Consider the following 144,179-nt stretch of genomic DNA (forward strand, 5'->3'; position numbering starts at 1 on the left):
TCTTGGGTATCCTAAGTTTTGGGCTAATAGCCACTTATCAGTGAGTACATATTGTATGAGTTCCTTTGTGATTGTGTTACCACACTCAGGATGATGCCCTCCAGGTCCATCCATTTGCCTGGGAATTTCATAAATTCATTCTTTTTAATAGCTGAGTAGTACTCCATTGTTTAAATGTACCACATTTTCTGTATCCATTCATCTGTTGAGGGGCATCTGGGTTCTTTCCAGCTTCTGGCTATTATAAATAAGGCTGCTATGAACATAGTGGAGCATGTGTCCTTCTTACTGGTTGGGACATCTTCTGGATATATGCCCAGGAGAGGTATTGCTGGATCCTCTGGTAGTACTATGTCCAATTTTCTAAGGAACCACCAGACTGATTTCCAGAGTGGTTGCACAAGCTTGCAATCCCACCAACAATGGAGGAGTTTTCCTCTTTCTCTACATCCTCGCCAGCATCTGCTGTCAACTGAATTTTTGATATTAGCCATTCTGACTGGTGTGAGATTGAACCTCAGGTTTGTTTCGCTTTGCATTTCCCTGATGATTAAGGATGTTGAATATTTTTTCAGGTGCTTCTCTGCCATTTTGTATTCTTCAGGTGAGAATTCTTTGTTTAGCTCTGAGCCCCATTTTTAAATGGGGTTATTTGATTTTCTGGAGTCCACCTTCTTGAGTTCTTTGTGTATATTGGATATTAGTCCCCTATCTGATTTAAGAAAGGTAAAGATACTTTCCCATTCTGTTGGTAGCCTTTTTGTCTTATTAATGGTGTCTTTTGCCTTGCAGAAGCTTTGCAATTTTATGAGGTCCCATTTGTCAATTCTAGATCTTACAGAATGAGTCATTGTTCTGCTATTCAGGAATTTTTCCCCTGTGCCCATATCTTCAAGGCTTTTCCCCACTTTCTCCTCTATAAATTTCAGGGTCTATGGTTTTATTTGGAGTTCCTTAATCCACTTAGATTTGACCTTAGTAAAAGGAGATAGGAATGGATCAATTCACATGCTTCTACATGATAACCGCCAGTTGTGCCAGCACCATTTGTTGAAAAGGCTGTCCTTTTTTCAATGGATGGTTTTTGCTCCTTTGTCAAAGACAAAGTGACCATAGGTGTGTGGGTTCATTTCTGAGTCTTCAGTTCTATTTCATGGGTCTACTTTTCTATTGCTATACCAGTACCATACAATATTTATCACAATTGCTCTGTAGTAAAGCTTTAGGTCAGGCATGGTGATTCCACCAGAGGTTCTTTTATCCTTGAGAAGAGTTTTTGCAATCCTAGGTTTTTTGTTATTCCAGATGAATTTGCAGATTACCGTTTCTAATTCTTTGAATAATTGAGTTGGAATTTTGATGGGGATTGCATTGAATCTGAAGATTGCTTTTGGCAAGATAGCTATTTTTATTATATTGATCCTGCCCATCCATGAGCATGGGAGATCATTCCATCTTCTGACATCTTCTTTAATTTCTGTCTTCAGAGACTTGAAGTTCTTATCATACAGATCTTTCACTTCCTTAGTTAGAGTTACACCAATGTATTTTATTATATTTTATTTTATTTTATTTTTATTAAGTATTTTCCTCAATTAAATTTCCAACGCTATCCCAAAAGTCCCCCATACACTCCCCCCGAATTCCCTACACACCCATTCCCATTTTTTTTGGCCCTGGCATTCCCCTGTACTGGGGCATAAAAAGTTTGCGTGTCCAATAGGCCTCTCTTTCCAGTGATGGCCAACTAGGCCATCTTTTGATACATATGCAGCTAGAGTCAAGAGCTCCGGGGTACTGGTTAGTTCATAATGTTGTTGCAACTACAGGGTTGCAGATCTCTTTAGCTCCTTGGATATTTTCTCTAGCTCCTCCATTGGGGGCACTGTGATCCATCCAATAGCTGACTGTGAGCATCCACTTTTGTGTTTGTTAGGCCTCGGCATAGTCTCAAAAGAGACAGCTATATTACAATCCTTTCAGCAAACGCTTGCTAGTGTATGCAATGGTGTCGTCGTTTGGAGGCTAACTATGTGATGGATCCCTGGATATGGCAGTCTCTAGATGGTCCATCCTTTTGTCTCAGCCCAAACTTTGTCTCTGTAACTCCTTCTATGGGTGATTTTTTCCAATTCTAAGACGGGGCAATGTGTCCACACTTTGGTCTTCATTCTTCTTCAGTTTCAAGTGTTTTGCAAATTGTATCTTATATCTTGGTATACTAAGTTTCTGGGCTAATATCCTCTTATCAGTGAATACATATCATTTGAGTTATTTTGTGATTGTGTTACCTCACTCAGGATGATGTGAGGTCCAACCATTTGCCTAAATATTTCATAAATTCATTCTTTTTAATACCTGAGTAGTACTCCATTGTGTAAATGTACCACATTTTTTGTATCTATTCCTCTGTTGAGGGGCACCTGGGTTCTTTCCAGCTTCTGGCTATTTTCAATAAGGCTGCTATGAACATAGTGGAGCATGTGTCCTTTTACCAGTTGGGACATCTTCTGGATTTATGCCCAGGAGAGGTATTGCGGGATCCTCCGGTAGTACTATGTCCAATTTTCTGAGGAACCGCCAGACTGATTTCCAGAGTGGTTGTTCAAACTTGCAATCCCACCAACGATGGAGGAGTATTCCTCTTTCTCCACATCCTCACCAGCATCTGCTATCACCTGAATTTTTGATCTTAGCCATTCTGACTGGTGTGAAATGGAATTTCAGGGTTGTTTTGATTTCCATTTCTCTGATGATTAAGGATGTTGAACTTTTTTTCAGGTGTTTCTCAGCCATTTGCTATTTCTCTGGTGAGAATTCTTTGTTTAGATCTGAGCCCCATTTTTAATGCGGTTATTTGATTTTCTGGAGTCCACCCTCTTGATTTCTTTATATATATATTGGATAATAGTCCCCTAACTGATTTAGGACAGGTAAAGTTCCTTTCCCAATCTGTTGGTAGCCTTTTTGTCTTATTGACGGTGTCTTTTGCCTTGTAGAAGTTTGTAGTTTCATGAGGTCCCATTTCTCAATTCTCGATCATATAGCACAAGCCATTGCTGTTCTATTCAGGAATTTTTCCTCTGTGCCCTTATCTTCGAGGCTTTTCCCCACTTAATCCTCTATAAGTTTCAGTGTCTCTGGTTTTATGTGAAGTTCCTTGATCCACTTAGATTTGACCTTAGTACAAGGAGATAGGAATGGATAGATTCGCATTCTTCTAAATGTTAACAACCAGTTGTGCCAGCACTATTTGTTGAAAAGCTGTCTTTCTTCCACTCGATGGTTTTAGCTCCCTTGTCGAAGATCAAGTGACCATAGGTGTGTGGGTTCATTTTTGGGTCTTCAATTCTATTCCATTTTTCTACTTGTCTGTCACTATACCAGTACCATGCATTTTTATCACAATTGCTCTGTAGTAAAGCTTTAGGTTAGGCATGCTGATTCCACCAGAGGTTCTTTTATCCTTGTGAAGAGTTTTTGCTATCGTAGGTTTTTTGTTATTTCAGATGAATTTGCAGATTGCTCTTTTTAATTCGTTGAAGAATTGAGATGGAATTTTAATGGGGATTGCATTGAATCTGTAGATTGCTTTTGGCAAGAAAGCCATTTTTACAATGTTGATCCTGCCAATCCATGAGCATTGGAGATCTTTCCATCTTCTCAGAGATTCTTTAATTTCTTTCTTCAGAGACTTGAAGTTCTTATCATACAGATTATTCACTTTCATAGTTAAATACACGCCAAGATATTTTTTTTATTATTTGTGACTATTTAGAAGGGAGTTGTTGCCCTAATTTCTTTCTCAGCCTCTTTATTCTTTGTGTAGAGAAAGACCATTGACTTGTATGAGTTAATTTTATATCCAGCTACTTCACCGAAGCTGTTCATCAGGTTTAGGAGTTCTCTGGTGGAATTTTTAGGGCAACTTATATATACTATCATATCATCTGCAAAAGTGATATTTTGACTTCATCTTTTCCAATTTGTATCTCCTTGATCTCCTTTTGTTTTCAAATTGCTCTGGATAGGAGTTCAAGTACTATGTTGAAGAGGTAGGGAAACACTGGTCACCCTTGTCTAGTCCCTGATTTTAGTGGGATTGCTTTCAGCTTCTCACCATTTACTTTGATGTGGGCTACTGGTTTGCTGTAGATTGCTTTTATCATGTTTAGGTATGGGCCTTGTATTCCTGATCTTTCCAAGACTTTTATCATGCATGGGTGTTGGATCTTTTCGAATACTTTTTCAGCATCTAACGAGATTATCATGTGGTTTTTGCCTTTGAGTTTGCTTATACAATGGATTACGTTGATGGATTTCTGTATATTAAACCGTTCCTGCATCCCTGGAATAAAACCTACTTGGTCCGGATGGATGATTGCTTTAATGTGTTCTTGGACTCATTTAGTGAGAATTTTATTGAGTATTTTGCGTTGATATTCATAAGGGAAATTGGTCTGAAGTTCTCTATTTTGTTTGATCTTTCTGTGGTTTAGGAATCAGAGTAATTGTGTCTTCATAGAATGAGTTGGGTAGAGTTCCTTCTACTTCTATTTTGTGGAATAGTTTGTGCAGAACTGGAATTAGATCTTCTTTGAAGGTCTGGTAGAACTCTGCACTAAACCCATCTGGTCCTGGGCTTTTTTTTTTTTTTTTTTTTTTTTTTTTTGGCTGCGAGACTATTAATGGCTGCTTCTATTTCTTTAGGGGATATAGGACTGTTTAGATCGTTAACTTGATCCTGATTTAACTTTGCTACCTGGTATCTGTCAAGAAATTTGTCCATTTCGTCCACGTTTTCCAATTTTGTTGAGTATAGCCTTTTGTAGAAGGATCTCATGGTCTTTTGGATTTCTTCAGAATCTATTATGTCTCCCTTTTCATTTCTGATTTTGTTAATTAGGATGTTGTCCCTGTGCCCTCTAGTGAGTCTAGCTAAGGGTTTATCTCTCTTGTTGATTTTCTCAAAGAACCAACTCCTCGTTTGGTTAATTCTTTGAATAGTTCTTCTTGTTTCCACTTTGATGATTTAACCCCTGAGTTTGATTATTTCCTTCCGTCTACTCCTTTTGGGTGAATATTCTTCCTTTTTTTCTAGAGCTTTTAGATGTGTTATCAAGCTGCTAGTGTGTGCTCTCTCCAGTTTCTTATTGGAGGCACTCAGAGCTATGAGTTTCCCTCTTAGAAATGCTTTCATTTTGTCCCATAGGTTTGTGTATGTTGTGGCTTCTTATTTATTAAACTCTAAAAAGTCTTTAATTTCTTTCTTTATTCCTTCCTTGACCAAGGTATCATTGAGAAGAGTGTTGTTCAGTTTCCACGTGAATGTTGGAGTTCCATTATTTATGTTGTTATTGAAGATCAGCGTTAATCCATGGTGGTCTGACAGGATGCACGGGACAATTTGAATATTTTTGTATCTGTTGAGGCCTGTTTTGTGACCAATTATATGGTCAATTTTGGAAAAGGTCCCGTGAGGTGCTGAGAAGAAGGTATATCCTTTTGTTTTAGGATAAAATGTTCTGTAGATAACTGTTAAGTCCATTTGTTTCATTACTTTTGTTAGTTTCACTGTATCCCTGTTTAGTTTCTATTTCCACGATCTGTCCATTGATGAAAGTGGTGTGTTGAAGTCTCCCACTATTATTGTGTGAGGTGCAATGTGTGCTTTGAGCTTTACTAAAGTGTCTTTAATGAATGTGGCTGCCCTTGTATTTGGAGCATAGATATTCAGAATTGAGAGTTCCTCTTGGATTATTTTACCTTTGATGAGTATGAGTGTCCCTCCTTGTCTTTTTTGATAAGTTTGTGTTGGAAGTCGATTTTATTCAATATTAGAATGCTATTCCAGCTTGTTTCTTGAGACCATTTGCATGGACAATTGTTTTCCAGCCTTTCACTCTGAGGTAGTGTTTGTCTTTTTCCCTGAGATGGATTTCCTGTAAGTAGCAGAATGCTGGATCCTATTTGTGTAGCCAATCTGTTAGTCTATGTCTTTTTATTGGGGAATTGAGTCCATTGACATTAAGAGATATTAAGGAAAAGTAATTGTTGCTTCCTTTTATTTTTGTTGTTAGAGTTGGCATTCTGTTCTTGTGGCTGTCTTCTTTTTGGTTTGTTGAGGGATTACTTTCTTGCTTTTTCTAGGGCTTGATTTCCATCCTTGTATTGTTTTTTTCTGTTATTATTCTTTGAAGGGCTGGATTCATGGAAAGATAATGGGTAAATTTGGTTTTGTCGTGGAATACTTTGGTTTCTCCATCTATGGTAATTAAGAGTTTGGCCAGGTATAGTAGCCTGGGTTGGCATTTGTGTTCTCTTAGTGTGTGTATAACATCTGTCTAGGATCTTCTGGCTTTCATAGTCTATGGTGAAAAATCTTGTGTAATTCTGATAGGCTTGCCTTTTATGTTACTTGACCATTTTCCCTTACTGCTTTTAATATTCTCTCTTTATTTAGTGCATTTGTTGTTCTGATTATAATGTGTCGGGAGTTATTTCATTTCTGGTCCAGTCTATTTGGAGTTATGTAGGCTTCTTGTATGTACATGGGCATGTCATTCTTTAGGTTTGGGATGTTTTCTTCTATAATTTTGTTGAAGATATTTGCTGGCCCTTTAATTTGAAAATCTTCATTCTCATCAACCCCTATTATCTGTAGGTTTGGTCTTCTCATTGTGTTCTGTATATCCTGGATGTTTTGAGTTAGGATCCATTTGCGTTTTTTATTTTCTTTGATTTTTGTGCTGATGTTCTCTATGGAATTTTCTGTACCTGAGATTCTCTCTTCCATCTCTTGAATTCTGTTGCTGATGCTTGCATCTATGTTTCCAGATTTCTTTCCTAGGGTTTCCATCTCCATTGTTGCCTCACTTTGGGTGTTCTTTATTGTGTCTACTTCCCTTTTTAGGTCTTGGATGGTTTTATTCAATTCCATCACCTGTTTGGTCGTGTTTTCCTGTAATTCTTTAAGGGATTTTTGTGTTTCCTCTTTAAGGACTTCTACCTGTTTAACTGTGTTCTCCTGCATTTCTTTAAGTGAGTTATTAAAGTCCATCTTGATGTCCTCTACCATCATCATGAGATATGCTTTTAAATCCGAGTCTAGCTTTTAGATTGTGTTGGGTTGCCCGGGACCAGGTGGGGTGGGAGTGCTGCATTCTGATGATGTTGAGCAGTTTGATTTCTGTTAGTAGGATTCTTACGTTTGCCTTTCACCTTCTGGTAATCTTGGAGCTAGTTTTAATTGTTGTCTCTGGTTAGAGCTTGTTCCTCAGGTGATTATGTTAGCCTCTATCAGCAGACGTGGGAGACTAGATCTCTCCTTAGTTTCAGTGGTCAGAGTACTCCCTGCAGGCAAGCTCTCCTCTTGCAAGGAAGGTGACCAATGTATTTTATATTATTTGTGACTATTGAGAAGGGTGTGGTTTCCCTAATTTCTTTCTCAGCCTGTTCATCTTTTGTGTAGACAAAGGACATTGACTTGTTTGAGTGAATTTTATATCCAGCTACTTCATTGAAGCTCTTTATCAAGCTTAGGAGTTCTCTAGTGGCATTTTTAGGATCACATATATATATACTATCATATCATGTGCAAAAAGTGATATTTTGACTTCTTCCTTTCCAATTTGTATTTCCTTGATCTACTTCCCTTGTCGAATTGCTCTGGCTAGGATTTCAAGTACAATGTTGAATAGCTAGGGAGAAAGTGGGCAGCCTTGCCTAGTCTCTGATTTTAGTGGGATTGCTTCCAGATTTTCACCATTTACTTTGATGTTGGCTACTGGTTTGCTGTAGATTGCTTTTATCATGTTTATGTACGGGCCTTGAATTCCTGATCTTTCCAAGAATTTTATCATGAATGGGTGTTGGATTTTGTCAAGTGCTTTCTCAGCATTTAACGAGATGATCATGTGGTTTTTGTCTTTGAGTTTGGTTATATACCGGATTACATTGGTGGATTTCCATATATTGAACCATCCCTGCATCCCTGGGATGAAATCTACTTGGTCAGGATGGATGATTATTTTGATGTGTTCTTGGATTCTGATAGCGAGAACTTTATTGAAGATTTTTGCATTGATATTCATAAGAGAAATTGGTCTGAAGTTCTGTATATTTGTTGGGTCTTTCTGTGGTTTAGGTATCAGAGTAATTGTGGCTTCATAGAATGAGTTGGGTAGAATACCTCCTGATTCTATTTTGTGGAATAGTTTGTGAAGAACTGGGTTTAGATCTTCTTTGAAGGTCTGATAGAACTCTTCACTAAACCCATCTGGTCCTGGGCTTTTTTTTTTTTTTTTTTTTTTGGTTGGGAGTCTATTAATGACTGCTTCTATTTCTTTAGGGGATATAGGACTGTTTATATCATTAAACTGATCTTGATTTAACTTTGGTACCTGGTATCTATCTAGAAACTTGTCCATTTCATCCAGGTTCTCCAGTTTTGTTGAGTATAGCCTTTTGTAGAAGGATCTGATGGTGTTTTAGATTTCTTTAGGTTCTGTTGTTATCTCTCCCTTTTTTGTTTCTGATTTTTTAAATTAGGATGATGTCCCTGTGCCCTCTAGTGAGTCTGGCTAAGGTTTTATCTATCTTGTTGATTTTCTCAAAGAACCAGCTCCTTCTTTGGTTGATTCTTTCAATAGTTCTTGTTTCCATTTGGTTGATTTCACCCCTGAGTGTGATCATTTCCTGCCTTCTACTCCTCTTGGGTGAATTTGCTTCCTTTGGTTCTAGAGCTTTTAGGTGTGTTTTCAAGCTGCTAGTGTGTCCTCTCTCTAGTTTCTTTTTGGAAGCACTCAGAGCTATGACTTTTTCTTTTAGAAATGCTTGAATTGTGTCCCATAAGTTTGGGTATGTTGTGGATTCATTTTCAGTAAACTCTAAAATGTACTTAATTTCTTTCTTTACTCCTTCCTTGACCAAGGTATCATTGAGAAGAGTTTTGTTCAGTTTCAACTTTAATGTTGGCTTTCTATTATTTATCTTGTTATTGAAAATCAGCCTTAATTCATGGTGATTTGATAGGATGCATGGGACAATTTCAATATTTTTGTATCTGTTGAGGATTGTTTTGTGACCAATTATGTGGTCATTTTTGGAGAAGGTCTCATGAGGTGCTGAGAAGAAGGTATATCTTTTTTTTTAAGGATAAAATGTTCTGTAGATATGTGGTAGATCCATTTGTTTCATAACTTATTTTAGTTTCACTGCATTCCTGTTTAGTTTCTGTTTTCATGATCTGTCCATTGATGAAATCGGTGTGTTGAAGTCTCCCACTATTATTGTGTGAAGTGCAATGTGTGCTTTGAGCTTTACTAAAATTTCTTTAATGAATGTGGCTGCCCTTGTATTTGGAGCATAGATATTCAGAATTGAGAGTTCCTCTTGGAAGATTTTACCTTTGATGAGCATGCAGTGTCCCTCCTTGTCTTTTTTTGAGGACTTTGGGTTGGAAGTCAATTTTATTGGACATTAGAATGGCTACTCCCGCTTGTTTCTTCAGACCATTTGCTAGGGAAATTGTTTTTCAGCCTTTTATTCTGAGGTAGTGTCTGTATTTTCCCTGAGATGGGTTTCATGTAAGCAGAAAAATGTTGGGTCCTGTTTGTGTAGCCAGTCTGTTAGTCTATGTTTTTTTATTGGGGAATTGAGTCCATTGATATTAAGAGATATTAAGGAAAAGTAATTTTTGCTTCCTACTATTTTTTTTTTTTTGTTAAAGTTGGCATTCTGTTCTTGTGGCTGTCTTCTTTTAGGTTAGTTGAAGGATTGCTTTCTTGTTTTTTCTAAGGCATGGTTTCCGTCCTTGTATTTTTTTTCCTGTTATTATCCTTTGAAGGGCTGGGTTTGTGCAAAGTGAATTTGGTTTGGTCTTTGAATACTTTGGTTTCTCCTTGTATGGTAATTGAAAGTTTGGCTGGGCATAGTAGCCTGGGCTGGCATTTGTGTTTTCTTAGTGTCTGTATAACATCTGTCCAGGATCTTCTGTCTTTCATAGTCACTGGTGAAATATCTGGTGTAATTCTGATAGGCCTGCCTTTATATCTTACTTGACCTTTTTCCCTGACTGCTTTTAATATTCTCTTTTTATTTAGTGCATTTGTTATTCTGATTATTATGTGTCGGGAGGAATTTCTTTTCTGGTCCAGTCTATTTGGAGTCATGTAGGCTTCTTGTATGTTCATGGGCATCTCTTTCTTTAGGTTTAGGAAGTTTTCTTCTATAACTTTGTTAAAGATATTTGTTGGCCCTTTAAGTTGAAAATCTTCATTCTCATCTACTCCAATTATCTGTAGGATTGGTCTTCTTATTGTGTCCTGGATTTCCTGGATGTTTTGAGTTAGGATCTTTTGGAATTTTGTATTTTCTTTGATTGTTGTGCCGATGTTCTCTATGGACTCTTTGGCACCTGAGATTCTCTCTTCCATCTCTTGTACTATGTTGCTGATGCTCGCATCTATGTTTCCAGATTTCTTTCCTAGAGTTCCTATCTCCAGTGTTGCCTTACTTTGGGGTTTCCTTATTGTGTCTACGTCCCTTTTTAGGCCTAGTATGGTTTTGTTCATTTCCATCATCTGTTTGGATGTGTTTTCCTGTTTTTCTATCAGGACTTGTAACTCTTTAGCTGTGTTCTGCTGTATTTCTTTAAGTGAGTTATTAAAGACCTTCTTGATATCTTCTACCATCATCATGAGATATGCCATTAAATCCGGGTCTTTGTTTTTGGGTGTGTTGGGGTGCCCTGGACTAGCTGAGGTGGGAGTACTGGGTTCTGATGATGGTGAGCGGTCTTGGATTTTGTTAGTAAGATTCTTATGTCTGCCTTTCGCCATCTGGTAAACTCTGGAGTCAGTTGTTATAGTTGTCTCTGGTGAGAGATTGTTCCTCTTGTTATTCTGTTATTTTCTATTGGCTGGGAAACTAGCTCTCTCCTGAGTTTCAGTGGTCACAGCGCTCTCTGCAGGCAGGCTCTCTTCTTTCAGTGAAGGTGCACAGACAAGTTGTGTTCAGACTTGCCTCCTGGCAGAAGATGAAGCCCTGAAACAGGACCTGTCCCAGAAGCTGTTAGCTTCTGTAGTCCACACTCTCACATGTGCAGAGTAGTCTTGATGGAGTCCGGGATCCAAGATATCTCCTGCAGATGCTTCAAAACCTTTAAATCTTAAGATGTGGTGTATAGTATTACTCCCTCGAGGTCCTCAATATTTATATGTTGGCATCAATGGCTCAACCTAGTATCTTGGAAATTTCTAGTTTCCTCATGATTTAGGAAAATTAGATTAATGTATATGGTGGTTTGAATGAAAGTGACTCCCTAACCTGGTATGTTTGTATTCTTGGTCCACAGATTGGAGATATGTTTGGTAAGGTAGAAGAGAACTGATGTTGTTGGAAATGATCTGCCACTGCACTAAGATTTGAGTTATTACATACTTATACCTAAAATTGCCAGTTTTTTTCAATTGTATTTGTGGTCCAAAAGGAGAGCTCTCAGCTGTTCCATCTGTTCTGCATGCACTCTAACCCACTGACACTGTAAATCAAATTAAAGGCTTTCTTTGATAAATCAAATAATTCATTGGATTTTATCACAGTAATCTGAAAGGAATTAGAATATGAAATCATATATAGCTTATAAAAGAAGTGATATCATGTACTGTGTATTATCTTCAAATGTGCATTCAGCAGAACTACTTGTTATTCAATTCTCTGTTGCTAATGCTGAGGGAATAAAAAAAGTTTCTGTATCTTGTTATTTGAGAAATGTGTACTCTAAAGCCCAGGGTGGCCTGGAATACAATATGTAGTCCAGGCTTGTTTGTATCTTAGTGTATCTGTCTGCCCCTGCCTCCAAAGTGTTGGAATAAAGTGCCTCTCAATCTGTGGGCTGTAACCCCTTTGGGGTTGCATATCAGTTATTTACAAAATGATTCATAACAGCAGCAAAATCATAGTTGTGAAGTAAAAACTGAATATTTTTGTTGGGATCACCACTATATGAAGCTTAAAATTTTAGAAAGGTTTAAAGAACCACTTGATTACACGCTTGGGAAGTATATCTATCTGTTTCATAGGTGCTTTATGTACAAAGCTATTTTTTGTCAACCCATAATAAATACCAAATAAAACCCACCAATTATTTAAACTGAAACATTCAGATATGCAGCAGAATCTTCATGTGGGAACCCTACCAGCTGGAGTAGAAACTGTCTTTGACTCTGCTTCCTGTTCTTGGAATTCTTTCCCATAATTGGGCTGGCTTGTCCAGCCTCAGTAGGAGAAACTTTACCTAGTTTTACTGCAACTTGATATGCCAAAGTGGACTGATATCAATGAGAGGCCTCCCCTTTACTGAGGAGAAAGGTAAGTGAAGTGGAGTGGACAGTGGAGGGGATGTAATGAGAGGACTGAAAGGAGGAAAGGGAGGAGAGGCTGCAATTGGGATGTAAAGTAAACAAATAAAATAAGGCAATTACTACTACTATTACTACTACTACTACTAAATAGTAATAATACAGGGCTAATATCTAACACAACACTGTGATGGATAATAAAATCAGGATAAACATAGTGAGATGGTTTGAATTCTTAGCAATAGGGAGTGGTGCTATTTGGAGTTGTGCCCTTATTGGAGACCTTGTTGGATGAAGCATGTCACTGCATAGGTGAACTTTGAAGCCTTCTACATGTCAGCTCTGATTAGTGTAGAAGACAACATCATCCTGGCTACCTGCAGAAGACAGTCTCCTTCTTTCTACCTTAAGACTGCTGGAAACTCTTGATTTCTAGAGTACCAAGTCTGCCAGAATGTTGCCACGCTTCCACCATGATCACAATGGACTAAATCTTGGAAGCAGTAAGCCAGCTCCAATTAAACACTGTCCTTTATAAAAGTTGCCTTGATTATGGTGTCATTTCACTCCATTTACACAATAGAGCTATTAAAAACAATGACTTCAAGCTCTAGGTCACCTTGGGTGCAGAGTCGGCAGACACCCCCAAGGTCCCTAGAGGACTCTCCATACCATCTTAGGACCATCTGTGAGTGTAACACAACTTCCTCTCCAATCCAATCGTGTGGGACCTGAGACAGCATTAGGGAAGCAGAAAAGCCGGCCTGACCAGGGTCACAAATCCCTTCCAGTCAGTGCCAGCAATGGGTCACCTAGGTGCGGGTCGGTAGACATCCCCAAGGTCCCTAGAGGATAGCTTCTGAGGCAGACCCCATTTTGGGCTTCAGACATCTAAGCTCCTTCCCTGCCAGAGGAGAGGTGTCTGCCCCACCCAGAAGGGCTTTCCAGGAGTACCTGGAGGCACTATCTTGGTTCCCGGATCCCTGAAACTAGTCTGTGCAGGTGAGAGTGTGGACTACAGAAGCTTACAGCTTCTGGGACAGGCCCTGTTTCAGGCCTTCATCTTCTGGCAGGAGGGAGGTCCGAACTCCAGATATCTGTGCACCTTCCCTGTAAGAGGAGAGCTTGCCTGCAGAGAGGGCTCTGACCACTGAAACTCAGAGGAGAGACCTAGTCTCCCAGGTCTTCTGATAGAGGCTAACAGAATCACGAGAGAAACAATCTTTAAACCAGAGACAACTATAACAACAAACTCCCGAGATTATTAGATGGCGAAAGGCAGACATAAGAATCTTACTAACAGAAACCAAGACCACTCACCATAATCAGAACTCAGTACTCCCACTTCGCCCAGTCCTGGGCACTGCAACACACCCAAAAACTAGACCTGGATTTAAAAGCATATCTCATGATTATGGTAGAGGACATCAACAAGGACTTTAATGAGACATCCAGGTACCTTCTCTGCTAGAGGAGAGGCCTTGGCCCAGCCCAGGAAGACAGTGACAGAACATCTGCCAGGGACATCTTGGTTCCTGGATCCTGCCAAGACAAGTCTGCAGAGGTGAGAGTGTAGACTACAGAAGCTAACAGCTTCTGGGTCAGGCAGGAGCCACAGAGCTTTTGTGGTCCACCCTCTTTCATGCTCCAGACATCCGGGCACCTGCCATGCCAGAGGAGAGGTATTCACCCCGCTGAGGAGGGTTTTGCCTTAGCATCCATGGGAGCCATCCTCCTTCCCGGATCCCACCAAGAATAGTCTGCACTTGTGAGAGTATGGACTACAGAAGCTAACAGTTTCTGGGACAGGCCCTGTTTCAGGCCTTCATCTTGTGCCTGGAAGCAAACCTGAACAACAGATATCTGTGCACCTTCTGTGCAAGAGGAGAGCTTGCCTGCAGAGAGGGCTCTAACCACGGAAACTCAGGAGTGAGCTAGTCTCGAGGGTCTGCTGATAAAGGCTAACAGAATCATGAAAGGATCAAGCTCTAACCAGAGACAACTATAATAACTGACTCCAGAGATTACCAGATCTAACCAGTGAGCTAGCCCCAATTAAATGTTGTTATTTTATGAGACTTGCCTTGGTCATGGTGTCTATTCACAGCAGTAAAACCCTAACTAAGACAATTACTAATATAACTTAGTAATATTATTTAAAAAAATAAAATTCATTTTTAATTTAATTTTTCCCTCACAGCTATGCTTAGCACAGCAGCACATCCTGATGGCTGAGTTTTTAAAACTCTTTGGAAATGTAGAAGAGGTTGGCTCCGATTAGGGCACTTCCACCATGAACCAGCGTTCAGTTGGCAGCCCTTACTCAAAGTAGACCCTAACCCACAAGAAGGCAAATCTCTGTGAATTTGAGGCCAGTCTGGTGTAAACAGTGATTTTGAGGCAAGATTAAATGTGAATAAATAAAGTAAAATATAACAAAGGGTTCTTTAATCTCATCACTTGTGAGTTAAGAGATAGAAGAATCTCTCTGAGTTTGAAGACACCCTGGTACATAGAGAGACAGGACAGCCATGACTACATAGAGAGGCCCAGTCTGAGGGAGAGGGAGGGATGAGGGGAAAGAGAGAGGGAGAGGGGGAGGGGGAGGGGCAGTGGAGGGGGAGGGAGAGGGGCAAATGAATAGGCAGAGGGGTGAAGGAAGAGGGAAGAGGAGAGAGTGGAAAGGGGAGAGGGAGGGAGGGAGAGCAGGAGCCCACCAGAGCTCCTGGGGGCGATGGAGGAGGAAAGGAGGTGGGGGAGAGGGGCATACTGAGAGAATAAAATAACTCCATCAAAGATCTGAACACCACCAGCACCCACCCTACAACTCCCCCACCCCTGCTACAGCTTGCATTCGAAATGAAACATAAGTGCACAGGATTTATCAAAGGATTCACAGGTCTCTGCCTACACCCAAATTACCCCCACACCACCCTTGGAAAACTGACTAGATCGAATCTCTCACCTGTTCTAATCTTTTTGGCCACCAGAGTCTCTGTATACAAAAGTCAGGTCCTTAGGTGCACTGAGCCCTTTCCCTCATCTAATGCCAGTAGAGGTCATCCCAGGGCTCTCCCTCCAAGCCCAGGCCTGCCCACAAGCCTTAGCAATCTAGCACACAGATGTCAAAAACAAAACAAAACAAAAACAAACAAACAAACAAACAAACAAACAAAACAACAAAAAACAAACAAAAACAATACCAAAACTACCATAATTTTGTCCACCAGTGCCCTACAGTCGGGGACATGGAGTCTACCCTGTTGGCTCCTGACCCTGATCTCAGCGCTCTAGAACTCAGGTAGGTGGGAGATCACAAGGCACTCACCTGGGGCAGGGCTCTACCTGCAGTCTCCACAATCACCATTGGGCTCCACTTGCCAGGCGGCCATGGGACGTGGACATCCCTCCTCGAAGCTTGGATTAGATCACACGGGCTTTCGAAAACCTCAGCTCCGTCTCCGTGACGGAGGAAAAATGCCTCAACTCTAGCGTTTTTCTGCCATGACCAATACTGATAAAACCAGTTTTCTGTGAAGCTGAATAAAAAAAAAAAAAAGTTTCAAAGAACCTCCTGCATGCAAAGTCGAAAGTCCCGCCCAGAGTCCTTTTGTTGTCACTAATGCGCCTATTTTAATTGGCTATTCTCGGTGCAATGTCTTCTGGACAATGTAGTTCAGTTGTGTGGTGTGATCAAGCGCCAGGAAGTGGACACACCTCCCCAGATGGAGCCTTACACTCAATCTGTTAGGGAGAGTGTTGTGATTATAGATGTGTCAGTATTTCCTTGAGCTCCAAAAGCCCGGCTTGCTGAAACACTCCTAAATTCCAGAACTGCTGGCAGAGGCAAGTTGATGTTTGGGATTAGAGAGTAGCTTGTCACAGTGAGTTTCAGACCATACAGGAAACCTAACAGAGTAAACATGACCCTAAACTGGGCCATGTGAGGAGAGGAGATCTGAAAAGAGAAAGAGGGGACTCCAACCAAGAGGGACCACCTGAGCCAAGAGACTAGCACAGCTAAAAGTGGCTGAGTTATATAGGTGTCAGAGGAGCTGGAACGAGTAAAGCCCAGGGGATCACCTGGACTGGGGAGTTATTTTTTTTTGGGGGGGTGGCTGCAGGGAGGGAGGCATGCCAGCCAGGGACCTATGTGCAGTAGAGACAGAGGGATGCTGAGTCCACTGCACAGTTTGATATGTTAATGGACACTTTAGTTCAACATTTTTGCCTTGAAATTAAGACCCAACAGGTTATAGGTCTTTGTGGGAATGATACTTGACAGGTCTTCTTGCAAAGAAAACTCGGGAAATTACCACAGAAGAAGAAAGAAAGGACATATTTGGAATCAAGTATCCTTTCACCACTGATCTCAAGAATTCAAACTCTTCTCAGTTATACACATCAGATATGACGTCATCACCAATAGCCTAGACAGGTCTGAAATTTGCACCACCATGGTATAACTCATCTATGCCTTTGGTAGAGTCCATATATGTTTATATTATACATTTATATTTTTATATATTATAATTTCATATATTATATATTATAATTATATATTAGTATATTTATATTATTTTTATATTACATATTTATATATAAATATAAGATATATATATCATATAAGAGAGTAAGTTATTATAAGTTTTGATAAGACACTATTGCCTATGCTAGCAACATTTTCTGACAGGATCCTGATATAGCTGTCTCTTGTGAGGCTATGCCAGTGCCTGGATAATCCAGAAGTGGATACTCAGTGTCATCTATTGTATGGAACACAGGGCCCCAAATGCAGGAGCTAGAGAAAGTACCCAAGGAGATGAAGGGGTCTGCGACCTTATAGGAAGAACAACAATATGAACTAACCAGTATCCCCAGAGCTCATTTGTTTAGCTGCATATGTAGCAGAAGATGGGCTACTCCACCATGATTGAGAGGAGAGGCCCTTGATTTTGTGAAGATTATATGCCCCAGTAGAGGGGAATGCCAGTGTCTGGAAGCAGGAGTGGGTGGGTTGGGGAGCAGGGTGGTGAGAGTTTATAGGGGATAGTATTTGAAATGTAAATGATGAAAATATCTAATAAAAAAATAAAAAAATTAAAAAGAATAAATTCGTGAAGAATTCCATTAAACTGTAGTTTGAATATCAAATCTTTCTTGCAACAATGCCACCTTCCATGAATTTTCAATGAGTAAAATATGGATGTTAATGAAGAATGTGTTCCTTAAAGGGACATTGCTAATGATCATATTTATATGAAGACTGACTGAGGGAAGTGACTGTTTTTGTTAATGCACTTTAGACCCATTTGGTTTCCCATTATATAATGAGAATTGATAAATGTGAAATATTTAGTGTAGCCACAAACACTCAATGGTCTTTTTGAAAAGTCGTTTCCTAGAATGCAGCGTAATTAAAGCATCTGACTCTCATTCTGTTTTCCAGAATTTTCTGAGTCCAGGACCTTAATCAGAACTGCACACAGAGGGCAATCTCTGAAAGAAATTAAGTTCATGCAAATGTCAGTAGTTTTACCTATCCCTTCCATAATTACAATATGAATAGCATGTTGACATATCTACAAGCTTATTTCATTTCATTTTTTATTTATTGTTACTCAATTTTTTTTACAATCTAGTAGTTATCCCCCTCCTGGTCTGCCCCCTGACTTCCTCATCTAACATTTCCTCCCCCATTTCCAAAATGATATCACTACATCCCCAACATCCAGTCCTTCCCAATCCCTGGGGAATTAAGTCTCTCTGGGGTTAGGTGTTTCTCTCCCACTGATGCTAGACCAGGAAGTCTTATGCTGCATATTTGTTGGGGGCTTCACATCAGCTAGTGTATGATCTCTGGTTAGAGGCTCAATGTCTGAGAGATCTTGCTTTTCCATGTTTGTTGAGAATGCTGGTCACCCTCCTCTTCAGCTTCTTCCACATATTCCCAATTCATCCACAGAGTCCCTGGGCTTCTGATCATTGTTGGATATAATATATTTGTATTTGACAGCAGAAAAGGAACATTTCCTCCTTAGAATATTGGCCAGTAGCTTGAAGAACAAAAGAAAAAAGTCAGTATTTTCTTCAGTGTGTGCTCTTACGGGAAATCAGAAAATATGTTCAGATTTCATCTTTGCTGATTATTTAGTTACTCTCTGTCTGTTTCTCATTGATTATTTGATTTGGTAGATTGTTTCTATGTGTAACCATGTCTGTCCTAGATCTCATTTTTCTACGCAAAGTGGTGGATTCAATTGCCTTATCAACATTTTTTGGAAGTTACCAGAGGGCAATCTCCATGAAAGCAAATCGAAGAATAAAATTGTAATAATTAGAGAGTTTAGTTCTCTGAGAGAAAATGAAGAAAGTGAATGAGTGCAAGATTTTATGGACACTGTATGGAAGTTCAGTAGATATGATACTTCCTGATATCACTAGAGCAACCAGTGAGAGTGATTCAAAAACTAGACACATGCACTATAACCCATTATTTGGTGGGTATGCACCAACTTTACATTTGACAGAATTCCTAAATATTTGTTCAGAAATATGATTTTTCCCTGATCTTTTGGGTAGAATTTCTCTCTGGTCTCATTAAAATGATATAAATCTTGGGTACAAAAATACATCCAAGGATCCCTGCACTGGATGCCAAGATGGAGAAGATCTCCACAGCAACCATGTGTTTGCCCTTGGTGCTATGGTAGACAGGGAGGAAGTTGACCCAGACACTGCAGAACACTAGCATGCTGAAGGTCAAGAACTTGGCTTCATTGAATGTGTCAGGCAGATTCTTGGCCAAGAAAGCCAGAGAGAAGCTTCCAAGTGCCAGGCAGGCCAAATATCCCAGGATACAGTAGAATGCAGTAACTGAGCCCTTGTAGAACACAATGATGATGTGGCCATGGAGAGTGTGTTCATCAATATCAACAAAGGGAGGAGAAACTGCTAGCCAGATTGCACACAGAACACATTGGAGTAGGGAACATATGGGAATAATGTAGTTGGGTGTCCCTGATACCAGAAAGTTTCTCAATCTTCTTCCTGGGTCTGTGACTTTGAAAGCAAGAACCACAGTGACTGTTTTGGCCAGAACTTTGGAAACAGCCACAGTGAATACAATTCCAAATGTGATTTGTTGTAAGACACAGGTGGCTCTGTTAGGATGACCAATGAAGAAAAAAGAGCACAGAAAACAGGACATGAGTGATATCAATAATATGTAGCTGAGGATTCTGTTATTGTCTTCACAATAGGAGTGTCATGATGCTTCACAAAGACACAAAGTACCACAGCTGTGAATGCAGAGAAACAGAAGGCCATTAAGGCCAGTGCCATCCCCAAAGGGTCTTCATAGCTTAGGAAGGTGACACCTTTCTGAATACATTTGTTCTGTTATGTATTGGCATATTGGTATTCTGGACAATTCACACATTGATCCATATCTGATTTCCAAAGGAAAGCTTAGTTAGGTCTTAATTACAAATTTTATTGACAAGGTATTTCAAGTAAGGGTAATGAGAGAAGCCTTGAAATGCTGCCTTTGATGCTGAGCATGTAATGTGAAGGATATTGTTGCTGAGCATTGCTTTCAATCCATAATATTCATAAAGATTTAACGGAAATAAAACCAAGCAATTTTTTCTTTGTCTAGTTAACATTTTGTATCATTTATGATGTTATTAGAAAGGAGTTTGTGGAGTGTGGGCGTGACAGGGGAACCAAGCTCTGAGGACCAGCATAAAAAATATAAACAGGTAACCTTAGGTAATAGGAGGGTGCATGGACCCACTAAAATGCACCAGAGACTTGGGAGGTCAGAGACCCTAGATGAAATGTACTACAATAGATAGAGGGAATGTACAGAGCCCACCTCCAGCGGGAAGACAGGACATCAAGTGAGTGATGGGGTTCCCATCCCATAGTCACATCTCCAGTCCATAATTTTTCCTGTCTGAATGCAAGGATGAAATGGAGATTAGCCTCAGGAAAAGAAGGTCCAATTACAGGACCAAAGTGGGATCTAGGTCAAGAGGAGGTCCTATGGCCTCACATTTTACTGAGGCTATGGAGCATTCACAAAAAGAATCTGTCATGACTGCCCTCCTAAATACAGTTATTTCCAACCAACTAATGGAGAGAAGCAACTAACCCCTGGATTAGGGAAGGCTGAACGTAGCTGAGGGGAAAGGCGATTTTGCAGAAAGACCAGCTGTCTCAATTAATCTGGACTGCAGAGATCTCTCAGACACTGGAGCATCAAACAGACAGCATACACCAGCTGATATGGGTCCCTCAATTCATATACAGTAGAGGACTTCCATGTCTGTGATCATACCAAAATGATGCACCTAACACTCAAAAGCCTGGAGGCCACAGGGAGTTTAGAGGTCAGGTGGGTTGGAGGATAGGGGGATCAACATGAAGACAGTTGGGGTGGGGAAGAGGTGTGGAATGTGACATATTGGATGGGGTATGGGGGAGTGGGGAATAGAATATGAAATGTAAAAAATAAAAAATAATGTTATCAGAAAGCAAAAATTTCCTAAGCCATTTTTGTTTCTATTTTGATATCAAGTAGATTATTTAATTCAGAGAAGATACATTCATAAACCACAATGTGGTCGGGTCTATTTTAGAACTTCAAAACCCTGCACTCACTGTTTTCTGAGATCACTGACTATTTTATAAATTTATTCCCTGTGACACATTGAGACTCTGTCCTCTACTGAGATAAGTATAATAGCTACTCAAGAATTCACAAGTTCAAACTCCTTGACATAGAAACAACACTAAATTAAACAGATCGGCTGTGTGTATGTGTAAATATTGATATGTGTGTGCTCATGCCAAAGTAGCACTTGCATTATTGAATTTAAGTGATTCCTGTAACAAGTCATATGAAGAAGTTTGAATAGAGAGGAAATATAATGCTTATGTTTGAATAGCAGGAAATGTTAATGAAATAAGCTTTAAGAAGTTTCCTCATAAGGCAATAATTAATCAAAAGTTCTGGTTATTGTTCATGAGATGCACTAATTTTAGCACTGAAGGAAAATATTATCTCTGTAGATACTTTGTACTAAAAGATCCTTCATGGCCCTCTAAATGATGCATCCTTAGCATTTTCTCATATATTTGCAATTTTTTGTCTTCTATATTAATCTTACAGAGAAAATAGATTTTGCATCTAGCAGTCTCATGAGCTAATCCAGTAGATTATATATTATATTCAGTTCTTCATGGGCTCCTATTGTGACTAAAATCTAATATAAATGTAGTTTTACAATAGATAATTTATTTGGAAAGTCTTGTGCAGTGTTCCTGCAAATTGCAGTTATATTTTCTAAGTATTTCTTTGTGCAATATAATCTTCCATGAATTTGCAATAAGTCAATATGAGGGTTAAGGCATAAGATATGTTTGTTTGTTTTTGCAAGATTTTCTTAAGTATTTTTATATCTACGACTAGTAAATTTGATAACTAATATTTTATATCTGCAGTTTCCTTTGAGTTGACTTCATCATCCCAGTGTGGACCAAGAGAAATCCATATTTGTAATATTTATCAGAGCAGCAAAAACTCACTTGTCTCATTAGAAATTTCATTTTCAGGGCAGGGGCTGCAAACAAAACAGCAGGCTGCCATTCCATCCTTCCACAATCTTCTGAATCCAGGACTACATTCCGCACTGCACACAGAGGATGGCATCTGAGAAAAAATTAGACATATACTGATAATGAGTCTTATATATTTCTTTTATGTTTTATATTAGCACTTTAAGATTTCAATAAGATCCTTTTTTGCACACTATCTGATTGACATTTCCCTATGTCCATTATTTAATGGCCAGATATGAATATTGGAAATGCATTGAAGAAATGTTGTATAGTTTCTGAGTGTCTAGTAATTCAGGAAAAACAGCTGATTTTTGAGCTGTGTGTAAAAACTACAGAAGTAGCAACCTGTTGTTTTTTAGTTAATTATGTTCATCTTAGTACTAAGTGCTCTGAACAGACAGAGGGAACTTAACTGAGATATTCTCTCAGCCAACACTAGCCTGTCCTCATATCTTTGAAGCATTTTCTTAATTGGTAATTGATATAGGAGTGCCCATCTCACTGTGGGCAGTTAGGCCAGTATGTAGTCTTCTTTTAAGATCTATTTTTTAGTTCCAGTTTCCAGATATCCACACTTGTCTTTCTAGGACTATAAGCCATATCTCAAATCACACCTTCCTTCTCACTATGCTTATTATCAAAGTTTGATTAAAGCAACAGAGAAGCATGTTAGTATTTGAAAAAATTTGAAACAGGAAAAACATGTCCTTAAGTCACAGATAACAAATATGGCATCAAATAAATTACTATCGCAAAGCATGAAAAACTGTATATCAAAAACAGTGGAGTATGCAGACAGTGGTTTAATATGGTTGGAAATGATATGTTAATGTGTACTGAGTTTGAATATGGAGTGTTCCATGATGTCAAAATGCTCTACAGTGGCTTCAATGCTGGAAAAATCCAGATAAAAATTAGTTTGTATAAGTTTAATTGAAGATTTGAAACATTCTTTCTATGTTTTTGGTTTTGTTGAAACAGGATCTTACCATGAAGTACACTTACATTACCAATGAAGATGAAAACACATTTTTTCTTTTCTCCCATCATTTTCTTTAAATGTATGTTAACCCTTTGTAATATTTGAAAGACTATTTTGAGTTAGAGTAAGGAATGTGGACATATGTTTGTACTTTATGTTAATTTATTTTAAGGTAGTGTTTCCATATCACACATGGCTTTTTTCGTACTCACTATATAGGGCAGACTGGCAAGAAACAGACAGAGATTTCCAGATCTCTGCCTCTAAAGTGCTTGGATAAAATATGAATCACAAAAACAACCTGATATCATTTCTGATTTTCATGGATAATAACATTCTCTTCATGTATTATAGTATTGTCAATAATTTTGTGAAAGAAAGTGTTCTTATATCAGTAAGTGTCCCTTCTGTTCTATCACTATTTTTGTTTTTTAATCTCTAAATGAATGTTGGACTTGGTTAAGAGCCATTTGTGAAGGTTTTTGTAAAATAATGTAATTCCACATTTTGTGGTGTACTACTCTTAATGGATCTACAGATATTGAACTATACTTGCATCCCTGGAATAAAATCTCCCTGGAGGAAGAGAATAGTGGGAGGGGAAAAATAAGAGAAGAATCAGGTATGAGAGAATGTGGAAGATCTGTACAGAGGTCAGGAAATTGAACAGAGGTGTGTAGCAACTAGGGACGGGGAACTGTTTGTAGCAACCAGAAAGTCCCAGATGCCAGGAAATCAAGAGCATCCCAGGACGTACAGCGATGATATTAGCTGAAATATCCCAGAATCGGGAAGGAGAATCTGTCGAGACAATAGCCAGAGGATAGGCATGGCTCCCAGTTGAGGGATAGGACCACCCACACATCTACAAAATTTTAACTCAGAATTGTTCCTATCTATTGGAAATAATGGGACAAAGAGAAGATCAGAGACTGAATTAAAGGCCACACACAGCCTGCCCCACCTGAAGATCCATCACAAATGCAGATACCAAACCCAGACACTATTGTGGATGGCAAGAAGTGCTTGTGGAAAGGAGACTGATCCAGCTGTCTTCTAGGAGGCTCTGCCAGATCCTGACCAATACAGATGTGGATGTTCACAGTCAACCATTGGACTAAACACAGGGACTCCAATGAAGGTGTTAGGGGAAGGACTGAAGTAGTTAAAGCTCCCTATCTGTCATCAATGTGAGGGGAGTCCCTTGGCCCTGTGAAGGCTTGATTCCCCAGTGTAGATGAATGCTTGGGTGCTGAAGCAAGAGTGGGTATGTGGGTAGGGGAGCTCCCTCATAGAAGCATGGTAAGGGGGGATGGCATAGTGGATTTGCAGAAGGGAAATAGTGAAAGGGGACAAAATTTGAAATGTGAACAAATGCAATCTACAATTTATAAAATTGAAAAAATCCACAAATACAAAATCACCATAAAAATGGGAGTATATTTCAATCTTCAACCCTAATAATATAATAAACAACTGTAATATAAAAGCAGTTTTATTTAGTAAGGCTTTACATGTCATACTTGTATTAAGCTAAAGGCAGCTGGGCAGTGATGGTTCATGTCTTTAATCGAAGCATTTGGGAAGGAGAGGCAGGCAGATTTCATAGTTTACAGCCAGCATGATCTACAGAGTGAATTCCAGGTCAGCCAGGACTATACAATGAAACCTTGTCTCAAAAAAAATAAAAATCAAAACAAAACAAAAACCCAAAACAAAAACCAAACAAAACAAAACAAAACAAAGGCATCAATATTTTTAAGAGCCAAACGATAATCAGTTTATATGTTCTTATAGATATGTTAGTTTATAGTATTATATTCAGACTTTTGTCATGCTTATTGAAAATTGTTAACCTAATTTTACATCGTGAATAAAGCTATAAAATACTAATTTTTATAACTTTCTTATTTAAACATGAATCTTAATGTATTCATTTGCTGACAATTAATATAGAAGTTTGTAACAAAACTCAAGATCACCATTCTTTAGAGCACCACTCTACTATAATGTGACCTTGAAGGGAAAAAGTCCAATAGGGAAGTAAAACTCAAGCATAAAGCACCACTTAAGACGACCTGATAAATACTTTGCGATGCTTCAGGTAGAGAAAGCTCAGAATAAGAGCTCAGAATGTCTGGAGAAAGAATGATGTCAAAAGATAATTCCCCATTCCTACATTGCCTGTAGTAGGTCATGCAATGATGTTTTAAATGTGAGAAATAAAGAAAGAGTTAGGATATCCAACTTGAAAATTAGCCCTGATAATAAAACTAGGTTTGGTTTTGTCTATAGCCTCCTTTAAAAAGTATACCAGTTGAATGTTAGGAATATAATTGCAATTTTTTTCAAAGCGCTACTATACATCAGGCAATAGGTAAAAATAATAAATTTCTCTATATATAAACTTGTTATTTACTTACTGTTTCTCCACATAAAATGCTAAAGTATACTGCAATAAATGATGCTTATATGTCCATGCAATGTGCGACATGGACACATATGAGGGGTATATAACTCTCATTTATGGTCAAGTAGTGCTTCCTAAATATGTTATAAGAAGCACAACTCCAAAAATAATTATTTTCTGTGTGAATGCTAGGAAGTTGACAAAAATCCAAAGTAGGGAAAAGAATGAGCAATCCAGGGATATCAGCAGTTTTTGAGGAATATTAGCTCTAATATTTTAGCAATCAAAATAGAGAATTGGTCTCATCCCAGAAACTTTAAAAAATCCTGTCTACAATAGATGGAATAGTCAAGTGGAAGCAATGAGTTGGTCTCATTTGGGATCAAATGTCAATGTGATTGTATTATAAGTCTTATGCTCCCAAGGCCTGAGGACATTCAGTTTACATAAGATTAAATTCCAGCTAGAGGAACAGAGCATTTGTGAGTCACAAAAATTTCCTACTGTTCTTTGTATTTGGAAATTATGTTATGGTTAATCAGTGATAAAAGAAGATACCAACAGTGTTTGACTACCAGATTTTTGTGTTTTGGCTGGCTTTGAAAAGGACAGTCTATTTCAGGGTTTTTATGTAGAATTCCCATTGACATATAACTTAATTTTGTCCAAGGAATTCCTTTTGCAGTTTGACATTAATAGTTTTTAGGAGCATCTTATTATGCTTATTCACATGCAAATATGAAATAAATAATTGGCATCAATAATTCCATATGTTCTGATTATAGAATTTACAATTTCAATTATAGTTTCAAAAATAAAGTATTCTTAGTACTAAACCGGGAATAAATATCACTCCATTGTCTATCACTAGCTCATGCTTCACTCACTACTATTCATATAAGCTATGAGGTAGGATTTCCTGGTCTTTTCACCTAGCACCATTTCATATGACTAGTTACCATAATGTGATATGCAAATTTTGTCCCATTATGATGGCTTAGTTTTTGTTTAATCTTGTTTTATTTTAGTATTCTCCTATAGAATCCTGTCATTTTCTAATGAGTGACAGAAAGTGGATCTGATGGAAAAGGCAGTTGGGAAGGAATTTGGAATATTAACTATGATATATTTGCCAGCAAAACTGACAGTTGGTCACATCCCAATAGAAGGGAGGTAAATTGTAATTAGGATACATTATGTGAGGATAACAAGTGATTGTCCAAAAATAAAACAATCACAATTACAAAAAAATTCTCTGTTTTCAGAGAATGATCTTTCTGTTGTGTGTTGTGTTCTTTTGTTACATGTTTTTGTCACGTATTATTCCATGCATATCTATCAAATGTATTGTTCCTGAATTACCTTTTTCCCTCTTATTAAACATTATAATGTTTTCCTCCATTTTTTTAATAAAGAAAAGTTTTCCTCTTGTATATGAATGTGTCTTCATACCCTCGGTAGGCAAATTAGGAATGTCTCAAAAAATAAACCAGCCTTGTTGTCCTTGGTTTAATTTAGAGAATTTTAAGAAAAGTGTTCTATCATAATGGAAAATTATTTGTTGCTTTTGTCTGGTTACTGCATTTCCTGTATTTGAGGTGCGTTAATAGCCATTTCTTTGTCTGTTGTTCTAGTGCTGTTTATAGGCTCCCTTGACCTTCTGTTCATCTTACATAAAAGCATGAATGGATTCTTCAAATTTATTAAAAAGTGATGTTTCTTTAAATATGAATTTCCATAGTTGTGTTCATTAGTGAATGTGGTAAGTGTCCTTTTATTATATTGTAAACATTTTTGGATACAATGAAAAGGGATAACTCTTATGACTCTTTTTATTTCATAACTTTAACATTAGACTCTATCATATGAATATCTGTTCCAGAGGTTTAATTAAGAGAGGAGATTACATTGTCCAAAGAGCAATTATATGGAGAAAAATATGTTCAATTTAAAGGAAAGTATATCAAACAGTGGTGAAGAACAGTTTTTTTTTTATTTATTAAATGTCAGATAATGGTTCTGATATAACAAAGGTATATTTTATGCATGTTTGAAATCTTCAAATTGGTAAAATTGTCAAAAATAAAAAAAAATATACAGGAGACTAGAAAAATGGTTTCTGATGTGACATAATTGTTCATTTCAATATGTTGCCATGAATCCACTTGACACTGTTTATTGCTGTGTATAACAAACCAGTAAGTTAGTAAACACCCACCTTTCTACTTCCTGTGGCAACCTCAAGCATGTCTACATATAAGTGAAAGTTTCGACCATGTGAAAAGTATGGGCTGAACTTTCCTCACTTCACCTTAATCCCAAGGTGTTGTGAGAGATTCCCAAAATGGAAAATGTCATATTCTTCCTGCATTATTACTCTTTGTTTCATAATCACTTTGTCCCCAAGAGGATTAGTAAAGTGGATCTTTCTTAGAAAGGAGTTTACCTAAAATACAAGCATTGTACTATTATGTATTTAAAATACTTTCAAGTCATAAAATGCATTCTGATTTTATAGCAAAGGCAACTACATTTAAAGAAAGAAAGACAGAAAGAGAGAAATCACAACAAAGCAATTGGATAAATGAAATTATCATAATATTTCAAGAATTTCAATTCTCTCAGTCAAGAATACCAAACACAGAAAAAAGCAGAACCAAACACAGCTATGCAACACACACATACACACACACAGACACACACACACATTGACATAAAAACACTGGGAGAGGCATAAATATATAAGCACCAGCCATGAATGATATTGACACATAGAGAAATTTATACTCAAACGTAAATACAAAATGGCAGGCAAAGTCCATGCCAAGTACAAAGGGCAGACTCATACACAGCAAAGCAGGTACAAATCCGTATAAGTACTTATAAACACTCACAAAATACACACAATGTACACAAAGAAACCTACTCTGACAAAACCACAAAGAAACATATGCACATATATAAACAAACACACTTATAGAAAGAAATTCCTACATAGAAAAAATTGTCACTTACTTCCACTTTCATATAGAGATAAACATGTATGTTGAAAGTATCACAAGAATGAACACAGATACACAGAAAGTGTAGAAAATAGACATATACACAGTGAGAAACATACATTCACACATATAAACACTTTTCTACAGACAGAACTGAATACCAACACTATTTCTTGTTTAGTTACTCTCAGAAAACCCAGAATGATCTCCAGAGCCTACACTCTTGGTAGAATCACTGGAGACCACTCCTTAAATGATTTCCATATAACTGACAAATATAAATAAAAACTCATCTTCTAACCATGGAGAAAATTAATGAGTAAGGATAGTTTATATTCAATATTGGAAGGGGTATGCTAATGGATATTCACATGCTCTGTATAAAACCACCCATTTTCATTGCTAGTCTATGAATTCTTTTTCCATTCACATTCATAACAATCTCTAGACTGCCTTTCTTTAAGGAAAAATGTTCAGAAACTTATTATTTTGGAAAACATTTCCTATTTCTTTAAGTCTGGGCATCTGAAAGACTCTAAACAGCTATGCAATTGAAGACATCAAACCTTGTCCAATAGAAGAAACTTTACCTTCAAGCAGTGAGAACTGGCTCCTTTCCCATTGTCTATTGCCTGATTATCAACCTGCTGCAAATTCATCTCATGGAGTGCATGGGCTATGGCATGCACAGCATTGTATATGTTATGACTACTCTCACTAAAGGCCATGTCAAACTTCTGTTCCATTAGCCAATCAAATGAGGCATCAGATGAATTGTTCTTCAGTATTTTACACTTAGATGCTGAGGATTCATATTTAAAGTATTTCCACTCTGGCATTACTAGATATAAATCTTTGCTTCTGAGATGGAACCATGTCTGTACAAAATCTTTAAAGCCAGAAATCCCACCATGGTGGGGTAGAAAAGTAAGTGATCCATAGATTGTGCCATGAGTTATGTCTCTCTTACTGGTAGGGAAATTCCATTGTTTTGTGGTGATCCATATTCTCTGTAAACCTGGAGGTTCCCACATTCTGAAGATCAAATCAACGAAATCGATTGTTTCCTCATAAATGATGATAACATTTGAGGATGACATCACAATTTGTTTGTAGTACATTTCAGTTTTGTGTTCAAATGAAATGTCATCAACAGAGATCATTTTCACAAAGGCAAAGCAAATTTCCTTGTTTTCCTTCTGTTTTTTCAACTCTAAAAGAAATTGGTTTCCTTGATCGTCATCTGGGATGACAAGGCCAATCCAGTTCCAGTTGAAGTAAAGTATGAAGGAGACCATTGCCAATGCTAGAGATGTGTCCTTTGGGGCCATCTGATAGAGATAGGGATATTGTTCATCATCACTGAAGATGGAACTGAAAGGCCCATAGGTAAGCTGAAGGATCTACAACACAGAGAGCAGCATGAGGTGTAGTGTCCTTGAAAACACTTGTAATCATACTTACCTGCAAACTGTTGATTACCTGTGACTTATACTCTCATCTCTAATTCAAATGTGCAAATATGGAATCCTGGCAGATCCACTTCTAATGGGAACAGCAAGCATAGCTGTTTGACAAGAAGTAACAAAATATATTTGCATGTTATAATATCTGCCTTTCTGTCTTTCAGTTTTAATCTTGATATCCATGTTTCCAATGTTTGAAGGAATTTTGATACTTTTACAATTTGGGGTATTTGATTAATATTTTTTAAAGAAGGTCTTTATGCTATAATCCAGGATTCCTTCTACTATTGACCAGGAGAGTCCTGTACATAATACTGATTTAGCATTTCGAAGAGATATTCTTATATTGCCCTAGTTGAAGGTAATATCGTACACTAGAGGTTTTGACTCACATAAAAATGTCAGAGATCTCCTATTTAGACTAAGTTTCTGAAATATTCTGGCAATGTCTGCCTCTGTGCCTCTTCATGAGACAGATAATAAGATCAAATAAAATCTAAATATTTAAACAAGATTTGGCAGCCTAAAAGTGTTACCAGCAAATCAGATTAGAAAAAGTCATACCCAGGTAATTATAGGGCAAAATAAATCGGTCTATAAGTTGTACCTCTTGATAATAATATACAGAAATAAAGTTAGATTGGATGAAGTTATCTCCTACATCCAAAGTGTCTTATAATGATAGATAAATTTTAGTGTAAAAAATATGAAAGAATGATGCATCAAATTCTCATAACCCCTCTTTCTTAGAGAAATTCACTTGTGAAGTTCTAATCTTGTATCTTATGACATAGAAATAACAGAATATAAAAAAATATATGAGACATAGCAATAAATTTCACAGAGATATATAATTATTATATTATTAAAGAAAAGGACTCAATATGTCTATAACACTATGGGCCTGAATTCTTTGCCAGAGATCTAATGCCAATTTAAATTCTGACTCTAAATAGTTAGTTATACACTCACAGGTAGTCAAATGGCGAACTCCACATACTGGATTGGAGTTTTTCATCCTTTCTTGTTGCTAAAATGTCATGAGTAGTCAGGCTAAGGATGGTATTTCATGCCTTTTCAAAAAAAAATACCCCAGATATTTAAAAGCTGGGTTATAGAGAAATGTTGTTAAAATTTATTTCTAAAACCTCACAGTTTATCACTGATGACTAAATTTATATAACTACCATGACTGTAAATAATAATGCTGTTATTTCAGTTTACCAATGATAATGTAAAATTGTGACCAAGATGAAGATAACTCCTATCTGGGGACAGAAATAATATGCTCTATGTTTTGGAACAGCACGAACAAATCTTTTCTTGCTGAGCTTGGTATATATAATGAAACTCTCTGACTGACAGTCCGTCAAGGCTGTAAGATTCTCTCTTCCACCATGCCCGACTTAATTCTACATGGCCTTCTCTATTCCTCCATGAAGGTATCTGTCAACTTCTGGTGGTAGTCCCTATTTGAAAGCCTATCATACTTCTGAATAGTAAGTATCCTGGAACAACCCAGATTGACATAAGCATAAGTCCAACCACATCCATTAACTTTCTTAATAGCTATCAAATTCTCCCAAAGAAACATGATGTTAAGAATTTCTGTCCCATGATAACTCACACGTGGAGATAAGAAGCTGTCCAGGTACGTCCAGAAACTTATAGATACCCCCCAATTGGGTCCTGTAAGCAGAAACGAACACATAGTCTCTTCATTACAGAAATAATTAGGGATAGGGCTTTGTTTTTTTTTTATGAAATAAATATGGTGTAGGTATTACAGTTTTCCCATCACAATGGCCCAAAGTGTATCTTATAATCAAAGACATATTTGGTAAAAGATCAGAATTCCTGTTGATTTCATCCATTGCAAAGGCCAATGCCAAAGCGTATTTGTGGTTTTTAGTCGTTTTTCTGTAAAAGAGTACAGTGTTTATTATGGCCAGATGATTATACATGATTATTTGTACTCAAGAGAAGCACTATGGTATACTGGAAGTTTCTGCATCTGACATCTAAAGAAGGGAACAAATGGTTTTTGTTGTGAGGTTGAATTGACATGAGAACCTGGAAAATAGTAAACTCTTTTAAAGTTCATGACAGTATTTCTCTCATAAATAAGATATGGTATTGACCTCATCCACAGAGAACATTCCCATCTCTTCTTTTGAGTGCTTGATCAGAAGGTAAAGAGAAAATCACAGATATTGACAAAACAGTAATTCTGATCATGTCTTCATTTTGAAATTATTGAGCAATATAAAAAACTTGTTATTAGAGCCACTGAGTTCATATTTTCTTGTGAAATTAACTGAACTTGTTAAGGCAGTAATAACATGAATTATCAATGCATAATGGTCTCTCTCCAGCAATATTTGATTCTTGTACTTATAATCACTTATAATTAGTGGTCAAAATTCTTGACATGTCCCCTCATATCTATCCTCATCTTGTTATTTTTTCAATCTTTTATTCAAAGAATATCTTTTAGAAAGATATATTTTTAAATAAATTCAAATATCAAACATGAATTTGGTAACTGATACATGTCAATGTTTACGTTTGTATGTATTTGAGCAAGTATTATTTAGGTTATAAGATTGCAATACATGGAAATGTTTTATAAGATACTTTCCTGTAGACTATCCTAAATTCAAATGCACAGGTATGTAGTAGTGCCAGGTATTTAGTGCAGAGATTAAGGGGTTGTCCTACCACCAATGTATCTTGCTCCTAATTTCTTTTTACAAAGGAATGTGATATATTCACTCTGGGTACTTCATTCATTATAAATTAATTTATAGGAAATATCTTTGGCAAACTTTCCAGGTACAATAAAACAATATTAGCATCCTATTGAGAACTAGGAAAATAAGGAAATTGCAGTGATATTTGTATATGCCAGTATTATATACTTATAAAACAGAAGAGATTTTGGTGTAAATTTATAGAATATGTTCATATTTTTCTTTGTAAAAATAAAAAGTGGGCCACTAGGCAATGGGAATGGAATAATACCATATTGAGTTCATTTACGTTTATGTAGAGAAAAACGCAACCTGTTTTATCCTTGTCATTTCATATAATCTTATGAATAAACACTAAATATGCACCTACATATTTAATGATTGAAATGAAGTAAATACAATTAGGTTTTCACTACAAATTATACAACTATTGTATTTTTATTCTATAACCAATACAATGGTTCATTTTTGAATATTCTTTATTACTATACACACACACACACAGACACACAAAATCTCAATTAAAGTTTTACTAATATAGAAATGGAATTTGAAAGTAGATGTTGTACAATTGTCAAACTACTTCCTACAAATAAACTTTAGGAAACATCAGTTACTTAAGCTGTCTTTGTAGCCTAGTAGTCTAAAGGGCTGTGTTTTAAAGCAATGATCAGCAATCCACAAAAATGGGTATTGATACCACATTGGGAACATGTGTACTAATATTTACTAAAATTATTGAAAGAAGTTTCACAAGATTTAAAAATTTTAAAAGGGCCAGAAATTAGCCAACTGAGACATGAATAGAGAAGATATTTCTCTTAATGAAAAAAAAACCCAAAAAAACAAAAACAAAAAACAAAACAAAACAAAACAAAAAACCTAATACAAAGCTCCTGTGTTACTGATCTCAAACGTTACAACTATCTCACAATACAATTGTCACCCAGGCCAGTGACAAGGGACATAAGCAGTCACCACTGTTACTGATAGTGTGCCTATTCAAAGAATGTAATCATATCATTGGATTCCATATGTTCCAAGTATGGTTTATTCTAAAGAGAGAGTGCCCAATTGAACTTTGCAAAACATAAAAGCCAGTGATTATACATAAATAGTGTGAAGTATGAAGCCACAGTGCTTTTGGATTTTATCTTTTAAAACACTTTGCTGTCTTGACCCCCATTGAGATAACTATTCCTTGCTCATATACATACAAAAAATTCCATCCAGGTATTCATATGAAATAGAAATTTCTGAATGTAAAGATCTCTTTCTAAATCTGATGAAGCTTTAGAAGTCAATAAGTGACCACATGCAATGACTTTGAGACAGTAAGTTTGTATGTATGTAAAGTTTTTGACAACTATATGTGCCACGAATATTACTGGAACCAGAATATGCTATAGGAGCAACACACTTATGGAAGGACTTTCAGCACAGTTCATGAGCTTTTATTTACACGGACTTGGGATAAAACATAATGCAATATTACAGGATCAATGTCAATAAGCCATCACTGTCTAGAGTGCAATATAAAGTGTCAAAAGGCAGGCTTTATGTTAAGGATCAATGTAGATATTCCTTTATTCCTAAGCTTCCAACCTTTAAATCAGAAGCCACCTGAAAGAAAACCAAAACCTCCACTGGATTCATTAAAAGGAGAAAGTAGGTTTGAAAATGTATAGGAATTAAGGTTGGTTCTTGGTGTTCAGACTTAGCAACAGGACAGAAGACTAAAGAATTTGACTAATATCCTCGGAGCACTCAAGAAGTACTGAAGTTGTCATTTCAATTTGAAACTCAAATTTACTTACAGGAAATTCAGAGTCTTGGTGAAATAATCTTTCTCAATAGGTTTCTGAACTACTGCCAGGATGAAAGCACAAGTTAATCCCAAATATTCATCCTGAATTTCATTCAAATTTATTCTCCAAAAGCACCTGGGATGAATAAAGTTGGCCATGAAAAGTGGAATGTTAAGCAAGAAGAAGACTCCCATCAAAGTGAACATATTTTTCCTGTGTTAAATCTGGGCAGTGTGGATTGTGATGAGTCATGCATATCAGCACATCAAATTTCTCCTTGCATTTATTTCTTTGTGCAATGGTGAGGTTTATTGCATATTCATGACTCATTTTATTTTTAGGTTTCTCCTGAGCCCTGAAGAAACTTAAATACTTTCTTCCCTGGGGCTCTGCAACTGGTGTCCACAGCCCATGTAATAAACACATGTAGGTAAATACTTAGGAGGATAATTCATTCTCAGTCTCCATGATATCAGTCATGTTTGTGAATCTGTGGAAGGAAGCCCCTGTGTTCAAATTTGGTCCCTGGAAAGTTTCAACAATCTGCTTATGTGAACACAGTTAGAAATGATGTCAGTGGTTTGTATCACATTATTCACAGTAAGACATCCAGAAATAGCAAAACTGGAGCTACTGAGGACATACAGGACACTTTATTACACAGTCCAAGTCATGCAGAGGCAGACTCATGTTTACAGTCACTGAGATCCACAGACCATGTACAGTGTGGACTATGTTACAGAAGTGATAGTAATATCTAAACAAGACCTGTGCTTCCATTATCTTGAAGATCTATAAACAGATCAAATCTCAAGTATAGGTAATCCAGCTCTATCTGAAATCATACATTCTTCACATATCCACAGTTAATTTACATGGTAAAGATTGAGTTTAAAGGCTCAACAAGACCCAGAAAATATGCCATGCTTTGTTCTTTATTTCCAATAAAATAAAAAGTCACTCCATTTTCCAAAAAATATTTAGTCACGTTAATATTTGAATTCCAAACCATTATCTCCGTCCCACGTGCTCATTTTTTTCAACTTATTATCCTAGGCTGACGCATCTATTCTATATTATATTTTTTCCTACATTGTTTTTTGTCATTTTACATTGAGGTAGTGGCTGTTAAGGAATCTTATTTACAAATAGCTATTAAATATCTTAGAAACAAATAGTGACTGTGAAAGAGCACTGTGTTTCAATGTGTAAACTTTTCCTATACATCCTCTCTACCCATGTATATTTTGTTGCAGTCTAGAGTCAACAGTGACAATCTGAGAATTTACTGAATATTGTACACTCATGAACCTGTTTTATTGGATTTGGACTGGAAACAGGCAGAGTATATATAGGCAGTTCATCAGTTTGGGTGATGATATGCTCCATTTTATGTTTGAATAACACAAACAAGTTTAGTCTTTTGCATTGTATATTTCTGCATTATGTAAAAGTCACTGTTTTTCCTGTGTATGACTGCTGAATTTCTGGTAAATTCAGAGTGCAGAGACTTTTTATCTAGAGGAATGATAATGGAGCAGTCTTTCATAAGAATACAGAGGAAATTTGTTTTTCAAGTTTGCAAATGAAATTTTCAGTAGTTAAATTTTGTTAAATTTTTTTGTTTAATAATTATTATTTCCTGTAAATTACCATGCTTTATTGATTGTTTCATTGTCACACATTGACACAAATATAGCATGTACTTTGCTGGTATCTGCACCTCCATGGCCCATGTCTGTTGCCTATCTTGCCTGTGACTCATTCTTCAGTTCAATTCACCTTCCTCTCCCTTCAAGACATTCTTGTCATGTTCAATTTGCAACTCATGAATGATATTTTTCTTTAAATTTTCTGACCATAGGCTTCATATTTCCTTTAGTCCTTTATGCCTTCCTAATTGCTTTATGCCTCTTTAGTCAAATAATTTCTCACTTTCTTCAGTTTTTTTTTTACTTTTAGATCTATTCATTTATTTCTATGTATATGCATATTTTATTAATAATTATTGCTTATTTTATTTCTTTGCATTTCAAAAGTTATCCTCATTCCAAGTTTCTCCTTCAAACCCTCACAGCAAATCCCCTCCCTTCTGATTTTATGAGGGTGTATGCCTACCAATGCACCCACTCCCACCTTACTGCTCTAACTTTTTCTTAAGCAATGGCACCAAGCCTTCACAGAACTTATTTCCTCCTCTCCCATTGATGCTGGATAAGGCCCCCCTCTGTTATATATGCAGCTGGAGCCATGGGTCTCTCTATGTGTATTCTTTGGTTGGTGTTTTCGTTCCTGTGAGTTCTGGGGTGTCTAGTTGGTTGATATCATTGCTCTTCCTATGGGGTTGCAAACCCCTTCAGCTCCTTTGGTATTTCTTCAACTCCCCCACTGGGGTTCCTGAACTCATCCAATGGTTGCCTGCAAACATTTGCAACTGTATCAGTCAGGTTCTCATTGTGTCTTTCAGGAGACATCCATAACAGTTTCCTGTAAGCAGGCACTTCTTGACATCAGCAATAGTGACTGGGATTGTTGACTGCATATGGAATGGATCCCCAGGTCGGACAGTCTCTGGATGGCCTTTCCTTCATTTTTTGCTCTACTCTTTTTCCCTGCATTTCCTTTAGACAGAAGAAATTCTGGGCTAAATTTTGAGAAGGGGTGGGGGTGTGGCCAACCCTCAACTGGCCATTCATAACCTCTGGATATGGTCTCTACTGCTCTCTCCCTTTGGTTGAGCATTTCAGCTAATGTCATCCCAGTTTTGTCTTGAGAGCCATTTGCTTTCCTGGCATCAGGGACTTTCTGTTGGCTACCCCGTTTTCCACCTCCCATTGCTACACACCTTTCTTTAATTTATTGATCCTTGTATATCTCTCTGATCTCCCCTCACACTTGATCTTGCCCCCTTTTACTTCTCCCTTTCTATTCTCCAAAATCCTTTTCACCCTGTACCTCCTGTGACTATTTTGCTACTACTACTAAATAGGAGTGAAGAATCTACACTTGGTCTTCCTACGTCTTGAGCTTTCCATGGTCTGTAAGTTGTATCATGGGTATTTCAATATTTTTACCTTATATCCACTTATCAGTGAGTATATACCATGTGTGTTCTTTTGTAACTGTGTTACCTCATTCAGGATGACATTTTCTAGTCCCATACATTTGCCTGTAAATTTCATGAAGTCATTGTTTTTAGTAGCTCTGTAGTACTTCATTGTGTAAATGTACCACGTTTTCTGTATCTATCCCCCATTACGTATTTATTTCATTTACATTTCCAATGTTATCCCAAACAGCTCTTACACGCTCCCCCATCCACTCCCCCACCTGCCCACTCCCACTTCTTAGCCCTGGTGTTCCCCTGTACTGTGGCAGATAAAGTTTGAACGACCAATGGGCCTCTCTTTCCACTGATGGCCAACTAGGCCATCTTCTGATACATATGCAGCTAGAGACACGAGCTCTGTGGGGTACTGGGTAGTTCATATTGTTGTTCCACCTATAGGGTTGCAGATCCCTTTAGCTCCTTGGTTACTTTCTCTAGCTCCACCAGTGGCACTGTGATCTATCCAATAGCTGACTGTGAACATGAAGTGCCCCAGAATGCCAACTTTAACAACAAAAATAATAGGAAGCAACAATTATTTTTCCTTAATACCTCTTAATATCAATGGACTCAACTCCCCAATAAAATTTTTCTTCACAGCTAAGCTTAGGATAGCAGCATGTCCTGATGGCCGAGTTTTTAAAATTCATTGGAGATGTAAGACAGGTTGGCTCCAATTAGGGCACTTCCACCATGAACCAGTGTTCAGTTGGCAGCCCTTACCCAAAGGAGACCGTAACCCACAAGAAGGAAAATCTCTGTGAATTTGAGGCTATGGTGATGTAAACAGTGAGTTTGAGCCAAGATTAAAAATGAATAAATAAAGTAAAAATATAACAAAGGGTGTGTTTTCTTATGAATTGTGAGTTAGTGATAGAAGGATCTCTTTGAGTTTGAAGATAGTGTGGTACATAAAGAGACAAGACAGCCTTCCGGTCCAGTGCAGCACCAGGGTTCCTGGCCCGGGGAGTCTCCGGACACCCACAAGGACCCACACAGGATCCCCCACAGGATCCTAAGGCCTCTGGTGAGTGGAACACAGCGCCTGCTCCAATCCAATCCTGCGGGACCTGAGACTGCATTAATTGAGGAAGCAGATAACCAGGCCTGATCAGGGGCACAAGTCCCTTCTGGTCCACTGCAGCACCGGGGTTCCTTGTGCACTGAGTTACTGGACACACCCAAGGTCCTCACAGGACCCTCAGGGGATCTTAAGACCTTTGATGATTGGAACACAACTTCTGCCAGGAGGCAGGTTCGAACACCAGATATCTGGGCACCTTCCCTGCAAGAGGAGAGCTTGCCTGCAGAGAGTTCTGACCACTGAAACTAAGGATAAATCTAGTCTCCGAGGTCTGCTGATAGAGGCTAACATAATCACCCGAGGAACAAGCTCTATCCAGAGACAACTATAACAACTAGCTCCAGAGATTACCAGATGGCGAAAGGCAAACGTTAGAATCCTACTAACAGAAATCAAGACCACTCACCATCATCAGAACGCAGCACTCCCACCCACCTAGTCCTGGGTACCCCAACACAACCAAAAAGCTAGACCCAGATTTAAAAGCATATCTCATGATGATGGTAGAGGACATCAAAAAGGACTTTAATAACTAACTTAAAGAAATACAGGAGAACACTGCTAAAGAGTTACAAGTACTTAAAGAAAAACAGGAAAACACAACCAAACGGGTAGAAGTCCTTAAAGAAAAACAGGAAAACACATCCAAACAAGTGATGGAAATGAACAAAACCATACTAGACCTAAAAAGGGAAGTAGACACAATAAAGAAAACCCAAAGTGAGGCAACGCTGGAGATAGAAACCCTAGGAAAGAGATCTGGAACCATAGATGCGAGCATCAGCAACAGAATACAAGAGATGGAAGAGAGAATCTCAGGTGCATAAGATTTCATAGAGAACATCGGCACCACAATAAAAGAAAATACAAAACGCAAAAAGATCCTAACTCAAAACATCCAGGAAATACAGGACACAATGAGAAGACCAAACCTACAGATAATAGGAGTTGATGAGAATGAAGATTTTCAAATTAAAGGGCCAGCAAATATCTTCAAAAAAATTTTAGAAGAAAACTTCCCAAACCTAAAGAAAGACATGCCCATGATAATACAAGAAGCATACAGAACTCCAAATAGACTGAAGCAGAAAAGAAATTCCTCCCGACACATTATAATCAGGACAATAAATGCACTAAATAAAGACAGAATATTAAAAGAAGTAAGGGAGAAAGGTCAAGTAACATATAAAGGCAGGCCTATCAGAATTACACCAAACTTTTCACCAGAGACTATGAAAGCCAGAAGATCCTGGACAGATGTTATACAGACACTAAGAGATGCCAGCCCAAGCTACTATACCCGGCCAAACTCTAAATTACCATAGATGGAGAAACCAAAGTATTCCAAGACAAAACCAAATCCACACACTATCTTTCCACGAATCCAGCCTTTCAAAGGATAATAACAGAAAAAAACCAATACAAGGATAGAAATCATGCCCTAGAAAAAGCAAGAAAGTAATAACTCAACAAACCTAAAAGAAGACAGCCACAAGAACAGAATGCCAACTCTAACAACAAGAATAAAAGGAAGCAACAATTACCTTTCATTAATATCTCTTAATATCAATGGACTCAATTCCTCAAAAAAAAGACATAGACTAACATACTGGCTACACAAACAGGACCCAACATTCTGCTGATTACAGGTAACCCATCTCAGGGAAAAAGACAGTCACTACCTCAGAGTGAAAGGCTGGAAAACAATTTTCCAAGCAAATGGTCTCAAGAAACAACCTGGAGTAGCCATTCTAATATCTAACAAAATCGACTTCCAACCCAAAGTTATCAAAAAAGACAAGGAGGACACTTCATACTCATCAAAGCTAAAATCCTCCAAGAGGAACTCTCAATCCTGAATATCTATGCTCCAAATGCAAGGGTAGCCACATTCATTAAAGACACTTTAATAAAACTCAAAGAACACATTGCACCTCACACAGTAATAGTGGGAGACTTAAACACACCACTTTCATCAATGGAGAGATCGTGGAAACAGAAACTAAAGAGGGACACAGTGAAACTAACAGAAGTTATGAAACAAATGGACTTAACATATATCTACAGAACATTTTATCCTAAAACAAAAGGATATACCTTCTTCTCAGCACCTCACGGGACCTACTCCAAAATTGACCATATAATTGGTCACAAACCAGGGCTCAACAGATACAAAAATATTGAAATTGTCCCATGCATCCTATCAGACCACCATGGACTAAGGCTGATCTTCAATAACAAAATAAAAAATGGAAAGCCAACATTCACATGGAAACTGAACAACACTCTTCTCAATCATACCTTGGTCAAGGAAGGAATAAAGAAATAAATTAAAGACTTTTTGGAGTTTAATGAAAATGAAGCCACAACGTACCCAAACCTATGGGACACAATGAAAGCATTTCTAAGAGGGAAACACATAGCTCTGAGTGCATCCAAAAAGAAACTGGAGAGAGCAAACACTAGCAGCTTGACAACACATCTAAAAGCTCTAGAAAAAAAGGAAGCAAATTCACCCAAGAGGAGTAAACTGCAGGAAATAATCAAACTCAGGAGTGAAATCAACCAAGTGGAAACAAGAAGAACTATTCAAAGAATTAACCAAACGAGGAGTTGGTTCTTTGAGAAAATCAACAAGGTAGATAAACCCTTAGCTAGAACCATTAGTTTGCACAGGGGCAACATCCTAATTAACAAAGTCAGAAATGAACAGGGAGACATAATAACAGATCCTGAAGAAATCCAAAACACCATCAGATCCTTCTACAAGAGGCTATACTCAACAAAACTGGAAAATCTGGACGAAATCTACAAATTTCTAGACAGATACCAGGTACCAAAGTTAAATCAGGATCAAGTTAATTATCTAAACAGTCCCATATCCCCTAAAGAAATAGAAGCAGTCATTAATAGTCTCCCAGCCCCCCCCCAAAAAAAAACAAAAACAAAAACAAACCCAGGACCAGATGGGTTTAGTGCAGAGCTCTACCAGGCCTTGAAAAAAGATCTAATTCCAGTTCTGCACAAACTATTCCACAAAATAGAAGTAGAGGGAACTCTACCCTACTCATTCTATAAAGCCACAAATACTGTGATACCTAAACCACTGAAAGATCCAACAAAGATAGAGAACATCAGACCAATTTCCCTTATGAATATAGATGCAAAAATACTTAATAAAATTCTCGCTAACAGAATTTAAGAACACATTAAAGCAATCATCCATCCTGACCAAGTGGCTTTCATTCCAGGGATGCAGGGATGGTTTAATATACGGAAATCCATCATCGTAATTCATTATATACACAAACTCAAAGACAAAAACCACATGATCATCGCATTAGATGCAGGAAAAGCATTTGACCATATCCAACACCCATTCATGATAAAAGTCTTGGAAAGATCAGGAATTCAAGGCCCATAACTAAACATGATAAAAGCAATCTACAGCAAACCAGTAGCCAACATCACAGTAATTGTTGAGAAGCTTGAAGCAATCCCACTAAAATCAGGGACTAGACAATGCTGCCCACTTTCTGCCTACCTATTCAACATTGTACTTGAAGTCCTAGCCAGAGCAATTCCACAACAAAAGGAGATCGAGCAGATACAAATTGGAAAGGAAGAAGTCAAATTATCACTTTTTGCAGATGATATGATAATATATATAAGTGACACTAAAAATTCCACCAGAGAACTCCTAAACCTGATAAACAGCTTCGGTGAAGTAACTGGATATAAATTAACTCAAACAAGTCAATGGCCTTTCTCTACACAAATAATAAACAGGCTGAGAAAGAAATTAGGGAAACAACACCCTTCTCAATAGTCACAAATAATATAAAATATCTTGGTGTGATCCTAACTAAGGAAGTTAAAGATCTGTATGATCAAAACTTCAAGTCTCTGAAGAAATAAATTAAAGAAGATCTCAGAAAAAGGAAAGATCTCCCATGCTCATGGATGTGCAGGATCAACATTGTAAAAATGGCTCTCTTGCCAAAAGCAATCTACAGATTCAATGCAATCCCCATCAAAATTCCAACTCAATTCTTCAACGAATTAGAAAGAGCAATCTCCAAATTTATCTGGAGTAACAAAAAACCTAGGATAGCAAAAACTCTTCTCAAGGATAAAAGTACCTCTGGTAGAATCACCATGCCTGACCTAAAGCTTTACTACAGAGCAATTGTGATAAAGACTGCATGGTACTGGTGTATCGACAGACAAGTAGAACAATGGAATAGAATTGAAGACCCAGAAATGAACCCACACACCGATGATCACTTGATCTTCAACACGGGAGCTAAAAACATCCAGTGGAAGAAAGACAGCATTTTCAACAAATAGTGTAGGCACAACTGGTTGTTATCATGTAGAAGAATAAAAATTGTTCCATTCTTATATCCTTGTACTAAGGTCAAATCTAAGTGGATCAAGGAACTTCACATAAAACCAGAGACCCTGAAACTTATAATGGAGAAAATGGGGAAAGGCCTCGAAGATATGGGCACAGGGGAAAAATTCCTGAATAGAACAGCAATGGCTTGTGCTGTAAGATGGAGATTGACCAATGTGACCTCATGAAACTTCAAAGCTTCTGCAAGGCAAAAGACACCGTCAATAAGATAAAAAGGCCACCAACAGATTGGGAAAGGATCTTTACCTATCCTAAATCAGATAGGGGACTAATATCCGATATATATATCAATAGAGTGGAGTCCAGAAAATCAAATAACCTCATTAAAAATGGGGCTCAGAGGTAAACAAAGAATTCTCACCTGAGGAATACCGAATGGCTGAGAAGCACCTGAAAAAATGTTGAGCATCCTTAATCATCAGAGAAATGCAAATCAAAATAACCCTGAGATTCCATCTCACACCAGTCAGAATGGCTACGATCAAAAATTCAGGTGACAGCATATGCTAGTGAGGATGTGGAGAAAGAGGAACACTCCTTCATTTTTGGTGGGATTGCAGGCTTGTACAACCACTCTGGAAATCAGTCTGGCGGTTCCTCAGAAAACTGGACATGGTACTACCAGAGGATCCTGCAATACCTCTCCTGAGCATATATCCAGAAGATGTCCCAACTGGTAAGTAGGACACATGTTCCACTATGTTCATAGCAGCGTTATTTATAATAGCCAGAAGCTGGAAAGAAACCAGATGCCCCTCAACAGAGGAATGGATACAGAAAATGTGGTACATTTACACAATGGAGTACTACTCAGCTATTAAAAAGAATGAATTTATGAAATTCCTAGCCAAATGGATGGACCTGGAGGGCATCATCCTGAGTGAGGTAACACATTCACAATGGAACTCACACAATATGTACTCACTGATAGGTGGATATTAGCCCAGAAACTTAGTATAGCGAGATATAAGATACAATTTGCAAAACACATGAAACTGAAGAAGAACGAAGACCATAGTGTGGACAATTTGCCCCTTCTTAGAATTGGAAACAATCACCCATGGAAGGAGTTACAGAGACAAAGTTTGGTGCTGAGACAAAAAGATGGACCATCTAGAGACTGCCATATCCAGAGTTCCATCCCATAATTAGCCTCCAAACGATGATACCATTGCATATACTAGCAAGCAATTACTGAAAGGACCCAGATATAGCTGTTTCTTTTGAGACTATGCCGGGGCCTAGCAAACTCATAAATGGATGCTCACAGTCAGCTATTGGATGGATCACAGGGCCCCCATTGGAGGAGCTAGAGAAAGTACCCAAGGAGCTAAAGAGATCTGCAACACTGTAGGTGCAAAATTATGAACTAACCAGTACCCTGGAGCTCTTGACTCTAGCTGCATATGCATCAAAACATGGCCTAGTCATCCATCACTGGAAAGAGAGGCCCATTGGACACGCAATCTTTATATGTCCCAGTACAGGGGAACGTCAGGGTCAAAAAAATGGGAATGGGTGGGTAGGGAAGTGGGGTGGGGAGGGTATGGGGGACTTTTGGGATAGCATTGGAAATGTAACTGAGGAAAATACGTAATAAAAAAAAAGAGAGACAAGACAGCCATGACTATATAGAGAGACACAGTCTGAGGTATAGGTCGGGGAGTGGGAGGGGATAGGGAGAGTGAGAGGGACAAAGGGAGAGGGGAGAGGAAAGGAGGGAGGCCATGAGCTCACAAGGCCCCCTGTGGTGAGGGCAGCAGAGCAGGAAAGGACAGAGGGTGTGGGAGAGGGGCATACTGAGAGAATAAAATAACTCTATCAAAGATCTGACACCACCATCACCCATCCTACAACTCCCCCGTGCCTGCTGCAGCTTACATTCCAGCTTGAACATTAGTGCACAGGATTTACCCAAGGATTCACAGGTCTCTGCCTACACCCAAATCCCCCTCCCACCCTTGGAAAACTCACTACTAGATCGAATCTCTCACCTGTTCTAATCTTCTTGGCCACCAGATTCTCTGTATACAAAAGTCAGGTCCTTAGGTGCACTGAGCCCTTTCCCTCATCTAATGCCAGTAGAGGTCACCCCAGGACTCTGTCTCCAAGCACATGCCTGCCCACAAGTCTTGGGGGTACAGTCCACCAGACCCTGTGAGTTCGAGGGGATGGCTCTAGTGATTGAGCACACAGATATCAAAAAAATATTTTTTTTCCACCTGTGTCCTACAGTCAGGGACATGGGAGTTTACCCTGTTGGCTCCTGACCCAGAACTCAGGGAGGTGGGCGATCACTAGGCACTCACCTGGGGCAGGGTTCTTCCAGCAGCCTCCACAATCACCACCGGGATCCACTGGCCTGCCAGGCCCTGGAGCATTGTCATCCCCCATTGAAGCCTGGATCAGATCACATGGGTTATAGAAAACCTCAGTTGCACCTCCTTGATGGAGGAAAGACGCTTCAACTCTCCCAATTTCGTGCCATGACCAATACTGATAAAACTAGTTTTCTGTGACTGACAGATCCAAAAAGTTTCAAAGAACCTTCTGCACACAATTCACACATTGATCCAAATCTGATTTCCAAAGGAAAGCTTAGTTAGATCTGCTTTAGAAATTTTATTGTCAAGGTCCCATTATTTTGTCTTCACCAAAATGCCTAGTTTCTCTGGCTATTCTCAGTGCAATGTCTTCTGTACAATGTAGTTCAGACATGATGAAGTGCCAGGAAGTAGACACACCTCCCAAGATGGAGCTGTACACTCAATCTGTTAGGGAGAGTGTTGTGATTATAGATGTGCCAGTATTTCCTTGAGCTACAAAGGCCGGGCTTGCTGAAACACTCCTAAATTACAGAACTGCTAGCAGAGGCAAGTTAATGTCTGGGATTAGAAACTGGCCTGTCACAGTGAGTTCCAGACCAGACAGGAAACCTCTGCGAGAGTTACAGAGTGAACATGACCCTAAGCTGGGCCATGTGAGGATAGGCGATCTGAAAAGAGAAAGAGGGGCCACCAACCAAGAGGGGCAGCCTGAGTGAAGAGACTAACATGGTTATAAGTGGCTGAGTTATATAGGTGTCAGAAGATCTGGAAGAAGGAAAGTCCAGGGGATCACCTGGTCTAGAAATTTGGGGCTAGTTTGGGGAGGCATGCCAGCCAGGAGGGACCTATATGCAGTAGAGACAGAGGGATGCTGAGAGAAACTGGAGGCCACTGTCCAGTTTGATATGTTAATGGACACCTTAGTTCAAAATTTTTGCCTTGGATTTAAGACCCAACTGGTTTTAGGCCTTTGTGTGAATGATACTTGACAGGTCCTCTTGCAAAGAAAGCTTGGGAAATTACCATAGAGGAAGAAAGAAAGGACATATTTGAAATCAAGTATTCTTTCACCACTGATCTCAAGAATTCAAACTCTTCTCAGTTATACACATCAGATATGACGTCATCACCAATAACTTTTCTATTGTGCATCCCCACGCTAAAAGAAATTTGGAGATGCATAACGGAATTCAGCCCACAAAATCATTTCGGTGTGGCACTGAGGATGTTCTTCAGAAGGAAAGTCTCCAGCAGCAGCTTCCAGAGGGGTGGGGTGGGGGGAAGGGAACACTGAGCATATGTAAATGGATCTAGTCTGTAGGGAGTCCCCTTAACTCCTTACACATTAGTTCTCCACTGTCCATCTCTGCAACTGTCCTGGTATCCATGGTGAAGTTGTTTGAACTACATTAACCAAAACCCACTGTGTGCATAAAGGCAGGAAGAGTGGCAGGAGGTGTTAGTGCATACATATAATCCCAGTGGATATCTGAGTTTGTGGCTAGCTTGGTCTACCACCTAGTGCAGCCAAGGCTACACAGAGAAAGGCTGACTCAAAGGAAAGAAAGAAAGGAGAGAGAGAGAGAGAGAGAGAGAGAGGGAGAGAGAGAGAGAAAAGCCATTCATCCACCTGGAGCCTAGACAGGTCTGAAATTTGCACCACCACGGTATAACTCGTCTAAGCCTTGGGTAAAATCACCCACATTCATGTGCCTCTCTGGACAGCCCTGTCTGAGGGCCTGGAGATGCTCTATGGGGTGGCAGAGGACACTTAGTTTACCTGATTTTTGCAACTCTGGGATGTGTGTGCTAAGCCCAGGCAGAGGGCTGATGTCCCTGATAGTGATCCAGTCTTACAGTCCCATTTTATTTATTAATTTTTTCGCTCATAACGATGGTCTTTGCTGCCCTGTGGCATTGGTACATATAGCAGACATATGATGGAGTTCAAGGTCAGCCTGGACTACACAGTGAGTTTTAGGACAGCCAGGGTTACATAGCTATTATAAATAATGTTGCTATGAACATAGTGGAGCATATATCCTATTACAAATGGGAACATCTTCTGGGTATATGAACAGGAGAGATATTGCTGGATCTTCCATTAGTTCTATATTTGCCAATTTTCTGATGAAACACCAGATTGATTTCCAGAGTGGTTGTACCAGCTCGCCATCCCATCAGCAATGGAGGAGTGTTCCTCTTTTACCACATCCTCCCCAGCATCTGCTAGCAACTGAATTTTTGTTCTCAGCCATTCTGACTGGTGTGAAATGGAATCTCAGGGTTGTTTTGATTCGCATTTCACTGATCATTAAGGATGTTGAACATTTCTTTAGGTGCTTCTCAGCCATTCAGTATTCCTCAGTTGAGAATTCTTTGCTTAGCTCTCTTTGTACCCCATTTTTAATGGGGTTATTTGGTTTTCTGGAGTCCAGCTTCTTGAATTCTTTATATATATTGGATCTTAGTCCCCTATCAGATTTAGGATTGATAAAGATCTTTTCCTAATCTGTTTGTTGCCATTTTGTCTTACAAACAGTATACTTTGTCTAACAAAAGCTTTGCAATTTCATGAGGTCTCATTTGTCAATTGTTGATCATACATCACAAGCCACTGCTGCTCTGTTCAGGAATTTTCCCCCTGGGCCCATATACTCGAGTTTTTTTCCCACGTTATCCTCTATAAGTTTTAGTTTGTTTTTATAAGACACTATATATTATATATATACAAATACTTATTTATATATATTTATTTACATTATATACTTATATGATATATTTATATTATTTATATATTACAATTTATGTTATACATTATAATTATACATTTATATATTTATATTACTTTATATTAAATATTTATATATTTTATAAGAAAACATAAGATTATATAAGTTTATATATATGTTTATAGTATACATGTTTATTGTATATTAATAATATTTACATATTATAATTTTATATTATATATTATAATTATATATTTGTATATTTATATTATTTTTATATTGAATATTTATATATAATATAAGACATATATATATATATATCATATAGGACAGTAAGTTTTTATAAGATTTTATAAGACACTATTGCCTATGATAGCAACATTTTCTGACAGGACCCTGATACAGATGGCTCTTGTGAGGCTATGCCAGTGCCTGGCTAATCCATAAGTGGATGCTCAGTGTCCTCTATTTTATGAAACACAGGGCCCCCAATGGAGGAGCTAGAGAAAGTACCCAAAGTACCTGAATGGTTCTACAACCCTATAGGAAGAACAACAATATGAACTAACCAGTACTCCCCAGAGCTCATGTGTTTAGCTGCATATGTAGTAGATGATGGGATACTCCACCATCATTGGGATGAGAGGCCTTTGGTCTTGTGAAGATTACATGCCCCAGTAGAGGGGAATGCCAGGGTTTGGAAGAAGGAGTGGGTGGGTTGGGGAGCAGGGTGGAGAGAGTATATAGGGGATAGTATTTGAAATGTAAATGATAAAATTATCTAATAAAATAAAAAAAAAATTTAGTTGTTGTGCCGATGTTCTAACTCAAACAAGTCAATGGCCTTTCTCTACACAAAGAATAAACAGGCTGAGAAAGAAATTAGGGAAACAACACCCTTCTCAATAGTCACAAATAATATAAAATATCTTGGCATGACTCTAACTAAGGAAGTGAAAGATCTGTATGATAAGAACTTCAAGTCTCTGAAGAAAGAAATTGTAGAAGATCTCAGAAGATGGAAAGATCTCCCATGCTCATGGATTGGCAGGATCAATATAGTAAAAATGGCTATATTACCAAAAGCAATCTACAGATTCAATGCAATCCCCATCAAAATTCCAATTCAATTCTTCAACGAATTAGAAAGGGCAATCAGGAAATTCATCTGAAATAACAAAAAACCTAGGATAGCAAAAACCATTCTCAAGGATAAAAGAACCTCTGGTGGAATTACCATGCCTGACTTATAGCTTTACTACAGAGCAATTGTGATAAAAACTGCATGGTACTGGTATAGCGACAGACAAGTAGACCGATGGAATAGAATTGGAGACCCAGAAATGAACCCACACACCTACGGTCATTTGATCTTTGACAAGGGAGCAAAAACCATCCAGTGGAAAAAAGACAGCATTTTCAACAAGTGGTGCTGGCACAACTGGCGGTTATCACGTAGATGAAAGCAGATTGAATCATTCCTATCTCCATGTACTAAGGTCAAATCTAAGTGGATTAAGGAACTCCACATAAAGCCATAGACACTGAAACTTATTGAGGAGAAAGTAGGAAAAACCCTCGAAGATATGGGTACAGGGGAAAAATTCCTGAATAGAACAGCAATGGCTTGTGCTGTAAGATCGAGAATTGACAAATGGGACCTCATGAAACTGCAAAGCTTCTGTAAAGCAAAAGACACCGTCAATAAGATAAAAAGGCCACCAAAAGATTGGGAAAGGATCTTTACCTATCCTAAATCAGATAGGGGACTATTATCCAATATATATAACGAACTCAAGAAGGTGGACTCCAGAAAATCAAATAACCCCATTAAAAAAACGGGGCTCAGAGCTAAACAAAGAATTCTCACCTGAGGAATACCGAATGGCTGAGTAGCACCTGAAAAGATGTTCAGCATCCTTAATCATCAGAGAAATGAAAATCAAAATAACCCTGAGATTCCACCTCACACCAGTCAGAATGGCTAAGATCAAAAATTCAGGTGACCGCAGATGCTGCTGAGGATGTATAGAAAGAGGAACACTCCTCCATTGTTAGTGGGATTGCAAGCATGTACAACCACTCTGGAAATCAGTCTGGCATTTCCTCAGAAAACTGGATATGGTACTATGGGAGGATCCTGCAATACCTTTCCTGGGCATATATCCAGAAGCTGTTCTAAACGGTAGGAAGGACACATGGTCCACTATGTTCATAGCAGCCTTATTTATAATAGCCAGAAGTGGAAAGAACCCAGATGTCTGTCAACAGAGGAATGGATACAGAAAATGTGGTACATTTACACAATGGAGTACTACTCAGCTATTAAAAAGAATGAATTTATGAAATTTCTAGGCAGATGGATTGACCTGGAGGGTACCATCCTGAGTGAGTTAACCCAAACACAAAGGAACTCACACAATATGTACTCACTCTAAGTGGATATTAGCCCAGAAACTTAGAATACCCAAGATATAAGGTACAATTTGCTAAATGCATGAAACTCAAGAAAGACAAAGACCAAAGTGTGGACACTTTGCCCCTCCTTAGAATTGGGAACAAAACACCAAGGAAGGAGTTACAGAGACAAAGTTTGGATCTGTGTCAAAAGGATGGAACATCTAGAGCCTGCCATATCCAGGGTTCCATCCCATAATCAGCTTCCAAACGCTGACACCATGTCATATACTAGCAAGAGTTTGCTGAAAGGACCCAGATATAGCTGTCTCTCGTGAGACTATGTCGGGGCCTAGCAAAAACAGAAGTGGGTTCTCACAGTCAGCTATTGGATGGATCACAGGGCCCCCAATGGAGGAGCTAGAGAAAGTACCCAAGGAGCTAAATGGATCTGCATCCCTATAGGTAGAACAACATTATGAACTAACCAGTGCCCCGGAGCTCTTGACTCTAGCTGCATATGTATCAATAGATGGCATATTCGGCCATCACTGGAAAGAGTGGACTTGCAAACTTTATATGCCAAAGTACAGGGGAACGCCAGGGCCAAAAAGTGGGAATGGGTGGGTAGGGGAGTGGGAGGGAGAGTATGGGGGACGTTTTGGATAGCATTGGAAATGTAAATGAGGAAAATACCTAATAAAAAGTATTAAAATATAATAAAGTAAAAAAAAATTAATTCGTGAAGAATTCCATTAAACCGTAGTTTGAATATCAAATCTTTCTTTGCAACAATGCCATCTTCCATGAATTTTCAATGAGTAAAATGTGGATGTTAATGAAGAATGTGTTTCTTAAAGGGACAGTGCTAATGATTATATTTCCATGAAGACTGACTTAGGGAAGTGATTGTTTTTGTTAATGCATTTTAGACCCATTTGGTTTCCCATAATATAATGCGAATTGATAAATGTGAAATATTTAGTGTAGCCGCAAACACTCAATTTTCTTTTTGAAAAGTCGTTTCCTAGAAAGCAGCGTAATTAAAGCATCTGACTCTCATTCTGTTTTCCAGAATTTTCTGAGTCCAGGACCTCAATCAGAACTGCACACAGAGGGCAATCTCTGAAAGAAATTAGGTTCATGCAAATGTCAGTAGTTTTACCTATCCCTTCCATAACTACAATATGAATAGCATGTTGCCATAGCTACAAGCTTATTTCATTTCATTTTTTATTTATTATTACTCAATTTTTTTTACAGTCTAGTGGTTATCCCCCTCCTGGTTTGCCCCCCTGACTCTTCCTCATCTATCAACTCCTCCCCCATATCCAAGATGATATCCCTACCTCCCTAACGCCCAGCCCTTCCCAATCCCTGGGGACTTAAGTCTCTCTGGGGTTAGGTGTGTCTATCCCACTGATGCTACACCAGGCAGTCTTATGCTGCATATTTGTTGGGGGCTTCACATCAGCTAGTGTATGATCTCTGGTTAGAGGCTCAATGTCTGAGAGATCTTGCTTGTCCAGGTTTGATGAGACTGCTTGTGTTTCTATGGGTTGTCCTCCTCTTCTTTTTGCAACTATTCCCAATTCATCCACAGGGGCCCCTGGCTGATGTCCATTGTTGGATATAATATATTTGTACTTGACAGCAGAAAAGGAACATTTCCTTCATAGACTATCGGCCAATAGCTTGAAGAACAGATGAAAAAAAAGTCAGTATTTTTTATGTGTGTGCTCTTACTTGAAATCAGAAAATATGTTCTGATTTCATCTTTGCTGATTATTTAGTTAAGTTTGTGTTTCTCACTGATTATTTGATTTGGTAGATGGTTTCTATGTGTAACCCAGCCTGTCCAAGATGTCATTTTTTCTACATAAAGTGATGGATTCAACCACCTTATCAACATTTTTTGGAAGTTCCCAGAGGGCAATCTCAATGAAACAAAACAAAAAAGTAAAATTGTAATAAGTAGAGTGTTTAGTTCTCAGAGAGGAAATGAAGCAAGGGAATGAGTGCAAGATTTTATGGACACTTTACATAACTTCAGTAGATAGGATACTTCCTGAGATCACTACTGCAAACAATGAGAGTGATTCTAAAACTAGACACATGCACTATAACCCAATATTTGGTGGGTATGTACCAACATTACATTTGACAGAATTCCTGAAATATTTGTTCAGAAATATGATTTTTCCCTGATCTTTTGGGTAGAATTTCTCTCTGGTAGCATTAAAATGATATAAATCTTGGGTACAAATATACATCCAAGGATCCCTGCACTGGATGCCAAGATGGAGAAGATCTCCACAGCAACCATGTGTTTGCCCTTGGTGCTATGGTAGACAGGGAGGAAGGTGACCCAGACACTGCAGAACACTAGCATGCTGAAGGTCAAGAACTTGGCTTCATTGAATGTGTCAGGCAGATTCTTGGCCAAGAAAGCCAGAGAGAAGCTTCCAAGTGCCAGGCAGGCCAAATATCCCAGGATACAGTAGAATGCAGTATCTGAGCCCTTGTTGCACACAATGATGATGTGGCCATGGAGAGTGTGTTCATCAATATCAACAAAGGGAGGAGAAACTGCTAGCCAGATTGCACACAGAACACATTGGAGTAGGGAACATATGGGAATAATGTAGTTGGGTGTCCCTGATACCAGGAAGTTTCTCAATCTTCTCCCTGGGTCTGTGACTTTGAAAGCCAGAACCACAGTGACTGTTTTGGCCAGAACTGTGGAAACAGCCACAGTGAATACAATTCCAAATGTGATTTGCTGTAAGACACAGATGGCTCTGTTTGGAAGGCCAATGAAGAAAAAGGAGCACAGAAAACAGAACATGAGTGACATGAGTAATAGGTAGCTGAGGCTTCTGTTATTGGCCTTCACAATAGGAGTGTCATGGTGCTTCACAAAGACACAAAGTACCACAGCTGTGAATGCAGAGAAGCAGAAGGCCATTAAGGCAAGTGCCATTCCCAAGGGGTCTTCATAGCTTAGAAAGGTGACACCTTTCTGAATACATTTGTTCTGTTCAGTGTTGGCATATTGGTATTCTGGACAATTCATGCATTGATCCATATCTGATTTCCAAAGGAAAGCTTAGTTAGGTCTGCTTTAGAAATTTTATTGTCAATGAATTTCAAGTAAGGATAATGAAAGAAGGCTTGCAATGCTTTCTTTGATGCTGATATGTAATGTGAAGGATATTGCTGCCAAGCATTGTTTTCAATTCATAATCTTCATAAAGATTTAAAGGAAATAAAACCAAGCAATTTTTTTCTTTGTACTTAACTTGATTGTATCATTTATGATGTTATTAGAAAGGGGTTTGTGGGGTGTGGCGGGTGAGAGAGGAACCAAGCCCTGAGGACCAACAAAAAGAATATAAACAGGCAACCTCAGATAATAAGAGTGTGGGTGGACCCACCAAAATGCATCAGAGACTTGGGAGGTCAGAGACCCTAGATGAAGTGTACTACAGTAGATAGAGGGAATGTACAGAGCCCACCTCCAGCGGGAAGACAGGGCATCAAGTGAGTGATTGGGTTCCCATCCCATAGTCACATCTCTGACCCATAATTGTTCCTGTCTGAATGCAAGGATGAAATGCAGAGCAGTCTGTGGAAAAGAAGGTCCAATGACAGGCCCAAAGTGGGATTTAGGTCAAGAGGAGGTCTTATGGCCTCACATTTTACTGAGGTCTGGAGCCCTCACAAAAAGTATCTATCATGACTGCCCTCCTAAATACAGTTATTTGCACCCAACCAATGGACAGAAGCTACTAATCTCTGAATTAGGGAAGGCTGAAAGTAGTTGAGGAGTAAGGTGATCTTGCAGGCAGACCAGCAGTCTCAATTAATCTTGACCCCAGAAATCTCTCAAACAATGTACCACCAAACAGACAACATACACCAGGTGATATGGGTCCCTCAATAAGGTAAAGGGCTTCTGTGCCTGTGTTCATTCAGAGAAGATGCACCTAACCCTCAAAGACTGAAGGCCTGAGGGAGTTTAGAGGTCAGGTGGTGTGGGGCATTGGTCTATGCACAGACAGGCTGGTCTCCAGTCGACCTGAGATGCTGAACCCTGGGACTCAGTGGTCATACTTTACCTACATAGGAGGGAAGGAGCTCTCTCATGGTCCTGGAACTCTGGCTCCTGCACAAGTTATCTTCCACTACATCCCCCGCAAGAGAAACAAGGCTAGAAGTCATGTAGTCAATATCCCAAGCTTTTGACCTTCAGGCTAAACTCCTCCCCAGTTACCTAGCAACATAAATGACAGCATATTTTAAAGGGGCTGATTGGCCACTCCTTGCTCTCTCTCTCTCTCTCTCTCTCTCTCTCTCTCTCTCTCTCTCTCTCTCTCTCTCTCTCTCTCTCTCTCTCTCTCTCCTTTGTTCTCTTGATCTTACTCTCCTCTCACTCTCTCCATCTTACTCTCTCATTTTTGCTAATTCCCCCTCTTTCTCTCTCCTACATTGTTTATTTCTCCCAGCCTTTCTACAATAAAGCTCTAAAAGCATAGACAGTCTCTGATCATCAAGGCTGTGCTCACTCTTGCCAGTGTGGGAATCTGTCTTCTCTCTTCCCTCTCTCCCATAACCCCGGATCTACAGGGTGTTGCCCCGGGCCCCCAGGTTGGGCTGCCCCTTGTCCATCCCCTGTTGAGTGAGTCAGAGACTTGGATGCCCACCCAGAGCTGAATGGAAAGTGTCTGGCAGCCCTCCCATGTCTGCCTGTCCAGGGCATAAGTTGAATTCTCGCGGGACATGGGTCCTCACTCCCCATTCTTTTCCCAGGCCCCCTTTTAGTTCCTATAAGGTGGTGTGGGGGATGGGGTTCAACATGAAGTCAGGTTGCGTTGGGGAGAAGGTGTGGGATGTGGAGTATTCAGTTGGTGTATGGGGGGGATGGGGAATGGAATATGAAAGGTAAAAAGGAATAAAAATTAATGATATCAGAAAGCTAAAGTTTCCTAAGCCATTTTTTTCTATGCTAACATCAAGTAGATTATTTAATTCAGAGAAGATACATTCATAAACCACAATGTGGTTGGGTATATTTTATAAATACAAAACCCTATACTCACTGTTTTCTGAGATGACTGACTATTTTATGAATTCATTCCCTATGACACATTGAGACTCTGACTTCTACTGGGAAAAGATGTATAATAGCTACTGGAGAATTTACTAGCTCAAACTTGTTGACACAGAAACAACACAGAATTGAACAGGTAGGCTGTATGTATATATACATACTTATATGTGTGAGTTCATGTGAAGGTAGATATTGCATTATTGTATTTAAGTGATTCCTGTCATAAGTCATAGGAAGAAGGTGGAATATGAGAGGAAATATAATGTTTATATTTGAATAGTAGAAAATATTAATGAAATAAGCCCTAAGATGTTTCCTCATCTGGCAATCATTAATCAAAAGTTCTGGTTATTGTTCATGATGTGCACTAATTTTAGCACTGAAGGAAAAATATCTCTGTAGATACTTTGTACTAAAAAATCCTTCACCTTGATTCCTTCTTCATATGGAAAGCTGAGCACTTTAATCCTTGCCTCACCTCCATTTGTATGAGAATCAAGGATGAAATCAGTGCTGAGAAACAGAATGAGCAAAATCACAGAGGAATCCTCTGGAAAGGGTGGTAACCCAGATGGTTTGTGTTAAGCAATTATACTCCATTCTAAAATTGTAATCCCCAACTGGGTAACAACATGAACAGTGATTGTAATTGCACTTAATTTACAAGTCATTTCAGAGAATGTTGATGTGCTTTCTTGGTTTTCAGAATTCTTATCTTCAACAATGCATTTGTGGACAGATATTATTTGATAAGTTGCCTAAGAGCCTAAGAAGTTGGATTAGCTATAAATAGAATATGTTGCTCTACCAGAGAACCTGAGTTCAGATCACAGTACCCATGACAGATATCTCACAAGTAAATATAAATTTAATGACAGTAGTATTATTTGCTCATATGTGCATGTGTATATGTGTTATCCACTCCACACACTTAAGCAAATAATGCAACAAAATATTTTATGGAATTTTTGTATTTAATTTTGTTGTACGAATTAATTTTTTTACGTCTAATACAATTTTGTACACTTTAAATTTGTTTTCAAGTACAGTATATGTTAAAATGTATGACTTCAAAAGACAACTTAGTAGATTGCTTGGTTTTACTCCATGCATCATGGGAATAAACTCAAACTGTAAGCCTTAGCAACAAATAATTTAACTGTTTAACTGTCTCACAGGCATAATATGTCTTTTAAGAATTTTAATTCATTATGTAGAAGGAAAAGCAAAATATTTGAAAAGGTAACCATAAACTTATTGCATTTTGCCAACCCTAAAAAATTATCTTAATAATGGGTGTAGTATGTAATATACTGATTATGAGTCTCATGGTATATTCCAATTCATAGGTCAACTCTTATCCCCTACATCCTGGATTCTTACTACATCTGCTTTTGAACATGGCCCTCTTAATATCGCATACTTAGCATTTTTTTCACAAATTTGAAAATACTTTTGTCTTCTAAATTAATCTTACAGAGAACATGGATTTTGCACCTAGTAGTCTCATGATCTAATCCAGTAGATTAAATATAATATTCAGTTCTTCATGGGCTCTTATAAGTCCATGGTGTGCATAATCATATTTAGGATAGATAGATTAATGAAATATGACTAAATCAATACTAAAAAAAAATCCTGACTAAAATCTAAATGTACATGTAGTTTTATAATAGATTATCTCTTTGGAAAATCTTGTGCAGAATTCCTGCAAATTGCAGTTATATTTTCTAAAGTATTTTCTTTGTGAAATATAATTTACCATGAATTTTCAATGAGTCACTATGTGGGTCAAGGCACCAGGCATGTTTGTTAGCTTTTACAAGATTTTGTTAAGGATATTTGTATCTACAAGTAGTAAATTTGATGAGTAATATACTTTATATCTGCAGTTGCCTTTTAGCTGACTTAATTATTCCAGGGTGATGCAAGAGAAATACATATCTTCAGAATATATCAGAGCAGCACACACTCACTTGTCTCATTAGAAATTTCATTTTCAGGGCAGGGGCTGCAAACAAAACAGCAGGCAGCCATTCCCTCCTTCCATAATCTTCTGAATCCAGGACTACAATCTGCACTGCACACAGAGGATGGCATCTGAGAAAAATTAGACACATATTAATAATGAGTTTTAGAAGGTTCTTTTATGTTTTAGGTTAGCACTTTAAGATTTCAATAAGCTTATTTTATTCACACAATCTGATTGACATTTATTTATTTATTTATTTTGTGTGTGTGTGTGTGTGTGTGTGTGTGTGTGTGTGTGTGTGTGTGTGTGTGTGTGTGTGTTTTGAGGCAGGGTTTCTCCGTGTAGCCCTGGCTGTCCTGGAACCCACTTTGTAGACCAGACTGGCCTCAAACTCAGAAATCCACCTGCCTCTGCCTCCCAAGTCCTGGGATTAAAGGTGTGTGGCACCACCACCAGGCCCCTGAGTGACATTTTACAATGTCCACTATTTAATGGCCAGAAATGAATATTGGAAATGCATTGAAGAAATGTTGCATAGTATCTGAGTGTCTAGTAATTTACGAAAAAGAGCAGATATTGAGCTGTATGTGGAAACTACAGAAGTTGCAACCTGATGTTTTTTAGTTAAGTATTTTCAACTTGGTACTAAGTGCTATGGACAGAGGAAACTTAATTGAAATATTCTCTCAGCCAACACTAGCCTGTCCTCATACCTTTGAAGCATTTTCTTCTTTGGAAATTGATATAAGAATGCCCATCTTACTGTGGGCAGTTGAGCCAGTAACTAGTGTTCTTTTCGATCTCTTGGGAAAAAAAAACAGCCTAAAGTAATGTTGGCAGTTTTTTCCATTAATGGGAGAATCAGAAAAATGTTTGGGAAACTGATATTAAAACAATTACCTTGCCTTATCATAAAGAAAAAATCTATTCTTTATTCCCAGTTTCCTGATATCCACACTTGCCTTTCTATAACTATAAGCCATATGTCAAATCACACCTTCCTCCTCACTTTACTTATTATCAAAGTTTAATGAAAACAACAGAGAAGCAAGTTAATATTTGAAGAAATTTGAAATAGGAAAAATATGTCCTTCAGTCACAGATAACAAATATGACCTCAAATAAATTACTGTTGCAAAGTATGAGAAAATGTTTATAAAAAATAGTGGAGTATGCAGACACTGGTTTAATATGGTTGGAGATGATAAATTAATCCGTAGCGACCTTGAATATGGAGTATTCCATGAAGTCAAAATGCTCTACAGTGGCTTCAAATATTGGAAAAAGCTGGATAAATATTAGTTGTTTAAAGTTAATTGAAGATTTGAAGTATTCTGTCTATATTTTTGATATTGTTGAAAAGGGTGTTACACTTTCCCATCAAAGATCAGAGTATATTTCCCCCAGCCATCATTTTCTTTTTCTTTCTTTCTTTCTTTCTTTCTTTCTTTCTTTCTTTCTTTCTTTCTTTCTTTCTTTCTTTCTTTCTTTCTTTCTTCCTTCCTTCCTTCCTTCCTTCCTTTCTTCCTTTCTTCCTATCTTCCTTCTTCCTTTCTTCCTTTCACTTTCCCTTTCCTTCTTTCTTTCTCTCTCTCTTTTCTTTCTTTTTTTCTTTCTTTTTTCTTTCTTTCTTTCTTTCTTTCTTTCTTTCTTTCTTTCTTTCTTTCTTTCTTCCTTCCTTCCTTCCTTCCTTCCTTCCTTCCTTTACTTTTTTTTTTTTTTTTTTTTTTTTTGAGACAGGGTTTCTCTGTATAGCCCTGGCTGTTCTGGAACTCACATTGTATACCAGGCTAGCCTCGAACTTAGAAATCTGCCTGCCTCTGCCTCTCAAGTACTGGGATTAAAGGTGTGTGCCAACATGCCTGGCTCCCATCCATTTTCTTTAACTGTATATTAACCCTTTGTTATATTTGAAAGACTATTTTGAGTTAGAGTATGGAATGTCTGCATACTTTTGTACTTTATGATAATTTATTTTGAGGTAGTGTCTCCATATCACACATGGCTGTTTTGAAGTCACAATATAGGGTAGACTGGGGAGAAACAGACAATGATTTTCAGATTTTGTCTCTAAAGTGCTTGGATGAAAACATGAATCACAAAAACAACCTGACATTTTTTCTGACTTTCATAGATAAAATTTCCTCTGCATGTATTATAGTATTGTAAATAGTTTTGTGAAAGAAAATGTTCTAATATCAATATAGGTTCCTTCTGTTCAATCACTGTTTTTGATTCTTTATCTATGAATTAATGTTGGAGTTGGCTAAGCGCCAATTCTGAAGGCTTTTGGAAAATAATGTAATTCTATATTTTGTCATGTATTGCATTTAATGGAACTGCATATATTGAAGAATGCTTGCATCCCTGAAATAAATTCTCCTTTAGAGGAAGAACACATGGGGAGGGAAAAATAGGAGAAGAATCAGGTATGGTGGAAGATGGAAGATGTGTACAGAGGTCAGGAAATTGAACAGAGGTATATAGCAATCAGAGATGGGTTCTTTGGGTAGCAACCAGAGAGTCCCAGATGCTGGGAAATCAAGAGCATCCCAGGAACCCAAAGGGAAGACATTAGCTGAAATATCCTAGAATCAGGAGGAAGAATCTGTTGATACCTTATCCAGAGTTTAGGCATGGCCCCCCAGTTGAGGAATAGGGACACCCACACAATTACAAAATTTTAACCCAGAATTGTTCCTGTCTAATGGAAATAATGGGGCAAAGAGTAGAGCAGAGACAGAAGGAAAGGACATACAGAGACTACCCCACCTGGAGATCCATCCCAAATGCAGACACCACACCCAGGCACTATTGTGGATGGCCAGAAGTGTTTACAAACAGTAGCCTGATACAGCTATCTCCTGAGAGGCTCTGCCAGATCCTGACCAATACAGATATGGATGCTCACAGTCAACCATTGAACTGAGCACAGGGACCCCAATGGAGGTTTTAGGGGAAGGACTGAAGGAGTTAAAGTTTCCTATCTGGCAACAATTGGAGGGGAGTCCTTTGGTTCTGTGAAGGCTTGATGCCCCAGTGTAGAGGAATGCTTAGGTGCTGAGGAAGGACTCAGTAGTTGGGTGGAAGAGCATCCTCAAAGAAGCAGGGTAAGGGGGGATGATATAGTGGGTTTGGGGAAGGGAAACAGGGTAAAGGAGTAACATTTGAAATGTAAATAAATGAAATCTCCAAATTAAAAAATTGAAAAAAAGCCACAAATAGCAAAATCACAATAAAAATGGGAGTATAATTCATGGGTTGCTTCTAGCCTAACACATACTAGGTTGAATCTTCAACTCTAAGAATGTAATAAGCAACAGTAAAATAAGAGCAGTTTTTTTTTGTTTTGTTTTTTTGTTAAGGCTTTATATGTCTTACTTTTTTGAAGCCAAAGGCAGTTGGGCAGTGGTGGCACACACCTTTAATCCCAGCACTTGGGTGGCAGAGGCAGGCAGATTTCTGATTTTGAGGCCATCATGATCTAGAAAATGAGTTCCATGACAGCCTGATAATAAAACTAGTTTTTTGTTTTCTTTTGATTTTTTTTGGCTTTATCCTCTTTTATACTAGTTGAATGTTAGGAATATGATTGCAAATTGTTCCCATAAAAGCCCTACTACATATCAGGCCCTATTCAATGCACAAAGTTAAAAAATAATAAATTTGTGTGTTTGTATACACACACATACACACACACACACACACACACACACACACACACACACTCATTATATAAACTTGCTATTTACTTACTGTTTCTTCATATAAAATATTAAAGTATACTGCGATATATGATACTTATATTTTCATGCAGTGTGACACATAGATACATATGAGGAGTATCTAACACTCATTTATTGCCATGTAGTGCTTCCTAAATATTTTATAAGTAGCACAGCTCCAAAACTAACAATTTTCAGAGTGAATGATAAAGAGTTGACAAAAATCCAAAGTAGAAAAAAGAATGAACAAGCCAGGATTATCAGCAGTTGTGAAGGTGTATTAACTCTGATTAGTTTGCAAGCAACGCTGAGAATTGGTCTCATCCCACAAACCTCAAGAAATCCTGTGTACAATAGATAGAATAGTCAAGTGGAAGCAATGAGTTGGTCTCATTTGGGCTCAAATATCAATGTGATTGTATTTTCACACTTTTGCTCCCAAGTCCTGAGTACATTCAGTTTATATAAGGTTCATTTCCAGGTAGGGGAACAGGGCATTTGTGAGTCACAAAAATTTTTCTATTGTCCCTTGTATTTGGTAATTATGCTATGGTTAATTAGTGAAAAAAGAAGATACCAACAGTGTTTGACTACCAGATTTTTGTGTTTTGGCTGGCTTTGAAAAGGAGAGTCTATTTCAGGGTGTTTGTGTAGAATTCCCATTGACATATAACATCACTTTGTCCAAAGAATTCCTTTTGCAGTTTGACATTAATAGTTTATAGGTGCTTCTTCTTATGTTTGTTCACATGCAAATGTGGAATAAATAATTTGTATCAGTACTTCCAGATATTCTGATTATCGAATTGACAGTTTGAATTATATTTTCAAAAACAAAGTATTCTTTTTACTAAACTTGGAAAAACTGTCACTCAATTGTCTATCACTAACTCATGCTTCATTCACTACTATTCAAATGAGGTATGAAGTAGGATTTCGTGGTCTTTTCACCTAGCTCAATTTCATATGTCTAGTTACCAAAATGTGTTATGAAAATTTTGTTCTATTATGATGGCTTAGATTTGTTTAAACTTGTTTTATTTTATTCTCCCATAGAATCCTGTCATCTTCTAATGAGTGACATAAAGTGGATCTGATGAAAAAGGAAGGAAATAGGCATATTAACTATGATATATTTTCCAGTAGAAATGACAATTGTTCACATCCCAATAGAAGGAATGGAAACTGTAATTAGGATGTATTATGTGAGAATAACAAGTTATTTTCAATAAATAAAACAATCAAAATTAAAAAAAAAAAACTACGTGTTCTCAGAGAATGATCTTGTTTGGTGTTGTGTTCTTTTGGTAGGTGTTTTTGTCAAGAATTATTCCACACATATCCATCAAATGTATTGTTTTTGAATGACCTTTTTCCCTCTTATTAAACATTATGCTGTTTTTATCCATTTTTTAATAAAGAAAAGTTCTCCTCTTGTATATGAATGTGCTTTCCTATTCTCTGCAAACAACTTAGGAATGTCTTAAAAAATAAACCAGTTTTTTTTATTTGATTTCATTTAGAGAATGTGAACACAAAAGTTCAATTATAAGTGAAAATTACTTGTTGCTTTTGTCTGGTTGCTGTTATTGCTGTACTTGAGGTGTGTTAATAGCCTTTATTTTTTCTGTTGTTCTAGTGCTGTCTATAGGTTCCTTTGACCTTCTGGTCATCTTATGTAAAAGAGTGAGTGGATTCTTCAAATTTACTAAAAAGTGATGTTTCTATGAATATGATTTTCTGTAATTGTGTTCATTAGTGAATGTGTCGAATGCCCTTTTATTATACGGTAAAAACTTTTGGATATAATGACAAGGGTTAGCAATTATGACTGTTGGTGTTTCATAACTGTAACATTAGCCTCTTCCATATAAATACCTGTTCCTGAACTTTAAGGTAAGGGAGGAGATTACTGTTTCATTAGCGCAATTATGTGAAGAAAATTTTGTTTAATTTAAGGGAAAGAATATCAAACTTGTGAAAATCAGGTTTTTTATTTATTAAATTTCAAAAAAAGATTCTGATATGACAATGGTATATTTTATGTATGTTTGAAATCTTCAAATAATTGGTAAAAATCTGAAAAATGAAAAAAAGAAATATCATACAGGAGACTAGAAATTGGTTCCTTATGTGACTAAATTGTTCATTTCAATATGTTGCCGTGTGTTCATCTGACACTGTTTACTGCTCTGTATTATAAACCAGTAAGCTAGCACACTCTTACCTTTCTTCTTCCTGTGGCCAACTCAATCATGTCTACATATAAGTGAGAGTGTCGACCATGTGGTAAATATGGGCTGAACTTTCCTAACTTCATCTTAATCCCAAGGTGTTGTGAGAGATTCCAAAAGTGAATAATGTCATATTCATCCTGCATTATTACTCTTTGATTCATAAACACTTTGTCCCCAAGAGGATTAGTGAAGTAGGCCCTTCTTAGAAAGGAGTTTACCTAAAATACAAGCATTGCACCAGAATGTATATATCAAGTCATAAAATTCATTCTGATTTCATAACAAAGGCAAATGTATTTAAAGAAAGAAAGAAAGAAAGAAAGAAAGAAGGAAAGAAAGAAAGAAAGAGAGAAAGAGAGGAATCACAACAAATGCAATTGCATAAATGAAATTATCACAATATTACAAGAATTTCAGTTTTCTCAGTGAAGAATACCAAACACAAACAGAGAAAAATGCAGATCCAAACATAGGTATGCAACACACTCACAAACATACACACACACACACACACACACACACACACTCACACAGAGAGAGAGAGAGAGGAAGAGAGAGAGAGAGAGAGAGAGAGAGAGAGAGAGAGAGAGAGAGAGAGAGAGAAAGAGAGAGAGAGACTGACAGAAAAACACGGGGAGAGGTAATATTGACACACAGAGATTTTTATACTCACACCTAAAGACAAAAAGAAACCCAGAGGCCTTGACAAGTACAAAGAAATAGGCAGACACATACTTAGTAAAGCAGGTACAAATATATATAAGTACTTAAAAACACTTAAAAATACATACTTTCTACACAATGAAACCTACTCTGACAAAACCTCAAAGAAACACGCACACATATATAAACAAACACTTATAGAAAGAAATTCCTACATAGAAAAAATTTTTGCTCACTTCCACTTTCATACAGAGAGATAAACATATATATTGAAAGTAACACAAATATAATCGCAGATACACAGAAAGAGTAGAAAATATACATATAATCAGTGAGAAGCATACATTCACATTTATAAACACATATACAGACAGAAAATGATACCAACACTATTTCTTGTTTAGTTACTCTCAGAAAAACCAGAATGTTCTCCAGAGCCTACACTCTTGGCAAAATCACTGGAAACACTAATGAAAATAATTCCTCCAAATGATTTCCATAAAATTGACAAATATAAATATAAACTCATCTTCTAATCATGGAGAAAATTAATGAGGAAAGACTGTTTATATCCAATATTGGAAGGGGCATGCTAATAGATATTTGTGTTCTCTGTATAAAACCACACATATTCATTGCTAATCTGTGAATTCTTTTTCCAATCACATTCATAACAATCTATAGATTTGCTTTTGTTAAGGTAAAATGTTTGGAAACCTATCTATTTTGGAAAATATTTCTTATTTCTTTAAGTCTGGGCATCTGAAAGACTCTAAACAACTATGCAATTGAAGACACCAAACTTCTTTAAATAGAAGAAACTTTTACCTTCAAGCAGTGAGAACTGGCTCTTTTTCCATTGTCTATTGCCTGATTATCAGCCTTTTGCAGATTCATCTCATGGAGGGCATGGGCTATGGCATGCACAGCATTGTATATGTTATGACTACTCTCACTAAAGGTCATGTCAAACTTCTGTTCCATTAGCCAATCAAATGAGGCATCAGATGAATTGTTCTTCAGTATTTTACAGTTAGATGCTGAGTCTTCATAGTTAAAATATTTCCACTCTGGCATTACTAGATATAAATCTGTGTTTCTGAAATGGAACCATGTCTGTACAAAATTTTTAAAGCCAGAAATCTCACCATGGTGGGGTAGAAAAGTAAGTGATCCATAGAATGTGCCATGACTTATGTCTTTTTTCCTGGTAGGGAAATTCAATTGTTTTGTGGTGATCCATATTCTCTGTAAAATGGGAGGTTCCCACATTCTGAAGATCAAATCAATGAAATTGTATGTTTCTCCATAAATGATAATAACATTTGTGGATGACATCACAATTTGGTTGTAGTACATTTCAGTATTTTGTGGAAATGAAACATCATCAACAGAGATCATTTTCACAAAGGCAAAGCAAATTTCCTTGTTTTCACTCTGTTTCTTCAACTCTAAAAGAAATTGGTTTCCTTGATCATCATCTGGGATGACAAGGCCAATCCAATTCCAGTTGAAGTAATGTATGAAGGAGACCATTGCCAATGCTAGAGATGTGTCCTTTGGGGCCATCTGATAGAGATAGGGATATTGTTCATCATCACTGAAGATGGAACTGAAAGGTCCATAGGTAAGCTGAAAGATCTACAACACAGAGAGCAGCATGAGGTGTGGTGCATGTGAAAACACTTGTAATTATATTTACCTGCAAACAGTTGATTACCTATGGCTTTTTCTCTCTGATTCAAATGAGCAAACGTGGAAGCCTGGCACATCCACTTCTATTGGGAACAGCAAGCATAGCTGTTTGACAAAGTTGTAACAAATGTATTCAGATGTTATAATGACTGCCTTCTGTCTTTCAGTTTTGGTCTTGATATCTCTGTTTCAAATGTTTGAAGGGTTTTTTATACTTTTACAATTTGGGGATATTTGATGAATATTTTTTTAAAAAGGCTTTTATGCCATAATCCATAAATACTTCTAAGATTGAAGAGGAGAGTCCTGTACATATTTCTGATATAGCATTTGGAAGAGATACTCTTATATTGCCCTACTTGACAGTAATATTTTACACTAGAGGTTGTGACTCATATAAAGCTGCCAGAGATCTCCTTTTTAGGTTTTATTCTGAATTACTCTGGCAATGTCTGCCTCTGTGCCTCCTCAGGAAACAGACAATAAGATCAAAGTATTTGTAAAAATATTAACTAGATTTTGCAGCCTAAAAGTGTTAGCAGCAAATTGGATTAGAAAAACTCTTCTTACTATATACCCAGGTAATTCTGGTGCAAATAATTGGGATTCATAAGTTGTACACCTTTAGGAAAATATATACAAATTGAATTGAAGACCCAGAAATGAACCCACACACCTATGGTCACTTGATCTTCGACAAGGGAGCTAAAACCATCCAGTGGAAGAAAGACAGCATTTTCAACAATTGGTGCTGGCACAACTGGTTGTTATCATATAGAAGAATGCGCATTGATCCATACTTATCTCCTTGTACTAAGGTCAAATCTAAGTGGATCAAGGAACTTCACATAAAACCAGAGACACTGAATCTCATAGAGGAGAAAGTGGGGAAAAGCCTTGAAGATATGGGCACAGGGGAAAAATTCCTGAACAGAACAGCAATGGCTTGTGCTGTAAGATCGAGAATTGACAAATGGGACCTAATGAAACTCCAAAGTTTCTGCAAGGCAAAAGACACCGTCAATAAGACAAAAAGACCACCAACAGATTGGGAAAGGATCTTTACCTATCCTAAATCAGATAGGGGACTAATATCCAACATATATAAAGAACTCAAGACGGTGGACTTCAGAAAATCAAATAACCCCATTAAAAAATGGGGCTCAGAACTGAACAAAGAATTCTCACCTGAGGAATACCGAATGGCAGAGAAGCACTTGAAAAAATGTTCAACATCCTTAATCATCAGGGAAATGCAAATCAAAACAACCCTGAGATTCCACCTCACACCAGTCAGAATGACTAAGATCAAAAATTCAGGTGACAGCAGATGCTGGCGAGGATGTGGAGAAAGAGGAACACTCCTCCATTGTTGGTGGGAGTGCAGGCTTGTACAACCACTCTGGAAATCAGTCTGGCGGTTCCTCAGAAAACTGGACATAGTACTACCGGAGGATCCAGCAATACCTCTCCTGGGCATATATCCAGAAGATGCCCCAACAGGTAAGAAGGACACATGCTCCACTATGTTCATAGCAGCCTTATTTATAATAGCCAGAAGCTGGAAAGAACCTAGATGCCCCTCAACAGAGGAATGGATACAGAAAATGTGGTACATCTACACAATGGAGTACTACTCAGCTATTAAAAAGAATGAATTTATGAAATTCCTAGCCAATTGGATGGACCTGGAGGGCATCATCCTGAGTGAGGTAACACATTCACAAAGAAACTCACACAATATGTATTTACTGATAAGTGGATATTAGCCCCAAACCTAGGATACCCAAGATATAAGATATAATTTGCTAAACACATGAAACTCAAGGAGAATGAAGACTGAAGTGTGGACACTATGCCCCTCCTTAGATTTGGGAACAAAACACCCATGGAAGGAGTTACAGAGACGGAGTTTGGAGCTGAGATGAAAGGATGGACCATGTAGAGACTGCCATAGCCAGGGATCCACCCCATAATCAGCATCCAAACGCTGACACCATTGCATACACTAGCAAGATTTTATTGAAAGGACGCAGATGTAGCTGTCTCTTGTGAGACTATGCCGGGGCCCAGCAAACACAGAAGTGGATGCTCACAGTCAGCTAATGGATGGATCATAGGGCTCCCAATGGAGGAGCTAGAGAAAGTAGCCAAGGAGCTAAAGGGATCTGCAACCCTATAGGTGGAACAACATTATGAGCTAACCAGTACTCCGGAGCTCTTGACTCTAGCTGCATATATATCAAAAGATGGCCTAGTCGGCCATCACTGGAAAGAGAGGCCCATTGGACTTGCAAACTTTATATGCCCCAGTACAGGGGAATACCAGGGCCAAAAAGGGGGAGTGGGTGGGCAGGGGAGTGGGGGTGGGTGGATATGGGGGACTTTTGGTATAGCATTGGAAATGTAAATGAGTTAAATACCTAATAAAAAATGGAAAAAAAAAAAAGAAAAAAAAAAAAAAAGAAATGCTCCTTTACAAAGCTATACATATTCCCGGCCTCTGAGAGGTAAGTCTTGAGAAAAAAAAAATTTTTTTTGCTATGAAACTCTTACCATTTTCCCTAAATTACAGCAATAAAAGGCTGCTCCATATTTGAATGGTAAAAAAAAAAAAAAAATCTTCATGTTGAAAAATATGGAAAAATGAGGACAGAATGAGAAGACCAAACTGACGGATAATTGGAGTAGACGAGAATGTAGATTTTCAACTTAAAGGACCAGCAAATACCTTCAACAAATTTATAGAGGAAAACTTCCTAAACCTAAAGGAAGGGAAGCCCAAGAACATATAAGAAGCCTACAGAACTCCAAATAGACTGGACAAGAAAATAAATTCCTCCCGACATATAACAATCAGAACAACAAATGCACTAAATAAAGATAGAATATTAAAAGCAGTAAGGGAAAAAAGGTCAAGTAACTTATGAAGGCAGGCCTATCAGAATTATACCAGACTTTTCACCAGAGACTATGAAAGGCAGAAGTTCCTGGACAGATGTTATACAGACAGTATGAGAACACAAATGCCAACCCAGGCTACTATACCCAGCCAAACTCTCAATTACCATAGATGGAGAAACCAAAGTATTCCAAGACAAAACCAAATTCATACATTATCTTTCCACAAATCCAGCCCTTCAAAGGATAATAACAGAGAAAATCCAATACAAGGATGGAAACCATGCACTAGAAAAAGCAAGAAAGTAATCCCTTAACAAACCAAAAACAAGACAGCCACAAGAACAGAATGTCACCTCTAAAAAAAAATAAAGGAAGCAACAATTACTTTTCCTTAATATCTCTTAATATCAATGGACTCAATTCCCCAATAAAAAGAAATAGACTAACAGACTGGCTACACAAACAGGACTCAACATTCTGCTGCTTACAGGAAACCCATCTCAGGGAAAAAGACTGACACTACCTCAGAGAGAATGGGTGGAAAACAATTTTCCAAGCAAATGGTCTCAAGAAATAAGCAGGAGTAGCCATTCTAATATCTAATAAAATTGACTTCCAAACCAAAGTTAACAAAAAAAGACAAGGAGGGACAATTCATAATCATCAAAGGTAAAATCCTCCAATAGGAACTCTCAATTCTGAATATATATGCTCCAAATGCAAGGGCAGTCACATTCATTAAATTGACTTTAGTAAAGCTCAAAGCACATATTGCTCCTCACACAATAATATTGGGAGACTTCAACATACCACTTTCATCAATGGACAGATTGTGGAAACAGAAACTAAACAGGGACACAGTGAAACTAACAGAAGTTATGAAACAAATGGAATTAACAGATATCTACAGAACATTTAATCCTAAAACAAAAGGATATAAATTCTTTTCAGCACCTCAACGTACCTTCTCCAAAATTGACCATATAATGGGTCACAAAACAGGCCTCAACAAAAACAAAAATATCGAAATTGTCCGAGCATCCTATGAGACCACCATGGACTAAAGCTGTTCTTCAATAACAATATAAATAATGGAAGCCACCATTCACATGGAAAATGAACAACACTCTTCTCAATGATTCCTTGGTCAAGGAAGGAATAAAGAAAGAAATTAAAGAATTTTTAGAGTTTAATGAAAATTTAGCCACAACATACCCAAACTTATGGGACACAATGAAAGCATTTCTAAGAGGTAAACTCATAGCTCTGAGTGCCTCCAAAAAGAAACTGGAGAGAGCACACACTAGCAGCTTGACAACATATGTAAAAGCTCTAGAAAAAAAGGAAGCAAATTCACCCAAGAGGAGTAGACGACAGGAAATAATCAAACTCAGGGGTGAAATCAACCAAGTGGAAACAATAAGAACTATTCAATGAATCAACAAAATGAGTACCTGGTTCTTTGAGAAAATCCACAAGATAGATAAACTCTTAGCCAGACTCACTAGAGGGCACAGGGACAGCATCCTAATTAACAAAATCAGAAGTGAAAAGGGAGACATAACAACAGATCCTGAAGAAGTAAAAAACACCATCAGATTCTTCTACAAGAGGCTATACTAAAAAAAAAAAAAACTGGAAAACCTGGACGACATGGACAAATTTCTAGACAGATACCAGGTACCAAAGTTAAATCAGGATCAAGTTAGTTATCTAAACAGTCCGATATCCCCTAAAGAAATAGAAGCAGTCATTAATAGTCTCCCAGCCAAAAAAAAAAAAAAAAAAAAAACCAGGACCAGATAGGTTTAGTGCAGAGTTCTACCAGACCTTGAAAGGAGATCTAATTCCAGTTCTGCACAAACTATTCCACAAAATAGAAGTAGAGGGAACTCTACACAACTCATTCTATGAAGCCACAAATACTCTGATACCTAAACCACTGAAAGATCCAACAAAGATTGAGAACTTCAGAACAATTTCCCTTATGAATATCGATGCAAAAAAAAAAAAAAGCCCAGGAAGAAGAAGGGTTTAGTACAGAGTTCTGAGATCTTCAAAGAAGACCTAATTCTAGTTCTGCATAAACTATTCCACAAAATAGAAGTGGAAGGTACTCTAGCCAACTAATTCTATGAAGCCACAATTACTCTGATACCTAAACCACAGAAAGATCCAACAAAGATAGAGAACTTCAGAACAATTTCCCTTATGAATATCGATGCAAAAATACTCAATTAAATTCTAGCTCACCAAATTCCAGAACACATCAAAACAACGATCCATCCTGACCAAGTAGGTTTCATTCCAGGGATGCAGGGATGGTTTAATATATGGAAATCCATCAATGTAATCCATTATATAAACAAACTCAAAGACAAAAACCACATAATCATCTACTTAGACGAGGAGAAAGCATTTGACAAGATTTGACAACACCCATTCATGATAGGAATTCAAGGACCATACCTATACATGATAAAAGCAATCTACAGTAAACCATTAGCCAACATCAATGTAAATGGTGAGAAGCTGGAAGCAATCCCACTAAAATCAGAAACTAGACAAGGCTGCCCACTTTCTCCATACCTATTCAACATTGTACTTGAAGTCCTAGCCAGAGCAATTCGACAACAAAAGGAGACCAAGGGGATACAAATTGGAAAAGAAGTCAAATTATCACTTTTTGCAGATGATATGATAATATATATAAGTGACCCTAAAAATTCCACCAGAGAACCCCTAAACCTGATAAACAGCTTCAGTGAAGTAGCTGTATATAAAATTAACTCAAACAAGTCAATGGCTTTGCTCTATACAAAGAATAAACAGGCTGAGAAAGAAATTAGGGAAACAACACCCTTCTCAATAGTCACAAATAATGTAATATACCTTCGCATGACCCTAAATAAGGAATTGAAAGATCTGTATGATAAGAACTTTAAGTCTCTGATGAAAGTAATTAAAGAAGATCTCAGAAGAAGGAAAGGTCTCCAATGCTCATAGATTGCCAGGATCAATATTGTAAAAATGGCTATGTTGCCAAAAGCAAACTACAGATTCAGTGCAATCCCCATCAAAATTCCAAATCAATTCTTCAATGAATTAGAAAGGGCAATTGCCAGATTCATCTGGAATAACAAAAAACCTAGGATAGCAAAAACCCTTCTCAAGGATAAAAGAACCTGTGGTGGAATCACCATGCCTGACCTAAAGCTGTACTAGAGAGCAATTGTGATAAAAACTGCATTGTACTGGTATATCAACAGACAAGTAGACCATTGGAATAGAATTGAAGACCCAGAAATGAACCCACACATCTATGGTCACTTGATCTTTGACAAGGGAGCAAAAACCATCCAGTGGAAAAAAGACAGCATTTTCAACAAATGGTGCTGGCACCACTGGTGGTTATCATGTAGAAGAATGCGAATTGATCGATTCCTATCTCCTTGGACTAAGGTCAAATCTAAGTGGATCAACGAGCTCGACATAAAACCAGAGACACTGAAACTTATAGAGGAGAAAGTGGGGAAAAGCCTCAAAGATATGGGGCACAGGGGAAAAATTCTTGAATACAAAAGCAATGGCTAGTTCTGTAAGGTTGAGAATTGACAAATGGGACCTCAGGAAACTGCAAATTTCTGCGGGGAAAAAGACACTGTCAATGAGACAAAAAGGCCACCAACAGGTCGGAAAAGGATCTTTACCTATCCTAAATAGGATAGGGGACTAATATCCAATATATATAAAGAATCAAGAAGGTAGACTCCAGAAAATCAAATAACCCCATTAAAAAATGGGGCTCAGAGGTAAGCAAAGAATTCTCACCTGAGGAATACTGAATGGCTGAGAAACACCTAAAAAAATGTTCAGCATCCTTAAACATCAGGAAAATGCAAATCCAAACAACCCTGAGATTTCATCTCACACCAGTCAGAATGGCTAAGACCAAAAATTGAAGTGACAGCAGATGCTGGCAAGGATGTGGAGAAAGAGGAACACTCCTCCATTGTTGGTGAGATTGCAAGCTTCCACAACCACTCTGGAAATCAGTCTGACAGTTCTTCAGAAAATTGGACATGGTACTACTAGAGGATCCCGCAATACCTCTCCTGGGCATATATCCAGAAGATGTTCCAACTAGTAAGAAATACACATGCTCCATTATGTTCATAGCAGCCTTATTTATAATAACCAGAAACTGGAAAGAACCCAGATGTTTGTCAACCGAGGAATGGATACAAAAAATGTGGTACATTTACACAATAGAGTACTACTCAGGTATTAAAAACAATGAATTTATGAAATTCCTAGGCAAATGGTGGACTAGTAGGGCATTATCCTGAGTTAGGTAAACCAATCACAAAAGAACTCACACAATATGTACTCACTGATAAGTGGATATTAGCCCAGAAACTTAGAACACCCAAGATACAAGTTACAATTTTCAAAACACATGAAACTGAGGAAGTACTAAGACCAAAAGTGTGGACACTTTGCCTCTTCTTAGAAATCGGAACGAAACACCCATGGAAGGAGATACAGAGACAAAGTTTGGAGTGGAGACAAAAAGATGGACCATCTAGAGACTGCCATATCCAGGGATCCATCCCATAATCAGCCTCCAAACGATGACACCATTGCATACACTAGCAAGAGTTTGCTGAAAGGACCCTGATATAGGTGTCTCTTGTGAGGCTATGCCGGGGCCTAGCAAACACATAAGTGGATGCTCACAGTCAGCTATTGGATGGAGCACAGGGCCCCCAATGGAGGAGCTATAGAATATATCCAAGGAGCTAAAGACCCTATAGGTGCAACAACAGTATGAACTAACCAGTACCCTGGAGCTCTTGACTCTAGCTGCATATGTATCAGAAGATGGCCTAGGAGGCCATCACTGGAAAGAAAGGCCAATTTGACTTGCAAACTTTATATGCTCCAGAACAGGGGAACACCAGGGCCAAAAAGTGGGAGTTGGTGGGTAGGGGAGTAAGGGGGTGAGGGTATGGGGGATTTTGGGATAGCATTGGAAATGTAAATGAGGAAAATACCTAATAAAAAAGAAAGAAAAAAATTAAGTACCATACCAAAAAAAGTGTCTTATAATGATGCAAAAATCTTCATGTGGAAAAATATGGAAGAACGAGGTAATGGAACCCCATAACTCGTCTTTCTTAGAAAAGTTCACTTGTGAAGTTCTAATTTTGTATCTTACGATGTGGAAAAAAAACAAGATAAAACATAGCAATAAATTCTACAGAGTATATAATAATATTATATATAGATAATGATGTAATAATGTAAATTAATTACATAATAATATCATCATATTATTAAAGAAAATGACTTATTAAAGGTATAGCACTATGGGTGTAAAAGTTTTGCCAGGGATATTATGTCAGTTTATATTCTGACATTTGAGTTCTTTTGTGATTGGTTTACCTAACTCAGGATAATGCCCTACTTGTCCACCATTGCCTAGGAATTTCATAAATTCATTCTTTTTAACAGCTGAGTAGTACTTTATTGTGTAAATGTACCACATTTTTTGTATTCATTCCTCTGTTGAGGGACATCTGGGTTCTTTCCAGTTTCTGGCTATTATAAATAAGGCTGCTATGAACATAGTGGAGCATGTGTCTTTCTTACTAGTTGGAACATTTTCTGTATATATGCCCAGGAGAGGTATTGTGGGATCTTCCGGTAGAACCATGTCCAATTAATAGTTGGTCATACACTCACAGGTAGTCAAATTACTAACTCCACAGACTGGATTGCAGCTTTTCATCCTTTCTAATACCACTGAAATGCCATGAGTTCCCAGATTAAGAATAGTATTTCATGCCTTTACAAAAAAAAAAAAAATACTCCATATATTTAAAAGCTGGGTTATAGAGAAAATGTTGGTAACATTTCTGTTTTATCCCAGTTTATCTCTGATGACTAAACTTTTAACACCACCATAATTTTGTTATTTCACAGTTTACTAATGATAATTTAATCTTATGACCAAGATGAAGATAACTCCTATCTGGGGACAGAAATAATAAGCTCTATGTTTTGGAACAGTTTGAACAAATCACTGCTTGCTGAGCTTGGTATAAATAATGAAGCATTCTGACTGACAGTCAGTCAAGGCTGTAAGATTCTCCCTCCCAATATGCCAGACTCAATTCTCCATGGCCTCTTCTATTCCTCCTCGAAGTTATCTGTCAACTTCTAGTGGTAATCCCTAGTTGAAAGTCTAACATGTTTCTAAATAGTAAGTATCCTGGAACTACCTAGATTGACATAAGCATAAGTCCAACCACATCCTTTAACTTTCTTAATAGCTATCAAAGTCTTCCAAAGAGACATGTTAAGAATTCCTGGACGATGATAACTCACACGTGGAGATAAAAAGCTGTCCAGGTACTTCCAGAAACTTAAAGATACCTTCCAATTGGGTCCTGAAATCAGAAAGGAACACATACTCTCTTCATTACAGAAATAATTAGGGATAGGGCTTTTTTTTTTTTTATGAAATAAATATGGTGTAGGTGTTACAGTTTTTCCATCACAATGGCCCAAAGCGTATCTTATAATCAAAGACATATTTGGTAAAAGATCAGGATTTCTGTTGATTTCATCCATTGCAAACACCAATGCCAAAGCATATTTGTGGTTTGTAGTTGTTTTTCTGTAAAAGAGTACAGTGTTTATTATGGACAGATGATTATACGTGAATACTTGTACTCAATAGAAGCACTATGCAATACTGGAAGTTTGTGTATCTCACGTCTAAAGATTGGAACAAATGGCTTTTGTTATAAGATTGGATTGACAGGTGGACCTGGAAAATAGTAAGTACTTTAAAAGTTCATGATCGTGTTGGTCCCATAAATAAGAGATGGTATTGACCTCATCCACAGAGATAATTTCCATTTTTGTTTTTGAGTGCTTGACCAGAAGGTAAAGAGAAAACCACAGATATTGACAAAACAGTAATTCTGATCATGTCTTCATTTTGAAATTATTGAGCAAGAAATAAATTTGTTATTAGAGCCACTGAGTTCATGATATTTTCTTGTGAAATTAACTGAATTGGTTAAGGAAATGAAACCATAGCCAGGAGTGGTGTCACACACCTTTAATCCCAGCACTTGGGATGCAGACACAGGTGGAAGAAAATAGAAAAAAGAAAGAAAGAAAGAAGTAAAGAAGAAAGAAGGAAAGAAAGAAAGAAAGAAAGAAAGAAAGAAAGAAAGAAAGAGAAAGAAAAAGAAAGAAATGAAACCATGATTTATCAATGCATAATGGTCTCTCTCTCCAGCAACATTTGATTCCTGTACTTATAATCACTTACAATTTGTGGCCAAAATACTTGACACATCCCTTCATATCTATCCTCATGCTGTTATTTTTTCAATCTTTTATTAAAATAAAATATTCTCTAAAGATTTATTTTTAATTAAATTCGAATATCAAACATGAATTTGGAAATTGATACATGTCAATATTTAAGTTTGTATGTATTTGAGCAAGTACTATTTAGGTTATAAGATTGCAATCCATCCAAATGTTTTATAAGATACTTTCCTGTAGACTATCCTCAATTCAAATGCACAGTTATGCAGCAGTGGCAGGTGTTTAGTGCAGAGATTAAGGGCTTGTCCCACAACTAATGTATCATTCTCCTACTTCCTATTTACAAACAAATGTGATATATTCAATCTGGGTATTTTATTCATTATAAATTAATTTCTAGGAAACATCTTTGACAACCCTTATCATTACACTAAATCATTACTAGTATCCTACTGAGAACTAGGAAAATAAGGAAATATCTGTGATATTTCTATATGCCAGTATTATATGCTTATAATATAGAAGAGATTTTTTTTTGTGTAAATTTATATGATATATTCACTGTTCTTGTAAAAAAAAAAGTGGAAAACTAGACCAAAGACAATGGAATAATACCATTGCTTTTGTTTATTTTTATGAAAAGAATAATATCTCCTGTTTTATCCTTGTCATTTCATATAATTTTATCAATGAACACTCTATGTACACCTACATATTTAATGATTAGAATGCAGTAAACACAGTCTTTCACTAAAACTTATACAACTATTGTGTTTTCATTCTATATCCTGTAAAATAGGTCATTTTAATATTATTTATTACCACAAACACACACACACACACACACACACACACACACACACACACACACACAAATCTTAATTAAAGTTTTACTACTATACAAAATAAATTTGAGAGTAGACATTGTGCAATGCTCAAACTACTACCTATAACTGAAATTTAGGAAACATCAATTATAATATGTCTGTGTATCCTAGTTGTCTAAAGGCTGTGTTTTAAAACAATGATCAGCAATCCACAAAAATTGGTGTTGATACCAAGTTGGTAACATATGCACTAATATTTACTAAAATTATTGAAATAAGTCCCACAAGATTTAGATATTTTAAAAGGGTCAGAGATTAACCAACTCATACATGAATGGAGAAGACAATTGTCTTAAATAATGACAAAAAACTAATAGAAAGCTCCTGTATCACTGTCCTCAAACGTTACAACTATCCCACAATACAATTGTCACCCCTGACAGTGAGAAGGGACATAAGCAGTCACAACTGTTGATAGCCTGCCTATTCAAAGAATGTAATCATATCATTGGATTCCATATGTTCCAAATATAGTTTACTCTAAAGAGAGAGTGCCCAATTGAACTTTGCAAAACATAAAAGCCAGTGATTGTACATAAATAGTGTGAGGTACGAAGCCACAGTGCTTTTGGATTTTATCTTTTAAAACACTTCAATGTTTTGACCCCTAATGAGCTAAATATTTCTTGCTCATATACATACAAAGATATCCATCCAGGCATTCATATGAAGTAGGAATTTCTGAGTGTAAGTATCTTCTCTTTCCAAACCTGATGAAGCTTTAGAAGTCAATAAGTGACGATATGCAATGACTTTGAGACAGTAAGTTTGTATGTATGTAAAGTTTTTGACAACTATATGTGCCATGAATATTACTGGAACCAGAATATGCTCTAGGAACAACACACTTATGGAAGGACTTTCAGCAGAATTTATGACCATTTATTTACATGTACTTTGGATAAAACATAATGCAATATTACAGGATCAATTTCAATAAGTCATCTCTGTCTACAGTGCAATATAAAGGGTCAAAAGGAGGGCTTTATGTTAAAGATCAATGTAGATATTCCTTTATTCCAAAGCTTCCAATTTTTAATTTAGAAGAAACCTGGAGGAAAACCAAAACCTCAACTGGATTAATTAAATGGAGAATATAGGATTAAATCTGTAAAGGAATTAAGGTTGTTTCTCGGAGTTCAGAATTAGCACCAGGACAGAAGACTCAAGAATTTGCCTAATCTTCATCCTCAGAGCACTCAAGAAATATTGATGTTCTCATTTCAATTTAAAATACAAATATACTTACAGAAAATTAAGAGTCTTGTTGAAATAATCTTTTTCAGTGGGTGTCTGAACTGCTGCCAGGATGAAAGCACAAGTTAATCCCAAATATTCATCCGTTATTTCATCCAAATTTATTCTCCAAAAGCACCTGGGATCAATGAAATTGGCCATGAGAAGTGTAATATTAAGGAGGAAGAAGACTCCCATGAAAATGAACATCTTTTTCCTGCCTTAAACCTGGGCAGTGTTGATTGTGAAGTGCCATGCATATCAGCACATCAGATTTCTACCAGCATTTATTTCTTTGTGCAAAGGTGAGGTTTATTGCATATTCATGACTCATTTTATTTTTAGGTTTCTCCTGAGCCCTGGAAGAAACGTAAATACTTTCTTCCCTGGGGCTCTGCAACTGGTGTCCATAGTCCATGTAATAAACACTTGTATGTAAATACTTAGGAGTATGAATCATTCTCAGTCTCCATGATATCATTCATGATTGTGAATCTGTGGAAGGAAGCCCCTGTGTTCAAATTTAGTCCTTGGAAAGTTTCAACAATCTGATTATGTGAACACAGTCAGAAATGATGTCAGTGGATTGAATCACATTATTCACAGTGAGACATCCAGTAATAGCAAAACTGGAGCTACTGAGGACACACAGGACACTTTATTACACAGTCCAAGTCATGCAGAGGCAGACTCATGTTTACATTCACTGAGATCCACAGATCATGTAGAGTGTGGACTATGTCACTAAGTGACAGAAATATCTAAACAAGACCTGTGCTTCCATTATCTTGAGAATCTATAAACAGATCAAATCCCAAGTATAGGTAATCAAACTCTATCTGAAATCATACATTTCTTTACATATCCACAGTTAATTTACATGGTAAAGATTGAGATTTAAAGGCTCAACAAGACCCAGAAAATATGCCATGCTTTGTTCTTTATTTCCAATAATACAAAAAGTCACTTCACTTTCCAAAAATTAATTAGTAATGAAAAAAATCACGTTAATATTTGAGTTCCAAACCATTATCTCCCTCCCACATTCTCAATTTTTTTCAACTTAATATCCTAGGCTGATGCATCTATTCTACATTATATATTTTTTACTACATTGTTTTTTGTCATTTTACATTGAGGTAGTGGCTGTTAAGGAATCTTATTTACAAATAGCTATTAAATATCTTAGAAACAAATAGTGACTGTGACGGGACATTGTGGTTCAGTGTATAAACTTTTCCTGTACATTCTCTACCCATGTATATTTGGTTGCAGTCTAGAGTCAACAGTGACAATCTGAGTGTTTACTAAATATTATACACTCATGAAACTGTTCCATTGGATTTGGACTGGAAACAAGAAGAGGTTATATAGGCAGTTCATCAGTATGGGGAATGCTATGCTCCATTTTAATTCAGAGTGACACAAACAAGTTTAGTGTTTTGCATTGTATATTTCTGCATTATGTAAAAGTCACTGGTTTTCCTGTGTATGACTGCTGAATCTCTGATAAATTCAGAGTACAGAGACTTTTTATCTAGAGGAATGATAATGGAGCTGTCTTTCATAAGAATACAGAGGAAATTTGTTTTTCAAGTGTGCAAATGAAATTTTCAGTAGTTCAAGTTTGTTAAATCATTTTTGTTTAATAATTATGATTTCCTGTACATTACCGTACATTATTGAGGGTTTCATTGTAGCACATTGACACAAATGTAGCATGTACTTTGCTGGTATCTGTACCTCCAAGGCCCATGTCTGTCACCCATCAGGCCACTGACTCATTCCTCAGTTCAAACCACCTTCTTCTCCCTTCAAGACATTCTTGTCATGCTCAATTTGCAACTCAAGAATGATATTTTTCTTTCAATATTCTGACATAAGCTTCATATTTCCTTTATTCCTTTATGCCTCCCCAATTCCTTTATGCCTTTTTAGTCAAATAATTTTTCACTTTCTTCAGATTTTTACTTTAAATCTATTCATTTATTTTATTTCTATGCATGTTTTATTAATAATTATTGCTTATTTTAATTCTTTGTATTTCAAATGTTATCCTCATTCCAAGTTTCCCCTTCAAACCTCCACATAACAATTCCCTCCCTTCTGATTTTATGAGGGTGTATGCCCACCCATTCTGCCACCTTACTGCTCTAAATTTTCTTAAGGAATGGCATCAAGCCTTCACAGAACTTAGTTCCTCCCCTCCCGTTGATGCTGGATAAGGCCCACCACTGTTAAATATGCAGCTGGAGGCATGGGTCTCTCCATGTGTATTCTTTGGTTGGTGATTTAGTTCCTGTGAGTTCTGGGGTGTCTAGTTGGTTGATATCATTGCTCTTCCTATCGGGTTGTAAACCCCTTCACCTCCTTTGGTATTTATTAATCTCCCCCACTGGAGTTCCTGTACTCATCCAATGGTTGCCTGCAAACATTTGGAACTGTATCTGTCAGGTTCTCATTGTGTCTTTCAGAAGACATCCATAACAGTTTCCTGTAAGCAAGCACTTCTTGACATCAGCAATAGTGACTGGGATTGTTGACTGCATATGGAATGGATCCCCAGGTCGGAGAGTCTCTGGATGGCCTTTCCTTCAGTTTCTGCTCTACTCTTTTCACTGCATTTCCTTTAGACAGAAGAAATTCTGGGCTAAATTTTGAGAAGGGGTGGGGGTGAATCCAACCCTCAACTGGTGGCCATTCCTAACCTCTGGATTTGGTCTCTACTGATCTCTCCCCTTGGTTGGGCATTTCAGCTAATGTCATCACAGTTTTGTCTTGAGAGCCTTTTGCTTTCCTGGCATCAGGGACTTTCTGTTGGCTACCCCCAGTTTCCCACCTCCCCTTGCTACCCACCTCTCTTTAATTTATTGACCCTTCATATATTTCCCCCATCTCCCCTCACACTTGATCCTGCCCCTTTTTTCTTCTCACCTTCTCTCTTTCTCCCAAATCCTTTTCACTCTGTACCTCCTGTGATTATTTTGCTCCCACTACTAGATAGGACTAAAGAATCCACATTTGGTCTTCCTACTTCTTGTGCTTTGCATAGTCTGTGAGTTCTATCATGGGCATTTCAATCTTTTTACATAATACCCACTTATCAGTGAGTATATACCATGTGTGTTCTTTTGTGATTTTGTTAACCTCATTCAGGATGACATTTTCTAGTTCCATCCATTTGCCTGTGAATTTCATGAATCCATTGTTTTTAGTAGCTCTGTAGTACTTCACTGTGAAATGTACCACTTATTCTGTATCTATCCCTCTTTTGAGGGACATCTTGTTTGTTTCCAGCTTCTGGTTGTTATAAATAAGGCTGCTATGAACATAGTGGAGCATGTTTCCTTGTTATTTGTATAGGATGTGTCCTTGTTATATTTAGGAGCATCTTTTGTTTATATGCACAGGACAGCTATGGCAGGGTCCTCAAGTAGGACTACTTCCAATTGCCTGAGGAAGCATCAGAACGATTTCCAGAGTGGTTGTACCTGCTTACAATCTTAGAGAAATGGAGGAGTGTTCCTCATTCTACACATCCTCACCAGTGCCTGCGGTCACCTGAGTATTTGATCTTAGCCATTCTGTCTGGTATGAGGTAGAATCACAGGATCATTTTGATTTGCATTTCCTTGATGACTGAGGATGTTGAACATTTCTTTAGGTGCTTTTTTAAAAATTACGTGTTTATTTCATTTACATTTCCAGTGCTATCACAAAAGTCCCCTGTCTGCTCACCCACTGACTCCCCAACATACCCACTCCCACTTCTTGGCCCTGGTGTCCCGCTGTATTGAGGCAGATAAAGTTTTCAAGACCAATGGGCCTCTCTTTCCACTGATGGCCGACTAGGCCATCTTATGATACATATACAGGTAGAGACGCGAGCTCTGGGGGGTACTCAGTAGTTCATTATTGTTGTTCCACCTATAGGGTTGCAGATTCCACCAACTCCTTGGGTACTTTCTCTAGCTCCTACTTTGGGGCAATGTGATCCATCCAATAGCTTACTGTGAGCATCCACTTCTGTGTTTGCTAGACCCTGGCATAATATCACAAAAGTCAGCTATATATGGGTCCTTTCAGCAAAATCTTGCTAGTGTATGCAATGGTGTCTGCGTTTGGAGGCTGACTATGGGAAGGATCCCCGGAAATGGCAGTCTCTAAATGGTCCATCCTTTCTTCTCAGCTCCAAACTATGTCTCTGGAACTCCTTCCATGGGTGTTTTGTTCCCAATTCTAAGAAGGGGCAAAGTGTCCACACTTTGGTCTTCTTTCTCCTTGAGTTTAATGTGTTTAGCAAATTTTATCTTATATCTTGGGTATTCTAAGTTTGTGGGCTAATATGCACTTATCAGTGAGTACATATTGTGTGAGTTCTTTTGTGATTGGGTTACCTCACTCAGGATATGTACTCCAGGTCCAACCATTTGCCTAGAAATTTCATAAATTCATTTTCTTATTAGCTGTTTAGTACTCCTTTGTATAAATGTACCACATTTTATTTTTCCATTCTTCTGTTGAGGGGCATCTGGGTCTTTCCAGCTTCTGGCAATTATAAATAAGGCTGCTTTGAACATAGTGGAGCATGTGACCTTCTTACCGGTTGGAATATCTTCTGGATATATGCCCAGGAGTGGTATTGCGGGATCCTCTGATAATACTATGTCCAATTTTTTGAGGAACCTCCAGACTGATTTCCAGAGTCATTTCATAAGCTTGTAATCCCACAATGGAGGAGTGTTCCTTTTTCTCCACATCCTCTCCATCATGTGCTGTCACCTGAATTTTTGATCTTAGCCATTCTGACTGGTGTGAGATGGAATCTCGGGGTTGTTTTGATTTGCATTTCGCTGATGATTAAGGATGTTCAACATTTTTTCAGGTGCTTCTCAGCCATTTGGTATTTCTCAGGTGAGAATTCTTTGTTCAGCTGTAAGCCCCATTTTTAATGGGGTTATTTGATTTCATTGAGTCCACCTTCTTGATTATTTATGTATGTTGGATATTAGTCCCCTATCTGATTTTAGATAGGTAAAGATCCTTTCCCAATTTGTTGGTGGCCTTTTTTTCTTACTGAAGGTGTCTTTTGCATTGCAGAAGCTTTGAAATTTTATGGTGTCCCATTTGTCAATTCTAGATCTTACAGCACAATCCATTATTGTTCTATTCAGGAATTTTCCCCCTGTGCTCATGTATTCGAGGCTTTCTCCTTACTTTCTCCTCTTCAAATTTCAGTGTCTCTGGTTTTATGTGGAGTTCCTTAATCCACTTAGATTTGACCTTAGTACAAGGAGATAGGAATGGATCAATTTGCATTCTTCTACATGATAACTACCAGTTTTGCTTGCACCATTTGTTGAAAATGCTGTCTTCTTTTCAACTGGATGGTTTTTGTTCCCTTGCCAAAGATCAAGTGACCATAGGTGTGTGGATTCATTTCTGGGTCTTCAATTCTATTCCATTGGTCTACTTCTCTGTCGATACACCAGTACCATGCAGTTTTTATCACAATTGCTCTCTACTACAGCCTTAAGTCAGGCATGGTGATTCCACCAGAGGTTCTTTTATCCTTGAGAAGAGTTTTTGCTATCCTAGGTTTTTTGTTATCCCAGATGAATTTGCAGAATGTCCTTTTTAATTCGTTGAAAAATTGAGTTGGAATTTTGATGGGGATTGCATTGAATCTGAAGATTGCTTTTCATAATATAGCTATTTTTCCTACACTGATCCTGCCCATCCATGAGCATGGGAGATATTTCCATCTTCTGAAATCTTCTTTAATTTCTTTCTTCAGAGACTTGAAGTTCTTATCATACAGATCTTTCACTTCCTTAGAGTCATGCCAAGATATTTTATATTATTTGTGACTATTGAGAAGAGTGTTGTTTCACTAATTTCTTTCTCAGCCTGTTTATTCTTTGTGTAGAGAAAGGTCATTGACTTGCTTGAGTTAATTTTATATCCAGCTACTTCATTGAAGCTTTTTATCCGGCTTAGGATTTCTCTGTTGGAATTTTTAGGATCACTTATATATACTATCATATCATCTGCAAAAAGTGATATTTTGACTTCTTCCTTTCCTATTTGTGTCCCCTTGATCTCCTTTTGTTGTCGAATTGCTCTGGCTAGGACTTCAAGTACAATGTTGAATAGGTAGGGAGAAAGTGGGCAGCCTTGTCTAGTCCCTGATTTTAGTGGGATTGCTTCCAGCTTCTCACCATTTACTTTGATGTTGGCTACTGGTTTGCTGTAGATTGCTTTTAGCATGTTTATTATGGGCCTTGAATTCCTGATCTTTCAAAGACTTTTATTATAAATGGGTGTACGATTTTGTCATATGCTTTCTCTCCATCTAACAAGTTGATCATGTGTTTTTTTTTTCCTTTGAGTTTGTATATATACTGGATTACATTGATGGATTTCATTTGCATCTCTCGAATGAAACCTACTTGGTCAGGATGGATGATTGTTTTGATGTGTTCTTGGATTCTGTTTCCAAGAACTTTATTGAGGAGTTTTGCATTGATATTCATAAGGGAAATTGGTCTGAAGTTCTCTAACTTTGTTGGGTCTTTTGTGGTTTAGGTATCAGAGTAATTGTGGCTTTATAGAATGAGTTGGGTAGAGTACCTCCTGCTTCTATTTTGTGGAATAGTTTGTGAAGAACTGGGATTAGATCTTCTTTGAAGGTCTGATAGAACTCTGCACTAAATACATCTGGTCTGGGCTTTTTTTTTTTTTTTTTTGATTGGGAGAGTATTAATGACTGCATCTATTTCTTTAGGGAAATAAGCCTGTTTAGATAATTAACCTGATCTTGATTTAACTTTGGTACCTTGTATATGACAAGAAATTTGTACATTTCATCCAGGTTCTCCAATTTTGTTGAGTATCTCCTTTTGTAGAAGGATCTGATGGTGTTTTGGATTTCTTCAGGACCTGTTGTTATGTCTCCCTTTTCATTTCTGATTTTGTTAATTAGTATGCTGTCCCTGTGACCTCTATTTCATCTGGCTAAGGGTTTATCTATCTTGTTGATTTTCTCAAAGAACCAGCTCCTCCTTTGGTTGATTCTTTGAATAGTTCTTCTTGTTTCCACTTGGGTGATTTCACCCCTGAGTGTGATTATTTCCTGCCTTCTACTCCTCTTGTGTGAATTTGCTTCCTTTTTTTTTAAAGAGCTATTAGGTGTGCTGGCAAGCTGCTAGTGTGTGCTCTCTCTAGTTTCTTTTTTGGAGGCACTCAGAGCTATGAGTTTTGCTCTTAGAAATGCTTTCATTGTATCCCATAAGTTTGGGTATTTTGTGGCTTCATTTTCATTAAACTCTAAAAAGCCCTTAATTTCTATCTTTATTCTTTCCTTGACCAAGGTATCACTGAGGAGATTGTTGTTTAGTTCCCACGTGAATGTTGGCTTCCTATTATTTATCTTGTTATTGAAGATCAGCCTTAATCCATGGTGATCTGATAGGATGCATGGGACAATTTCAATATATTTGAATCTATTGAGGCTTTTTTGTGATCAATTTTGAGTTCAATTTTGGAGAAGGTATCATGAGGTGCTGAGAAGAAGGTATATCCTTTGTTTTAGGATAAAATGTTCTGTAGATATCTGTTAGATCCATTTGTTTCTTAACTTCTCTTAGTTTCACTGTGTCCCTGTTTAAGTTCTGTTTCTATGATCTGTCCATTGGTGAAAGTGGTGTGTTGAAGTCTCCCAATATTATTGTGTGAGTTGCTATGTGTGCTTTGAGCTTTAGTAAAGTTTCTTTAATGAATGTGACTGCCCTTGTATTTGGAGCATAGATATTAAGAATTGATAGTTCTTCTTGGAAGATTTTACCTTTGATGAGTATGAAGTGCCCCTCCTTGTCTTTTTTGGTGACTTTGGGTTGGAAGTCGATTTTATTAGATATTAGAATGGCTACTCCAGCTTGTTTCTTCAGACCATTTTCTTGGAAAATTGTTTTCCAGCCTTTCATTCTGAGGTAGTGTCTGTCTTTATCCCTTAGATAGGTTGCCTGTAAGCAGCAAAATGTTGGGTCTAGTTTGTGTAGTCAGTCTGCTAGTCTATGTCTTTTTATTGGGACGTTGAGTCCATTGATATTAAGAGATAGTAAGGAAAAGTAAGTTTGTTTCCTATTTTTTTGTTGTTAGAGTTGGCATTCTGTTCTTGTGGCTGCCTTATTTTAGGTTTGTTGATGGATTACTTTCTTGCTTTTTCTAGGGCGTGTTTTCCATCCTTGTATTGGTTTTTTTTTTTTCTGTTATTATTAAAGGGCTGGGTTTGTGGAAAGATAATTTGTGAATTTGGTTTTCTTGTGGAATACTTTGGTTTCTCTATCTATGGTAATTGAAAGTTTGGCTGGGTATAGTAACCTGGGCTGGCATTTGTGTTCTCTTAGTGTCTGTATAATATCTGTCCAGGATCTTCTGGCTTTCATAGTCTCTGGTGAAAAGTCTGGTGTAATTCTGATAGGCCTCCCTTTATATGTTTCTTGACCTTTTCCCAGACTGCTTTTAATATTCTATCTTTAGTGCATTTGTTGTTCTGATTATTATGTGTTGGGACAAATTTCTTTTCTGGTCCAGTCTATTTGGAGTTTACTAGGCTTCTTGTATGTTCATGGGCATCTCTTTCTTTAGGTTTGGGAACTTTTCTTCTATAATTTTGTTGAAGATATTTGCTGGCTCTTTGAGTTGAGAATCTTCATTCTCATCTACTCCTATTATCTGTAGGGTTGGTCTTCTCATTGTGTCCTGGATTTCCTGGAATTTTGAGTTAGGGTCTTTTTGCATTGTGTATTTTCTTTGATTGTTGTGTCAATGTTCTCTATGGAATCTTTTGCACCTGAGATTCTCTCTTCCATCTCTTGTATTCTGTTGCTGATGCTCACATGTATAGTTCCAGACTTCTTTCCTAGGTTTTCTATCTCCAGCGTTGCCTCACTTTGGGGTTTCTTTATTAGGTCTAGTATGTTTTTTTTTTTTTTTTTCATTTCCATCATCTGTTTGGATGTGTTTTCCTGTTTTTGTATAAGGACTTGCAACTCTTTAGCAGTGTTCTCCTGTATTTCTTTAAGTCTGTTATTAAAGACCTTCTTGATGTCTTCTATCATCATCATGAGATATGCGTTTAAATCCAGGTCTAGGTTTATGGGTGTGTTCGGGTGCCCTGGACTGGATGAGGTGTAATTACTGGGTTCTTATGGTGGTGAGTGGTCATGGATTTTGTAAGTAAGATACTTTCATCTGCCTTTCGCCATCTGGTAAACTCTGGAGTCAGTTGTTATAGTTGTCTCTGGTTAGAGCTTGTTCCTCTCGTGATTCTGCTATTCTGTACCAGCAGACTAAGGAGACTAGCCTTAATCCCAAGGCGTTGTAAGAGATTCCCAAAGTGAAAAATGTCATAGTTGTCCTGCAGTATCACTCCATGTTTCATAATTACTTTGCCCCCAAGCGGACTCATAAGGTGGGCCTTTCTCATAAAGGAGTTTACATAAAATACAAGCACTGCACTATATTGTATATACCATTCCCTACATGCTAACCACTAGTTGATCCAACACCATTGGTTGAAAATGCAGTCTTGTTATTTCCACTGGATGGGTTTTACTTCATTGTCAAAGATTATGTGACCATAGATATGTGGGTTCATTCCTGCATCTTCTGTTTTACTCCATTGATCTACCTGTATGTTGCTATACCACTAGCATGCAGTTTTTATCACAATTGCTCTGTAGTACAGCTTAAGGTTAGGGATGGTGATTCTCACAGAAGTTCTTTTATTGCTGAGAATATTTTTTGAGATCCTGCATTTTTTAGTTATTCCATATAAATTCGCAAATTGCTCTAACTCTATGAAGAATTAAGTTGGAATTTTGGTGGGGATTGCACTGAAACTGTAGATTGCTTTTGGCAAGATGGCCATTTTTACTTTATTAGTCCTGTCAATTCATGAGCATGGGAGATCTTTCCAACTTCTGAGATCTTCTTTGATTTCTTTCTGCAGAGACTTGAAGTTCTTGTCATACATATCTTTCACTTCCTTGGTTAGAGCCACATCAAGGTATGTTATATTATTTGTGAGTATTGTGAAGGATATCATTTTCCTAATTTTTTTCTTAGCCCGGTTATCCCTCAAGTAGTGGAAATCTACTGATTTGTTTGAGTTGATTTTATATCCAGCCACATTGTTGAAGTTGTTTTTCAGGTTTAGGAGTTCTCTGGTGGGATTTTGGGGTCACTTACGTATACTATCATATCATCTCCATATACTGATATTTTGACTTCTTCCTCTCTATTTTTTCCCTTTCACCTCCTTTTGTTATCAAATTGCTCTGGCTAGGATTTCAAGTACTATATTGAAATGGTAGGGAAAGAGTGGGCTGCCTTATCTAGTTTCCGATTTTAGTGGGATTTTTCCAAGTTTCTCTCCATTTAGTTTGTTGTTGTCTTCTGGTTTGCTATATTTTGCTTTTGTTATGTTTAGGTATGGGTTTTGAACTCCTGATCTTTCCAAGACTTTTAGAATGAAGGGATGCTGAATTCTGTCAAATACTTTGTCAGCTTTGAATGAGATGATCATGTGTTTTTTTTTCCTTTGCTTTTATTTATATAGTGGGTTACATTGATTTCTGTATATTGAACCATCCCTTCATTCCTGGGATAAATCATACTTCATCATGATGGTTGATTGTTTTGTTATGTTCTTACAGTCTGTGAGAATTTTATTTAGTATTTTTGCATCAATGTTCATAAGGGAAATTGGCCTGAAGTTATCTTGTTTTTTTGCATCTTTGTAAGGTTTAGGTATAAGTGTAATTGTTGCTTCATAAAATGAATTGAATAGTGTCCTTCTGTTTCTATTTTGTGAAATAGTTAGAACAGAATTGGTATTAGCTCTTCTTAGAAAGTCTGATAGAACTCTGCACTAAACACATTTGGTCTTGGGCTTTTTTCAGTTGGGAAACTATTAATCATTGCTTCTATTTCTTTAGAAGTTATGGGGCTGTTTAGATGGCTTATCTGATCCTTATTTAACTTTGGTACCTGCTATGTGCCTAGAAAATTGTCCATTTCATCCATATTTTCCATTTTGCTGAGTATAGGCTTTTGTATTAGGATCTGATAATTTTTAGGATTTCCATGGTTTCTGTTGTTATGTCTCCACTTTCAGTTATAATTTTATTAATTTGGATACTGTCTCCATGTCCTCTCATCTCTCTGGCTAAGGGTTTATCTATATTGTTGATTTTTCTCAATGAACCAGCTCTTGGTTTTATGGATTCTTTGTATTGGTCTGGTGTGATGTGATATCCAGGACTTGCTATAATGGGAGAACTAGGCTCTGATGATGCCAAGTAAACTTGGTTTCTGATGCTTATGTTCTTGATCTTGCCTCTCTCCATCTGGGTATCTCTAGTGCTACCTGCACTCAATGTCTCTGACGAGAGCTTGTCCATCTTGTTTTTCTGTTTGTATCAGAGCTCCTCAGAGTCCAGCTGTCTCTGTGATCCATTGATCCTGAAATTCTGCATGTAAGAGTGCCTAGGAGTCAAGGTGCCTCTAGGATCCTGAAATCCTGGCATGATCAAACTCCAAAGAACCTGTGATCCTATGATCATGGGTGTATTAGAACACCTGGGTATCCAGCATCCTCTGGGTGTTGTGTGGTTGGGTGCAGACCTAGCACCCGAAATCTACTCAGGGCAATGGCTAAGACAGGAAAGCACCAGTTTCTTTTGATCTCCCAGAGGGGTGTGTCTTTAATACCAGCACTCAGAACCCAGAATATGGTAGGTCTATGAGTTCTAGGACAACTTGTGATACAGAGAGAAACAAGCTAGCCAAACCAACATGGTAAGACTGTATATAAACAAAAAAGGAAACATAGATACAGGGTCAGGAAAATGGCTCACTGGATAACAGCACTTACTCTTATTGCAGATAACTTTGGTTCAATTCCCAGCATTCACTTAAAGGTATACAAGGATCTGGAACTCCTAGACCATGACGACCTTGAACTCACTGACTACAGCTGCCTCTGCCTCCTGAGTGCTGGGATTAAAGCCTGCACCATCATGCCTGAGCCACCATAGTTACTAAAATTGTTAAAGTGAATACCTCACGACTTGGAAAATGTCAGGATGTGACAAACTGGTATCTGGTGTGCAACAGGAGGAAAACTGAAACACACAGCCTTTTAGAACAAAATCTAGTAACTTCTTAAAAATGTAAAACATGGATTTTAGAGAGGGTTCAGCGTGTAAGTCCATATTCTGCTATGGTAGAGGACCAGGGTTCCATTTCCAGGAAACAGACTGCTTCATACCCATATGTATCTCCTGTTCCAGGAATCCAATGCATTTGGAGGGGGGTCTCTCATAGGCACTAGTTATGCACTTAGCATTCATATATATGTGCAGTCGAAATACTGGATCTGTTAATGTATGACTTGCCACGTTTAGTACATGTAAAAGTGTCTCTCCTGTGTGAACTCGCTGATGAGCAACAAGGAAGCAGTTGTCCTTGAAGGTTTTGCAACACTCACTTCACCTGAAATGCTTCTTTCCAGAGTGAATTCTGAAATGCTTAACTAGAAAGGTTTTTTGGCTGAAGGACATCCCACACCCCCTGCACTGAAAAGGCTTTTTTCCAGTGTGTATCATCCGGTGTTGATTGAGGTGGGATGAGCTAGTAAAAGTTTTTTGCCACTGTCGCTGCGTATGCAGTTCTTCTTCTCACTCTGAATGGCCTCTCTACTCTCAGTGTTGTGGGGGCATCCCCAATAGTGTAAGTCACTTGATGCCTTAGAAGACCCGAGGAGGTCTGGAAGATCCTCACACTGTCCATGCATAGCAAGGGTGTCTCAGCACAGCACAGCATGTGCTGTTGCAGTGTGGATGGACTGGCACCTTCTGCAGATGGACTCTGCTCAAAGGGTGACATTTCACTCTCCTCTTTGATCCAACAACCTGGACACAGAGAAGTCCTGATGAGTGGCATGTAGACTATCAAGTGACAGACAGACCGACAGACGGAGAGACAGCATCTATTACTAATGATGATCTGAGGTTTCCCACTGAACAAAGGGGCTAGGGTCCAATACCATGCTGAATTTGTCAATATCTTATGTTGTATGGACCTTAGGAACAGCAAAAACACAAGCATGAAATAAGTGATAGGGAGGAGTGCTAGGTACAGTAACAAACTCTTTCCTCGCCAATAGCTTTCTGCAATCTTCGTCTACTGGGCATTCAAGACACAGTACAGAAAGCTGTGTATAGCTGTATGGCATGGTACCTAAAGAACCTGAATTTAAATACTTCCAAGGTATAGTGCATGGTTGATGAATTATAATCCAACATGCTGCTCTGGTTGGAATACTGACATTCCTATAGTACACACGTTTATCAAAACATTGTTCTACCAACTAGAGTTAGTTGGTAGAACAAGCAGCCATGTTGGAAAGTGACATCTAATTGAGAGGCAGGCAAAGGGATGAACCAGAGAAATATTTGACTAAATGAATCAGCGATGAGACAGGAAAGTGAGTTTACTTCAGAGCAGACAGAGTGTTCAGATGAAGTTTTGATCTGAATATTTTGATAGGCAGCTTGCAGAGAGAACAAGCTAGATACAGGTGAAGACAGAATGAACCAGAGAATGAGAAGCCAGAAGATTAGAACAACTTGCTAGAGTTACGTTGAGACCAAACAGAGCAATTCAGTCACACTGTAAAAGAAGCCAGTTTGAATCAAAGGAGTTTGAGCCAAAATAGCTGAGTTGACCATCCTGCCAGTGTTCAGAAATAAGGTAGAACAGGTTAGCTTATTCAATAGTAAGTCTCGGGGGTTGAAACCACTCTAGTCCTTGATTAGATTGCACATATGCTAGAAGCTTCCAAGACTAGGCCTTGGTTACCAGTTAGAAAATCACTGCCTCTGAGATGACAATTACATCTGGAAAATAAGAGTTACATTTAGAGTGCACACCATCACAATACAGGAACAGCTGTGTATCACAGGGTTGCAAGGCAACAGGCAAAACATTCAAGACTGACACCCAAGGGGCAGTTCTGGTTCAGAATTAATATCTCCAAACATCAAAAACCACCAAACGCTATGTACCTATAACATACCTGGAGTCAGGAATCTCAATGCAGGCACAGAGGGCTCTCCCCAAGACTCCAGCTGAGTCATGTCATGGATCCCAGAAGGTATAAGTCCTAAAGGACATGATACAAAAAAATGACAGTTCTGTACTAAGTGATGCAACCCATACAGGAGAGAAGAATAAAGCCTAGTGAGAGTAATCCTGTTAAGGGTGTCTTGCAAAAATATAAAATAAAGTAAAATAAAATAAAATAAAATAAACTGAACTTACCAGTGCCAAATTCCTGTTACATTCAAACATAAGGCATGTCACCAGAAGTACTTGAGTCAAAAACATCCCAAATATTTACAGTGTCATCAGGTCACAGGGAATCTGTCAGTGTTAAGTATCCTAACCCCAGACCAGACGTGTTTGTTGAGTCCATTAATTGCAACTCTCAAAAGATGGAGCAAAAAGACCTTGGCAAGTCAGAGGACAGCCAGGTCTACATAGCACATCTAGCACAGGTAGGATTCTAAAGATAGACTGATGTCTCAAACTACACCCAAAAAATTTCTAAATCCAAATTAATTCCTGTGTGCCTTTGCTGCAATTGAGAGAAACAGAGCTGTTGTGAAACTTGACTTGTTTTTAACCTGTATTTTATACTCCAAGACTGTGGGGGAAAGAGTTGGTATTCATAGGCCAGCTTTGAGAAAGATACAGCTCTCTCTAACAAACAAACAAACAAACAAACAAGCAAACAAACAAAACCAAAAAAAAAAAAAAAACCCCAAAAACCAAAGAAAGCCTAGACATGCTCTTAAATGATGGTAGGGTCTTTCCCATCAAAGACATGAGTTTTCAGTTCTCTGACATCACAGTCTGGTGCAGGATTCTTTGAGAGTCATTAAGCAGTGTTCATTCCTCCCAGGAGAAGTACCCAGCCACATCCTCAAAGGATAAATAGTCCTGAACAGTGGAAAAAGTTGAATTTATATGAATCCTCCTTGTCAGGTATTCCTGGTATCCTTATGTCATTCCCACTGAGCTTCCTACCTCAGAGGGTACCAGGCTGTGAACCTATTCTACTGATAGCTAGTCTGTCCTTGAGTTCCCACCGACTACTGTGCTCATCACTCAGCAACAACAGTTGACATAGTGGCTTAATTACTTTTCTATTACTTTGAAGAGACACCATGAACAAGGCAATTTATGATAACAAGGAGTTTATTGGGGCTTACACCTCAGAGGGTCAATCTGTAACCTCCATGTCAGGGAGGATGAATACAGGCACACACAGCATTGGAACAGTTGCTGAGAGCTTACATCCTGATCCATAGTACAGTACCAGGCAGAGAGAGTTAACTGGGAATGGCAAGAGCTTTTGAGACCTACTAGCCCACCCCCAGTGACACACCTCCTCCAACAAGGCTATACATCATTATTATCTCTAAAGTGTTCCACCAATAAGGAACAAGTATGCAAGTCTATGACTATCTGGAGGGTGAGTTCATTGAAACCATCACAGCTGGAGTCAATCAAAGCTAGAAGAATGTCCCTCCTTTCAATCTGAGAATTCACATGGTCTCCTTCCAACCAGACACTATCATGGATTCCACCCAATCATCTGTTTCACACAGACTACATTTGGGGCACTGTTGTCCACTCTGTCCCTGGCACAAAGCCCAGGAACATATGTGTACAAGACCTCATGACACACACTTCAGTCTTCACACTGAGCTTCCATTCAATCCCAGTATGCAGACTTAGCCCACAACTGTTGTGCTACCACAATTCCTACCTTCCACTAAAGCCAGCGGACCTCATGCATGCCTGAGCATTTCTAATTATCCCCAGCTTATCTAACTTCCAGGCGTGGTCTAATGTCATTAATGGAGCTTTAAGACCTTTGAATCTTCAGCCAATGGTTACCATAAAGGGAAGTCTGTCCATGTAATCCCTGCTGTGGACGTGGGGACCTTTCATTCTGAGCATGTGCCAGGGAAATCCAATGGAAGGACAGAGACAATTCCAGCACAGAGTCCCAGGACACCACAGTCCCAGAGGTCACTTATGTGTTAAGTGAGGATGTGATTCTTGGGCACCCTCCACTTTTTCTGGTTAGCAGGTTTCACTGAATACTGGGAAACCTGTAGAAAAACAAGGTTGTGAGTAATAAGCAAGAGTGTTGGTATCCCAAAGGTTCACCCAAGTCCCCTCTCATACATGCAGTCAGGTACCCACTGCGCTCCATCTCTTAATGGTGTCTCTTACTGGGTGACCTTGGACAAAGAATCAATCTCTTCAGTTTGTTACCTGAAGATAAGCAGGGCAGCCTGTCTCATTTACTGTTTTATTGCCCTGAAGAGACACCTTGTCCAAGGCAATTCTTACAATTAAAAGAAAGCATTTAACTGGGTGGTAGCTAACAGTTTCAGAGTGTTCGTCCAGAACTAGCTTGTTGGGGAGAAGAGAGGCCAGGGCAATACCTGAAGTCTTTACATTCTGATCTACAGGCAGCAGACACAAACACACACACACACACACACACACACACACACACACACACACACACACACACGCACTGGAGTAGGTGTGGGCTTCTGAAACCTCCAAGTTCACTCCCAGCCACGCCCTTCCACCAACAATATCTTACCTCCTAATCCTCCCAATTCTTCTCAAACAGTTCCACACCCTGGGGACTAAGCATTCAAATATCTAAGCCTATGGAAACTGTTCTCATTAAAACTAACATACCTTCCTATTCCAAAAAGAGACTCATTGTTCTGGAGAGATCACCCTCTTTTGGTGTTTCTGAAGATAGCAACTGTGTACTTATATACATAAAATAAATAAAATTTTAAAAAACAAACAAAAGAGAATCGCAGTCTCCACCTCAGTCCTATGTGTCAAGTGTTTGGTACAGGCTCTTCCTGAGCACATGACTAATGCTTCTTTCAAAAGTTTCACAAATGGGTACATATGATTTCAAAATGTAGTTTTCTCTACCCACATTGAATTAAGACTTTGGAATTAGCCTTTACACATCATTTGCAAGGCAGAAGCAGGCAGACTTTTGTGCATCTGAGGCCAACACGATGTATATAGGCCAGCTAGAGTCATGGGGAGTGTCAATGGGGAGAGGGAGGATAGCTAATAACAAGGCAGACTACTCAAATGCTGAATGCAATCATAGAATTGTAAAATCTTTCAGTAGTATTTAAAAGTTAGTAATATTAATTTTAATTACTAATATAATTTAGTAATATTATTTAAAAAATAAAATTATTTTTAATTTAATTTTCCCTCACAGCTACACTTAGTTCAGCAGCACATCCTGATGGCTGAGTTTTTAAAACTCATTGGAAAGGTAGGAGTGGTTGGCTCCGATTAGGGCTCTTCCACCATGAACCAGAGTTCAGTTGGCAGCCCTTACCAAAGGCGACCCTAACCCACAAGAAGGCAAATCTCTGTGAATTTGAGGCTAGTGTGGTGTAAACAGTGAGTTTGAGCCTAGATCAAAAGAAAATAAATAAAGTAAAAATATAACAAAAGGTGCTTTAATCTAATCACTTTTGAGTTAGAGATAGAAGAATCTCTCTGAGTTTGAAGACACCCTGGTACATAGAGAGACAGGACAGCCATGACTACATAGAGAGGCCCAGTCTGAGGGAGAAGGAGGGGAAAGGGAGAGGGGGAGGGGGAGGGGGAGGGAGAGAGGCAAAGGAATAGGGAGAGGGGTTAAGGAAGAGGGAAGAGGAGAGAGTGGAAAGGGGAGAGGAAGGGAGGGAGAGCAGGAGCCCACCAGGCCTCCTGGGGGCGGTGGAGGAGGGAAGGAGGTGGGGGAGAGGGGCATACAGAGAGAATAAAATAACTCCATCAAAGATCTGAACGCCACCATCACCCACCCTAAAACTCCCCCACCCCTGCTACAGCTTGCATTCCAACTCAAACATGAGTGCACAGGATTTACCCAAGGATTCACAGGTCTCTGCCTACACCCATATTACCCCCACCCCATGCTCGGAAAACTGACTAGATGGAATCTCTCACCTGTTCAAATCTTCTTGGCCACCAGAATCTCTCTATACAAAAGGCAGGTCCTTAGGTTCACTGAGCCCTTTCCCTCATCTAATGCCAGTAGAGCTCAGGCCCTCCCACAAGCCTTGAGAGGTACAGTCCACCACACTGAGTCAGAGGGGATGGCTCAAGCACACAGATGACAAAACCAAACCAAAACAAAACAAAACAACCCAACTACCATAATTTCGTCCACCGTTGCCCAACAGTCGGGGACATGGGAGTCTACCCTGTTGGCTCCTGACCCAGATCTCAGTGCTCTAGAACTCAGGTAGGTGGGCGATCACTAGGCACTCACCTGGGGCAGGGCTCCACCCGCAGTCTCCACAATCACCATTGGGCTCCACTGGCCAGCCGGTCCCTGGGATGTGGCCATCCCTCCTCGAAGCTTGAATTAGATCACACGGGCTGTCGAAAACCTCAGCTCCATCTCCATGACGGAGGAAAAACGCCTCAACTCTACCGTTTTTCTGCCATGACCAATACTGATAAAACTAGTTTTCTGTGAAGCAGACTGACAGATCCAGAAAGTTTCAAAGAACCTCCTGCATGCAAAGCCGAAAGTCCCGCCAGCGTCCTTTTGTTGTCACTAACGCGCCTATTTTCATTGGCTTTTTTCGGTGCAATGTCTTCTGGACAATGTAGTTCAGACGTGATCAAGCGCCAGGAAGTGGACACACCTCCCCAGATGGAGCCTTACACTCAATCTGTTAGGGAGAGTGTTGTGATTATAGATGTGTCAATATTTCCTTGAGCTCCAAAAGCCGGGCTTGCTGAAACACTCCTAAATTACAGAACTGCTGGCAGAGGCAAGTTGATGTTTGGGATTAGAAATTAGCCTGTCACAGTGAGTTCCAGACCAGACAGAAAACCTTATAGAGTGAACATGACCCTAAGCTGGGCCATGTGAGGAGAGGAGATCTGAAAAGAGAAACAGGGGCCACCAACCTAGAGGGACCACCTGAGCCAAGAGACTAGCACAGCTAAAAGTGACTAAGTTATATAGGGGTCAGAGGAGCTGGAAGGAGGAAAGCCCAGGGGATCACCTTTACTGGGGAGTGTGGGGCATGGGTGGCTGCAGGTAGGGAGGCATGCCAGCAAGGGACAGAGGGATGCTGAGGCCACTGTCCAGTTTGATATATTAATGGACACTTTAGTTCAACATTTTTGCCTTGGATTTAAGACCCAACAGGTTATAGGTCTTTGTGTGAATGATACTTGACAGGTCTTCTTGCAAAGAAAAGTTAGGAAATTACCATAGAGGAAGAAAGAAAGGACATATTTGGAATCGAGTATCCTTTCACCACTGATCTCAAGAATTCAAACTCTTCTCAGTTATACACATCAGACAGGAGGTCATCATGAATAACTTTTCTATTATGCATTCCCATGCTAAGAGAAATTTGGGGATGCATTACGGGATTCAGCTCAGAAAATGACTTTGGTGTGGCACTGAGGATGCACTTCACTTCAAAGGAAAGACGAGAAGCAGCTTCCCGGGGAAAGGGAACACTGGAGCATATGTACTGTGATCTAGTCTGCAGGGAGTCCTGTTAACTCCTTAACACTGCTTCTCCACTGTCCATCTCTGCAACTGCCCTGGTATCCATGGCTAACTGTCTGAACTACATTAACCAGAACCCACTGTGTGCAGAAAGGCAGGAAGAGTGGTGGGAGTTGTTAGTGCGTGCGTACATATAATCCTAGTGGATATCTGAGTTTGTGGCTAGCTTGGTCTACCATCTAGTGCAGCCAAGTCTACACAGAGAAACCCTGACTCAAAGGAAAGAAAGAAAGGGAGAGGGAGAGGGAGAGGGAGAGGGAGAGGGAGAGGGAGAGGGAGAGGGAGAGGGAGAGGGAGAGGGAGAGGGAGAGGGAGAGGGAGAGGGAGAGGGAGAGGGAGAGGGAGAGGGAGAGGGAGAGGGAGAGGGAGAGGGAGAGGGAGAGGGAGAGAAGGTTTTCCCCTGGAGCTGAGACAGGTCTGAAGTCTGCATCACCATGGTATAACTGGTCTAAGCCTTGGGTACAAACGCCCCTATCCATGTGCCTCTCTGCACATCCCTGTCTGCTGGCCTGTGTTGCTGGATGGGTGGCAGAGAATCCTTAGTTTACCTGGTTGTTGTAGCACCCTGGTGTGTGGGTCCTAAGCCCAGGCAGAGGGCTGATGTCCCTGATAGTGATCCAGTCTTACAGTCCCGTTTTATTATTTTTTTTAAAATAACATAAGCTTTTATTTTTTTATTAGATATTTTCTTTATATCCATTTCAAATGCTATACTGAAAGTTCCTATACCTTCCCCACCCCCTGCTTCCCTACCCACCCACTCCCTCTTCTTGGCCCTGGCATTCCCCTGTACTGGGGCATATAAAGTTTGCAAGATCAAGGGGCCTCTCTTCCCAGTGATGGCCAACTAGGCCATTTTCTGCTACATATGCAGCTAAAGTCATGAGCTCTGGGGTTCATATTGTTGTTCCACCTATAGGGTAGCAGACCCCTTCAGCTCCTTGGGTGCTTTCTCTAGCTTCTCCATTTGGGACCCTGTGTTCCATCTTATAGATAGATGACTGTGAGCATCTAGCATACATCTTTTTAAAATGATACACTTAATATAACCAAAATCTTAAGGAGTATGTACTAGGTGGAAAACTAAAGGAAATATCCCGAGAAGAAGAAAAATGATGCTAAGTAAAACCATAAATTCCCAGAAAACAAAGATAGTCATGAGAAAGGATATTATAAAGACAAACAGAGATTTGAATAAATATTTACTATAGTAAACAATAATGGTGATATTATGTTGCGGCCGCCAGCAGCTCGCAACATGAACGGATCGACTGAGAAGGCTACTCGAGCTGTAAGAGAGGAATCTAGACGGGGCGAAAGAAGAAACGGAGCTAAGACAAATTCATTCTGATCAAAGCTCAAATTTTATTGTTGGGACACTAGTTATGAAGGAAGGGGGAGGGGACCCGATTCCCGCCGAATAATCTCGGGTCCAGTAGAAAGGTGCACGTGTGTGGCTCCTCAGGTTCCAGCAGTGGGCGTGGCAGAACGAATGAGCAGGAAGCTCCACCCCGAGCAAGCAGGTTTCAGGCTGGGGGAGGGGAGACTACATCTTCTCCCTTTTATTAACAAAATTTAAAAAAAAGAAAAAGCTGGCCTGAGGGGGGAAAATTATCTATGCTCAATAGTTCTGCCTGGAATCTAGGGCTAAAGAAAAAACTTGCTTCACTGGGATTCTTTAACTTTTCTTATGGTAAACTGTATCTGGCTTAAGACTGTCCTTTCTTAGTAAACAACTAACTGAAAGGCCTGGAGCTGCAGGCTCTGACTTTAAGATGCTAATTAGTACTTGGTAGGTAACTTTCTAGTTGACCTCCGCATTTTTGGATGATAGGTGGGAAACAGGGAGAAGGAGTTCGACCGGCTCTTGTAGTACAAGGCCAATTGGCTTTTTTATTTGGGTGAAAGGCAGTGAAGGGCTTGCCCTTTCAATAGTACGTCTCCAATCTCTCTCCCCCCTATTAATTAAGTTAAAATAAGGCAATGCTTAACTGAGGTGATCAAATGATTTTCTCATCTGTAGATGAGTGGGCTTTTAACCTTGGCTTGGGTGGACATTGACCCGATTCCTCCCGTGGGTACTGATAAGACCCACACCTGTGGCTCTGGGTATCTTTTGGGGAGGTGAGGCAGAGCCGAAAAATATTTTTGATTTTTAACCAAAATATGATACCAACCTCTTTTAAACCGGGTTTATCTCACAGGAAACTCAGAAATTGTCAAGCTGGACCTTCCCCTGCAGTGCCTCTGCACCAAGCGATGCCCATACTGAATTTGTACAATCACAAACCAGTATGCACAGTTCTGAGTGCTGTGCAGCTCCTAAAGGAGAATTATCAACCTCAGATTTAGCAAGACCTAGGCAAGAATTATGTCATTAGTAACACCACGACTTGTGGCTAAAATAGGAGCTGGAAGTCGTTCCTCCTCATCCCTGTTTTTTCCACAGCCTAAGGACACCTTGCAGTAACAGCAAGGGTGAAAAGCCAGAGGTCAGCTAAGGGACTAAGCCTGTCTATCAAAATAAAAACCAATCTTTATTAATATAGAAATATCTACTCTTCTAGCCCTCTTGGTAAACCTAATTTTTAACTCAGACTGAAAGCCACGTGCTGGAAATGTCCTTGGAAGGAGATAACAGCAGCTACCTGTGTGCTCTAGGGGGGCGGGGATGCACATCCGCTGGTCCACTTCGAGAATGTTGATTTACCTGCTTGAAAGACAAAATCTGGACAGTGAGAAAGTAGGAAAGCAGAACTTCTTTCGGGGAAGTCTAGGTACTTTATTCAAATGCAAATTGTAAAGCTGAGGCTAGTCTCTGGCCTCCTGTAGGGAGCTGGCTCAGAGAGTAGCTGGAAAACAGCTTTGGGAGCTTTCGCTCTCAGCTGAATTCTAAGCACAAAAGGAATTTTAGTCTTTAGAATGATACTTACCAGAAGAGTCAGAATCTGTGTTCATCTGACGAATTAATCTCTCTGGCAGCCACCGCGCTCCATCTTCATCTCGTGAAAAAACACAAACTGAGCCCCTACCCCAAATTAGAACTGGATCTGGACCCTTCCATTCATTAGTCAGGGGGTCCTTCCATTTTACCAATGCATAAGAATTAGAAGTAACTGGATGCCAGTGGCGATCCGCTGCAGACTGGCCCTTGATATCGGTGTGCAAGAAATTTAGGACAAATAAGGTGAAGGCAAGGTGGGCCTTTGGTGACCTTGGGGGATATAGCTGCCCCTCTTTTGTTTTAAAAAGCAAATTCTTTAAGGTGCGATGAGCACGTTCAACTATTCCTTGTCCCATGGGGTTGTAAGGAATTCCAGTTTTATGTTTAATACCGAATTCTTTACAGAATGAAATAAAGTTTTTACTGGAATAAGATGGCCCATTGTCTGTCTTAATAAGTTTAGGCAATCCCATGGCATTAAATGCTTGTAGGCAATGGTCAATTACATTTTTTGAAGCTTCTCCTGTATGCAGAGAAGCAAAAAGAAATCCTGAACAAGTATCAATGCAAACATGTATATATTTTAGTTTTCCAAATTCTGCATAATGGGTTATATCCATTTGCCAAATATGATTAGGCATAAGGCCTCTAGGATTAACTCCTAGATGCGGCACTGGAGATAAAGTAATACATTTAGGACATTGTTTTACAATCATTCTCGCTTGCTCCTTTGTGATCTTATGTCGGAGCCTTAGGGTATGGCTAGAGAGATGAAACCTTTCATGATCACGTTGGGCCAAAGCAACCCGATCTGAAACTAAGGCTTCTCCTATTAGAGCTCTGTCAATGCGATCATTACCCTCTGCCAGAGGTCCAGGAAGACCAGAGTGAGACCGTATGTGGCCAATATAAAACGGATTTTTCCGGGCGAGAATGATGTTTTGTAATTCTGAAAATAAAGATCCTGACGGCGTATTGAAGTTAAACGTACCACAGGTTTCCAATAAGGGTACTGACTGAGCAACATATAAACTGTCAGTAAAAATATTAAAAGCCTCATGTACAGACTGAAAAACCTTCAGTACTGCTGTTAATTCGGCGAGCTGAGCCGAGAGACCAGGAGTCTCTACGATAACCTGTTGATTACTAATAAGATATCCAGCTCGCCCTTTAGAGGAGCCATCAGTAAAAATCAATAGAGCATTATTTAAAGGCTGTAAGGAAGTCATCTTAGGAAATATAATATGTACATTTAAGAATTTTATCAACCTATCTTGGGGGTAGTGGCTATCTATAGTTCCTTCAAACCCTAATTGTGCAAGCAACCAATCTGTACTATGCTGTTTCAGCCAAGTGTCCTGACTCACGCTGTAAGGCTGGACAATGATATCTGGCTCCTTTCCAAAATAAGTCAATGCCTGCCTTCTTCCAGTGATAATCATCTGAGCCACTGCTTCGTGATATGGCAAGATATTACGTTTGGGAGAAATCCTCGAATGTATCCACATTATAGGAAATTTTTGCCATAGCAATCCCGTAGGCACATGAGTCGTATTAAAAATTAACAGGTGCAGCGGCAGGGAGTAATCTATGTAAGTGACGAACTGTTCTTCAATAGCCTTTTCCACTAGCTGTAAGGCCAGTAATCCTTCTGAGGTTAGGGATCTAGGGGAAGTGGGATCAGAACTCCCTTTAAGAATATCAAATAAAGGTTTCAACTCCCCTGTAGTAAGCTTTAGATAGGGGCGAAGCCAATTTATATCACCTAACAATTTTTGAAAATCATTTAAGGTCCTTAAGTTATCTCTACGAATAACAATTTTCTGGGGAAAAACAGCTTGATCAGTGAGTCTAAAACCCAAATAATTATAAGGATCCTGAGTTTGTATCTTTTCAGAAGCAATTTGTAATCCCTTATCAGCCAGGGCCTTTCCTAAGTCTCCATAACACAAAAGCAAATCTTGGGGGTCCTTTCCCGCCATCAAAACATCATCTGTGAAATGAATGATGTAAATATTTGGCCATTGTTGTCTAACAGGCTGAATTGCCTTTGTCACAAACCTTTGACATAAGGTGGGACTATTAGCCATCCCCTGCGGAAGAACTGTCCATTGATATCTTTTCATGGGTTCCTTGAAATTTACAGAAGGAACACTAAAAGCAAATCTCTCACAATCCTTTGGATGCAAAGGGATGGTAAAGAAACAATCTTTCAAATCTATAACAATCTTATAATATCCCTTAGGAATGGCTACTGGGGAGGGGAGCCCCGGTTGTAAAGTTCCCATAAGTACCATGGTTTCATTAACCTTTCTTAAATCTTGCAACAGTCTCCATTTTCCCGATTTCTTCCTGATAATGAAAATGGGTGTATTCCAGGGAGAGTGAGACTCCACCAAATGTCCTGCTTCTAACTGCTCCTGCACTAGCAAAGAAGCGGCCTCTATTTTCTCTTTAGGTAAAGACCACTGATCTACCCACACCGGAATATCATTATGCCATTGAATTTTTTCGGCATGGGATGCAGGCAAGACAGTGGCCGCTACTGAAAATACTTTAAACCTCTCACGTTAGAGTGGGGTTTAAGATCCTCAAAAGTCTTAATTTTCTCTCCCTTCTTTATTAGTCAACGATCAGGCAGGGGTCCCTGCCTGAACGTCTGTTCAGTCACCATCTCCTTAGAACTGCACAGGATAACGCCCATCTGTGACAACAGATCTCTTCCCCACAGGGTTACAGGCAAATTTGGCATAACATACAGCTGAATATTTCCTGATTTTCCATCCTCATCTCTCCAGGTTAGCAATTTGGAACTACGTTTTGGGTTACTGGCATAACCAATTCCTTGAAGGTGAGTCAAGGAAACAGACAGGGGCCAGTTTGAGGGCCAGTCCTGCCCTCTTATAATCGTTACATCAGCCCCGGTATCTATTAATCCTTCAAAGCTTTTTCCATCAAGAATCAATTTAAGGTTAGGTCTCTGATTAGTGATAGATTTCACCCAATTTACGCCAGAGGAGTCAAAGTCATTCTGTCCTTCTTCATTTTCAAAGAATTTAGATAGTGACCAGCGCAAAGGGATCAAAGTAAGTTGAGCAATTTTCTGATTAGCGGGTATAGTTATAGCACCACGAGGGCAAGCGGCTATGATTTTAATTTCTCCCTCATAATCATTACTTATAACACCTGGATAAATCTGCAGGCCTTCTACAATAGAACTGCTTCGTCCTAAGAGAAAACCACAGGTTCCTACAGGTAGCGGTCCAGAGACTCCGGTAGGCAGAGTTTGGACTCCCACTTCTGGGGTTAATGCTACATGGACAGTGGAAAAGAGGTCCAGTCTTGCATTTCCTGGGTTTGACCTGACAAGCTCAAGAACTGATCTTGTTGGCTGGGCAGCAGATTTATAGCCCCATAAGCTGTCTTCTTTGAGTAACTCGGGGCCTGGGGCTGACCCCTTTCCTTGTTTCCCGGCACCGGGCGGCTCAAAACCCTTGTTTTATGCTTACAATCCTTTGCCCAGTGGCGGCCCTTCCCACACCGGGGACATATTCCTGGGGCACCCTTGTTCTGAGGACAATCAATTCTAAAATGATCTAAACTTCCACACTTAAAGCATACATTTCTCCCTCGTTTCCTTGAGAACATTGCTTGCGCGTGGGTTCCCTGCAAGATCTCGCAGGAAGGCCCGATGTCTGTGCAAAGACGGACATATCCTGCCAAATCTGTCATTCCCTTATGCGGTTGAATCGCAGCTCGGCAAATTGCGTTAGCATTCTCATAAGCCAATTGCATAACGAAAGGACTTCCCGTGTCCGGATTTCCAAGGATTCTACTAGCTGAAATCAATAGCCTGTCCACAAAATCCTGATATGGTTCATCAGAACTCTGCCGAATGCTAGCTAAACTTCCACCAATCTCTCCTTTGACTGGCAACCTTCCCCAAGCTCGGCGCGCGGCCCTCGCAATTTGTGCGTACACTGCAACAGGAAAATCAATCTGATTTGTCTGTCCCTCATATGGACCCTCTCCTAAAAGCATGTTGCTATGCCAGCCTGAATTACCAGCCTGAGCGTTAGAAGCAGCAGTTTTCTTACTGGCGTCTCGCCATTCAGAATCCCAAAGCAAAAAATGTCCTCCTGACAGGGTAGCCTTAGAAAGAGTCTTCCAATCTAAAGGGGTTAAGTGTGACTCCACAACTGTGTCCAGTAATGCTTGAGTGAATGGGGCTGAAGGGCCATATTGCACAACAGCCGCCTTTAACTCTTTTATCAACTTGAAATCTAAGGTCTGGTAATGTCTGCCCCTAGTATCTTGCTGATCAACTACCTCGACCACAGGAAAGGCTAGCGTATTAGACATATTCTGTCCTTTCCCATGAGCCTGACTCACAACCTTTTCTAGCGGCACCTGGTGAACTACAGAAGAGTTACTCTTCTCCGCTTCTGACATCTTTTTTAGTTCCCGAAGCTCATTAGTCAGCCTCTGAAGCTTAATCTCAAACTCTAACTCGCTTAGTCGTGTGTCCCTATGAGTGGCACCTCCCGAAGTGGGGACTACAGGTGGAGCGGGAGATTCACAAGAGGACCAATTCTCATTAAGGTAATGGGCAGCTCCTCTATCTGAGTGATTTTTGTTAAAAATCAGTTTTTCATCCGAGTTTCCACATTTATCAATTTTTGAGTTAAGAAGATCTTTTTCTGAGGAGGCCCTCTCTGACAGGCACTCCTCCTGAGATACCACAAGCTCCGCCTGGGGGCAACTTAGCCCTGGGGAAGTGGCATCTTTTATTGCATCATTTACGAGCGCCCAGAGGCCTAGGGTAAAATTATCTGCCTGAGTGATTTTTAAGGCCTCACCAACTTTCTCCCAGGTTCCACAATCTAGTGTTTCTTCTTCCTTGAACCATGGGCAACAGCTATCTATCTTACCTAAAAATTTTTTTACTAATTGTACTTCAAGCCTTACTCCTCTGGCCTGAAACAACTCCTGAAAACTATGGGCAACCGCCTGATCCATGACTTTAAACCCTTTCTTCTTCCACCTAAGCGCTTCCTAAAAAGCTGCGGCTAACCTGCCTGTTTCCGTTTCTAGTTCCAATTAACACGCTGCTGACCCAAGCAGAACCAGCGTTGGGTTAGCACTGATTCAAGCTTAATTCGTATCCTACCGCATCCTCAGCAACACTTTACAAAACTGGAATTTTAAGCTAGCGCTAGCATGTGTACCTGTCCGTTGCTCCAATGTCCGATACGAAGATCCTTTCCTATGGAGCTCCACAGCAGCGTTCCTCTTAGCATCTCTCTGCCATTCTTCAGTTCCCAGTTCTGGCGCCAAAATGTTGTGGCCGCCAGCAGCTGGCAACATGAACGGTTCAACTGAGAAGGCTACTCGAGCTGTAAGAGAGGAATCTAGACGGGATGAAAGAAGAAACGGAGCTAAGACAAATTCATTCTGATCAAAGCTCAAATTTTATTGTTGGGACACTAGTTATGAAGGAAGGGGGAGGGGACCCGATTCCCGCCGAATAATCTCGGGTCCAGTAGAAAGGTGCACGTGTGTGGCTTCTCAGGTTCCAGCAGTGGGCGTGGCAGAACGAATGAGCAGGAAGCTCCACCCCGAGCAAGCAGGTTTCAGGCTGGGGGAGGGGAGACTACAATATTATATTACAAGACTTAAAAATACAGCAGCAATTAACATGAGAAAATTTAAAATAAAACACAAGCATTTTATAATGCACTCAAAGTTCTCAATTTGTTTGGTAAATAAACCATCTTTCATGTTAGCTTTTAACAAATTTAAAATGGTTTCTTAATATTTCTTACACTATGAAAAATACAAAACTACCAAAGTAAACAAGGAAAAATAATAGAATAAGTAAGCCTACTTTGTGGATAAAACAAGAAAAGGAAAATGAACATAGATTCAGGTATGACCAACAGTTTTTTAAAATGTAGTTAAGAGATAAATATACAACTAATCACATCAGAAGTGATATTAAATAAATAAACTAAATACCCCAAATGAAAGGTCAACTATTTTATGGTTCCTACAAAATTGTCCAAATTATAAGCACATAGAATAGATATTAAGTAAAAATGATATGAATACAAATACTTGGAGGAAAGTTTCCCTCACATCCATATTATAAAAAAGGGGAAACTTAAGGACCACAATAGTTTACATGATAATATAGTACATTTCATAATGATAACAGAGCCAATAATTAGTAAAATAAAAAATAATCAATATTCATCTGTCCCTAATAGTGTAAGACAAAAATATAGAACTCAGTTATTGATTAACCTACAAGGAAACAAAACAGAAGTATATAATGACAGTGAAAGTTTAATACATCTCTCTCCAGGACTGAGAAAAAAAAGTAGAAAAGGTTAGAAATTAGAGTATTAAAGTAATGTGTTAAACAAGTTACTTGACATTATAGATCAAACTATAAAACAGATCCTTATTTTAAAATTAATATAAGCATATCTCATGATGATGGTAGAGGACATAAAGAAGGAATTTAATAACTCACTTAAAGAAATACAGGAGAACACTGATGAAGAGTTACAAGTCCTTAAAGAAAAACAGGAAAACACAACCAAACAGGTAGAAGTCCTTATAGAAAAACAGGAAAACACATCCAAACAGGTGATGGAAATGAACAAAACCATACTAGACCTAAAAAGGGAAGTAGACACAATAAAGAAAACCCAAAGTGAGGCAACAGTGGAGATAGAAACACTAGGAAAGAAATCTGGAACCATAGATGCCAGCATCAGCAACAGAATACAAGAGATGGAAGAGAGAATCTCAGGTGCAGAAAATTCCATAGAGAACATCGGCACAACAATAAAAGAAAATGGAAAATGCAAAAAGATCCTAACTCAAAACATCCAGGAAATCCAGGACACAGTGAGAAGACCAAACCTACGGATAATAGGAGTGGATGAGAATGAAGATTTTCAACTCAAAGGACCAGCAAACATCTTCAACAAAATTATTGAAGAAAACTTCCAAAATTTAAAGAAAGAGATGCCCATGAACATACAAGAAGCCTACAGAACTCCAAATAGACTGGACCAGAAAAGAAATTCCTCCCGACACATAATAATCAGAACATCAAATGCACTAAATAAAGATAGAATCCTAAAAGCAGTAAGGGAAAAATGTCAAGTAACATATAAAGGCAAGCCTATCAGAATTACACCAGACTTTTCACCAGAGACTATGAAAGCCAGAAGAGCCTGGACAGATGTTATACAGACACTAAGAGAACACAAATTCCAGCCCAGGCTACTATACCCAGCCAAACTCTCAATTACCATAGATGGAGAAACCAAAGTATTCCACGACAAAACTAAATTCACCCATTATCTCTCCACGAATCCAGCCCTTCAAAGGATAATAACAGAAAAAAACCAATACAAGGACGGGAATCACGCCCTAGAAAAAACAAGAAGGTAATCCCTCAACAAAACTAAAAGAAGACAGCCACAAGAAAAGAATGCCAACTTTAACAACAAAAATAACAGGAAGCAACAATTACTTTTCCTTAATATCTCTTAATATCAATGGACTCAACACCCCAATAAAAAGACATAGACTAACAAACTGGCTACACAAACAAGACCCAACATTTTGCTGCTTACAGGAAACTCATCTCAGAGAAAAAGATAGACACTACCTCAGAATGAAAGGCTGGAAAACAATTTTCCAAGCAAATGGTCTGAAGAAACAAGATGGAGTAGCCATTCTAATATCTAACAAAATCGACTTCCAACCCAAAATAATCAAAAAAGACAAGGAGGGGCACTTCATACTCATCAAAGGTAAAATCCTTCAAGAGGAACTCTCAATTCTGAATATCTATGCTCCAAATTCAAGGGCAGCCACATTCATTAAAGAAACTTTAGTAAAGCTCAAAGCACACATTGCACCTCACACAATAATAGTGGGAGACTTCAACACACCACTTTTACCAATGGACCAATCATGGAAACAGAAACTAAACAGGGACACAGTGAAACTAACAGAAGTGATGAAACAAATGGACATAACAGATATCTACAGAACTATTTAAAGAATCAACCAATCAAGGAGCTGGTTCTTTGAGAAAATCAACAAGATAGATAAACCATTAGCCACACTCACTAGAAGGCACAGGGAAAGCATCCTAATTAACAAAATCAGAAATGAGAAGGGAAACATAACAACAGATCCTGAAGAAATCCAAAACACCATCAGATCCTTCTACAAAAGGCTATACTCAACAAAACTGGAAAACCTGAATGAAATGGACAAGTTTCTAGACAGATACCAGGTACTAAAGCTAAATCAAGATCAGGTTAATGATCTCAGCATTCCTGTATCCCCGAAAGAAATAGAAGCAGTCATTAATAGTCTCCCAGCCAAAAAAAGCCCAGGACCAGACGGGTTTAGTGCAGAGTTCTATCAGACCTTCAAAGAAGACCTAATTCCAGTTCTTCACAAACTATTCCACAAAATAGAAACGGAAGGTACTCTACCCAACTCATTCTATGAAGCCACAATTATTCTGAACAAACTCAAAGACAAAAACCACATGATCATCTAGTTAGATGCTGAGAAAGCATTTGACAAAATCCAACACCCATTCATGATAAAAACCTTGGAAAGATCAGGAATTCAAGGCCCATACCTAAACATGATAAAAGCAATCTACAGCAAACCAATAGCCAACATCAAAGTAAATGGTGAGAAGCTGGAAGCAATCCCACTAAAATCAGGGACTAGACAAGGCTGTCCACTCTCTCCCTACCTATTCAACATTGTACTTGAAGTCCTAGCCAGAGCAATTAGACAACAAAACGAGATCAAGGGGATACAAATAGAAAAGGAAGAAGTCAAAATATCACTTTTTGCAGATGATATGATAGTATATATAAGTGACCCTAAAAATTCCACCAGAGAACTCCTAAGCCTGATAAACAGCTTCAATGAAGTAGCTGGATGTAAAATTAACTCAAACAAGTCAATGGCCTTTCTGTACACAAAGGATAAACAGGCTGAGAAAGAAATTAGGGAAACAACACCCTTCTCAATAGTCACAAATAATATAAAATACCTTGGCGTGACTCTAACTAAGGAAGTGAAAGATCTGTATGATAAGAACTTCAAGTCTCTAAAGAAAGAAATTAAAGAAGATCTCAGAAGATGGAAAGATCTCCCATGCTCATGGATTGGCAGGATCAACATTGTAAAAATGGCTATCTTGCCAAAAGCAATCTACAGATTCAATGCAATCCCCATCAAAATTCCAACTCAATTCTTCAACGAATTAGAAAGGGCAATCGGCAGATTTGTTATTCATCTGGAATAACAAAAAACCTAGGATAGCAAAAACTCTTCTCAAGGATAAAAGAACCTCTGGTGGAATCACCATGCCGGACCTCAAGCTGTACTACAGAGCAATTGTGATCAAAACTGCATGGTACTGGTATAGTGACAATCAAGTAGACCAATGGAGCAGAATTGAAGACCCAGAGATGAATCCACACACCTATGGTCACTTGATCTTTGACAAGGGAGCTAAACCCATCCAGTGGAAAAAAGACAGCATTTTCAACGAATGGTGCTCGCACAACTGGCGGTTATCATGTAGAAGAATGCGAATTGATCCATTTCTATCTCCTTGTACTAAGGTCAAATCTAAGTGGATTAAGGAACTCCACATAAAACCAGAGACACTGAAACTTATAGAGGAGAAAGTAGGGAAAAGCCTCGAAGATATGGGTACAGGGGAAAAATTCCTGAATAGAACAGCAATGGCTTGTGCTGTGAGATCAAGAATCTATAAATGGGACCTCATAAAATTGCAAAGCTTCTGCAAGGCAAAAGACACCGTTAATAAGACAAAAAGGCCACCAATAAATTGGGAAAGGCTCTTTACCTTTCCCAAATCGGATAGGGGACTAATATCCAATATATATAAAGAACTCAAGAAGGTGGACTCCAGAAAATCAAATAATCCCATTAAAAATGGGGCTCAGAGCTGAACAAAGAATTCTCACCTGAGGAATACCGAATGGCAGTCCCATTTTATTTATTAATTTTACTCTTATAAAGATGGTGTTTGCGGCCGTCTGTCATTGGTACATATAGCAGACATATGTTGGAGTTCAAGGACAGTCTGGACTACAGAGTGAGTTTCAGGACAGCCAGAGTACACAGAGAAACCCTGTCTCAAAACCCAAGCAAGCAAACAAACAAACCAGAGAGTCAGAGAGAGACAGAGAGACAGATGGAGACAGAGATGTAGCCAACACCAATGCAAAATGATTTAGTTCTATGCTGATTTTGTAATGAAGACAATAAATTCATGAGTTCTTACTCACCTAAAAAAGGTGTGTGCGTGTGTATGTCCCTACACTTATGCAAGTCAGAGTACAATTTGGAAAAGTCACTTTTTTTCACCTACCATGTCGATTCAGATGATTAAATTTATGTAGCTGCTTTCCCTCTTATCATATCACTTATGCTGAATTTCCACTTTAGGCAACCATGTGCAAGAGCAGTGGTGCTCACTCTTTCTAATCCTAAGACCCTTTATCACAGTTCCTCTAGTTATGGTGATCCTCAGCCATAAATTATCATTTCTACTTCATAACTGTAGTTTCACTACTGTCATGAATCTTAGTGTAAATATCTGTGTTTCCTGATGGTCTTACATATCCCCTAAGAGATCATGACCCACAGGTGGAGAACCACTGTGCTAGAGTGTTATGTCTTCTGACCATCATTGTATTTTTGTTTGATGTTGTGTTGTTTTTGTTGTTGTTTGAGGCAGGATCTCTCCATGTAGCCCTCCCTGGCTGTCCATGAAACACTGTCTGTAGAGCAGGTTAGCAATGAGTTCAGATCTGGTGGGGATTAGTTGTTTGACATTTGTTTGGGATCCTGTGTGTGTGTGTGTGTGTGTGTGTGTGTGTGTGTGTGTGTGTGTGTGTATGTGTATGTGTGTGAGAGAGAGAGATTCCAGGGTGCTAGTGGTATAGAAGTGAGTTGCCACACCCAGCTTAGGTGCTTGTGGTACAGAGGTGAGCTGCCACACCTAGCTTATGTGTTTGTGTTAAAGAGGTAAGCTGCCACATCCAGCTTAGTCATTTCATTTCTTTAATTTTTTTTTTGCCTCTGCCTTAAGAATGCAGGAATTAAAGGTGTTCACCACCACACCCAAACCCAGTTCCATTTGCTGCTTTTCCAGAGGACCCAGGTTCAGTTTCCCCTTGTGGCACACACCATTTGTCACTCTTATTCCATGGCATCTGATGCCTTTTTCTGCCCTCCATAAATACTCCATATATTCGATGCTTATGCGTATATGCAAGCTGACACTCGTATATAGAAAATAAAATTAAATGGTAAAATACAAATTGTGTTTGTTTTAGTTGGGTTTTGACTATTTATCCTTTTGAATTCGTTTAATATTTATACTCATAAAGACACAGGAGTCAGGAGCTGAAGTTAAATACCTGCAAGCACAGTAAGGTAACTTTATTTTCTTAACTATATACAAAATATCCATTTTAAAGCCTGATTTTATAATTAAACTGCTGGCTCTTTAAAAATCTCATTCTATCTATATCATTCTACCCAGCTAGTCTACTGGTCTCTTGAGCTACTCCAAACCCAAGAGGACACCTTAGCTCTCTTTCCTAGAATACTGTCTTACCTGTGTCCTGCCATCTGCTTCTCTTTGGTTTCTGAAAAGCCCAGAGAGAGAACCCCTATTTTTACTTTGATTCCAGGCCAAAAGAGAGAGCAAGAGAGCTCCCAAAAGTCCAATTGCTAGCAAAGTCTCTAGCTCCTGCCCTCCACCCTTTGGCAGGCTGAACCATGTTACCTTCCTAGTGGGGGCTACAAGCCAAGTAAGTAGAGCCAAACCATTTCACCTTCAAGCCCATCCAGCTGACTTTGGCTTGAGTCATAAGCAAAGAACATATGACCCCTCCAAAAACAATTTCCGTTCTTTAACATCTTTATCTATGGAGGCTTTTAGAGGCACACTCAAACTTCATCTCTTCAGGACACACCTTACTGCACCTGACATCTATTTAAGCCTTCTATATTTTGTGAATAAGTAGGATTTCTGTGTCTAGTAATCAAATGTCCTGTAACAGGGCTTGAGAGAAATGGAGCGAGAGAAAAGGACTTCTTCCACTGGTATGGACTACTGTGCTCTGTAGTTCTGACTGGTGGATTCAGGAGTGACTATTTCTAGGAGACCTAGCTATTGGTAGTCCTTCATGGCCATCACTGTGGAAAAAAGGAAGATAAGCCAAGCAGTTAGAGTAGACTATTTGTGCCTTCTCAGCCTACAGAGAGGAAGAATGACCTCCTTCCCCTATGGAAGAACCCTGCTGCTCAGGGTTATATGCACACTGCACTCTCCCAGATGTGTCTGCCTCTGGCTATTCTCTCCCTCATATCTACAATAAAACTTTCCCTCCACCATATCTAACAGCAGTCATGCCCTTTTCTTTTTATTTATCTTTTTCTCTCACTTACCAAGTTCATGACAGGTAAGAATGAGTTTGACACATTAATATTTCTTTAGGAGGAGGGGTAACATTTTTTAATCCCCATATTCCATAGGATAGCGTGGAAGAGTTTGTTGCCTTGTTTGAAAGCACACAGTGCCTCACTGAGGATTGAGGAAAATATAACAGCTATATCAGCCTGCACATATGAGGGAGGGCCTGGGTGGTCTTTGGTTATTCAGAGCCTTGTTTTATCATAGGTTCCTTTAAATGCAAAGACACTATAATGGTTTGAAAAGGTTTGAGCCCCCATATACTTATGTGTTTGAATGCTTAGTCCACACTGAGTGACACTATTCTGAGTCATGTAGTTGTTAGAATAGGTGTGGCCTTGTTGGCAAAAATGTGTCAATGTGGAGGCTGGCATTGAGAGCCTGTGCTCAATCTACACTAAAGTGCAGAAGAGACCCTCTTCCTAGCTGCCTGAAAAAGAGACTATCCTGCTGCTGCCTTTGCATCAAAATGTGGAGCTCTCAGATCTTATTATAGCACCATGACTGCCAGGATGCTGCCATGCTCCCCACCATAATGATAATGGACTGAACCTCTGAAAGTGTAAGCCAGCCAGGATTAATTGTTTTCTATTTATAAGACTTCCCTTTGTCATGATGTCTCTTCGGAGGAATGGAAACCCTAAGTAAGACAGAAAGCCTCATGTAATTTAGCTGTTTGAAAGGAGAGACTCTCTATGTTCAACATCAAGCTTTGACAGAGTCCATCTGTCCACTTTCTTTTTGCTGCTCTGTGCCAAACACAATGGTCAGTGGGACCTTAAGCAAAAAGAGGATCAATTGTCCCAGGGCCTAGAAGTTAGGTAAGCAGAAAATCCTTAGTGTCTATTTAGGAACCACGATGCTTAGAATTTGAATTCCAGTACACACATAACATTCTTGGCTTCAGCTAAACCTTTCTTACTCCAGACCTGAAGAATATGAAACCTTCTGAATCTCCCATTATGCACATACAAATGTAGACCTATCCCATCCTCTAAATCTACCTCACTTCCTATCTGCTCCTTCCACAAGGGCAGATCATCAGCTTGTCTCTTCCTCTGTAGACCACACAGTCTGAAGGCCTCCCGGGAGATCTGCTACAGCCAGCCAACAGACACATAGTCTGAAGGCCTCAAAGGAAATCTGCTGTAGCAAGGGCCACAGGTCTCCCAGGAGACCTGAAGCAAGCAGGGACACAGGAGGCAAGCTCCAGGCATTCATGCCCAGGCCAGTTAACACCAGAGATTACTAGATGGCGAGAGGTGAGCACAAGACCTTAAGCAACAGAAGCCAATATAACTTGGTACCATTAGAACCTAGTTCTCCCATCACAGCAAGGTTTGAATATCCCAACACACCTCAAAACCATGATGCAGACCTAAAATCCTATCTCATGAAGAAAATAGAGTCCTTTCAGGAGGGTAAAAATAAGTCACTGAAAGAGGTACAGGTAAATAGGTAGAAACTATTAAAGAAGAAACAAATAAATACTCTAAATTCAGGAAAACACATTAAAACAGGTAAAGGAATTGAATAAAATCAAATCAAATAGAAAACATATGTACAATAGTAAAATGATTTTTGTTAAAATTTTATTGTATTTATCTTCTAAATAGGTGAGATTCTTAGTTGTTTTATTAGGAATTATTTTATGCCTTCTGGTTGACACCAGAACCAGGCGAACTTGGGCCCAATTTCAGCAGACTGTCCCATAGTCTCCAGAGGACTCTCCACTTCCCCAGGGGCCCTAGCATGCCAAGGATCTTAGGATCACTGGAGAGTGGAACACAACACCTGTTCCAATAGAACCAAGGGTGCCTGAGGACAGCTGGAGCACAAACACAGGAACCCTGCCTGACCAGTTGCTAGGGTTCCTTCCTGTGTGTGCTGGTCTCCCTTGGTTTCAAACTCAGAAGACAGCCCCCAGGTCTGGTCCCCAGAGGATGTAACACTTCCACGCACTCTAACATGCCCAGGATTTTAAGATCCAAGGAGATTGGATACACCAGGATCTCAGGGTATCAGAGAAATTTGGACTGCCAAGAACTCTGACACACCCAGAATGTCAGCATCACCAGATCCCAGAATCACAAAACCAGAAAGAAACCTGGATTCTGAGAAGTTCTGACTTAATTGGGATTATAGGAAGGACAGGCAGCAATCATATATATCCAAGTCATGGAGCACCTGAGATAATCAGATGTCAGGAGGCAAGCATAATAATAGAAGTAAGAGAAACCAAGGTTACTTTGCATCATCAGAACCCAACGCTGCCACCATAGCAAATCCTGTAAAAACCATCACAGCAGAAAAGCCAGATATGGATCTAAAGTCACTTTTCATGGTGATGATGGAGGACTATAACAAGGACATAAATAACTCCCTTAAATTAATACAAGAGAATACATCCAAATGGGTGAAAGAATTGAACCAAACCATCCAGTACCTAAACACGGAAGTAGAAACAATAAAGAAATCACAAAGAGTGACAACTCTGGAAACAGAACATAAGAAAACAATTCAGGAGCCATAGATGCAAAGAAAACAGAATACAAGAGATAGAAGAGAGAACCTCAGGTACAGAAGATACCATAGAAAACATTGACATGACAATCTAATAAAATGAGAAAAGCAAAGAGGTCCTAACCCAAAACTTCCAGGAAATTAGGACACAATGAGAAGACCAAACCTAAGGATAATAGGTATAGATGAGAAGGAAGATTTCCAACTTAAAGGGCCAGTAAATATCTTCAACAAAATTATAAAAGAAAACTTCCCCAACATAAAGGAAAAGATCCTATGAACATACAAGAAGCCTACAGAACACCAAATAGAATGGACCTGAAAATAAATTCCTCTTTTCACATAATAATCAAAACACCAAGTGCACAAAACAAAGAAAGAATATTAAAAGCAGTAAGGGAAAAAGGTCAACATATAAAGGTAGACCAATCAGAATTACACCTGACTTCTCCCCAGAAATTATTAAAGCTAGAAGATCCTGGGCAGCTTTCATACAGAACCTAAAGGAGCACAGATGCCAGCCCCAGGTTACTATGACCAGCAAAACTCTCAACTATCATAGATGAAGAAGCCAAGGTATTCCATGACCAAAAAAATTTACACAATATTTTTCCACAAATCCAGCATTTTCAAGGACAATAAAGGGAAAATTCCAACACAAGAAGGGAAACTATTCTCTAGAAAAAGCAAGAAAATAATCTTTCAACAAACCTAAAAAAAACAGCCACAAGAACAGAATCTCAACTTTAACAACAATAAAAACAGGAAGGAACAATGCCTTTTCCTCTTTATCTCTTAATATCAATGGACTTAGTTCCCTAATAAAAAGATGTAGACTAACAGACTGGTTACACAAACAGGACCCAACATTTTGCTGCATACAGGAAATCTTCCTCAGTGACAAAGACAGACACTACCTCAGAGTAAAAGGCTGGAAACTATTTTCCATGCAAGCGGTCTGAAGAAACAAGCTTGAGTTCCCACTCTAATATCGAATAAAGTGGACTTTCATCCTAACATCATCAAAAAAGATAAGGAGGGACACTTCATACACATCAAAGGTAAAATTTACCAAGATGAACTCTCAATTTTGAACATCTGTGCTCCAAATGCAAGGGCATCCACATTCATTAAAGAAACTTTGGTAAAGCTCAAAATACACATTGCACCACACACAATAATAGTGGGAGACTTCAATACCCACTCTCATCAATGTACAGATCCTGGAAACAGAAACTAAACAGAGCCACAGTGAAACTTACAGACGTTATGAAACAAATGGATTTAACTGATATCTATAGAACATTTTATCCTAAAACATCAGGATATAGCCTTTTCTCAGCACCTCATGGTACTTTCTGCAACACTGACCATATAATCAGTCACCAAACGGGCCTCAGTATATAAAATATATTGAAATAATCTCATGCATCCTATCAGATCACTATAGAAAAAGGCTAATCTGCAATAACAACATAAATAATAGAAATCCCACATTCTCATGGAAGCTGAACAACACTCTACTCAATGATAACTTTGTCAAGGAAGAAATAAAGTAAGAAATTAATATATTTAGAGTCTAATGGAAAAGGAAACCACAAGATATCCAAACTTATCAGACACAATGAAAGAAATCCTAAGAGAAAAACTAATAGCTCTGAGTGCTGGGAAAAAAAAAACTGCAGAGAGCAAAAAAGAACTCCTAAAAACTCTAGAACAAAAGGAAGCAAATTCACCCAAGAGGAACAGACATCAGAAAATAATCAAAATCGGGCTGAAATCAACTCCATAGAAACTAGCAGAACGATACACAGAATCAAGAAACCAGAAGATAATTCTTAGAGAAAATCAACAACATATATAAACCATTAGCCAGACTAACTAGAGGGCACAGGACAGTATCCTAATTGAGAGAATCAGAAATGAAAAGGGAGACATAATAACAGAATCTGAGGAAATAAAAAAAATCATCAGATCCTTTAACAAAAGCTTATACTCAACAATACTGGAAAACTTGGATGAAATGGACAATTTTATAGATACATACCAGATACCAAAGTTAAATGAGGATCAAATTAACAATATAAATGTTCCCATATCACCAAAAGAAATAGAAACATTCATTAGTCTCCCAAGGAAAATAAAACCAAGGACATGATGGGTTTAGTGCAGAGTTGTGTCATACTTTCAAAATGGACCTAATTTCATGGTACTCCATCCAATTCATTCTATGAAGCCACAATTACTCTGATACCTAAACCACAGAGAGACAAAACAAAGAAAGGGAACATCACACCAATTTTCCATATGAATATCAATGCAAAATTACTCAATAAAATTCTTGCAAATAGAATCCAAGTACACATCAAAATGATCATACATCATGATCAATTAGGCTTCATCCCAGTGATGCAGGGATGATTCAATATACAGAAATCCATCAATGTAACCTGTGATATAAACAAACTCTAAGACAAAAACAGCATTATCATCTCCTTAGATGCTGAGATGTATTTGACAAAATCCAACACACATTCATTCATGATAAATGTCTTGGAAATATCAGGAATTCAACGCCCATCCCTAAACATAATAAAAGTATTATAGAGCAAACCAGTAGTCAACATCAAACTAAATGGAGAGAAACTTGAAGCAATGCCACTAAAATCAATCACTAGACAAGGCTGTCCACTCTCTCCCTACCTATTCAATATAGCACTTGAAGTCCAGGCCAGAGCAATTGGACGGCAAAAGGATATTAAAGGGGTACAATTGGGAAAGGGGGAAGTCAAAATATCACTGTTTGCAGATGACATGATCACATTTATAAATGACCCCCAAAATTCAACTGGAGAACGCATAAAGATGATAAACAATTTCAGTGAAGTAGCTAGATCTAAAATTAACTCAAACAAATCAGTGGCCTTTTCTACACAAAGATAAATAGGCTGAGAAAGAAAGTAGGGAAACAACACCCTTCAAAATAGTCACAAATAATATAAAATACCTTTGTGTGACTCTACTTAAGGAACTCAAGATCTGCATGATACAAACTTCAAGTCTGTGAAGAAGGAAATCAAAGATGATCTCAGAAGATGGAGATCTTCCATGTTCATGAATTGGCAGAATTGATATACTAAAAATGGCTATCTTGTCAATAGCAATTTACAGATTCAATGCAATTCACATCAAGTTCCAACTCAATTCTTCAGAGTTAGAAAGGGCAATTGCAAATTCATCTGGAATAACAAAAACAAAACAAAACAAAACAAAGACAAACAAACAAACAACCAAAAAAAATGAGGACAGCAAAAACTATTTTCAACTATAATAGAACCTCTTGTGGAATCACCATGAGTGACCTCAAGCTGTACTACAGAGCAATTGTGATTAAAAACTGCATGGCACTGGTCTCAAAATAGACATGTAGATAAGTGGAATAGAATTGAAGACACAGAAATGAACTCACACATCTATGGTTACTTAATCTTTAACAAAGGAGCTACAGTCATCCAGTGGAAATAAGACAGCGTTTTGAACAAATGGCACTGGTACAACTGTAAGTTGTCATGTAGAAGAATGTGAATTAATCCATTTTTATCTCTTTGTACAAAGATCAAGTCTAAGTGGATCAAGGAACTACATATAAAATCAGAGACAATGACCTTATAGAGGAGAAAGTAGGGAAGAGTCTCGAAGATATTGGCACAGGGGGAAAATCCTGAACAACAGAAATGGCTTGTGCTGTAAGATCCAGAATTGACATATGAGACCTCATAAAATTGCAAAGCTTTTGTTAGGCAAAGTATGTCAGTAAGATAAAACAGCAACAAACAGATTGGGAAAAGATCTTTCCAATCCTAAATCTGATAGGGGGCTAATATCCAATATATATAAAGAACTCTAGAAGCTGGACTCCAGAAAACCAAATAACCCCAATAAAAAATGGAGTATAGACAGAGCTAAACAAAGAATTCTCAACTAAGGAATACCGAATGGCTGAGAAGCAGGTAAAAAATGTTCACCATCCTTAATCCCCAGGGAAATGCAAATCAAAATAACCCTGAGATTCCACATCACACTAGTCAGAATGGCTAAGATCAAAAATTCAGGTGATAGCAGATGCTGGCGAGGATGCAGTAAAAGAGGAACACTCCTTCATTGCTGATGGGATTGCGAGCTGGCATAACCACTCTGGAAATCAGTCTGGTAGTTCCTCAGAAAATTGGCAGACATAGTACTATCAGAGGATCCATTAATACCTCCCCTGGGCATATATCTAGAAGATGTTCTAACTTGTAATAAGGACACATCCTCCACTATGTTCATAGAAGCCTTATTTATTATAGCCAGAAGATGGAAAGAACCCGGATGCCCCTCAACAGAGGAATGGATACAGAAAATGTGGTTCATTTACATAATGGATACTCAGCTATTAAAAACAATGAATTCATGTAATTCTCAGACAAATGGATGGCTTTGGAGGATATCATCTTCAGTGAGGTAACCATATCTCAAAAGAACTCACTTGATATGAACTCACTGATAAGTGGCTATTATCTCAGAAGCTCACAATCCCCAAGATACAATTTGCAATACATATGAAATTCAGGAAGAAGGAAGACCAAAGCGTGGATACTTTGATCCTTCTTAGAATGTGGAACAAAATACCCATGGGAGGAGTTACAGAGACATAGTTTGAATCAGATACCATCCAGATACTGCGCCACCCGGGGATCTATCCCATAAACAACCACCTATGCCAGACACTATGGCAGATTCCAACAAGTGCTTGCTGACAGGTGCCTGATATAGCTGTCCTCTGAGAGGCTCTGCCAGTGCCTGACTAATACAGAAGTGGGTGTTCACAGTCTTCCATTAGACAGAGTACAGGGTTCCTAATTGAAGGAGCCAGAGTTAGTACCCAAGGAACTGAAGAGGTTTACAGCTCCCTAGAAGGAACAACAATAAGAACTAACCAGTAACCCCACTGCTCCCTGGGACTAAACCACCAATCAAAGAAAACACAGGGAAGGATTCGTGTGTGCATATGTAGCAGAGGATGTCCTGTTCAGTCATCCATGGGAGGAGAGTCTCATGGTCCTGGGAAGGTTCTTTGCCCCAGTGTAGGGGAATGTCTGGGCCAGGAAGCATGGGTGGGTGGAATGGGAAGCAGGGGGAGATAGCAGTGTATAGGGAATTTTTGGAGTGTAAGCTAGGATAGGGATAATATTCGAAATGTAAATAAAGAAAATATCTAATAAAAATGTAATAATTTTATAACAGTTGTATAATAACCTGAGGAAGGACTCAGTTCATCATATTTAATGTTAAGGGATTTAACTCCTTATCAATCATACTGGCCACAAATGTCCTTTAAAGACATTGATTTCCTTACAAATGATTACAGGCTAAATCTATCAGTCTCTCATTTATATGTAGCCAAAGGTAAACAAAAATCTTTAGGGTAATATTGGTTTTGTAGTTTACAACACAATTTGAATAAATGTGCAATAATGTTTCCACCCATTACAATTCAGCGAAATAAACTGAATGTGTTTATTAATACCAAATACAGCATTCATCACATTCTATATGTCATGTATCAAAAATTATCCCCAAATTTTAGATATCAAGTCATGTGAATTTTAGAAATGGAGGTGTCCAAATCATGAAAGAAGTCTTAAGTCACTTCCAGCTCTTAGTACAAGGCCATTTGGCCTGTTAGGGAGATTGTGAAGGGCTCACTTTCTCACGGGATGGTCTCTGACACCCAATCTGTTTGTTGCTGTTTTGTCTTACTAACATACTTTGCCTAACAGAAGCTTTGCAGTTTTATGATGTCTCATTTGTCAATTCTTGATGTTACAGCATAAGCCACTGCTGTTCTGTTCAGGAATTTTTCCCCTGGACCCATATCTTCGAGGTTTTTCCCCACATTCTCCACTACAAGTTTTAGTGTTTTTTATGGTTTTATAAGACACTATTTATTATATATATATAAACACATATTTATATATTATACATTATATATTAATATTATATATTTATATTATTTCTATATCATACTTTAAATAGGGTATATATTATATATTATGTAATTATATATTCATATTATTTTTATATTAAATGTGTATATATATTATATAAGACTTTAGTATATATATATTGTATATATGACTTTATACATTTATATATATTTTATATTACTTGTATATTATAATTTTATATATTATATATTATAATTATATAATTATAGAAGTATATATTTATATAATTTTTATATTAAATATTTATGTATATCATATAAGATAGTAAATTTTTATAAGACACTATTGCCTATGCTAACAACAGTTTCTGACAGGACCCTGATATAGCTGTCTCTTGTGAGGCTCTACCAGTGCCTGGCAAATCCAGAAGTGGATGCTCAGTGTCATCTATTGGATGGAACATAGGGCTCCCAATGGAGGAGCTAGAGAATGTACCCAAGGAACTAAAGGGGTCTGCAACTCTATAGGAGGAACAACTGTATGAACTAACCAGTACCCGCAGAGCTCATGTCTTTAGCTGCATATTTAGCAGAAGATGGGCTACTCAACCATCATTGGGAGGAGAAGCCCTTGGTCTTATGAAGATTATATTCCCTAGTAGAGGAAAATGCCAGGGTCAGGAAGCAGGAGTGGATGGGTTGGGGAGCAGGGCGGGGGAGGGTACAGGGGACTTTTGGGATAGCATTTGAAATGCAAATAAAGAAAATATCTAATTAAAAAATAAAAAAAATTATAAAAGAATAAATTCGTGAAGAATTCCATCATACTGTAGTGTGAATATCAAATCTTTCTTTGAAACAATGCCATCTTCCACGAATTTTCAATAAGTAAAATGTGAATGTTAATGAAGAATGTGTTCCTTAAAGGGACAGTGCTAATGATCATATTTCCATGAAGACTGACTGAGGGAAGTGGTTGTTTTTGGTAATGCATTTTAGACCCATTTGGTTCCCTTTATGGGAAGAGAATTGATAAATGTGAAATATTTAGTGTAGCCACAAACACTCAATTGTCCTTTTGAAAATGTTGTTTTCTAGAAAGCAGCATAATTAAAGCATCTGGCTCTCATTCAGTTTTCCAGAATTTTCTGAGGCCAGGACCTCAATCAGAACTGCACATAGAGGGAAATCTCTGAAAGAAATTAGGTTCATGCAAATGTCAGTAGTTTTACCTATCCCTTCCATAACTACAATATGAATAGCATGTTGACATAGCTACAAGCTTATTTCATTTCATTTTTTATTTATTATTACTCAATATTTTTTTACAGTCTAGTGGTTATCCCCCTCCTGTTTGCCCCCTGACACTTCCTCATCTAAAAACTCTTCCCCCATCTCCAAGATGATATCTCTACCTCCCCAACGCCCAGCCCTTCCCAATCCCTGGGGACTTAAGTCTCTCTGGGGTTAGGTGTGTCTCTCCCACTGATGCTAGACCAGGCAGTCTTATGCTGCATATTTGTTGGGGGCTTCACATCAGCTAGTGTATGATCTCTGGTTAGAGGCTCAATGTCTGAGAGATCTTGCTTGTCCAGGTTTGATGAGACTGCTTGTGTTTCTATGGGTTGTCCTCCTCCTCTGCTTCTTGCAACTATTCCCAATTCATCCACAGGGGCCCCTGGCTGATTTCCAGTGTTCGATATAATATATTTGTATTTGACAGCAGAAAAGGAATATTTCCTCCTTAGACTATTGGCCAATAGCTTGAAGAACAGCTGAAAAAATAGGCAGTATTTTGTTATGTGTGTGCTCCTACTGGAAATCAGAAAATATATTCTGATTTCATCTTTGCTGATTATTTAGTTAGTCTGTGTTTCTAATTGATTATATGATTTGGTAGATGGTTTCCATGTGTAACCCTGTGTGTCTTGGATCTCATTTTTCTACACAAAATGATGAATTCAACTGCCTTATCAAACTTTTTATTTGTAAGTTACCATGGGGAAATCTCCATGAAAGCAAAATGATGAATAAAATTGTAATAATTAGAGAGTTTAGTTCTGTAAGAGGAAATGAAGCAAGTGAATGAGTGCAAGATTTGATGACTCTACACAGAAGTTCAGTAGATATGATATTTCATGATATCCCTAGAGCAACCAGTGAGAGTGATTCTAAAACTAGACACATTCACTATAACCCAATATTTGGTGGGTATGTACCAATTTTACGTTTGACACAATTCCTGAATTATTCGTTCAGAAATATGATTTTTCTTTGATCTTTTGGGTAGAATTTCTCTCTTTGATCTTTTGGGTAGAATTTCTCTCTGGTCTCATTAAAATGATATAAATCTTGGGTGCAAAAATACATCCAAGCATCCCTGCACTGGATGCCAAGATGGAGAAGATCTCCACAGCAACCATGACCTTGCCCTTGGTGCTGTGGTAGACAGGGAGGAAGGTGACCCAGACACTGAAGAACACTAGCATGCTGAAGGTCAAGAACTTGGCTTCATTGAATGTGTCAGGCAGATTCTTGGCCAAGAAAGCCAAAGTGAAGCTTCCCAGTGCCAGGCAGGCCAAGTATCCAAGGACACAGTAGAATGCAGTAACTGAGCCCTTGTTGCACACAATGATGATGTGGCCATGGAGAGTGTGTTCATCAATATCAACAAAGGGAGGAGAAACTGCTAGCCAGATTGCACATAGAACACACTGGAGTAGGGAACATATGGGAATAATGTAGTTGGGTGTCCCTGATACCACGAAGTTTCTCAATCTTCTCCCTGGGTCTGTGACTTTGAAAGCGAGAACCACAGTGACTGTTTTGGCCAGAACTGTGGAAACAGCCACAGTGAATACAATTCCAAATGTGATTTGTTGTAAGACACAGGTGGCTCTGTTAGGATGACAAATGAAGAAAAATGAGCACAGAAAACAGGACATGAGTGATATCAATAATATGTAGCTGAGGATTCTGTTATTGGCCTTCACAATAGGAGTGTCATGATGCTTCACAAAGACACAAAGTACCACAGCTGTGAATGCAGAGAAACAGAAGGCCATTAAGGCAAGTGCCATCCCCAAAGGGTCTTCATAGCTAAGGAAGGTGACACCTTTCTGAATACATTTGTTCTGTTCTGTATTGGCATATTGGTATTCTGGACAATTCACACATTGATCCATATCTGATTTCCAAAGGAAAGCTTAGTTAGGTCTGATTTAGAAATTTTATTGACAAGGTATTTCAAGTAAGGGTAATGAGAGAAACATTGCAATGCTGTCTTTGATGCTGAGAATGTAATGTGAAGGATATTGCTGCTGAGCATTGCTTTCAATCCATAATATTCATAAAGATTTAACGGAAATAAAACCAAGCAATTTTTTCTTTGTCTAGTTAACATTTTGTATCATTTATGATGTTATTAGAAAGGGGTTTGTGGAGTGTGGGCGTGACAGGGGAACCAGGCCTTGAGGACCAGTATAAAGAATATAAACAGTTAACCTCAGGTAATAGGAGGGTGGGTGGACCCACCAAAATGCTCCAGAGACTTGGGAGGTCAGAGACCCTAGATGAAATGTACTACAGTAGATAGAGGGAATGTACAGAGCCCACCTCCAGCGATAAGACAGGACATCAAGTGAGTGATGGGATTCCCATCCCATAGTCACATCTCTGACCCATATTTGTTCCTGTCTGAATGCAAGGATGAAATGGAGAGGAGCCTCAGGAAAAGAATGTCCAATGACAGGACCAAAGTGGGATCTAGGTCAAGAGGAGGTCCTATGGCCTCACATTTTACTGAAGCTATGGAGCACTAACAAAAAGGATCTATCATGACTGCCCTCCTAAATACAGTTATTTGCAACCAAGATATGGAGAGAAGCAACTAACCCCTGGATTAGGGAAGGCTGAAAGTAGCTGAGGGGAAAGGCGATTTTGCAGAAAGACCAGCTCTCTCAATTAAACTGGACTGCAGAGATCTCTCAGACACTGGAGCATCAAACACACAGCATACACCAGCTGATATGGGTCCCTCAATTCATATACAGTAGAGGACTTCCATGTCTGTGATCATACTGAAATGATGCACCTAATACTCAAAAGCCTGGAGGTCACAGGGAGTTTAGAGGTCAGGTGGGTTGGAGGATGGGGGGGATCAACGTGAAGACAGTTGGGGTGGGGAAGAGGTGTGGAATGTGATATATTGGATGGGGTATGGGGGCGTGGGGAATAGAATATGGAATGTAAAAAATAAAAAATAATGTTATCAGAAAGCAAAAATTTCCTAAGCCATTTTTATTTCTATTTTGATATCAAGTAGATTATTTAATTCAGAGAAGATACATTCATAAACCACAATGTGTTCGGGTCTATTTTAGAACTTCAAAACCCTACACTCACTGTTTTCTGAGATCACTGACTATTTTATATATTTATTCCCTGTGACACATTGAAATTCTGCCCTCTACTGGGACAAGTATAATAGCTACTCAAGAATTCACAAGCTCAAACTCCTTGACATAGAAACTACACTAAATTAAACAGATCGGCTGTGTGTATGTGTAAATATTGATATGTGTGTGTTCATGCCAAAGTAGCACTTGCATTATTGAATTTAAGTGATTCCTGTAACAAGTCATGTGAAGAAGTTTGAATAGAGTGGAAATATAATGCTTATGTTTGAATAGCAGGAAATGTTAATGAAATAAGCCCTAAGAAGTTTCCTCATCTGGCAATAATGAATCAAAATTCTGGTTATTGTTCATGAGATGCACTAATTTTAGCACTGAAGGAAAAAATTATCTCTGTAGATACTTTGTGCTAAAAGATGCTTCATGGTCCTCTTAATAGTGCATACTTAGCATTTTCTCATATATTTGCAATTTTTTGTCTTCTATATTAATCTTACAGAGAAAATAGATTTTGCCCCTAGCAGTCTCATGAGCTAATCCAGTAGATTAGATATTATATTCAGTTCTTCATGGGCTCCTATTGTGACTAAAATCTAATGTAAATGTAGTTTTACAATAGATTATTTATTTGGAAATTCTTGTGCAGAATTCCTGCAAATTGCAATTATATTTTCTAAAGTATTTCTTTGTGAGATATAATCTTCCATGAATTTGCAATAAGTCAATATGAGGGTTAAGCCACAAGATATGTTTGTTTGTTTTTGCAAGATTTTGTTAACGATGTTTATATCTAAAACTAGTAAATTTGATAACTAATATATTTTATATCTGCAGTTTCCTTTGAGTTGAGTTCATCATCCCAGTGTGGTCCAAAAGAAATCCATATTTGTAGTATTTATCAGAGCAGCAAAAACTCACTTGTCTCATTAGAAATTTCATTTTCAGGGCAGGGGCTGCAAACAAAACAGCAGGCTGCCATTCCCTCCTTCCACAATCTTCTGAATCCAGGACTACATTCCGCACTGCACACAGAGGATGGCATCTGAGAAAAAATTAGACATATACTGATAATGAGTCTTATATATTTATTTTATGTTTTATATTAGTACTTTAAGATTTCAATAAGCTCCTTTTTTGCACACTATCTGATTGACATTTCCCTATGTCCATTATTTAATGGCCAGATATGAATATTGGAAATGCATTTAAGAAATGTTGTATAGTTTCTGAGTGTCTAGTAATTCAGGAAAAACAGCTGATTTTTGAGCTGTGTGTAAAAACTACAGAAGTAGCAACCTGTTGTTTTTTAGTTAATTGTGTTCATTTTAGTACTAAGTGCTCTGAACAGACAGAGGGAACTTAACTGAGATATTCTCTCAGCCAACACTAGCCTGTCCTCATATCTTTTAAGCATTTTCTTAATTGGTAACTGATATAGGAGTGCCCATCTCACTGTGGGCAGTTGGGCCAGTAAGTAGTCTTCTTTTAAGATCTATTCTTTAGTTCCAGTTTCCAGATATCCACACTTGTTTTTCTAGGACTATAAGCCATATCTCAAATCAAACCTTCCTTCTCACTATGCTTATTATCAAAGTTTGATTAAAGCAGCAGAGAAGCAAGGTAGTATTTGAAAAAATTTGAAACAGGAAAAACATGTCCTTAAGTCACAGATAACAAATATGGCATCAAATAAATTACTATTGCAAAGCATGAGAAACTGTATATAAAAAACAGTGGACTATGCAGACACTGGTTTAATATGGTTGGAAATGATATGTTAATGTATAGTGACTTTGAATATGGAGTGTTCCATGATGTCAAAATGCTCTACAGTGGCTTCAAATGCTGGAAAAATCCAGATAAAAATTAGATTGTTTAAGTTTAATTGAAGATGTGAAGCATTCTTTCTATATTTTTGGTTTTGTTGAAACAGGATCTTACCATGAAGTACACTAACATTACCAATGAAGATGAAGGCACATTTTCTCTTTTCTCCCATCATTTTCTTTAAATGTATGTTAACCCTTTGTAATATTTGAAAGACTATTTTGAGTTAGAGTAAGGAATGTGGGCATACATTTGTACTTTATGTTAATTTATTTTAAGGTAGTGTTTCATATCACACATGGCTGGTTCGTACTCACAATATAGGGCAGACTGTCAAGAAATAGACAGAGATTTCCAGATCTCTGCTTCTAAGTGCTTGGATAAAACATGAATCACAAAAACAACCTGATATCATTTCTGATTTTCATGGATAATAACTTTCTCTTCATTTATTATAGTATTGTCAATAGTTTTGTGAAAGAAAGTGTTCTTATATCAATAAGTGTTCCTTCTGTTCTATCACTATTTTTGTTTCTTTATCTCTAAATGAATGTTGGACTTGGTTAAGAGTCATTTCTGAAGGTTTTTGTAAAATAATGTAATTCCACATTTTGTGGTGTACTACTATTAATGGATCTACAGATATTGAACTATACTTGCATCCCTGGAATAAATTCTCCCTGGAGGAAGAGAATAGTGGGAGGGGAAAAATAAGAGAAGAATCAGGTATGAGAGAATGTGGAAGATCTGTACAGAGGTCAGGAAATTGAACAGAGGTGTGTAGCAACTAGGGACGGGGAACTGTTTGTAGCAACCAGAAAGTCCCAGATGCCAGGAAATCAAGAGCATCCCAGGATGTACAGCGATGATATTAGCTGAAATATCCCAGAATCAGGAAGGAGAATCTGTCGAGACAATAGCCAGAGGTTAGTCATGGCTCCCAGTTGAGGGATAGGACCACCCACACATCTACAAAATTTTAACTCAGAATTGTTCCTATCTATTGGAAATAGTGGGACAAAGAGAAGATCAGAGACTGAATTAAAGGCCATACACAGCCTGCCCCACCTGAAGATCGATCACAAATGCAGATACCAAACTCAGACACTATTGTGGATGGCAAGAAGTGCTTGTGGACAGGAGACTGATACAGCTGTCTCCTAGGAGGCTCTGCCAGATCCTGACCAATACAGATGTGGATGCTCACAGTCAACCATTGGACTGTGCACAGAGACTCCAATGGAGGTGTTAGGGGAAGGACTGAAGTAGTTAAAGCTCCCTATCTGTCATCAATGGGAGGGGAGTCCTTTGGTCCTGTGAAGGCTTGATTCCCCAGTGTAGATGAATGCTTGGGTGCTGAAGCAAGAGTGGGTATGTGGGTAGGGGAGCACCCTCATAGAAGCAGGGTAAGGGGGGATGGCATAGTGGATTTGCAGAAGGGAAATAGTGAAAGGGGACAAAATTTGAAATGTAAATAAGTGAAATCTCCAATTTATAAAATTGAAAAAATCCACAAATACAAAATCACCATAAAAATGGGAGTATATTTCAATCTTCAACCCTAATAATATAACAAACAACTGTAATATAAAAGCAGTTTTAATTAGTAAGGCTTTACTTGTCATACTTGTATTAAGCTAAAGGCAGCTGGGCAGTGATGGTTCATGCCTTTAACCGAGGCATTTGGGAAGAAGAGGCAGGCAGATTTCATAGTTTATGGCCAGCATGATCTACAGAGTGAATTCCAGGTCAGCCAGGACTATACAATGAAACCCTGTCTCAAAAAAAAAAAAAAAATCAAAACAAAACAAAAACCCAAAACAAAAACCAAAAAACAAAACAAAACGCATCAATGTTTTTTAAGAGCCAAACGATAATCAGTTTATATGTTCTTATAGATATGTTAGTTTATATTATTATATTCAGACTATTGTCATGCTTATTGAAAATTGTTAGCCTAATTTTACATCATGAATAGAGCTATAAAATACTAATTTTTATACCTTTCTTATTTAAACATGAATCTTAGTGTGTTCATTTGCTGACAATTAACATAGAAGTTTGTAACAAAACTCAAGATCACCATTCTTTAGAGCACCACTCTACTATAGTGTGACCTTGAAGGGAAAAAGTCCAATAGGGAAGTAAAACTTAAGCATAAAGCACCACTTAAGACGACCTGATAAAAACTTTGCGATGCTTCGGGTAGAGAAAGCTCAGAATAAGAGCTCAGAATGTCTGGAGAAAGAATGATGTCAAAAGATAATTCCCCATTCCTACATTGCCTGGCGTAGGTCATGCAATGAAGTTTTAAATGTGCAAAATAAAGAAAGAGTTAGGATATACAACTTGAAAATTAACCCTGATAATAAAACTAGGTTTCTTTTTGCCTTTAGCCTTCTTTAAAAAGTATACCAGTTGAATGTTAGAAATATAATTGCATTTTTTTTTATAAAAGTCCTACTATATATCAGGCACAAAGGTAAAAATAATAAATTTCTCTATATATAAACTTGCTATTTACTTACTGTTTCTCCATATAAGATATTAAAGTATACTCTGATAAATGATGCTTATATGTCCATGCAGTGTGACACATGGACACATATTAGGGGTATCTAACTCTCATTTATGGTCAAGTAGTACTTCCTAAATATGTTATAAGAAGCACAACTCCAAAAATAATTATTTTCTGAGTGAATGATAGGAAGTTGACAAAAATCCAAAGTAGGGAAAGAATGAGCAATCCAGGAGTATCAGCAGTTTTTGAGGAATATTAACTCTAATATATTAGCAAACAAAACGGAGAATTGGTCTCATCCCAGAAACCTCAAAAATCCTGTCTACAATAGATGGAATAGTCAAGTGGAAGCAATGAGTTGGTCTCATTTGGGATCAAATGTCAATGTGATTGTATTATAATTCTTATGCTCCCAAGGCCTGAGGACATTCAGTTTACATAAGATTAATTTCCAGCTAGAGGAACAAAGCATTTGTGAGTCACAAAAATTTCCTACTGTTCTTTGTATTTGGGAATTATGTTATGGTTAATCAGTGGTAAAAGAAGATACCAACAGTGTTTGACTACCAGATTTTTGTGTTTTGGCTGGCTTTGAAAAGGACAGTCTATTTCAGGGTTTTTATGTAGAATTCCCATTGACATATAACTTGATTTTGTCCAAGGAGTTTCTTTTGCAGTTTGACATTAATAGTTTTTAGGAGCATCTTATTATGCTTATTCAATGCAAATATGGAATAAATAATTGGCATCAATAATTCCATATGTTCTGATTATAGAATTTACAATTTAAATTATAGTTTCAAAAATCAAGTATTCTTAGTACTAAACCGGGAATAAATATCACTCAATTGTCATTATCACTAACTCATGCTTCACTTATTACTATTCTATGAGGTATGAGGTAGGATTTCTTCGTCTTTTCCCTAGCACCATTTCATACAACTACTTACCATAATGTGATATGCAAATTTTGTCCTATTATGATTTTGTTTAACTTGTTTATTTTAGTATTCTCCTATAGAATCCTGTTATTTTCTAATGAGTGACATAAAGTGGATCTGATGGAAAAGGTGTTGGGAATGAAATAAGTGTATTAACTATGATACATTTGCCAGCAAAACTGACAATTGGTCACATCCCAATAGAAGGGAGGAAAACTGTAATTAGGATACATTATGTGAGGATAACAAGTAATTTTCAATAACAAAAACAATCATAATTTCAAAAAAATTCTCTCTGTTCTCAGAGAATGATTTTTCTGTTGTGTATTGTGTTCCTTTTTATGTGTTTTTGTCAAGTATTATTCCATACATACCTATCAAATGTATAGTTCTTCAATTACCTTTTTCCCTCTTATTAAACATTATAACGTTTTCCTCCATTTTTTTTAAGAAAGAAATGTTCTCCTCTTGTATATGAATGTGTCTTCCTACCCACTGTAGGCAATTTAGGAATGTCTAAAAAAAATAAACCAGCCTTGTTGTCTTTGATTTCATTTAGAGAACATTAACAAAAATGTTCAATCATAATGGAAAATTATTTGTTGCTTTTGTCTAATTGCTGTTTTTGCTGTACTTGAGGTGTGTTAATAGCCATTTCGTTTTCTGTTGTTCTAGTGCTGTCTATAGGCTGCCTTGACCTTCTGTTCATCTTACAAAAAACATGAATGGATTCTTCCAATTTATTAAAAAGTGATGTTTCTGTTAATATGATTTTCTATCGTTGTGTTCATTAGTGAATGTGGTGAGTGTCCTCTTATTACATGGGAAACAGTTTTAGATATAATGACAAGGTTAGGTATTATGACTCTTGTTATTTCATAACTTTAATATTAGACTCTCTCATATCAATACCTGTTCCAGAGGTTTAATTAAGGGACGAGATTACATTGTCAAAAGAGCAATTATATGAAGAAAATTTTGTTAAATTTAAAGGAAAGAATATCAGTGGTGAACAACAGTATTTTATTAAATTTCAGATAATGGTCCTGATATAACAAAGCTATATTTTATGCATGTTTGAAATCTTCAAAAATTGGTAAAAATGTCAAAAATGAAAGAAAATATACAGGAGACTAGAAATTGGATTCTGATGTGACATAATTGTTCATTTCAATATGTTGCCATGAATCCACTTGACACTGTTTATTGTTGTGTATAACAAACCAGTAAGTTAGTATACACTCACCTTTCTACTTCCTGTGGCCACTTCAATCATGTCTATGTATAAGTGAAAGTGTCGACCATGTGAAAAATATGGGCTGAACTTTCCTAACTTCAGCTTAATCCCAAGATGTTGTGAGAGATTCCCAAAATGAAAAACGTCATAGTCTTCCTGCGTTATTACTCTTTGTTTCATAATCACTTTGTCCCCAAGAGGATTAGTGAAGTGGGTCTTTCTTAGAAAGGAGTGTACCTAAAATACAAGCATTGCAGTATGATGTATATAAAGTTCCTTCAATCCATAAAATGCATTCTGATTTTATAGCAAAGGCAACTGTATTTAAAGAAAGAAAGAGAAAGAGAAATCACAACAAAGCAATTGGATAAATGAAATTATCATATTACAATAATTTATGTTCTCTCAGTGAAGAATATGAAACACAGAGAAAAATGCAGAACCAAACAAAGGTATGCAACACACACACACACACACACACACACACACACACACACACACACACATTAATCTTGAGAAAGGCTCACATCTTTTCTAAGTCACACATAATACAGCAATACATTTATTTACAAACAAATGTATATACATGTTGAGAAACATGTGTAAATATTCAGGACCATAAAAGACAAATACATTCAGTCAAATGAAAACACATATATGAACTCACTCAAAATATTACACTGGCACACATACAACCACACACACACACACACACACACACACACACACACACACACACACACACACACTGACAGCAAAATACTGGGAGAGGCATAAATATATAAGCACCAGCCATGAATGATATTGACACAGAGAAATTTATACTCATACCTAAATACAAAATGGCAGGCAATGTCCATGCCAAGTAAGAAGAAATAGGCAGACTCATACACAGCAAAGCAGGTACAAATCCGAATAAGTACTTATAAACACTCACAAAATACATACAATGTACACAAAGAAACCTACTCTGACAAAACCACAAAGAAACATATGCACATACATAAACAAACACACTTAAAGAAATTCATACATAGAAAAAATTTGTTGCTTACTTCCACTTTCATATAGAGATAAACATGTATGTTGAAAATATCACAAATATAAACACAGATATACATAAAGAGTAGAAAATATACATATACACAGTGAGAAACATACACTCACACATATAAACACTTTTCTACAGACAGAACTGAATACCAACACTATTTCTTGTTTAGTTACTCTCAGAAAGCCACAATGTTCTCCACAGCCTACACTCTTGGCAGAATCACTGGAGACCATTTATTAAAATGTTTTCCATATAACTGAAAAATATAGATAAAAATCATATTCTCATCACGGAGAAAATTAATGAGTAAGGACAGTTTATATTCAATATTGGAAGGGGTATGCTAATGGATATTTGCATGCTCTTTATAAAACCACCCATTTTCATTGCTAGTCTATGAATTCTTTTTCCATTCACATTCATAACAATCTCTAGACTGCCGTTCTTTAAGGAAAATTATTCAGAAACCTATTATTTTGGAAAATATTTCCTATTTCTTTAAGTCTGTGCATCTGAGTGACTCTAAATAGCTATGCAGTTGAAGACACCAAACCTCATCCAACAGAAGAAACTTTACCTTCAAGCAGTGAGAACTGGCTCCTTTTCCATTGTCTATTGCCTGATTATCAGCCTGTTGCAGATTCATCTCATGGAGGGCATGGGCTATGGCATGCACAGCATTGTATATGTTATGACTATTCTCACTAAAGGTCATGTCAAACTTCTGTTCCATTAGCCAATCAAATGAGGCATCAGATGAATTGTTCTTCAGTATTTTACAGTTAGATGCTGAGCCTTCATATTTAAAATATTTCCACTCTGGCATTACTAGATATAAATCTTTGTTTCTGAGATTGAACCATGTCTGTACAAAATTTTTAAAGCCAGAAATCTCACCATGGTGGGGTAGAAAAGTAAGTGATCCATAGAATGTGCCATGAGTTATGTCTCTCTTACTGGTAGGGAAATTCCATTGTTTTGTGGTGATCCATATTCTCTGTAAAACTGGAGGTTCCCACATTCTGAAGATCAAATCAAAGAAATTGTCTTTTTCCTCATAAATGATAATAACATTTGAGGATGACATCACAATTTGTTTGTAGTACATTTCAATTTCTGGTTCTAAATAAACATAATCAACAGAGATCATTTTCACAAAGTCAAAGCATATTTCCTTGTTTTCACTCTGTTTCTTCAACTCTAAAAGAAATTGGTTTCCTTGATCGTCATCTGGAATGACAAGGCCAATCCAGTTCCAGCTAAAGTAAAGTATGAAGGAGACCATTGCCAATGCTAGAGATGTGTCCTTTGGGGCCATCTGATAGAGATAGGGATATTGTTCATCATCACTGAAGATGGAACTGAAAGGTCCATAGGTAAGCTGAAGGATCTACAACACAGAGAGCAGCATGAGGTGTAGTGCACTTGAAAACACTTGTAATCATATTTACCTGCAAACTGTTGATTACCTGTGATGTTTCATCTCTAATTCAAATGTGCAAACATGGAAGCCTGGCCCATCCACTTCTAATGGGAATAGCAAGCATAGCTGTTTGACAAGAAGTAACAAAATGTATTTGCATGTTATAATATCTGCCTTTCTGTCTTTCAGTTTTTGTCTTGATATCCATGTTTTCAATATTTGAAGGGATTTTGATACTTTTACAATTTTGGGATATTTGATTAATATTTTTTAAAAAGGTATTTATGCTGTAATCCAGAATTATTTCTAAGAGTGAACATGAGAGTCCTGTTCATAATACTGATTTAGCCTTTGGTAACTCCTTCCATGGGTGTTTTGTTCCCAATTCTAAGAAGGGGCAAAGTATCTACTCTTTGGTCTTCATTCTTTTTGAGGTTCATGTGTTTTGCCGATTGTATCTTATATTTTGGATATTCTAACTTTCTAAGGATTCACAAGAGATAGTCTTATATTGCCCTACTTGATGGTAACATTGTACACTATAGGTTTTGACTCACTTAAAAATGCCAGCAATCTCCTTTTTAGGTTAAGTTTCTGAAATATTCTGGCAATGTCTGCCTATGTGCCTCTTCAGGAAACAGATAATAAGGTCAAAGTAAATGTAAAAAATTAAACTAGATTTGGCAGCCTAAGAGTGTTATCAGCAAATCAGATTAGAAAAACTCTTCCTACTATATATCCAGGTAATTATAGGGCAAAATAAATCAGACTCATAAGTTGTACCTCTTGAGGAAAACATACAGAAACAAAGTTAGATTGGATGGAGTTATCTCCTACATACAAAGTGTCTTATAATGATGGATAAATAATAGTGTAGAAAAATATGAAAGAATGATGTCTCAGATTTCCATAACCCCTCTTTCTTAGAGAAGTTCACTTGTGAAGTTCTAATCTTTTATCGTATGACATGGAAACAACCGAAAATTAAAAAAACAAAACAAAACAAAACAAGATAAGACATAGCAATAAATTCCACAGAGATATAGAATTATTATATTATTAAAGAAAATGACTTATTATAGCTGTAGCAGTATGGGCCTGAATTCTTTGTCAGAGATCTAATGCCAATTTAAATTCTGAATCTAAATAGTTAGTTATACACTCACAGGTAGTCAAATGGCGAACTCCACATACTGGATTGGAGTTTTCATCCTTTCTAGTCACTAAAATGTCATGAATAGCCAGGCTAAGAATGGTATCTCATGCCTTTGCAAAAAAAAAAAAAAAAACTCCAGATATTTAAAAGCTGGGTTATAGAGAAAATGTTGATAAAATTTATTTTTGTGATTTCATCACAGTTTATCTCTGATGACTAAACTTATAACACCACCATAATTCTATTATTTCATAGTTTACCAATGATAATTTAATCTTATAACCAAGATAAAGATAACTCCTATCGGGGGACAGAAATAATATGCTTTAAATTTTTGAACAGAGTGAACAAATCTCTGCTTTCTGAGATTGGTATAAATAATGAAACACTCTGACTGGCAGTCAGTCAAGGCATAAGATTCCTTCTACCACCATGCCAGACTCAATTCTCCATGGCCTCTTCCATTCTGTCTTGCTGCTATTTTTCTACTTCTGGTGGTAGCCCTTAGCAGAAGGCCTATCATGTTTCTGAATAGTAAGTATCCTGGAACTACCAAGATTGACATAAGCATAAGTCCAACCACATCCATTAACTTTCTTAATAGCTATCAAAGTCTTCCAAAGAGACATGATGTTAAGAATTCCTGGACGATGATAACTCACACGTGGAGATAAAAAGCTGTCCAGGTACTTCCAGAAACTTAAAGATACCTCCCAATGGGTTCCTGTAAGCAGAAAGGAACACATAGTCTCTTCATTACAGAAATAATTAGGGATAGGACTTTTTGTTTTTTTATGAAATAAATATGGTGTAGGTATTACAGTTTTCCCATCACAACGGCCCAAAGTGTATCTTATAATCAAAGACATATTTGGTAAAAGATCAGGATTCCTGTTGATTTCATCCATTGCAAAGGCCAATGCCAAAGCATATTTGTGGTTTTTAGTTGTTTTTCTGTAAAAGAGTACAGTGATTATTATGGCCAGATGATTATACACGATTATTTGTACTCAAGAGAAGCACTATGGTATACTGGAAGTTTCTGCATCTGACATCTAAAGACGGGGACAAATGGCTTTTGTTGTGAGATTGAATTGACATGAGAACCTGGAAAATAGTAAACTCTTTTAAAGTTCATGACAGTATTTCTCTCATAAATAAGATATGGTATTGACCTCATCCACAGAGAACATTCCCATCTCTTCTTTTGAGTGCTTGATCAGAAGGTAAAAAGAAAATCACAGATATTGACAAAACAGTAATTCTGATCATGTCTTCATTTTGAAGTTATTGAGCAATATAAAAAACTTGTTATTAGAGCCACTGAGTTCATATTTTCTTGTGAAATTAACTGAACTTGTTAAGGCAGTAATAAAATGATTTATCAATGCATAATGGTCTCTCTCCAGCAACATTTGATTCTTGTACTTATAATCACTTATAATTAGTGGTCAAAATTCTTGACATGCCCCCTCATATCTATCCTCATCTTGTTATTTTTTTCAATCTTTTATTCAAAGAATATCTTTTAGAAAGATTTATTTTTAAATAAATTCAAATATCAAACATGAATTTGGTAACTGATACATGTCAATGTTTACGTTTGTATGTATTTGAGCAAGTATTATTTAGGTTATAAGATTGCAATACATGCAAATGTTTTATAAGATACTTCTCTGTAGACTACCCTAAATTCAAATGCACAGGTATGTAGTAGTGCCAGGTATTTAGTACAGAGTTTAAGGGGTTGTCCTACCACCCATGTATCTTGCTCCTAATTTCTTTTTACAAAGGAATGTGATATATTCACTCTGGGTACTTCATTCATTATAAATTAATTTCTGGAAATATCTTTGGCAAACTTTCCAGGTACAGTAAATAATACTAGCATCCTATTGAGAACTAGGAAAATATGGAAATTGCAGTGATATTTGTATATGCCAGTATTATATGCTTATAAAACAGAAGAGATTTTGGTGTAAATTTAGAGAATATGTTCATTGTTTTTTCGTAAAAAGAAAAAAAAAAGTGGGCCACTAGGCAATGGAAATGGAATAATACCATACTGAGATTGTTTATGTTTATGTAATGAATTATATCTCCTGTTTCATCCTTGTCATTTTATATGATCTTATGAATAAACACTAAATATACACCTACATATTTAATAATTGAAATGAAGTAAATACAATTAGGTTTTCACTAAAAATTATACACCTATTTTGTTTTCATTCTATACCCTATAAAATAGGTCATTTTAGAAGATTCTTTATTACCACACACACAGACACACACACACACACACACACACACATACAATCTCAATTAAAGTTTTACTAATATAGAAAAGGAATTTGAGAGTAGACATTGTACAATTCTCAAACTACTTCCTACAAATAAACTTTATGAAACTTCAGTTACTTAAGCTGTCTTTGTAGCCTAGTAGTCTAAAGGGCTGTGTTTTAAAACAATGATCAGCAATCCACAAAAATGGGTTTTGATACCACATTGGGAACATGTGTGCTAATATTTACTAAAATTATTGAAAGAAGTTTCACAAGATTTAAGTATTTTAAAAGGGTGAGAAATTAGCCAACTTAGGCATGAATAGAGAAGATATTTCCCTTAATGACAAAAAAACCTAATAGAAAGCTCCTGCGTTACTGCTCTCAAATGTTCCAACTCTCTCATAATACAATTGTCACCCATGCCAGTGACAAGGGACATAAGCAGTCACCACTGTTATTGATAGCCTGCCTATTCAAAGAATGTAATCACATCATTGGATTCCATATGTTCCAAGTATGGTTTATTCTAAAGAGAGAGTCCTGAGCTGAACTTTATAAAACATAAAAGCCAGTGATTGTACATGAACATTGTAAAGCATGAAGCCACAGTGCTTTTTGATTTTATCTTTTAAAACACTTCGCTGTCTTGACCCCCAATGAGATAACTATTCCTTGCTCATATACATACAAAAAAATCCATCCAGGTATTCATATGAAATAGGAATTTCTGAATGTAAAGTTCTCTTTCTAAATCTGATGAAGCTTTAGAAGTCAATAAGTGACCACATGCAATGAATTTGAGACAGTAATTTTGTATGTATGTAAAGTTTTAAAAACTATATGTGCCATGAATATTACTGGAACCATAATATGCTCTAGGATCAACACACTTATGGAAGGACTGTCAGCAGAATTTATGACCATTTATTTACACGTACTTGGGATAAAACATAATGAAATATTACAGGATCAATGTCAATAAGCCATCACTGTCTAGAGTGCAATATAAAGTGTCAGAAGGCAGGCTTTATGTTAAGGATCAATGTAGATATTCCTTTATTCCTAATCTTCTAACCTTTAAATCAGAAGCCACCTGAAAGAAAACCAAAACCTCCACTGGATATGAATAAAAGGAAAAATAGGATTGAATCTGTACAGGAATTAAGGTTGGTTCTTGGTGTTCAGACTTAGCAACAGGACAGAAGTCTAAAGAATTTGACTAATATCCTCGGAGCACTCAAGAAGTACTGAAGTTGTCATTTCAATTTGAAACTCAAATTTACTTACAGGAAATTCAGAGTCTTGTTGAAATAATCTTTCTCAATAGGTTTCTGAACTGCTGCCAGGATGAAAGCACAAGTTAATCCCAAATATTCATCCTGAATTTCATTCAAATTTATTCTCCAAAAGCACACGGGATCAGTGAAATTTGCCATAAAAACTGGAATGTTAAGGAGGAAGAAGACTCCCATCAAAATGAACATATTTTTCCTGCCTTAAATCTGGGCAGTGTGGATTGTGATGAGCCATGCATATCACTACATCAAATTTCTGCTTGCATTTATTTCTTTGTGCAAAGGTGAGGTTTATGGCATATTCATGACTCATTTTATTTTCAGGTTTCTCCTGAGCCCTGGAAGAAACTTAAATACTTTCTTCCCTGGGGCTCTGCAACTGGTGTCCACAGCCCATGTAATAAACACATGTAGGTAAATACTTAGGAGGATAATTCATACTCAGTCTCCATGATATCCTTCATGTTTGTGAATCTGTGGAAGGAAGCCCCTGTGTTCAAATTTAGTCCTTGGAAAGTTTCAACAATCTGATTATGTGAACCCAGTCAGAAATGATGTCAGTGGATTGTATCACATTATTCAGAGTGAGACATCCAGTAATAGCAAAACTGGAGCTACTGAGGACACACAGGACACTTTATTACACAGTCCAAGTCATGCTGAGGCAGACTCATGTTTACAGTCACTGAGATCCACAGACCATGTAGAGTGTGAACTATGTCACTAGGTGACAGAAATATCTAAACAAGACCTGTGCTTCCATTATCTTGAGAATATATAAACAGATCAAATCCCAAGTATAGGTAATTGAGGTCTATCTGAAATCATACATTTCTTCACATATCCACCGTTAATTTACAAGGTAAAGATTGAGTTTTAAAGGCTCAACAAGACCCATAAAATATGCCATGCTTTGTTCTTTATTTCGAATAAAACAAAAAGTCACTCCACTTTCCAAAAATTAATTAGTAGTGAAAAAAATCACGTTAATATTTGAGTTCCAAACTATTATCTACCTCCCACGTGCTCATTTTTTTTCAACTTAATATCCTAGGCTGACACATCTGTTCTACATTATATTTTTCCTACATTGTTTTTTGTTATTTTACATTGAGGTAGTGGCTGTTAAAGAATCTTATTTACAAATAGCTATTAAATATCTTCGAAACAATTAGTGACTGTGAAAGAGCACTGTGTTTCAATGTGTAAACTTTCCTATACATTCTTTTTACCCATGTATATTTGGTTGCAGTCTAGAGTCAACAAGAGTGACAATCTGAGATTTTACTGAATATTGTACACTCATGAACCTGTTTCATTGGATTTGGACTGGAAACAGGCAGAGTATATATAGGCAGTTCATCAGTTTGGGCGATAATATGCTCCATTTTATGTCAGAGTGACACAAACAAGTTTAGTGTTTTGCACTGTATATTTCTGCATTATGTAAAAGTCACTGTTTTTCCTGTGTATGACTGCTAAATCTCTGATAAATTCAGAATGCAGAGACTTTTTATCTAGAGGAATGATAATGGCGCAGTCTTTCATAAGAATACAGAGGAAATTTCTTTTTCAAGTGTGCAAATGAAATTTTCAGTAGTTCAATTTTGTTAAATCATTTTTGTTTAATAACTATTATTTCCTGTAAATTACCATACATTATTCAGGATTTTCTTGTGGCACATTGACACACATGTAGCATGTACTTTGCTGGTATCTGCACGTCTATGGCCCATGTCTGTTGCCCATCTGGCCACTGACTCATTCCTCAGTTCAATCAACCTTCCTCTCCCTTCAAGACATTCTTTCATGCTCAATTTACAACTCAAGAATAATATTTTTCTTTCAATTTTCTGACATAAGCTTCATATTTCCTTTATTCCTTTATGCCTTCCCAATTCCTTTTTGCCTGTTTAGTCAAATAATTTCTCACTTTTTTCAGTGTTTTACTTTTAGATCTATTCATTTATTTTATTTCTTTGTATATGCATGTTTTATTAATAATTATTGCTTATTTTATTTCTTTGCATTTCAAATGTTATCCTTATCCCAAGTTTCCCCTTCAAACCCCCAAAGCACAATCCCCTCCCTTCTGATTTTATGAGGGTGTATGCCCACCCATGCACCCACTCTCACCTTACTGCTCTAACTTTTTCTTAAGAAATGGCATCAAGCCTTCACAGAACTTAGTTCCTCCCTTCCAATTGATTGATAAGGCCCCCCTCTGTTATATATGTTATATATCTGTTATATATGCAGGTGGAACCATGGGTCTCTCTATGTGTATTCTTTGGTTGGTGTTTTAGTTCCTGTGAGTTCCGGGGTGTCTAGTTGGTTGATATCATTGCTCTTCCTATGGGGTTGCAAACCCCTTCATCTACTTTGGTATTTTTTTAACTCCCCCACTGGGGTTCCTGTAACTATCCAATGGTTGCCTGCAAACATTTGCAACTGTATCTGTCAGGTTCTCATTGTGTCTTTCAGGAGACATCAATAACAGTTTCCTGTAAGCAAGCACTTCTTGACATCAGCAATAGTGACTGGGAATGTTGACTGCATATGGAATGGATTCCTAGGTCGGACAGTCTCTGGATGGCCTTTCCTTCTGTTTCTGCTCTACTCTTCTCCCTGTATTTCCTTTAGACAGAAGAAATTCTGGGCTAAATTTTGAGAAAGGGTGGGGGTGGATCCAATCTTCATCTGGTGGTCATTCCTAACCTCTGGATATGGTCTCTACTGCTCTCTCCCCTGGGTTGGGCATTTCAGCTAATGTCATCACAGTTTTGTCTTGAGAGCTGTTTGCTTTCCTGGCATCAGGGACTTTCTGTTGGCTACCCCCAGATTCCCACCTCCCCTTGCTACCCACCTTTCTTTAATTTATTGACCCTTTGTATATCACCCCCATCTCCCCTCACACTTGATCCTGCCTCTTTTTCTTCTCCCCTTCTCTCTTTCTCCCAAATCCTTTTCACCCTGTACCTCCTGTGATTATTTTGCTCCCACTACTAAATAGGAGTGAAGAATCCACACTTGGTCTTCCTACTTCTTGAGCTTTGCATGGTCTGTAAGTTGTATCATGGGCATTTCAAACTTTTTACCTAATACCCACTTATCAGTGAGTATATACCATGTGTGTTCTTTTGTGACTTTGTTACCTCATTCAGGATGACATTTTCTAATTCCATCCATTTGCCTGGGAATTACATGAAGCCATTGTTTTTACTAGCTCTGTAGTACTTCACTGTGTAAATGTACCACATTTTCTGTGTCTATCCCTTTTTTGAGGGACATCTTGTTTGTTTCCAGCTTCTGGCTATTATAAATAAGGCTGCTATGAACATAGTGGTGCATGTGTCCTTGATATATGTATAGGTTGTGTTTTTGTTATATGTAGGAGCATCTTTTGGTTATATGCTCAGGAGTGCTCTGGCAGGGTCCTCAAGTAGGACTATTTCCAATTCTCTGAGGAAGCATCAGAACGATTTCCAGAGTGGTTGTACCTGCTTACAATCTTAGTGAAATGGAGGAGTGTTCCTCATTCTGCACATCCTCACCAGTGCCTGCTGTCACCTGCGTATTTGATCTTAGCCATTCTGTCTGGTATGAGGTAGAATCACAGAGTCATTTTGATTTGAATTTCCTTGATGACTGAGGATGTTGAACATTTCTTTGGGTGCTTCTTTTTTAAAATTACACATTAATTTCATTTACATTTCCAATGCCATTCCAAAAGTCCCCCATCTGCTCCCCCACCCACTCCCTTACCTACCCAATCCCACTTCTTGGCCCTGATGCTCCCCAGTGGGCAGATAAAGTTTGCACGACAAATTGACTTCTCTTTCCAATGATGGCCAAGTAGGCCAGCTTATGATACAGATGCAGCTAAAGACACGAGCTCTGGGAGGTACTGGATACTTCATATTGTTGTTCCACCTATAGGGTTGCAGATCCCTTTAGCTCCTTGGTTACTTTCTCTAG

The 144,179-nt window shown here is 38.1% G+C and overlaps 1 protein-coding gene and 3 pseudogenes across 2 annotated transcripts; all 4 read right to left on the minus strand.

Moving 5' to 3' along the window:
* Positions 18,910 to 34,616, minus strand: Vmn2r-ps40 (vomeronasal 2, receptor, pseudogene 40; annotated as a pseudogene).
* Positions 52,665 to 78,474, minus strand: Vmn2r36 (vomeronasal 2, receptor 36). 2 transcript variants are annotated; one of them, XM_017321892.1, is made up of 6 exons: positions 78,278 to 78,474; positions 75,182 to 75,473; positions 65,018 to 65,830; positions 63,517 to 63,744; positions 57,569 to 57,692; positions 52,665 to 53,419 (listed from the first exon to the last, which is right to left on the minus strand). In XM_017321892.1, exons 1-6 carry the CDS (start codon positions 78,472 to 78,474, stop codon positions 52,665 to 52,667), a joined length of 2,409 nt encoding a protein of 802 aa, XP_017177381.1. The 2 variants fall into 2 exon arrangements, with proteins under 2 accessions (XP_017177381.1, NP_001098538.1); NM_001105068.1 differs by having other exon boundaries at positions 52,665 to 53,569.
* Gm7230 (predicted gene 7230) lies at positions 90,697 to 93,339 on the minus strand (annotated as a pseudogene).
* Gm3978 (predicted gene 3978) lies at positions 124,300 to 137,584 on the minus strand (annotated as a pseudogene).

The sequence above is a fragment of the Mus musculus genome, chromosome 7 (genome assembly GCF_000001635.26).
Source record: "Mus musculus strain C57BL/6J chromosome 7, GRCm38.p6 C57BL/6J".
In the NCBI taxonomy this organism is placed as follows: Eukaryota; Metazoa; Chordata; class Mammalia; order Rodentia; family Muridae; genus Mus; species Mus musculus.

Coding starts and splice junctions, on each gene's coding strand:
- Vmn2r36 (NM_001105068.1), bottom strand. CDS start 78,474: ATGTTCATTTTCATGGGAGTCTTCTTCCTCCTTAATATTACACTTCTC. Junction 57,693..63,516: donor TGGCCACAGGAAGAAGAAAG/GTAAGAGTGTGC, acceptor AATTTTTCTCAG/ATGCCATCCTCTGTGTGCAG. Junction 53,570..57,568: donor TGAAATTTCTAATGAGACAA/GTGAGTGTGTGC, acceptor TTTGGAAATCAG/ATATGGATCAATGCATGAAT.